The following is a 144179-nucleotide window of genomic DNA, read 5'->3' as shown; positions in this document are numbered from 1 at the left end:
AATCGTTATGATGATGAAACGTGACGACGACCATCAGACGAGTGCGACAATATATGCTTTATGTGTGTTTTCCCAAGTCATCTCAATGTAGGCTATTTATTGACAATAAATAGGCTATCATATGAACAATGCAGCTTTTAATGTTTAGTATCTTCTGCTCACCACGGCTGCATTTATGTAATCAAAAATAGTTCAAACAGTAATATTTTGAAATATTATTACAAATTAAAACAGCTTTTTTCCTATGTGAATATATAGTAATTTATTCCTGTGATCAAAGCTGAGTTTATCATCATTACTCCAGTCTTCAGTGTCACATGATCCTTCACTATTCATTTTCATATGATGATTTTATAATCAAGAAACATTTATGATTATTATCTGTGTTGAAAACAGTTGTGCTGCTTAAAAATGTTGTGGAAACCATGATAGCCACGTAATACATGTTATTTTTCAGAATTCTTTAATGAATAGAAAGTTCAATGGATAGCATTTATTTGCATTCATTAAATAAATTATCTTTTGTAATTTTAAAAATATCACTTGTGATCAATTTAATGCATGTCTGATCAACAAAAGTATTAATTTCTCTCTTTTTTTAATTTTACCACAAATGTTTAGATGGTTTCCACAAAAATTAAGCAGCACCATGAGCAGCACAACTGATAATAATCATAAATGTGTGTTGATCATCAGATCCTCATATGAGAATGATTAGAGAATGATTACAATCATAAAATTGGCACAAAAAATAGGAGAATAATATTATAGATATTAATTATTGGTTATTGTTCAGCAGTGTATTTGATATCTTGCCCAATTAAAAGCAAGAGATGCGATAAATTATATTGGTCCAAAAAAAATTGTATTACGACATTTCTGTCCCCCTCACTTCTGAAAAGATGGCTACGCCCCTGTAGCTAGATGTTGATCACTCAAAGAGCTACAGCTAACTAACAGCTTAACATTTTCTATAAACTTATTTTCTACCTTATTTTCTACCTCATTTTCTACCTAACAGGGTGAAAATTGTAATAGAATAAATTGTATTTAGTGTATAATGCAAATTCTATATACATGATATCATATATATATATACACTTTAATGATGGCAAACCATGCAGGACGGTGACAGAAAACTCATCCACTGTTATGAAGTTCTCAGTTTTTAATAATAAAGACATTCTATTCATTAAATGACATCTCTGGTGAGAAATGAACCTAGGGGTAATTAACAGATGGTTACCGAGTAGATTGTTTTGTGGGATGCGTTTTCATGAAAATCCAATGTATAGAGTTTTATCTCTAAGAACAGATTAGCTTATAACGCTTCTCTATGAGGAATAGGGTAGTAAAATTAAATCACTAGTAAATAACACTAACAAGGCTAAAAAGAGCCTCACACTAACACAGTAGCATAATGAGGGTACCTACATGCAAACCGAAGGTATCACTCCCTCCAGGAAATAAACGACACTGTAGTTCTGGGCCCGTATTTATCAAGCTTCTCAAAGTGCTATTTTATTCTTAAGTGCTGAGAATTCATGAAATTTACTCCTACTTTCAAACTTAAGTATAAAAGCAAATTATCAAATTTCTTAAAGCTAAGAATCACTCTTACTCTCCCAGTTATTTAAGACAGCTCGAGAGGTCTCTCAAGTGGTTAGGAGTTGCCAGTAGGGGCTTGTGGTGGCGCTGAGGAGACAGAGACGTGCGCAAATCTTTCAAAAGAGGGAGAATGTGTTCAAAATCTTCGATGACGAGCAGTTAATCAAACGGTATCGTTTGGACAGAGCAGACATCATCTTTTTCAGCGCTGGTTAATGTTGGGTTTTATAAATAAATAAAAAACGCTGTTTGAGTAATTCAGCAAGCAGTAGCGATCGCTTCTTCCTCCTGCCATTTCTCCTGGGCAGTTTTCTTTTGGAATCCATGGTGGCTGATAATATATAAAAAATCTAGGCTATAGGCACTGCAGTTAACAGCACACCAGTTTTAATTTTTTAATTAAGACATGGATGACAACAAATGCTTATTTTCATTTAAAATGTGTATATTATAATGTATTCTCTTGAAAACTCTTTATTGTCAAATGTGTATTGGATGTAAACTCCTCTTTGGAAATCCACCATTCAATGTGAATTTATCTGAGAATATTCTTAAATAAGGACATCTATTCAGTGATTGGTTCATGCCTATGACATCATCCAAAATCCCATTTGTGGCACAGCAAAGTGTCCTAAATCGACTCTAAGACTGACACTTAAGATCTAGACCTACACTTTACTTAAAGTATGAGTGGGACGCTTGATAACTAACTTTTAAGCGCAGCTTTGAGCCAAGAATTTTTTTACTCTTAAGTCAATTCTTAGCAGTGTTCTTGTGAGTAATTCTAAGATGTTTGATAAATACGGGCCCTGAGCCCGTATTTATCAAGCTTCTCAAAGTACTATTTTAGTCTTAATTGCTGCGTATTCATGAAATTTACTCCTACTTTCAAACTTAAGTATAAAAGCATGTTATCAAATTTCTTAAAAGCTAAGATTCACTCTTACTCTCCCAGTTATTTAAGACAGCTCGAGAGGTCTCTCAAGTGGTTAGGAGTTGCAAGTAGGGGCAGTGATGGCACTGAGGAGACACTTAGCAAAAACGTTTACGTTGTGGCAACGTTTGTGGCACGTTGCATTTCTACTATAGCAATGTCGCCGTCTATGTGATCGCAATATTGTAACAATGTAGAATTGTAAGACGCGACAGGGCTGTAGCAACGTTGTTGCACGACATTCAGCAACTGCAAGACGACGTTCTGACAACTTATTTTATGCTAGATATAGATATTCCTCATTTAGCATGTTTTGTGGGAAAAAATTATGTCAGACATTATTTTTTATTTTATTTAGGTGTTTATCCTATTATTTATGGGTCTAACAGTAAATTAATTATAATCAAAACCTGCAACACTTTTGAAGAGTAAAAATGACATACAAGGTTAACTAATTCAACTTTATTAAAACAGCATGTGGTAATCGAAAACATAAATACACGTATATTTTGTAAAGAAAAAAAAGAAAAAGAATACAACAAATATTCAGTTAGATCTGCAGAGATGTGCGCAACTCTTTCAAGAGAGGGAGAATGTGTTCGAAATGTCAAATGGTATCGTTTGAACAGAGCAGCCATCATCTTTTTCAGAGCTGGTTAATGTTGGGCTTTATAATAAAAATAAAAAAAACGACTAATGTTCAACTAATTCAGAAGGTAGTGGCAATTGCTTCCTCCTGCCAGTTCGGTTTTCTTCTGGAATCCATGATGGCTGATTATATATTTAAAAAAATCTAGGCCATATATAGGCTGGTCAGTAAACAGCACACCAGTTTAAAAATTGTAATAATGTATTCTCTTGAAAACTCTTTATTGTCAAATGTGTGTTGAATGTATACTCCTCTTAGGAATTTCACAATTCAATATGAATTTATCTGAGAATATTCTTAAATAAGGCCATCTATTCAGTGATTAGCCTATGCCTATGACATCATCCAAAATCCCGTTTGTGGCACAGCAAAGTGTCGTGAATTAACTCTAAGACTGTTACTTAAGATTTACTCCTACACTTTACTTAAAGTATGATTGGGATGCTTGATAACTAACTTTTAAGCGCAGCTTTGAGCCAAGATTTGTTTTACTCTTAAGGCAATTCTTAGCAGTGTTCTTGTGAGTAATTCTAAGATGCTTGATAAATATCCTGACCCTGGTTACTGAGGGATTTGTTGCATGTCATCTTTTTCTCCGTCATCACATTCACCGTCAATGAAATCCACCATCAAACTACAGTATGAAAATGTAAAAGATAAAAACGTTGACATACACTATAAAGCGGTTAATACAAATACCCTTGGGAAATACAAAGGTAATACACAAACCTCGCTGGCTGCATATAACCAAGAGGGAATGAGTTCCCTTGTAAATACCCGGTTCAAAACACAAAAATGAAAAACATCTCCTTTACTTCTTTGCTCTAAACATGAGCGAGTATTGTAAACACAAGCTACTCTTGTAATCCACACGTGGAGAATAATGCTACCTTCACCAAAATGTAAACATTTCCTGTTGCACCTTTAAAAAATGTCTGTGTGCAACGCAAATGTACTTTAGTTCCTTGTTGACATCAACACTCAATATTCATGAATAGATTAAATGAATATAAAAAAAAAATGTAAAAGCAAAAATAATATGTATGGCAGTTATAGAAGGATTGAGAACTTTGTAATTGTACAAACAGTTTAATAAGAAGATACTTTATAAACACATTACATTACGCCTTCACGGAGGCGCCATCTTGAAAAACTAAGTGTGCTAAGTGATTAACTGTGACTTGGAATCTCATATGGTCCATTGTTTCCGGAAGAAAGGTGACAGAGAAAATAAATAATTAAAAATAAAAATGTCCTTGTAGTTAGATTTCACAAACTTAATTCATATATACAAGCTCACTTAGCACAGCGTTCACGGATCGACTCATCGAGAATATTTTCCAAGATCTTTGCGTAATTTGACTTTCCAAGTCAATGCGTAATGTACTGTGTTTATAAAGTATCTTCTTATTAAAGTTTGTACACTTACAAAGTTCTCAATGCTTTGGTTTGGATGTAGTGACCCTCATTATGCTACCGTGTTAGTGTAAGCCTATTTTGAGCCTTGTTAGTGGTATTAACTAGTGATTTAATTTTACTACCCTGTGCCCCATAGACAAGCGTTATAATCTGTTTTTAGAGATAAAACTCTTTACATTTGATTTTCATGAAAGCGCATCCCACAGAACGATCTATTCGGTAACCATCTGTTAATTACCCCTAGGTTAATTTCTCACCGGAGTTGTCCTTTAATAATTGTTTTGTTATTGTTTCAAGAATTTAAAAAATAAAATATTATATGGTATAATGGACATATACTGTCCAAAAAAGTTTGTTAGAGGTTTAACATTTACATTATTAACATTTTGTGATAACTCTGTATGTCCCTAACTGGGTGGAATACTTTCACGCCCAGTGTCTGAACAATGACTCTACCCATAATTATTATTTTTTAGTACCTGAGCTCCCTTGTGACGTCACTTGGTTAGTTGGAATTTTTTTGAAGCATCGAAAATATATTTTGGTCCCAAAATAACAAAACAAAAACTATGACTTGATTCAGATGTACAATTTTATTACTGATGTACATATGGACTACTTTGATGATGTTTTTATTACCTTTCTGGAAAGGGACAGTATACCGTACATACATTTTCAGTGGAGGAACAGAAAGCTCTCAGACTAAATATAAAATATCTTAAACTGTGTTCCAAAGATGAACGGGGTCTTACGGGTGTGAAACGACATTAGGGTGAATCAATAATGACATAATTTAGATTTTTGGGTGAACTAACCAGCAAGACTACCTAAATTCTTTGGAATTAATTAATTCATAGTTAGCAGCTCTCACTTTGGCTATGTAAACTTTGTTTTGTTTAAACATTATAAAATAAAACTTAAAGCTGCAGTAGGAAGTTTATAGAAAAAGTTGACTTAGCCTGAAAATTTGAACAAGCACAACTCACAGGTCACTCCCCCTTGCTCTCTGCTGCGCTACAGCCCTCCCTCCACAGCTCCTCCCCCATCACAACGGAGCCTGCCGTTAACGCGCAAACTAATAAACCAGCAGGCCCATTGATGACGGTGGATAAAGTTATGAACTATTCACTGGTATGGACTAAACATCAACAATATGATTTACATTGACTATGGCCAGCCCATATTTTGACTACAAACTTGATCCTCAAAACATTTTTGAATTTTGCAATACATGTAATGTAACTATATGACGTTGCACTATTTCTAAGTTATAAATAGCTAGAAAGACAATAACGGTAACTAACGTCACAGTATGTAAGTAATTATTCTATCGATATGTAATGCTAAATAAGGTTTGCTAGTACATTATTTCAGACACATGACAAGCCAGTGAATTAGTAGGTTTCAATGGTTGCTTTTGCACAGTGTGTGACATTTTATCTGTATGTTATACAGCTAGAGTTTTAACACTGAGTCAATGGGCTCCGACGAGGAATTGACACCCACAGCGACATACACGCTCCCGGTGTGCAAAGGCATAGAAAACGCCACGCACATGCAACAGAAACACCAGGCTTTCAGTGTGTCTCCGGCCTTAAAGACTTTCAAACATCAAAATATCATTTATTAATATGTATTGTGTCAATATTATCATATAAACATATAAACTCAATAGTCATATAAACATCTTTTCCTATTCTATTTTGCCTGGAAATGCTTCAAACACGCTTGCGGGTCGTGTGAAAAATAGGCGTTGTTTCTATTTATAGCATGCACGCATTTTATCCTGAGACGTTTCTCCTGGATGCACCTGAGACGTGCGTCACGCAAGCAGTGTGCAAGCTGAAATAAAAACAGACACGCCATGCAGCCGAGTCACTCACGCCATGCTTGCAGTGTGTCCCTGGCCTATAAAGATACAGCTCTCGGTATCCACATATGATTTTGTCCTGGTTGTCACTAGAGCAAGCATGCCTGTATGCGATGTGCATGAGAGGGGGTTGTGATCAGTGGGCACACGAGCATGATTGACACTGCTAAGACACTCCTCCTGCTCTGATTGTTTGTTTCTTACTGGGAATGGTGTTTTTCTGCAAATGGCAATAGGATCACTGGGAGGAGCCAGAGGAGCTTGATTTTTATTCACAGATTATCTGTCTCATATTCTACTGTCAGGACATAATGGCAGGTTTAACAAATATGTAAAAAATACATTTTTACAAAATGTACCTACTGCAGCTTTAATTGAATATCGGTCCTCACAGTCTGATCAGTATCTATCATCCATCTTAAATTAGTGTTTTGGTGATCCAATTCGGTAGGTGACGCTATCACAAAAAAACTAGGTTCCTAGAACTGCGGTCTTAGAACGGGTCCTATAACGGCAGGGAATACCCTTCTCACTTCAACAGAAACTGGGGGAGGTTGCCACTTGGTTTTATCATACCACACATTTCATCAGATCGCTTTTAGAGCCATGTCCAACTTTTTAGATTAAAAGCTTTCAAATCATGCCAAAATAAAACATTGCTGCAAAAAGGTTTTTTATTTATGTTTTTTTTTATATTATTTTTTTAGGCAAAATTACTAAAGGCAAATTGATTGTGAGCAGCTGTTATTGTAAGTTCTTTGGGTAGCACTGCCTGCTTTAAGCAGTGCTGGAACTCGGGTCTTTCAGCATGGGCGTCTGACTCTCTAACAATGAGGCTAAGGGCTGCAACATTTTGTTTGAGCCACTAGACTAGAGCGTCTCTTGACATGAAGGGAGTTTACCTGCACAGCTCTCACTAGCTCACCTCAATTACACTATCATGACATATATTTCAGAACCAGCCACTATCAAGACAATCTGGCTGCGGGCGTAGGCCAGATATTATCACTGGTGAGACAAAAGTATCCTACAATGTTTCTGTTAAAGTACAGCTCTTGTCTCTGCTCAAAAGGAAATTAACAAGGAAATGAAACTTGTCTAGCAGGTGACAAACACATAGTCTCATTTTTGTAGTGACCTGCATAAAGACGTGTCAATTCCCGCCAGGCTAATTTTGTAGGTGGATCATTTGACTGTTACGAGCCCCTGCTCTTTGTTTTGTCTTTGTGCTCTTGTTTTCTCTTTCCTGTCTGAGGATAGCTGCCAATTCGATGGGGGCAGAGCCTGATTATTCCTTATGCCTGAGGCCTCTGCCTATTTAAGGCCTACCTCAGGAAACCTGTTGTTTGTGACTTTGAAGTTTGTGTTTCTGGCTTCTTTTGTACAGGATGGTGAGTTTTGTTTGTATAGTTATATCAGGTTAGAGGGAAAGCATAGGTAAGGAAGCTGCCCCGGAAGATTTGTTTGTGTATTTTCTTTTGTGTTTCTCGGGAGTTAGGAAAGCATTAACTCTGATTTGTAGTTCAGATAAGTTAGCTCACCAGTCCTTACTTTAAGTTTTGTATGTTTATATGCTTGTTTTGTTAATTTGTTGTAAATAAATAATATTTTTACTACCATGGCCTTTGGATTTGAGTTTATATACCTTTCTGAATGGCTCTTATGTTGGTCCCTATTTTGAGTCGTAACATTGACAAGGAAAATTATGGAATCCCATGTCCTCCACTAAATAAAAAAAGAAAAAAAAGAAATTGCGACTTTTTATCTCAGAATTCTGACTCTTTTTTTCTCACAATTGCGAGTTATAAAGTCAGAATTCTGAGATATAATGTCGCAGTTGCGTGATATAAAGTCAGAATTCTGAAATATAAAGTCGCAATTGCGAGTTATAATTTCAGAATTTGCAACTGCGACTTTTTAACTCAGAATTCTGACTTTATATCACGCAATTGCGACTTTATATCTCAGAATTCTGACTTTATATCACGCAATTGCGACTTTATATCTCAGAATTCTGACTTTATATCACACAATTGCGACTTTATATCTCAGAATTCTGATTTTATATCAAGCAATTGCGACTTTATACCTCAGAATTCTGACTTTATAACTCACAATTGTGAGAAAAAAAGTCAGAGATAATAAGTCGCAATTTCTTTTTTTCTTTAATGGCAGAAACGGGCTTCCATGGAAACTTAATCTCAGACCCTGAGACACAAGTTCAGAATTTCCTTATGGTAGTTTCCAGGTAGGAGTAATACACTAGTGTATTTATTCTTCTTAGCATTAAGCTTTTTTTTATAGGGGGTGGTTCTCTGTGTTTTTTTTTTCTTTTCTTTTTTTCTCGGCTTGAACTTTGTTCTCCTAACTGGTGAAGTATATGATGGAGTTTCGTAGTTGCCCCACCGTGTACTCGCTCTATGCGAGCGATGACCCGCATGGTAAGTGATAACATTATATATATATATATATATATATATATATATATATATATATATATATATATATATATATATATATATATATATATATATATATGTGTGTATATGTGTATGTATGTATGTATGTATGTATGGGCGGGCGGGCGAGCCTGCCCACGCGCATGAGGAGGGCTCAGGGCACTTCGAAATGCAAATATCGCTATATCTCCCTCTTGAAGAGGTATCTTAAAACCGTTTGATTCCGCGGCCTGGGGTTCGGATGTTTAGCTCTAGGACATCGAGTGTGAGCGGGCTATTTCCCTTCTCTCACTCCCTCTCCCGAGCGCGCGCGTAGCGAAGTTTTTCCACTTGTATGCGCGGTGGTTTTCAGGCAGTTCATGCCTAGGACTAGAATTTCTTCTAACACCTCTCCTCTCCAGTCTAGAGAGCGCCCTCCGTTCAAAGGAATTTCAGGAGTGACCAGAGTCATCCCCCACCTGCTATGGTTTGGGGAGCTTGTGGTCACCCCTTTCCACGACAAACATCTTTTCCTATTATATTTCTAAAGGTGATACAGCACTGCAATAGCGCCATTTAATAGAGTCATGTACAATAGAGTCATGTACCATTACGCATGGTGTTCATGTATTAGAGAGTTAGAAAATCCTCAAACTACAGGAGAACAAAGCAGACAACCCTATGGCAAAGAGAACAGGTTTTGCAGTTCCTGTCAGAAAATAGGCCATTCAGAGGTAACATGCTGGTCACTGTGCAGGGTACAACCCGCCCGCTTGAGAGAGAAGGTCCCTCCTGGTCGGAATCTCCATCGGAGAGCCTTCCAGGAGGGATATTAGGTCCGAGAACCACTCTCTGGTCGGCCAGTACGGAGCCACTAATATTACCCAGCGCACCCTTTCCAGAACTCCCGGAAGCAGAGCAATCGGGGGAAAAGCGTACAGGGGTAGCCTCGGCCACTCCTGTACCATGGCATCCAGCCCTAGCAGAGGACAGTGAGAATTCTCTGCCGAAGCAAACAGATCTACTTCTGCTTTCCCATATTTCTGCTACAGGAGCTCCACCACCTCGGAGTGGAGTCTCCATTCCCTGAGCCTCGGCCCCTGCATCGACAGGATTTCTGCTTCCTGATTTAATACCCCTGGGATGTAAACTGCCCTGATGGAGCGCAGTTTCCCTTGGGCCCACAGGAGGATCTGACGTGCCAACTTGTACAAGGGGCGAGACCTCAGACCCCCCTGATGGTTTATATAGGTGACCACCGAAGTGTTGTCCATACTGACCAACACATGGTGGCCCCTGAGGTCTGGCAGGAAATGTTTTAATGCAAGAAACACAGCCAGCATCTCTAGCCGATTTATGGTCGCCCCCCACCCCGTGAGAGTTGCATCTGTTGTTAGCGTGATGCGACGAACATGAGCCCCTAACACAGGTCTCTGGGACAGAAACCCAGGATCTTTCCACATGACCAGAGCACGAAGGCATCGCCACGTGACTTTGATCGTGCGGAGTGGATTCCCCCTCAGGGAGAAGCCCCTGGTTCTGAGCCACCACTGGAGCGGCCATTCAGCAGGCCAAAAGGTATTACGTTGGACGCAGCTGCCATGAGGCCTAACAGTTTCTGGAACTGCTTTACAGTGACAAGTCGGTCTAGCTTCGGTTCTTTTACCACCAATAGGATCGATGTTATGCGTGTCGGCGATAATTGCGCCCGCATAATTACCGAGTCCCATATTATGCCTAGAAAGGTGGTCCTCTGAGCCGAGAAAGCACACTTTTCTTTGCGTTTAACCTCAACCCCAACCTCGACATATGTGCGAGGACAACATCTTGATGCTGAACCGCCATCTGCACTGATTGAGCCAAAATCAACCAATCGTCGATGTAATTGAGTTGTGGATGCCCTGCAGGCGCAACTGCACCAGAGCTGCATCCACACACTTTGTGAAGGTGCGAGGTGACAGCGCTAGACCGAAGGGAAGTACTCGATATTGGTATGCCTCTCCCCCGAAGGCAAACCTCAGAAACTTCCTGTGATATGGAAGGATGGAAACATGGATGTAGCGACTGGGCTACATATAATAATAAATTAAATGAGCTCAATAGGGAATTATGGGGATTAATATTTAATTATTTATTATTAATCATAACTGGTTATGATCAAACTATTAATCTTCAAATCACCCAATAGGACATACCTAACCTAGGTATTTAAGCGATATAAATTTGGTTAACAACAATGGATTGCAATTAACGAATATATATAAAATCATTACAGAATAAACTTTAAAGAATGAATTCAAAACTCATCTGATCCGTTCTTTTAACGAACGGTCAGTACAATCTCTTATCAACTCTCAAAGCTGTATTCTTATTACCAAGTCTTCAGGAAGGTTACTCTTCTGGCCACAAAGAATAAACTTTCCGAGCTATTGGGATATTAGTTCAAGTATTCAAAGATACTTATGAGAGCTGTAGCTATAGATCTGAACATTAAAGTGACTTCTGTTTTGTGAGCAGTAACAATGACAATTAAACATGGATTCAATGGTTTTAATAATTGATACTACGAATACACATGACTAAATAAAGAATACATGTATATACAGAGTAACGACGAAAAAAGGAGAAAGGAAGGGTTCAGAATGTCATTTCACAAACATTGCTACAGAGAGCCAGCAAAGAACAATATCATCTTAAACAGCTAGTCTAGTCTTAAACGCATCTAAATTTCAATGGAATTTATACTTGCATGGGTTGCTTTGTGTTGAGTATAAAAGAATGTGTGTGAGTCCTCTCAGAGTGTTCTGTGAGCTGGAGTGCTCTCTCTCAGTTCTTCCAAGTGATTGTGTCTCCGATGAGTGGGAAGTTTGAAGGTAGTTTGAAAGCGAATGTTGTCAAAGTTGTGGAAGTTCCTTGACTGTTGAGATGGTGCTCAGTGCCTGTCCACCTTTGTCCGAGGACTGAGTAGCGGAGTGCGCCGACTTTAAAGAAAACAACCGACATGACTTCACCTCCTAGCCGAGGGCCGAAGCCACATGGCAAAAAGGTGAGCCGGCTTCAGAGGACAATAGGAAAGGTCTTAGAACGAGTAGAGAAGACCCAAAGGAATGTTTCCACTTGTCTTTTAAGACAATTAATCCACACCCCTTCTGGGTTATCTTACCCAATCCAGAGGGTGAATTCTGAGCGGGAAAGATTATCTTTGTCTCTGTTTACGACCTACTTTGCATGTTTTATCAGGTGTAAAGGGTGTCGAGTTTATGCAGTTTTACTCCCAAGTTTGCTAAACGTACTAATGATACATTTCATAATCCTATTCTGTGCATCGTTGATTAAGACAAAGAGAGAGGAATATTTAGATATCAAACACGTTATTGCTGGGAGATATTAAAGCAGAGATACATTCTTACACAGGAATACAAGCATTTAAAATGAACTTACATTGTTCATACATCATGACTATGTTGGTATGACATAGGGAGCATACATACACACAAGGATGCATCATATACAGTCTGGAATAGTTTTAATTAAAGCTTCATAAGGAAAGTGTGTGTGTGTGTGTGTGTGTGTGTGTGTGTGTGTGTGTGTGTGTGTGTGTGTGTGTGTGTGTGTGTGTGTGTGTGTGTGTGTGTGTGTATTGGGAAGAGTCTCAGGAATCTCTCTGTCTGAGAGAATGTGAGGGGGGGACAGGGTTCAAGTCATGTGACCAGATAACAATCTAATTGAAGTTGTCACAGTTTTCCAAGGATGCTGCCTGTCTCATTTCAGGTAGGTCACAAAGCTGTCTAAGGTGTCAACTTCCCTAGACTCGTCGGCATCGGTCCCTAATTTATATGTTGCTAAAAGCTATCCACCATAAACATCAGAATTGACTCATCTTTGATCCTGGTGAAAGAGACTCCAGACGCTACATGGAAGTATGTGTCTTAAGCCCTATTCGGAGGGGAATAGATTAACATGGGGGTAAAGTCATTTTACCTCAGGACGTCTGTAATATTAATGGCCAATTCGCACGGGATAAGACATCTCAGTAAAACTAGCAGGAGTGGGAGGAGTAACTCGCTTTACGCACCTCCTTGACGTCATGTGCGTCAGGTGTGACGTTAACGTTATAACGTGAGCAAACACACAACCTGAGCGCCAGTCTGAACTCCGTCTCCAATATATATGTGTGTTTTAATAAACAGTTAGGTCCAGTCTAACGATTCTGATTGGACTGTGTTGGTAATAGACACTTTCCTAGAGCTAAAATGTGTTGTGCCTCTAATAAGTGCTTTTGATCTTCTTTTTGCTTTAAATGATATGCGGAAAATACTGGACATGTTCCACAGATTTGTCCCACCACCTACAACGCAACCGAATGCTTCAAGCGCCTCCAAGGTCGCAAAATGCGCTTTTTTTTTTAACTTTTAAACAGGAAATGACGGAATTTTACCATACATTTTTACAGCAGGTCTATTCGAACGGGATTAGTATTACCCGAGGTCATTTTTCCGGACCTTTTTAGAGAAGGTAAAAGTCTCAGTAATCTTTACTGACATTGTCCGTAATGATTACCGAGATGGCACATTCGGACAGGACTAAAATCACCGAGAACCTCTGGTAATAATTACTTTACCCCCACGTTCCCCTGGTTAAACTAATCCAGTCCGAATAGGGCTTTTGAGATCTATGGTCACAAAGCAATCCTCGGATCTGATCTGTGACACGATCTGTCTGAGCGTAAGCATCTTGAACTTGAGCTTTGCTACAGAGCGATTTAATAGACGCAGATCTAATATCGGGCGCAACCCTCCATCCTTCTTTGGTACAATAAAGTAACGGCTGTAAAACCCCGAATCCCTGCTGGTTGGCAGCGCAGCCCCCTGAGGGCACTGAAGGAAGGGTACCGTGTACTGAGGTAAACACCATCTTCCTACGGAGGGGAACACCCTCAGCGTCCTGACCCGTCTGGCGTCAGGACTTCTTTGACGAGGCCTTCTTGGCGATAAGGACTGTCCTCAGTTTAGCCCTTCCCCTCGAAGGCCTCGTCTGCGAGCGCCACCCGCCTCCCAGTCTCTCTGCGGGGGAGCATGGGTCGCGACGCTCTGCTTCTGTTGCGCCCTGTGCGAGGAGCTCGTACTCAGCTTGGGCTGCTGCAGCACAGGGACCTGGACCTGGAGAGGGAGAAACTGCTTGAGCGCCGCCACCTGCTTTTTCGACTCCTGAAACCTCTCGGTGACAGTTTGAACTGCGTCACCAAAGAGGCCAGCAGGAGACACAGGCGCATCAAGCAAAAAACTTTTCTCCCTCTCCTTGATTTCGGTGGGGTTGAGCCAAAGGTGCCTCTCCGTAGCCACCAGGGCTGCCATAGACCGGCTCAGACATCTGGCCGTCTCCTTGGTGGCACGTAGAGCAAGATCGGCTGATTGCCTTAGCTTGTTGATCACTTCACCCCCCACCTTATCTCTACCATCCAGATCCCTCAGCAGGTCGGCCTGGTATGCCTGCATGATTGCCATAGTTTGCAGACACGCCACAGCCTGACCTGCAGACGCCGCTGAAGGCGAGAGATGGCCCGCAAGTGTCTCTTCTACCTTCGGCATCGCCCCATAACCATACTGCCTTAGCCCTAAGATGTTACTATAAGTTGATGTTTGAGGACTAAAGACTCTGTTTGATGCCGGCTTCCTCCATGATCTAGACACCTCAGTGTGCAAATCGGGGAAGAACGGCAAGCCCCGACTTTGAGGCTCTGCTGCACGAGACGGTAGGAATCGCTCATCTAATTTACTTTTCTTATGATGAGATTCAGATCTTTCTACCGGCCAGTCGATATTTAACCTGTCCACAGCTCTCGTGAGCACCTCAACAAGCTCCTCGCCAGCGGGTGACTGAAGTGGCAAATCTTCAGTCACGATGCTCTCAACGACCACCTCCTCAGAGCTTGATAGTTGGAGCACCGGTGCCCCGCCCGGGGAGGAAGAAACCGCAAGGCGGGCTTCCAAACCCCGAGACGAGACACTGGATCTTACAGGTGAGGGCTGAGATAAGGCTGGGCCCGTCTCAAACCCCTCTGTAAGATCCATCTGTGAACCCCACGACTGAAGCCGCCACTCTGCCTCAGCAACAGCGGGACCCGAGCCGCGGGGAACATGAGCCGAGGCACCCTCCTCGAAGAGGGCCCGGCGGGAGCGCAGCATTCTTAATGGAAGCCGCTCACAATGCTCACAAGCAGCCCCCTCGAGAGCTGCCTGGGCATGCTGTGCTCCCAACAGTATTGTGTGTAACGCGTTACTACTGAAAATTTGGTAACGAAGCATAGTTCATTTTTCAATTCGGCGTAACATTACTTTCCCCATGGTAAGATTTGACGATATGAAAATGATGATATGTCAAGTCCAACGCCAAATAAGCTGCTTAAACTGCATTTTCACCACCAGGAGGTAACTAAACAAGAGTTGGACAAACTTGTCGCTTCGTTCATCGTCGATGAAATGTTACCCATCAATACTGTCGAATCTCCCACTTTCAGAAAGATACTTAGCAAAATAGCTACAACAGGAGACAGGCGCCCATGGTCAGATCGTAAAACTTTCACGGGCTATCTGGACGAATGTTATCTAAAAATGGAGATTGAATTAAAGAAAATGTTCTAGAGTTTGCAGAATGTTTCAACCACTGCGGATATATGGAGTAGCCATAACTGAAGCTTTCTGGGAATCACTGTGCACTGGATCAATCCACGCAACTTGAATCGCGAGAAAGCTGCCATTTCATGCAAAAGAATAAAGGGCAGGCATACATATGATGTTATAGGCTTTGAAATGGAACAGATTCACTCAGTGTTTGGCCTTTCACATAGGATCACTGCCACCGTTACAGACAACGGGTCAAATTTCGTTAAAGCTTTTAAGATTCTCTTTTTAAGCTCTTAACCGTTTTTGCACCGGTTCACAACCTGCTCATTTTTCTGAAGTCCTTGTAAAATCCTAACCAGCGCGTGATGTGATGGGCTTTGTTCTTGCAACCATTCAACTTTGATATTAGACATTTTAGGGGAACGGATAATTGCCAATGCCCTGTCCTGTGTTCCTTTTACCTAGTTGGGATCTTTTCTCTCCGTTGACCCCTGCTGGCTGTCTGCTTGTTCTCTTAAATTGCTCCCCAGGTACCAGGGCTGCTGAGTTGGAGGTTGGACAGTATGTCAGAGTCTACGGGGTGACTTGTAGGAGCCAGGACTGGTATTGTCTGTTTATTATTTTGGTAATCTTTGGATCGTTAAAATATGTTGGGCCAATTTTTGGGCTGAGGGTGGGACCCTCATTTTAAGGAGGGGGGTGTCACGGCCCCTCCCCTGCCTTGCAGGGGCAGTGCCTCCTGCAGGCAGAGGAGGGTCGTTAGTGATTGGAGCCACTTGGGCTTAGAGTATTTAAACTGCCTTACTAACCTCTGTCTCTCTCTCTCTGCTCCTCCAGGTATATTCGTGTCTTGTTTGTTCCTTTGTAGTTTTATTTAGTTTCCACTCAGACTCATGTTCACACACACACACAGATTCATGCATCCATGCACTTTACATACACTCTACATTATGACATGTTCACACCTCATCCTGTTTCCCTTGTTTATAGTTAGTAGTTTTGATTTACAATAAAATAATCTTGTTTGGCCTATACCTGTTGTTAGTGTCCCCTTATTCTTTGCCACAGGCTAAGAACGGCCTGTGACACTACCCACATCTTAACAATATAAAACACATACCAGGCAAATAAATGTACAGTCACAAGTATTTATTGCAAAATCTGACCAAAACAGTATAAAAGTATTAGCTCATGTTGCATTCCAAGTCTTCTGAAGTCATACGATATCTTCATGTGAAGAACAGAGTTGATCTTGATGTTTTAATCGCTGAAATGATGATCCCGCTGCCCCATGAACAAACTCATTCATATCTCATTCAAATAATTCAAAAGAATCTTAAACATGACGCAATCGGTCACAAGACACAGGAGAGCCAATGACATTTTACAATCAATGCTGACGTAATGACGCAATTGGTCACAAGACATATGAGAGCCAATGCAATTTCACAATGAAATCTGAAGTACGGGCGGCAATATTTGAAATTTGATGTGTTTGTTCATGATCTTCGGCGGATGGAGCTGCTGATTGCTTTTGGGGATTTTCTTCATGCAAATCAATCGTTTGGCCTCGGAAAACTTGGATTATTTAACTTTTTTGAAAAACTCGTGGATGCAGTTGTATGTTATATCCTGTGTTTTATATCATGTTCACACAAATGGGTAGGTTTAGGGATGGGGTTGGGTTACATGTTAAAATGTGTCTAAATAGCGTAAATAAAATAAATGTAAATGAAACCATGTTAAAATGTGTCTAATAGCGTAAATAAAATAAATGTAAATGAAATTATGCTTGCTGATTAATAAATTTCACCATGACGATAATATTCCCATTCCCAGTGCGTCTGGGTATGACGCCAAAGGTTTCTCATTGAAATGAATGGAGCACCCAGCGCGTCGAAAATTGACGATAAAGGTACGCCCAGTTCGTTGAAAAGTGACAACAAGGGGTCCTGGTCAAGCGTCCATATGTGACGAGTTGGGTGTGAGAATGTGTTGCAAGCCTATGCCTAATATCCTCTTTTCTATCTGCCAATCATACTGTGAAGTAGGGCCAGCATATTCAGTTAACATAGCCTTTTTAATTCTGAGGCTAGTCATGCTATAAGTTGTGCTTGATTTTATTTTGGCTAAAATGTCTTTGCCTCTAAACTATATTGTGCCATTGTATTTTATTTACACAAGCCATCGACATCAAGCCATTTTTAAGTTATTATTTTTTCTGTTGGATTTAGATGAGGCATGCATGTTTTATTTTGAGACATATGACCAATTTTGAGGTTACCATGTTGTTCCTAAGGAGCTTATTGATAGTTTTTTTTTTAATAAAGATCACAAAATAAATACCTGTTATGTCCTCCATAGTATAACTTTATGTAGGCCTACACATTAAGAAACAGATATTGGGTTCAGCCCAAAGTCAAGCAACATAAAAGTAACGTAACGAGTAACATAAAAAGTTACTTTTCAAAGGGGGTAACTAAGTAAAGTAATGGATTACTTTTTTCAAAAAAGTAACAAAAAACGAGCAAACACTACTTTTTAAAAGTAACTTCCCCAACACTGGCTCCCAAACAGGCAATACACATATAATGTGTATCCCCACCTGTGACGTAACCAGGGCAGGGATGAACACATCTAGTGAATTGCTGTTCACTCGCCATATTCTTCCTTTTTTCTCTTTATGTTATATATATCACTATATATTTAACAAAGGTGGAAAATTCTTGCTTAGTTTTCTCACTAAGGACAGACAAAAACACCAAATAGACAGACAGATTCACACAAATCTTTACTGAAGGCACAGAAGCTAGTTTCTGTTTGTGTTCGCGGGTTCTTTATAGTTTCTGATCTGCGACGTCACCCGCCTATGACGTTCCGTTTTCTGATTGGACTGATTCGACACGCGCTTCATGACGCAATCACGCAGAGGCGTTCTCACAGCGTTTTGACGCAGCTCGAGTTCCCTGATAGGGATAGGAACTCTGCTATTTTCCATATAGCTGAAGTAAAACCATGTACAGGAGCATATAATTGCCATTTTGGCTACAGTGTAATTTATAATTGCATTAACCCTTGTGTGGTGTTCATATTTTTGTTACTCAGCCAGTGTTTGTGGGTCTGGTGGACCCCTTCATTTTTGGGGTTTTAATTCAACAAAAGTCACTCTTGTAGCTACTCTCTCACACTTACACACAATCTCTCTCACACACGCACACACACGCACACGCACACATCCCCATCCCCACCCGACACGCACACACATACACACACTTGGATATGTGGTGTATGGTTACTCTCCATAGGCATACTGGTTTTTCTAATGTGTAAACTGTATAGTATATCCCCCTACATTAACCCTACCCCTAAACCTACCCATCACAGAAAACTTTTGGCATTTTTTGAATTTCAAAAAACACCATTTAGTATGTTTTAGTGTGAGGACACAGATATTGTCATAAATCATGTTTACGTTGTAATATCCATGTCATTGTACACATTTGTGTCCTCATAAACCATATACATGAACACACACAGACTAACAGCAGGCCCTGATAGGAGGAGTACACAGGACCTTCAATTCCCACACTTTTATTAGCCCCGGTCCCAGTGGACCCGAACATCCTGTGTGTAATATAAATGTGTAGGGGGGTGTACAGTGTGTGGTCATTGAAAATGTGTTCTGATATATATTCCTCACAGAAAATGAGTTCTGATATATATTCCTCACAGAAAATGAGCCAAGGCCAATGAGTCTCAACTGGAAAAAATAATTACTCATATCATTTTTCTTTCGATAAAAAAGGAAAACGGGTCCAACAGACCCGAACACCATACAAGGGTTAACCATGAAAATCCTTCCTCACAGCAGGATTAAGTAGCTCTGACTTTTGCACTTTATCATGTGCTTTAACACAAACATTGGTGGGAGGAGATTTTGAGCCAACCACCCCATACGGAAATGTAATATATGTACATATATGTCCCTATATCCGAGTAGTGATGTCATATGTTTCATATAAGGCAATACATTATTAGCACATATATCCATTCTCATGATATATGAAGATATAGGTTTATACCATGTATGAAATACCCATAGAAGAATTATTATATATACATATATTAAAATTATTTATATGTTGACTTTTTATATGGTACTGTATGTTAACGCCATATATGCAAACAATACATGTTGAATTTATATATATATATATATAAGTTTATTTAAACATAATGTATGCAAACATTCAGTATGCTTGTTTAGGATTTTATAAGGATTTATATAGTGGTGTTTGAATCCTGGCATTTCATTCTAATTTAGTTTTGGTTCAGGCTTCGGACATTAAAAGCTCCATGTGTGTTTTTCTCCCCGTTGTGAGTGTACAGTTTGAGCATTCACTTGGTCTCGTGAGCATCTAGTTTTGCTTGGACAGTATATACTCTTTTGTCCATGTGTTTAGGGTTGTTTGTTTAGCATGCGGCTTCTGCTCATCATTAGCCATGGCGTGTACACTCATGACATTTTTCATCCTGTCCTCTAGAGGGCAACAAAGGGAGGAAGGGGTTTTAAGGTTACGAGTAGCATAGAGAGGAGAGGCATTGCAATGGAGCATGGGTGAAAATGCCTGGAATCACATTGCGTTTGAGAGTTAAGTGAATTGTACATTCTAATGCTTTACAATCTTATTCAAATGCACATTTTGATGTACCCATAAAAATGTTAATTCATAGTGTTTGGAAGTTTGCAGAGAAGCTAGCAGAGGACTCTGTTATGGGGCTTGAGTGCACTGATACCTACTTCTGACCTGTGTTGGATTGTGCCAGTGCCTTATCTGTGATTTAGGATTGTATATCTTCATTGCCTGCTTGGACTGGGCCTTCTACAACACTCATATAAGAGACTTGCATTGCAGACTGTATATCCTTTTCCTTCTACGGCATTTTGAATTGTTTGGTACTGTTTTTTGTTTGTGTATCACTAGTATTTTGAGTTTGGAATTGATGTACTGTTGTTTTTTTTTTACTTATAGTGTTAAGCTTCGATATTCACAATGCTGTCTTGGATATCTGTCCATGTGCTAATTGTTACTATGTTATCTAATTCAGTGGTTAAATAGATACAATTTATTTCCACTCCCACATTTAGAATCTTACAGTTAGTTTGAACACAAACTATTGGCAAAAGTGAATTCCCGTTTTTTTTAGGCTTTCTTGTTGTATAAAAAACTAAGGAGAGCCAGTTACAAGCATGACAGGGTTTGTTTGTTTATTTTTGAAGTATAATAAAAAGCCCATTAACCTCTGCACCCTTGAGTCCTTCATCTCTTGCCTCACCTGACAATAAGTAACATTATAAATATTTTTTTATTTTAAATGTCATTTATTTTATACATAGTATATATTTTAAGACCCTACGACATTTGACATTGATAGTGATTTGTCACATATATAATTTAAACATATGTTGACTAAAGATATATGTCAATATATGGAATTTCTGATGCTGTGCATGTATGTGCATTTATGTTTTTACTCTATATGAGCATATTAGGATATTTCATATATGAGACCTATATGTCAAAATATGTATTATACATTCATAAACATATATAATATATGGGATACATTTATATGTCAATATATGGAATTGTTCCAATTTCTAATATGTTTCATATATGTTTTTACTTTATATATCACATATATCGCATATATTGATATTTCATATATACACATGTATTGCATTTCCGTATGGGACACCTCACTTACATTCTCATGCTGGCTTCCTGTTCAACAGGACCAAATTTGCATCACAATTGTACACCCTCCTCACCATGTTTGGGCATGATTTAAACATAGCCACAGCTAAATGCAGCGACATAGATTTGATCTTCACACACTAAGTCAAATCTATATCTATCTCACAAAAATTCTTTACAGCTAGACTGTATTATAACTATGATTTTTTCCAGTTATTGTTTGTTTTTGTTTTCCTTTAGATGTACTAATTCAGTTAGTTATTATTTGTCTCACCAAGTTAAATATCAAAATTTGCGTTAGCATTTCTCATTCTTACCTAAGTGCAAACATGTATTTGATCATTGTATTGTAACAATTAATTTGATTTGAAACATTTCTGAAACGTATTTGATTATTTGTATTTTGTCCATTTGACTTGCAACAATGTTTTTGATTTTGAACTTATTTGATTATTTGAATTTTGTCCATTTGACTTGGAACAATGTTTTAGGACATCCATTCAATTGATTCTCTGTATTTGGTTACATTGAATACATTGTTGATAATCTTCATAAAAAAGGGTTTAAAACCAGCAATGATTGTTGTTCTGTTATAATGCAATTTATTTTTAATGTTTCCTGAAACAATGTAAGAGCTTGTGAGATCTTCTTTTATTTTCAACCTTGACCACTATATTTAGTATCAATTTAAGGGTTTATTGCCAAAGACCATTTTAATCTGACCATATCAAACTTCTGACCAATGACAAATGCCATGTATGCTTTTGCTCTTTGTTGTGCTATATGTTCTTTTAATCACAGGATACCTGCTGGACAAATTCACATGTTTGCTCTAACCTTCAGTGACTCTTCTCTCAAGGTGTGAAGTCTTTAATGGATGTTTTGCATATCAAGGAATGATGCAACACCATTTGATGGAGCCTTCCCATGCAGGGCTTGCAATGAGAACAAAGACTGAACTCAAACTGCTTTTGCAACATTTCTGGATGACAAGTCTGAAAAAGACATCTACACACAACTGGAAGAATGTCTCTGTGGACTGTGTCACGGATGAACGTGGCCAACTCTCTTGCCGGGAAGAGTGCAATGGGCAGACCGGTCACACAGCTGCAAGGTATTTTTGGTCTCTGGAGCAGAGGGTAATTTTATGGACCGTGCACTTACCACCCAACTCCAGATCCCTAGCTCCCCCTCAACACTCCCATTGCAGTACACGTCCTGAATGGACAGACACTTAATTCCCACTATCACCCACACTACCGAACCTGTCACACTCACCATCACAGGCAATCACACAGAGACAATCACATGCTACATCACTGACACACCCCTCATGCCCGTCGTCCTCGGTCATCCCTGCTTGGTCAAGCACAACCCCAGGGTTGACTGGGGACGCAGTTCGGTATCTGCTTGGAGTAATCAGTGCTATGCCTCTTGTCTTGTGTCTGCTTGTATGTCTGTGTCTAGTTCTGTGTTATAGGAGGAGGCGGTGAATTTGTCTAACGTGCCTAAGGAGTACCTCGACCTGAAGGAAGTGTTCAGTAAGTCCAGGGCTGCTTCTCTTCCTCCTCATCATCCCTATGACTGTGCAATAGATCTCATGCCAGGTACGTCTCCGCCTAAGGGCAAGCTTTACTCACTTTCTATTCCAGAAAGGGAGGCCATGGAGAAATATATTTCTGATTCGCTAGCCTCCAAGTTCATCCGCCCCTCTTCTTCTCCGGCGGGGGTGGGGTTCTTTTTTGTGGGTAAGAAGGATGGGTCCCTGCGACCTTGCATTGATTACCGAGGGCTGAACAACATCACGGTAAAGAATACCTATCCTTTGCCGTTGATGTCTTCAGCCTTTAAGAGGTTGCAGGGAGCATCCATATTCACAAAACTGGATTTACGTAATGCCTATCATTTGGTCCGCATAAGAGAGGGGGATGAATGGAAGACTGCTTTTAATACCCCCAGGGGGCACTTCTAATACTTGGTCATGCCTTTCGGGCTGTCCAACTCCCCATCAGTCTTCCAAGCACTAGTCAACGATGTACTGGGAGACATGGTTAATCAGTTCATTTATGTCTACCTGGATGACATTTCGATATTTTCTTTGTCTCTCCAGGAATATGTCCAGCATGTTGGACTAGTGCTCCAAAGGTTGCTAGCGAATGGGCTTTTTGTCAAGGCGGAGAAATGCGCTTTCCATGCACAGTCTGTTCCGTTCCTTGGACACATCGTCTCGTCAGAGGGAATGCGCATGGATCCCGACAAGGTTAAGGCTGTGATGGATATGCCTACCCCAGATTCCCGCAAGGCCCTGCAGAGGTTTCTGGGGTTCGCCAATTTTTATTGGCGTTTTATTCGTAATTGCCAACTAGCCATGCTCTGACAGCGTTGACCTCCCCCAAAGTGACGTTCAGGTGGTCTGGTGCAGCCGAAACTGCATTTACCAACCTCAAAAGCCGCTTTGTTTCGGCTCCCATTCTCATCGCCCCTGATCCATCACGTCAGTTTGTGGTGGAGGTGGACACTTCAGAGGTGGGGGTAGGAGCGGTTCTTTCCAAGCGCTCTCCCTCAGATGACAAGATGCATCCGTGCGCGTTTTTGTCTCACGGTTTGTTGCCAGCCGAATGTAATTACAACATTGGTAACAGGGAACTGTTGGCAGTTAAGCTTGCATTGGAGGAATGGCCTCATTGGTTAGAGGGAGCGTGGGTTCCTTTTATCGTTTGGACTGACCATAAGAATCTGGAATATATCAGATCTGCCAAAAGACTCAATTCTAGGCAGGCTCGGTGGGCTCTTTTTTTCCGGACATTTTGATTTTACTCTATCGTACCGCCCTGGGTTCTAAAAACATCAAACCTGATGCTTTATCTCGCGTATTTGACCGCTCCGAACGCCCGTCTACTCCTGAGTGCATTTTTCCAGAGAGACTCATCGTCTCGTCACTCACATGGGAGGTCGAATCGAAGGTCAAATCGGCCTTAGAAGGGGTAACGTCACCGCCCCGGTGGCCCACCGAATCGTTTATTTGTGCCAGAGGGAGTTCGGTCCGATGTAATTCGATGGGGTCATAGCTCAAATGTAGCTTGCCATCCGGGAGTTAATAGAACCCAATTTTTTGTACAGCAACGGTTCTGGTGGCCTGGTATGGCTTGTGACATCCAGGAATTTGTTTTGGCTTGTTCAGTTTGTGCCATGACTAAGACTTTAAACCTCTCTCCAGATGGGTTACTCCAACTGCTGTCTTTTCCGTCGAGACCCTGGTCCCATATCACTCTAGATTTTGTTACCGCCCTCCCGCCCTCCCAGGGCAAGATGGTTGTTTTGACTGTCGTGGACCGGTTCTCGAAAATGGTTCATGTTATTCCCTTGCCTAAATTACCTTCCCACAAGGAGACAACGGTGGCTGTTGTAGACCACGTCTTTCACTTACATGGCCTTCCGACAGACGTGGTTTCCGACAGAGGCCCCAATTTGTATCCAAATTTTGGCGTGAATTCTGTTAATTACTGGGGGCGACAGTTGACTTCTTAGTCTGTCTTCGGGTTTCAATCCCCAGAGCAATGATCAAACTGAACGAGCCAACCAGGATGTTGAGCGAGTGTTACGATGTATTGCTGCCAAGAACCCTTCCTCTAGGAGCCAACTGATTTCTTTGGTTGAGTACGCTAATAACTCAAGCCGATCACCACCGGTCTAAGCCTCCCGTTTACGTCGTGGGTCAAAAAGTGTGGCTTTCTACCAAGAACATTCCGTTGCGTTCCGTAAGTAATAAGATCGCTCCCAAATTCATTGGCCCATTTCCTGTCACTAAGATCATTAGCCCGGTGACAGTCCACCTCAAACTACCTCCAGCGTATGGGAGGATTCATCCCGCCTTTCATGTCTCCAAATTAAAACCTGTTTTTCAGTCCCGCATTAATCCACCAGCTCCAGATCTGTCAGCATCTGAAAGAGTGGTGCTATCACAGATAAACTGACTCATCTAAGATCTCTATCATTTTTTATGATCACAAGGTAATGATGACGATAGGCCTGGATATGTGATGTTAGTAGACGTGCTTTACCTTCCTAATACCAACATTCCACTTTCTTTGCACGTCATGGCATGACATGCCTGTTTTGCCTTGTCTGACTGCATTCTCTACCTTTAAAGAAGAAATAATGGTACTTCTTACTTGTAAGCCCAACCAAATCATCCCAATGGAGGCTAACGATCGGCAGGTGAAGGTCGCTGCACGTTCGGCCTTTTCACCCCTACTCTTTTTCCGAAAGACATCCTGGGATTTTTAACGACCACAGAGAGTCAGAACCTCGGTTTAACGTCTCATCCGAAGGACGGTGCTTTTTGTCAGTATAGTGTCCCCATCACTATACTGGGGCGTTAGGACCCACACAGACCACAAGGTGAACGCCCCCTTCTGGCCTCACTAACACCTCTACCAGCAGCTACCTGGTTTTCCCAATTGGTCTCCTATCCAGGTACTGACCAGGCTCAGCCCTGCTTAGCTTCAGTGTGAAACCAGTCTTGGGCTACAGGGTGATATGGCTGCTGGCTAGGGAACTGAGGTTACGAAAGTAACCGAGTACGTTTCCTACCTAGAGGTTCCTCGTGTTGCGTATGGGAACACAATGTAAAACGCTGTGTGTGCTGACTGACCCAAAATCCCTAACCGAATGAGGGAAAGTCAAAAAATCTCGAGAGACCAACACAGGCGGGCTTTGAAAGGGGGATGAAAGAACTGGAAGAGTCGGTTCATCTGAACACCTGACCAGCCATAGTCAGATCTATGGTAGAGTGTAATGGTGCTTAAGAACGATTGTGTATAAGCGGAATGCAATATAAGCAATCATGTTGCCAGGGCTAAAGAAGGGCCCTTAGACAGAGAAAAGCACTTCTTGTAAAGCTGGGACCTCCAAATTGTAGAATCTGATAAAAGTGGACGGAGTGGCCCAGCCTGCTGCCGCACAGATATCTTCCATGGAAGTGCCACATGACAAAGCCCAGGACGAGCCTATGCCTCTAGTGGAGTGGGCTTTAATGCCTGTAGGACAGGTTAGGTTCTTAGACCTATATGCTAGTGAGATCGCATCCACTATCCAGTGTGAGAGTCCTTGTTTCATGACAGCACAATCTTAGTGCGGCCATCGAAGCAATGAAGAGCTGATCCGACTGCCTGAAATGGGAGAGGGGTGCTCTAGATACAATCTCAATGCTCTGACTGGGCAGAATAGGTTCGCGTCTTATTCTCTCTGAGACGCGGGTAAAGGAAGCAGTGTAATGACCTGCATACTGAAACTGGTTGATAGCACTTTGGGTATAAAATCATGTCTCGGTTTGAGCACAACCTAGAAGTTGTTGGACCCGAACTCAAGTCAGGAAGGACTCACGGAGAGTGCGTGTAAGCCACCCACTCGCTTAACCGAGGCAAAAGCCAGCAGAACAGGGGTTTTGAGTGATAAGTGCTTCAAGCTCGTGGTCTGAAGTTGTTAGGAGGGGGAACACTTCACTTCTTCTAAAACCACGGTGAGGTCCCAAATAGGGACTGAGGAAGGGCGAGGTGTGTTTAATCTCCTGGCCCCTTAAGAAAACGTACAATAAAATCACTTTTCCCTAGTGAATGTCCCGCGATCTGATCGTGGTTAGCTGCTATGGCGGCGACATAAACTTTGAGTGTGGAGGGGGAACGACCCGCGTCCATTAGCTCTTGGAGAAAAACGAGCAGTTCCGCTAGTTCGCATGAGTGTGCATCGATGTTTCGCACAGCACACTGATTAGAAACCCACTGACCACTTCAAAGCAGAACCGACCAATAGCGGGGGCTCTAGCTTACGAAATAGTGTTCAAAAATTGTCAGAGAGGTTTCCGGATACCCGTTGACGGGCCATACGTGGAGGGCCCACAGCTTGGGACTGGGATGCCAGATCTTCCCTTTCGCCGGCGTGAGGAGGTATTTCCTCTGGACCCTGATTCAGAATACCTGGCACGTGAGCCGCCCTTAGGGAGCTCAGATTGTGATCTGCCCATAAAAGGAGATGCTTAGCCATGCGGTGAAGAAAGTCTGATCTCGGACGCCCTGGCGATTTTATGTACGTTACCAAGACGTGGTGGTTCTTTATGACGTAGGCCACTCGTTCATGAGTCTATTTAACGCCGGATGGCGCAGCTGGAACGCAGGTGGCTGAAGGCGGAGACCCGGTGGGAATCCGGCGTCCTCAGGTCTGCAGGGATGTTCCGCTGGTTGCTTTTTGACGGCGGTTTGCTTGATTCTGGAGGACAGCGATGGTGTCGCTGATAGGAGATAAAATCTGACACCTATGGCGAATCAGGGTCTTATATATCCTCCTGTATGCAAATTTAAGCCCCTTTTTCGGCAGTCTCTCTGGAGCGGACCAAAAACAGTATAGAAGTATCGACTTATGATGCATTCCAAGTCTTCTGAAGTCATATGATATCTTCATGTGAAGAATATCATGATAATGTGGCATTTCTGTGTTTAGAATCCAGTATTCCTGTAATTCTATTGTCTTTTATGAGTTTAATAAAGAATTATATCTCGTCTTCTCTCCAAACAAACCGTCATCTGTAAAGAATGATCGACTTTTACGCGCGCCAGGTTGACGCATATAGAGAAGAGCGAAATGTTTGAAATTGCATGGTAACTCAAATGTTTTTTGTTTTTTTTACTACTTTCGTTATTTTGGCTAGACATTTTGTTTGTTGGTAATAACTAAAAAAAAATGTGTCTATATACTTGACTTTTATTAATCACTGAGATAGCCTTGATATGAATGAAGTTGGTTCAATATAAAAATACATTTAAAAAAGTAGCTTAGATGTAGTAAACTACTTTTTTCAAGTTGCTGTAGCTTAGCTTGCTACATTTCCCAGGGGGTTAGCTTCAGTGTAGTGAAGCTTAATTTAATGTAGAGTAACTGGTAGCTTAGCTCACTACATTTTCCAAGTAGCTTGCCCAACACTGCTTAAAGGAAGAAGGAAAAAATGAGCAAACGTCGGCTCTTTTACCGACGGTGGGTTAAAGAAAACAGCCTAACTACGAAACTAAATAGGCTACATTCAGGCCTAAACATTAGCTTGTTATATTATTATTTTAATTGATATGTTGATTATGAAAAGTGAGCAGCATGAGTAAGATATAAGATTCACATATGTTTGAGATGGGAAGTCACATGATTTTGACCATTTCGAGTTTTATTTTCTAGAAAGTCTTTCTTAAAAAAATGATTTAGTTCTGTAAAAATTGTATTTTTATTTTTATTGATATTTCATCAATTAATTGCCTGTATATTAAATAAGAAACAAACCAAGATCGTCTGGAATGACGTGCATAGCTGGCCTGTTTCCTCTGCCTTTGAGTAAGGCTGAAGCTATTAGCTCTTTCTGTTTTTATTATTTCTTGAATATATATATATATATATATATATATATATATATATATATATATATATATATATATATATATATATATATATATATATATATATATATATATACCGGGGTCCGTCATTACTAGGTTAAAGTTACGCCACTGTCCTTATTAAGAGAAAATATATGTCCTTTTAACTACATTTTATCTGGTTAAGTTGTTATTACGACACAATTGAGTGGAAAATATAATAGGCTATATAGGCCCTGTTTTGCAGCAATGCGTCACGCACCTGTAAATACGAAAAAAACGTTTCCATTGTAGTTTTGTGAAAATATCCTTTTTCGAATTGCCTGAAAAACCACCTCATGAGAGCATAAAAACTTTTTTGCAATATATGGGAGTTTTTGCGAAATAGCCGTGTTTCCATTGGGCACATTTTTTATTCGCAATTTCAATTTGCGCATTTTGAAGGTTAATGGAAACGCGGCTACTTTCACTGTCAATTTCGAAATTGCTAGCAATAGCATGCTAGCTTTGAAAGCATTAGATTATAGTGCTCTCCAATGCCTCCCCTCCCCCAAAACATATGAACACACAGCCAGAGAAGATTCGGCAAAGCGTCATAATAGATGGCAAAATACATATCATTTTTAGTTTTAGAAATTAAAATGTAAAGGAATTGCTGTAAATTTTACAGTAACTTAATGAAAGCTGTATGCCAGTAATTTACTGTAAAATATTCTTCTTAGTGATTTTACTGTATTTTCACAGAATACTTTTCAGGTTACTGTACTTGCATTTACAGTATTACCTCTTGATTATTTATTTACAGTATTAATACCCTTATAAGATTCTTTTTAATCGTTGAACATTTTCTTTTTAGAAGTACAAATTACAAATCTTACACACTTATATTACACACGTGTGTGTGTGTGTGTGTGTGTGTCTCCACAAAAAAAGAAATCCGAAATCCTTGTCCTTGGGAAATTTTTTGGTCCCCTTGAGGAAAAAATCTTATAAATCATACAGAGTGGTTTTTTGAAAATGTAAAAATGTAGAATGTTTCGTGTGATGGGTAGGTTTAGGGCTGGGCAGTGTATGGGGATAAAATATACAGTTTATACAGTATAAAAACCATTACATAAAACATGGCAACACAATGCGTGTGTGTGTGTGTGTGCGTGAGTGAGTGCGTGTGTGGTTCAGGACAAGAATACCCTACATTAAGAGATATGTGAAAAATGTAATTTACTCTTGATAATGAAGCCACAATAATAGAGCAAATTAAACATGTCTAGCAGGTTACACACATATGGAGTCACATTATTGTGGTGACCTGCATAAAGACACACTAATTCCAGCCAGGGTGATTTTGTAGGTGGATTATTTGACAGAGAAACACAAGGTCAGACTCCCTTTATGGCCATTTCCAGATAGGAGTAGCAAATCAGTGTAGGAATATGTATATTCCAGCAGTGAGTCGACACAACAAACAAACAATCATTCCAGAGACCCCCTCTCCGAAACCTGAACTGATCGTAAAACTAATCAAGGATGCCCCAACTGACCCAGAGACAACCGCTCTCCCCCTTTACCTGTGTTATCTCAAAACCAGCACAAGGACAAGATGAGTCACATGAAATGTTTCCTCTTTGTTCTACAAGCATAACAGCAGGTAGAACCTCACGAAGAAGGGACTCATTTATTACCGACAGGTATAAATTTAAATCGTTATCGGGACACAGAGTCGCTAAGAGCTTTTCGAAGAGTCAAAGTTAACCCTGACACTATACAGGACACCTCGTTCCATCGTCCGCATTCCAAAGGCTCTTTGAACATCACACAAAGACCTCACACCAATGCAGACATGAGGAGTAAACTTAAACCATAGATTCAATAACATGAATGAATCCACCCAACGGCGACTTAAACATATACTAAGGTATTATGTATATTTTCATGTAACTTGTAGAGTTTCTCTGTACACGAGACATGTATTACATCATTCATCCCTCTGACCACAACAACTGACCACCAGCTGAGCAACGCCATGCTAAGAGGAACCCATGCTCATAATAGCATTCAAACGCAAGTACATGACTCTTCATTCTGGCTGAATTGGTAAAAAAATTGTATCCAAGCGAACAAACTAAGGTTGACCTGCTAGTATATTGATTCTCAGGTTGTGGTTAAGAAATCATTGGGACTTCACTCCTTTCCATTAACAAACATCTGTTGCTATCCCCGCCCCCCTCTTGTGGCTGTGTGGGGAAAAATGCGTATGTGTGAGGTAGTGGGTCAGGATGGGTATGAAGAGTGTAAACAAAGTTTAGCGGGAGAATCAGTTCTGAGTTGTAAGGTGCAAATTAAGTGGTGATGCAGAAAATGCTCCAGTGAATGCTAGCAAGCAGAGTGCAGTTATGCCCGTGAATGTGTACGTTGTGTCACTGCAGGGTGTTCTCACAAAAATGCGTATAAATAGTACGAGTGTGCAATGTCGTGGAATGTATACGAAAACTAAAACTCATTTTCGCGTGCATATAATACGCATTTTATGGATTTATATTTTTGGTTGAACTATCCCTTTAGTTTAAGATTTATTTTCATCATTATTATGCAGACCTAGCTTCCAGGTTGTATTGCTGTTAACATTATTTAAATGTAACTTTTTATTGCAGGTGCAGTTGGTTGAAACAACGTCAGTCCCAGCACCACACTTCCAACACTGATTAGTGTCCCAATTCATCAGTGTGAGTGCCCGTGCTCACCACCAGAGGGCACTCCAATCCGGACTGTCATTCTATCATAAACTACATTACCCATTATCCTTTGCCCAGACTCATTAGCACTCACTGTTTACACCTGTGTCTTATTATTCTGTTTTCCTCACCCTGGTTATTTCTGTCATTCACTGTGAAGTCTTGTTTTGTGTACACTGCATTTCTGAGCATTTTCCTAGGTTTCATGTCTCTTAGTATGTTGGATTTCTTGCCTGTTTCCCGGATTACCCGTTTGCCGGTCTCTCCTGTCTTGTTTGCCTTTTTGGACTGTTTGCTTGTGTATGACCTTTTGCTTTTGACTATGATTGTGGATTACCCTCTTAATAAATACTGCATTTGGATCTCCTACATTCTGTCTCAGAGCGGTTCTTTACAATTAGAGACTTTTTTTCTCTTGTGAAGTTGTTGTTTGTTATCTTTAGCAAGTTACTGTGATTTCCCCCCCCCCCCTCCCTCCCACTTCAACTCTCATTGCTAGTTTAGCATAATACACACTTGAAATGTGGTGTCACACTTTGAATGTTATTTATATTAATATAAAGGTTTCTGATTTCTGAAGGGCCACATACAATTGTATTGTTTGGCTCACATTTGGTGGAGTTATGGCACTGCATTGGCTGTGCTGTGGTAAAGAAGAAGTGGGCCAGATCTGGGACGGCAAACACAATTTAATCTAGGCCACATCTAAGCTGTTTATCTGGGCCAGATCTGGGCCAAAGGAAATTTGCTGACGGTCTTTGGCTATGTGTTTATAAGTTACTGCCTCAAACTGATCGATTGTGTTACCTTAGCTCACAAACAGTGAACATAACATTTATATTATTGCCGTTGTAATGAGTAATATCCCGATTCAAGATTGATAATGTACTCCAATTTCAACATATCGCTGGACGAATAGTTGATAAAGTGTTAAATATTAATTTTGAATCATTTAATATTTATCACGGTTCCTTTCACTGTAATTCAATACCCATTTGAGTTATTATTATGCATTTTCTTATATTTATATAAATGTAAACAAGCGAGTTGATTAAAGAGATATTAAAATCTGTTTATTATCAGCAGTTCAAATATGTGTTATGGTAGGCTACAGAGTCTACGGAGACAAGATGGTGAGTTAATCAGGTTTATTCAGCTTGAAGGAATGCAGTAGCGATGGAGAATGGTCTTGGTTTGTATTGCAGGTTGCACTTGGAGTTCACTGTAGTGGGTACAGGAATGAGCCGCTGGAGAATACAGAACACACAAAGCAGGACACAGGAGATCGTTGGAGACTTGGGAGTTGCCGTAGGAGACAGGAAAGTATCATCAAGGGAGTCATCTTAAGGTAAGCAGAGGAGGTTAGTATCTATCTCAAATGTGACCGCCGTGCGTGCTTGCGTGTCTCTTTTGTGCTCCTGGTGATTGACGTGGTGATTGATTGCAGGTGTGGGTGATTAGAACACAGGTGAGAGCGTGTGCTGTGATTCTGTGACATGAGAGTCTGGCGTGTCTGTGACATCACGATACTGTTTTGCTTTGTTAATTGAATTTCCTAAACAAGGGCTGATAAAGTAAGTTTATTTATAAAGTATGTCTGAGTTTATATAATTATGTGATTTATTTCTGAATTATCACACAATTTAAATGTATCTTTTAAAACTCAGCCCACTCCTCTGTTTTCTTCACACAACAAAACAAGGAAACAGAGAGAATCAAACTCGTCTAGCAGGTGATTTACACGCAGTCACATATTATCAAAACCAAGATATGTTAATACAAGGAAGATTTTGTAGGAGGATCATTTGACAAGGAAACTAAATCTCAGACTCTGAGAAGCGAGTTTGGCATCTTTTCATGAATGTTTCCAGAGGTAGGAGTGACAAACCAACGTGTTTATTCTTGTGAATGAGTAACTGCTTTTCATTTTCTTTCTGAAGTAAATTCAAAGAAATAAATGCTTACCTTGGCTTTAAAACATACTGTTCAATGTTTACTTTTGAAATTTGTCATTTATGTACTGTAAGTCAGTGAAAATTTTTGTATCATGACAATTTCTGCTTACATTTGACAATTTCATGATTCCTTTTAGCTCAGGATATTACAAAAGACCTTAAACATCTTTAATTAAAATAGTCTCATCCTCGTGCAATGATTATCTATGACATTATTTTCTATTTTGCAGATCTAAGATGTTCGGATGAGTAATATATAATTGCCTTTTGTGAGAAACATACGTCAGTGAGAAACATGGCCGGTCAAGGTACAGTCAATTAAATCATTTTTGGCTCACTGTAACTACGTTTGAAACAAAACTGCTGTAATGCAAGTCATTGTACTCCATTATCTCATATCACATGAGCCTTTAGACTTTATATCTAATATAATCACAAATATTTTCTGGCTTTATGATATCTCACTGAAATGGACTGCATTTGGTGCTCCTGCCCTGAAAAAAATGCTTACTGTCAGGGGCCATATTCACAAAACATCTTAAGGCTAAAAACATACGGAGCTCCTAACTCGTCGATTTAGGAGAAACTTCAAAAAATAATGGGCGTGTCAGTCCTAATTTTAGGAGTCATAAATGTTTGCTCTAAGAATATTTCACAAACCATTTGAGCACTAAAACTTGCTCCTAAACCTGTGAAATGCTAGGAGTAGTTAAGAGCCACTAGTAAGTCACCAAATTATTAAACAATCCAAATGGCTGTTGCTGCAATCCGCCCAAAGACAACATTGAGGCAATAGTGAAAATGTATGCATCTTTAATAAATAATTAATAATGTCAGATTTTCAGTGGTAGTTGTTTTTATGAGTTCACACTTACAAATGATTGAATAAAGTAAAACAATATAAGCATATTTGGTGTGCTGTCCGAAGTGACAGAGGGCTCGGAGCTCAGAATTTAAACCCAGAGTTCTGCCCCGTATCGCAGACTGAGAGCGAGGAACAGTGTGTTAGGTGAGTTGGCTCTAGGCTGTGTATATATCTTCTCACGCTGATTAGATACAGTTTGAACGTGCTTCTCACTAACTTTTTTTTGTTTGGTAACACTTTACAATACGGGTGCACTAATATACATTAATTCATGCTTAATGAATGCACAGATAATCATGAGTTAATATATTACTAATGGTGAACTAACAAATTTATTAATGAGTACTGCATCAGCAACTAATGAATATTCAACATTAAGTAATCATTAAATTGTTATTAATGTTTCATAATGTATTAATTCCTTAAGAACATATTATATTAACTAATAATTTAAATTAACGTGTTAAATTACCACAATGTGTAAAAGCCATGCAATTCAACTTCCAGTTGTCTGCTTTAATTAATCATTAGCTAATGATTTATTAAGGTATCATTATGTTATGACTTTACTTGTTGGGGCACATGAATGTTAACTAATTGATTAAGTAATATGTAATTGTGTTATGGGTTTTGAATTAATTTTGAGTTAATAGTCACGTGCCCCAACAAGTAAAGTCATAACAATGATACCTTAATAAATCATTAGCTAATGATTAATTAAAGCAGAGAACTGGAATGCAATTGAAATGCATGGCTTTGACCCCTTGTGGTAATTAACACTTTAATTTACATTTAGTTAATATAATGTTATTAAGGAATTAATACATTGAGACATTTACCTAATAACAATTTAATGATTACTTAATTATGAAGGTAAAATAATGCCATATAGAATTGCAAGCGTATGGTAAGATTTGTGAAAGTGTACATAAGATTGCAAGCGTAAATTAAATTTGCATGCGCAAGATAAGTTTTGCAAAGGTGAAAATTGCCTTTCAAGTGTAAGAAAAAAATATTTGCAGCATTTTACTGTTATTCGTAAGTGTAATTCATGTATTGTGAAACTGCATCTTCATGTTAACGCAAAATAAATGTATTCTTCTGACTTCCATTTTTCTGCGCTTAACCTTTTGACACGTTTATGCCAAAATACGGCCAAAAGCATTGCACGCCTGTAAACATCGATTTGCAAGTGAAAACAACAGAGTCAGGAACTGCGAAATAGATTGATCGTGTAAAACCAACCTTTGTGTAAAAAAATAAACTGTTGCAAATGTCTAAATGACTTGTGTGCGTAGGGCAAAAAAATACTCCCGAAATAAACCGATTTATACAGTTCCGTCTTTCTTTTAGCTGCCCTTAAGGTACGTTCACACCAAACGCGAATAGAGCGTCTGGAGCAAATGATTTCCATGTTAAGTCAATGGGAAAGGCGCGTTGACGCGCGTCTGGAGGTCCTGCGGCACGATAGACGCGTTTGTGCGGCGCGTTGGACGCGATTCCGCCTCATTCGCACGTCCATTTCGCACAAATAACGCGAATTTGAAGCGAATTGAGCGTCTTGCGCGATACGTGTGAGTGTTGCTTTTTGTGCATTCACGCGTTTGAAGCGAATTCGCGTCTACGCCAGAGTTGAAAAATTTGAACTTTGGCGTCAATTCGCGCCACGTTAACCAATGAGGAGCCTGCTTGCTGCTGCCACGTGATGAGAAACCCTGCATATAATTAAAAAATACTGATATTCTGTCACTAAATATAGTTTTAATGCTTTTCAGTTGATAATGTAGTTGTTTAAAGCTAAAATATGTGGTTTACCTAGGATGTTTTACTCATAGACAGAGCCTATTTAAAAAGAACACTCTTGTGTTTTTGGAGTTGTGAGATCCAGGCGATCTCCGGGCGCTCGGCGCTCATTAACCCCACCGAGAGCAGCCTTTCCTCGGCCAGTCCTTCTGGCGTTTGCCGCTGGTTCGGATGTCTCTGTTAACATGACATATGCTGCGTCTTGTGTTAATCTAATGGGTGATCTTTGGTCCAATTAATCTATTGTTGCCTACCAAAACATTTTGACTGAGGACAAAGTGAAGTTTCATTACTTTATATTTTATTTAAATATACATGCAGTGAAGATAATACTGCCGTGCAAAGGCAAAAGGCCGTAACTTCGTTTTTGGTCGAAAATGAGTTATTTACATTTTTGGGACTTTCAAGACCTCCTTTATCATGTGGATAAATATCGTTAGTCAATTATGTTGTTTTTTCGAGAAAATTATGGATTGTCTGAACAGTAACTTCCAAGAGCCCAGGAGAAACCAAGGCAGAACACCGTAACAGCAGTTACCGCTCTTTGCCTTGGTTTTAGAACACTCAAACTGAGTTACGGTACTCTGCCTTTGTTTAGTCATGCGTCTAAATTAAGTTACGGTACCGACATGCAGTTATGGTGTCCCGCCTTTGTATTAATGTCTATTAAAGTTTGCCGCGTTTGAGTTACGGTGTAGCCTGTGTAGCTGTCATACATGTTTTCATAATGCAGAATATTCTCTCAGCGCGCTGTCAGGCAGTCTGGGGCTGCCCACTGCACGAGTGTGTGTAGGCTACTCGAATGCAGTGACAGCCTGCGATCACCCATACAATCAGTAGGCTAGTAACAGTTCGCAATTATATCCATATATCCTACCTTTTCTTGTAAACCCGATAAAATCCATGCCAATGAACGTCATCGGAGATGTTTAATCCACAAGCATTCTGAGAATTATTCCTGTCGTTCACATCAATCTAAAAGTTGTCCTTTTAGGCTTGGCGATTTTCATTCAAAGATGTAAAAGTATAAGCTATGTAGCCTATTGTATCTTTTTTTACTAGATAAAAACATTAAAAACATATTGCAATAAATAATTACTCTGTTTAGCCTATGAATGGGCAATCCGATCCAGTCAGCGCTGTCATTAGCCAAAATATAATAGCGTGATAGCCAAACTTAACACTTGATTAACCAGCGGCACTGTTTGCTATTTGTCTTATTTATCACATGCATTTTTACAAGATTTTTTATTTGTTCTATTTTTTATATCTTTGCATTATATATGCAAATGTTTACTCATTAGAAATAATCTTATCTTGTTCATATAATTCAGTGTCACCTATCAACCTGTAAGTTTTGCTGCACACCAATGAAGATTCTCTTTACTAGAGGTATTGTGTCCTTAATAATAATAAGATGGCTATAATTAATTGTAAATCATCCAAAATAAATGCCATGATCATTAGATTTTATAAAGGTGTTACTATATTGATTTTGCAAATGGTGATCAGCAACCAAATATTGATAATATGGAAGTTACTGCCTTTTGCCTTGGCATGACTCCACATTTTTTGCAGACAATACAAAGGCAGAGTGCCGTAACTTCAAAATAGGGGTCAAAAGTCAAGTTTGAGTAAAAAAAAGTGTATGTAGATAATTGTCATTACTAAAACATCTAAATGCCAGATTTCCAGTGTCCTACCTATAACTAATTTGGCTGGACAACAAAAAATCTTTAAAGTCATTTTTCTCAGTTCCACACTCCAGTGAGTTAAGGTCTTTTGCCTTTGTAGGGCAGTATACAGGTAGTGCATTGGCTGAACCACGTGTGGCTGTTAATGCTTAATATATTTCACCTGGGGCACCTTTAACGCGCATATTTCGCTTCAAATGCTCGATTTCTACTCACGTCCAATTAGCTGCAGATGTGCAAATAGATTCAAAATGTTCACGCGTCAAACTAGACGCGGTAGACGCGATTTTGACGCTCAATTCGCATTTGGTGTGAATGTAGCGTTACAGTTTTGGCACAATTCTGTCACTGACTGAGTTTATCAAGCGTGAGGAGGAAGTCTGGTCCACTTTCTTCTGGAGCCAATCAAATGAGCTGCTCGATTTACTCTTCTCTGATTGGTTCTAGAAAATCTTCATTTTACTTTTAATGCACAAATCAATATATATAAATAAACAAACAAACAAACAAATAAATAAATAACGATTGCTAAATAAGCTGTGCATTTTAGGCTTATGTTTTCATCCTGAATTGAGCTGGTGTAGTCATTGGTTTGGAATTGTATTGATCACTGAGCTGATGTTAAACTTCACAATCAAAACATTTCATTCCCATTCTTTAATACCCATGTAACAATACCATTCTGATTAAGACTTTTTCAGACCACATTTCATGGTATCAATTATATATTATAACATATCGTTCTGGTCGCTGTCAATATTGATTCTGATTAGTATGACTGTTCAAGCTATTATATAGTTAGTATGAATAAGGAAATGCTTCAAATCAATACTTCAAATCAATATAAAACTCAACTTTGACAAAGAGTAGCCTTTTATAGTGATATATATAGCCTTTTATAGTGATAGATATATATATATATATATATATATATATATATATATATATATATATATATATATATATATATATATATATATATATATATATATATATATATATAGCCAAATCAAATGCAAACTAACTAATTATGTCTGAATCAAAATCCAGCAAAAAAGGAATACGCAGCCATCTAGAGGTTAAATGATAGTATTACAGATGATAAATGGTGCATCATTTAGAGTTGCCCTTAAAATACATGTTATAGGAAAACATATTTTTGTTATTATGAAATAATTTTAGAAAAATGCTACTACTACTAATAATAATTTTGGAATCGCCTCTGATCAGTAGTCAGGTGATATTATGCATGCAGTACAAATAATAGGTCTACTTTTAGCAGCATCAAGATTACAAACTTATATCTTGCAGGATGATGATGATATATGCACTGAATTCACATACATTTTTTTCTCAACACACCAGCTCAGAATTCAGGATGGAAACATAATTCTTAAACCTAATGGTGCACAGATTATTAAACAATTGTGCTTTATTTATTTATTTATAGGCCTATGTATTTGTGCATTAAAAGTAAAATGAAGATAAAGATGTGTCCTTTGACAAAATAAACGTGTCAAAAGGGTAAGCGCAGAAAAATAGAAGTCAGAAGAATACAGATCATATTTATTTTGCGTTAACATGAAGATGCATAAAATGCTGCAAATTTTTTTCTTACACTTGAAGGGCAATTTTCACCTTTGCAAAACTTATCTTGCACATGCAAATTTAATTTACGCTTGCAATCTTATGTACACTTTCACAAATCTTACCCTACGCTTGCAATTCTATATGGCATTATTTTACCTTCATAATCTATTAATCATGTAGAATCTTCATTAGTTGCTTAGGCAGTAATCATTAAAGGTGCCCTAGAATGATTTGAAATATGTTAAATTGTTCTCTGATATCTACATAGAGGGTATGTGGCTTATTTAAGGGCAAAATTTGTCAAGATACAGTTTTACAGGTCCATTTATAACCCTATAAATTGTCCCTAGGATGTAATGCTCTGTTTTTTGCCTTATTTGGAAGGGTCATGAATATTAATGTTGAGCTCTGCTCTGATTGGCTTATTTCAGGAGCTCACAGCAGTTCAGTAAAGCACAGACCGACTGAATGACACTTTAAGCAGAACATCTCAAATGGAGATTGCTAAAATGCAGCCTACTTGTTTATTGGTGTTTTCAGATCATCCGCACCACACATGCGAGAGAGAGCTTGCGTGCATATGGTTGCCAGATTGGACATGTTTAGGTAAAACACCGGATAGCATACATATTCTTTTCACAGAAAAATCTCTGTTTGGGGGATTAAATTGCTGAAATCCGGCAATCGCACGAACGATCTTTCCCAAACCAAAACCAGTGATGACTCGTCTTTTTCGTCAATGATATTGCATGTTTAAATAACGTTAGTCACAATGTAGGCTACGCAGGCTACGCGTGACTGTGATGTACTCGGAAATACCAGCATGCAAAAACATCATACTTAAGTTCTCAAAAATATAAATATATATTTTTACTAAATGAATAGCTTTGTCAAATGACTGTCGTTTTAACTTATATGGTGGAAAAGGTGACGTTTGCTAGAAGGATCGGGTGAACGATCTATAAGCAACGTATCTACGGTTGTATTTTGTAATACAAAATAATATTAACATTTGTCATTAGATCCACTATTTAGTTTTGTATGGTACTTAGTGTTTCCTATTGTTACTGTACTAGCATCTTGCGTTATCTAGACAATGCTGTCTCCCTAAGAAACTTTCAATTTAATCAGAAATTGTTTAAACAGTCAATAAGTGGATAAAATCAATGCTTACTGCTTGCAGAAATATAGTTGCCACTTTCTTCAGTTTAAGTGTCACATGTCCAGTCTTCGTCTCCTGTGTTTTCCTCATGTTCTTCCTGGTTTCAGTTTTGTCACAAGTTCTTTTGTTCTAGTTTTCCCGCCACAGTCTGTCCCAGTGTGTATTAAGTATTGTCAGCTGTGTCTCGTCATCTGTGTCACCTGTTCCCCCTCGTTAGTCTGTCATCAGTGTTGGTATTTAAGTTCCTAGTTTTCACTCTCTCTTTGTCCGGTCTTGATGTTGTCACCAGTAATGTTATCACCATTGATGTTCTCTGAGTTTTGGTAAAGTGGTAGATGTTTCTTAGAAATCCAGTTTGTTAATAAAGATTGTTTGTGTTTTGGAAGTCTTGAATCCTCCTTCGTCTTGGCATCTCACACCACGTAACATTAAGACGCTGAGCGAAGCTTGCTTGATATGGGCTAAACAAACAAACAATCTTGAATTAAATTGTTGTGGTATCCGATTATAATAAACATCAACCATGACTGTTGACATTTTTTATCTGTGAGAAGGGTAGAAAAGTCCTCATGTCTCCTGCACAGCCTGGAACATGACATGTGTCCATTCGGCTCCGTCAGTTCCGCCTGACAATGCACATGTTTGGACAGATGCAAATGTTGAGGGCTTGATATAAATGATCCCCAACGCTTGCGTCACGGTTGGGTTTATGTTGAGAAGCACTTAGTTTTTTCCTGGTGTTTTTGATTCACGAGATTTACATAAGAAGTAGGAGGCAATGGTGTTTGAGACTCACAGTATGTTATGTCCATGTACTGAACTCTTCTTATTTCACTATGGCAAGGTTCATTACATTTTTCATTCTAGGGCACCTTTAATAAATGGGTTAGTTCACCATTATGCATAACTAATATGCATTCATATTAGTGCACCTGTATTGTAAAGTGTTACTTTTTTAATAAAACATAATTTTCGCTTGAATTCTGCAATCTCTCAAGATGCAGACATATTAGAGTCTGACAATTAGCTGGACATATACTGGTTTTATTAGTGCCTACTTTTTAAAATCTCTATTTGAATATGGCAACATTCTTATTTTAAAATTTTTATTTCAATATAGCAACATTAAACATCGTTCAACAAAATATTTCTATAATTAAATCTTGACCTCTAACCCTATGCAACGATGACTAACTCGGCTGGTTGTTGGAATCCATGTGCGGTGCTTTATTAGACACAGCAATACAAACACAGTACTGTGCTGAGCAAGAAGCGTGGTCAACAAACAGACACAGGGTCGATAACAGTACAGGCAGTCCAGATAGCAAACAAGTCCAAATCCTTAATCCGAAAGTCATGGTCAAAAACAGGCAGAGAAACGTGGAATCAATACACAGGTTAAAGAAAATTGCTGAAATGATAGATGTTACACTATCAGCCAATCACTGTGGTCATAGTTATGCATGATGACATCATTCATAGCAACGAGGTCTCTTACACTTAACTTAAGATTGATCTCTATTCCTTAGTAAAATTTGGTCTCAGCAGCTTTGTGATAGAATAGATTTTAAGAGAAAACCCATGAACTAAGAACTATTACTGCCATTTAGGAGAACTCTCAGTACAAGATAAAATATTTTGTGAATACAGCCCCAGATATTTGCATTGAAGACCGAAATCATGCAGTTTTGAATTCTGATATCTGTTTATATGCTAGGCCTATATATTTATGTGTATATGTTTTATTTTTTAATTTCTCAAATATAGGACAAATATTCAAGTACTTCGCAGGAATCATAATGGCGGTCCTGCTGACCCATGAATGTGTTGTGGAAACTCTTCCTGATTTCCCAGAAACAAATGAAGACATAGAGGTAGGGGAAGGTTCATTTATACCGCAGGAATATAAACACAAATCATGTCTGAAAAACAACAGATTCAGTAAAGGTTTTATAAACATTAAAAAAAAACTTTTAAAATGTTATAAAATGTATAGCATAAAACACAAATGTATTGTATGGAAGCATAGTCCAGTGTTATTTTAAGCAGGCTACAGTTGAAATCCCTGGATGTGTCCTTGATCTGCCCCTTTTATCGAGGTTGCATTGAGAGGAGACATCCCAGAATGCATCTCGCACTGACCAGCAAAGCGTCAATAGCGGATGAGAAACCCAGCGCAATTTAAAAATCCTACTGTTCATGTGTCAAAAAATTTAGTTTTAAGACTTTTTCAGGCGAGAATGTACTTGTTTAATGATTAAATATGTGTTTTTTTTTATAAAGAGAGTGCAAATGTGACAATTTTATCTGCCGTTTTGCGAGATCGATCCACGGGTGCTCAGCGCTCGTTAACCCACCGAGAGCAGCCTGCTCTCGGCTAAACCATCTGCCGCTGACTCTGGTGTGGTTAAACATCAGAAATCAGAAAAGAGGCAGGGTTGTGTTTTATATTTCATTTTGTTATAAATATACATGCATAATCAAGGTATGAGTTGCCTGAACCACATTTGTGTGGCTATAATAGGTTTAAGATTTTTTTTATGGAGAAAAGAGGCAGAGCGTATACATTTTAATGTAGCCTAAAATATTAAAGTTTTTTTTTTTTTTTTATGAAAAAAAGGAAGAGTGGCGGTTTATAACATTTCGTTTTATTGTAGCCTAGAATATACGTTTCTCAATACCAAGTATGCGAACTTCTGACTTGCGTCCGTGTTATTCAGATTTGCCAAGTTCGACTGGAGAACGAACTCCCGAGGACGGCAGCCAGCAGGACACAAGTCAAGTCAGGCTGATCTGCTAACAGCAGTGTTCTTCTAGTGTCACTGAAAGTGTAGGCCTATTGGCTATATGTATATTTTAGGCTACAATAAAACAAAATTTATGATAAAACACCACTCTGCCACTTTTCATTTTTATTAAAAAATATGATATTATAGCCACACAAATGTAGTGCAGGCAAGGCATTATATTCACAGCATGTATCTAACAAAACGAAATATAAAAAAAACCTAAGCTTTTCATTTACATAAAAAATAAATAAAATAATAATAATAATAATAATAATAATAATAAGGTTCAGACAAGTGTGCATATAATTTTCACTCTAATAAAATGAAATATGACATAAAACAGCGCAGTCTCTTTTTGTTAAATCTCAGTTTATGTGTGATCAATGATATAAGAGTATAAATAAAAGGTATATGGTATAAGAAGCTATACAAGAAATAAAGTGAACAATCCAGTCAAACAAAGTTAGTGCTACAACGGTAATAGCCGAAAATAAAAAAAAACTTTCATCTGCCATCAGCCAAAACGATCTGTCAGGGAACAAATTATAGATTAATGAAACCAAAAATTGCCCGTTAGATCTACACAAGACAAATTATATTTGATGTTTAACCACCGGAGACATCAGAGCCAGCGGCAAACATCAGAAGGTCCAGCCGAGAAATGTCTGCTCTCGGCATGTTAATGAGCGTTGAGCACCCGCTGGACCGACTGGATCTCACAACTCCGAAAACGCCAGATCAGAGGCGCTCTCTTTATAAATAAACCACAGATTTGAGCTTTAAACAACTACATTCTCGCCTGAAATTTTCTTAACTACATTTTGTGACACATTAACTGTAGTATTTTTTAATTGTGCTGGTTTCTCATGCGCTGTTGCGCTTGCTGGTTGGTGTGAGATGCATTCTGGGATACCGGTCTGTCTGAAGTCCACAAGTCACCTCTCGATGCATCCTTGATAAAAGGGGAGGATCAAGGACACATCTGGGGATTTCAACTGAACTTGGCTAGATGAGAACTTTGAATTGGAACAGTACTTGACCAGCGACTGATGACGATTCACAATTGAGATTGATGACAATTCCTCCCGTCCTTTTGGAGTTCGTTCTCCCGAGTCAAACTTGGCAAGTTTGAACTACCAAGGACACAAGTCACAAGTTTGCGTACTTGGTATTGAGAAACGGCTCTTGTCACATTTTCTTTTGTTTCAATTTCCCTCCACTTGTCTGTCTCCATGGTCACCGTCATTATGAGTTCATCTGTGTCAGCTAGTGTTGCAGTCAAGTCCACCTAAACCGAGACCAAGACAAGACCAAGACTTTGAAGGCCAGGCCAAGACAGGCCGAGACCGAGTCAAGACCGAGACCAATGCATGTCCCCACAATTATGATAAAATGTGGAATATGCATATGATTGGCACTTCTCTCGTATATGTGTGGGTGTGTAAGTGTACCACGAGAGAAGTTTTGATCAAATAATCAAAAGGCATTGCAGCTTTGTGGGAATTAATCTTTTTCTTCTATAAGCAAATAACACTTAACTTTTCGTCAATGGGAGGCACTGAAGACGACGTGTCCATGTTGTTTACAGTCTATAGCCCTATTCGGACTGGATTAGTTTAACATGGGGACATGGGGGTAAAGTCATTTTACCTCAGGACGTCTGTAATATTAATGGCCAATTCGCACGGGATAAGACATCTCAGTAAAACTAGCAGAAGTGGGAGGAGTAACTCGCTTTACGCACCTCCTTGACGTCATGTGCGTATGACGTTACCGTTATAGCCTGAGCAAACACAACCTGAGCGCCAGTCTGAACTCCGTCTCCAATATATATGTGTTTTAATAAACAGTTAGGTCCAGTCTAACGATTCTGATTGGATTATGTTGGTAATAGACACTTTCCTAGAGCTAAAATGTGTTGTGCCTCTAATAAGTGCTTTTGATCTTCTTTTTGCTTTAAATGATATGCGGAAAATACTGGACATTTTCCACAGATTTGTCCCACCACCTACAACGCAACCGAATGCTTCAAGCGCCTCCATGGTCGCAAAAAGTGCTCTTTTTTAACTTTTAAACAGGAAATGACGGAATTTTACCATACATTTTTACAGCAGGTGTATTCGAACGGGATTAGTATTACCTGAGGTAATTTTTCCGGACCTTTTTACAGAAGGTAAAAGTCTCGGTAATCTTTACTGACATTGTCCGTAATGATTACCGAGATGGCACATTCGGACGGGACTAAAATCACCGAGAACCTCTGGTAATAATTACTTTACCCCTACGTCCCCATGTTAAACTAATCCAGTCCGAATAGGGCTTATGGTGGACACAAACACCAAACTGACACTGACAGTTTTTTGTGTTTTGTTTTGTGAAAAGTGCTCAGTCCCATTTTACACACACACACACACACCATTTTTTTTTTTTAAATGCAACGAAACAATCATTTTTTTATTATTTTATGTTTATATCTCATATTATGTATGATCTCTTATCTTGATGTTTCTTTTGTTCCAACAGGTTGAATTGTTTTGGTATATAATCATATCAATATTAGAAATAGCATTAACAGTTAACGAATAGCCACATTTTCTGCCATATACAATTTAATAAAACGATCAGCTAGCTAACAAACTTTGTTCTGTTTTCACCTCACTCCAGTCTAAACTAAATGATTTTAGACTATTTATTTTACTACACATTCAACATACATAAGCTGAACTACTGTGGTTAGTTAAAACTAATAAATCTTACTCTCCACTCTTGCTAAATTGGGTAAGCACACTTGTGTTCTCATTTCTGACGTGTTCTAAGTAAATGATTAAACTGATTCGTTCAGTTCATTGTTGAACAGATCAGTTCTTATTACCGTCGTTAAAATGATTCAGTTAAAATGAGTCATTTGGTCGTGGATCGGACATTACCAGACCCGTTGTGTGTGAATCACGGCTGTCAGAACATCGCGGAAGGTTTGTCACACAGAAAACACTTCATAACTGGATAGAAATTGTTTCCTGTTTATTTAATGTATGATTTATGTCAGCTGTTTAGCTGGTCAAACGTTTTTTGAGCGCAATTCACACCGAGCGGTACTTCAAAACAGTTGTCCGACCGCGCAACGTTCAACATGGATTCGGTTTTCTGAACTTTGATTTAGCTTAATATGTGAAGTATCAGAGAGAGCGTATGTGCTTATTTTGAAGACAGAGAGAGTGCGCGCAGGGTGGAGTTCTCTGTTCTTTATATGCCTTCAGCTGTGGTCTTGACTGGTCTTGAGACAAAATCCCGAGTCATCTTCGCCCGAGACGAGACCGAGTAAAAATGCGAACGATACCGAGACGAGACCAAGACCTTTAAAAAGTGACCGATCTCGAGTACTACAACACTAGTGTCAGCTGTGTGTATTAATCTCATTTGTGTTCCCTATTTAAGTTCTCCTGTTTCCTTCAGTCTCTGTCCGGTCTTGTCTTTGTATAGAGTGTATTGTTAGCTTGCCTGTATTGACTCCCCTGAGATACTGTGGTCACTAAACTTTGTTTGAAAAATTCTATCATCATAGTCTTCATCCTCATGCCTACACACACCTGTGGACAGAAGACCGGACCTAGAAAGGATAAGCAACGTATTTTTTTGTAGTGTTTTTTTTGGGGGGGGGCCTAGATTTTTTTATTTTGTCATCACGGACAATCCATTTTTCTGTTTTTTATTTTTTTTATTTGCCTAGATCAAAGAAAGCACTATCTCTCTCAAGGAACATTTGGGAGATTTTGTCTTTAGCCAACCTGTCGAGCTTGCCTCTGCAGCTTCCTGTATGCTGGCCTCAATACCAAAATTCCCTTGATTGGCCCTTACCAATCATGGCCTCCTAATAATCCCCATCCACCGAATTGTCTCTGTCACCCTCTCTCCTCTCCACCTATCGCTGGTGTGTGGTGAACGCACTGGCACCATTGTACTGTGTCTGCATTTGCATCATCCAAGGGGATGCTGCACACTGGTGGTGGTTGAGGTGAAACCCCTGTCATGAGTGTACAGTGCTTTGGGTGTACAGTAGTATATATGAAAGCGCTATATAAATGCCTCATTCATTCATACTCTCACCCAGCCTCCCTCTCCAACCTCCTCCTATCATCTGTTCCTTATCTCGTCTCCGCTGCTGCCTGTCAGCCCCTCTGCTCACCTTGGTCCTCTGTCGCTCCATCTCCACTGTGGCCTTTAGGATCCCTTGCTAGAGCCTGTGGCATCACCATGTCCCCCAGGATCCTCAGTGTCACCCTGGCTCGTCAGCAGTCCGACATCAGTTGGTGCCATGGAGTCATCAGTCCTTCCACCACCAGGGCTCCTCCCTTCTTCGGCTCAACTATAGTCTGGTGTCTACCTGGGTCCCAGGGTCTGCTTCGCCCTGGTTTCTCCGGTCTCCTCCTTGGTTCCTTCCATTGGCTCCACCCTGGTCCCTCCTGTGTCTTCTGTCTATCCTTCACCTACTCCTCGTCCTCCACCTGAGCACCTCCCTCTGCAGTTGGTCCATTTACAGCACAAGGCTACGCCTTCCGGAGAAGGGTGTAATGTCACATGTCTCTCAGTTTTGTGATGTCATTCTGTTTCCTGACATTTGTTCACATCATTAGGAGTTCATCTGTGTTAGCTGTGTGTATTAATCTAATTTTTGTTCCCTATTTAAGTTCTCATTCTCTGTCTGGTGTTGTGTAGAGTATGTGCCTGTATGGAATCACCTGAGATTCCTTGATCATTAAGCTTTGTGTGAGATTTGTATCAGCCTGTCTTCGTATTCCTGCCTAGTCATTCAATTTTACACTTTAGTCACGTTTATTTTTAAGTTAGTTTTAGTGCTTCAACTTAAACTTTTTCAATTAATTTATATTATGTTAGCTTTTTTTCTCTTTACAGTATCAATGTATTTAATAATTTTAGTCAATAATTTCAGGGTAATAACCCTACCATGGTCACAAAATTAACTTACATGATAAACGTCTATAATTAAATGCTCTTGTGTTTTATTTTTCCAGTTTAGCTACATAGATGGGCAACTGCATCATAGATTACCAAGAAGCACAGGTCTGATTCATGGATTTGTCCTCTACTCACACTGTTATAATAGTTTATTTATACAAAAATCAAGACACCTTAACTTGAATGCTTTTTTTCCCCCTGGGATTTTGTCTCAGTTATTTTGTCTTCCTCATGACTAAATGATTATTAAAATAATTGTCTTCTGTATAGAGCTATTGGAGTTCATTTTGGTTGTGGAAGTGAATGCATCCCAAGCTGTGGTGATTGAACAGATCAGAGTGGCATTGACCTCGATCACGTTTCCTCTTCAATTGGACAACAACACTGAAATTACTGCTGCAAATGTCACAACAGGTTAGCCTGTTAAATAGGTGATCAAAAAATTGTCTTTAATGTTGTGTAAACATTCTGTTGTTAACTAGTTATGTTATATTTACATTAGTGTGCCAGTCAAATGTGACCAAATATCAGTGCGTGTGTGAAGGCGGTTATGCATGGACATACAACAACTGCAAGACATATGAGGCCTGTGATGACATCAGTTTGGGCTCATGTGGATGTATCAGTGGCATTCCGAGTGATGGAGAGTTGTGCGTGCTGAAGAGCGGTAAGAATCATGACCAAACAAGCCAACTGTTATTGCACACACGCAAAAAGCTTACATTATAGTTACATTAAAATACAGTAAAAAGTTAGCCTGACAAGCCAGACCCACATCAAGATGTTTGGTCTGGAAAGTCACCATTGACAGGATTCAATCCGAGGGGCGGGATAAATGGTTGTCTTTCAAACTCCCTCTGCACACGATAGGATAGCGCTACAACCAACCAGAGCAACAAAGGTGAAACAGAGCTCGTTGATAGATTAAACATTTGCCGTATCTGATCAGCAAAACTCTGAAGACATCTTCCCATTTTAAGAATGACTTCAGTGCCGTTCTTTGTTCGTTTCTCAGAGAACAGCTCAACTCCAATCATTCCAGAGTCACGGTCAAGGCTGATTCGAAAGACCGCCGTTCGGCAGTTTCTGTGTTTACTAGAAGCACGCAAACGCAACTCGGCCATCGTCATTATGGCCCCGCCCACCGACTCTATACACGATGTGAGTGGCCCGGCAAGAGTTAAGCGATTACAGCTCAGAACTGTATTGAGAGTTGCTAGACGACACTCGCGGGCAGATTAGATTTGCTGCCGCTAGTAAAAAGTTAGAATTCGCATGTTCTTTTGTAAAAAAAAAAAAAAAAAAGTTAACAAAACAATATATGCATATTTACATTTTAATATATTTTAAGTAAAAATTACAAGTCACCTTATAATTTATGGTAAAAATCAATTTAAAGGTTTAGTTCACCCAAAAATGAAAATTCTGCGATTAATTACCCTCATGTCGTTACAGTCCCAGTAAGACGGAAAAAAAGCTCACAGATTTTATTTAAAATATCTTAATTTATGTTCTGAAGATGAACGAAGGCCTAATGGGTTTGGAGTAACGTGAGGGTGAGTAATTAATAACAGAATTTCCATTTTAGGGTGAATCAACCCCTTTTGAACATTCCCAAAACTCCCCTGTGTGATGCATCATTTCAATATATATTTGTAAAATAGTTATGATTATTAATTATGTAAATATGGGTATTATGTTTTTTATATACAGAATATATTTACTGTAGGTTGATACATTAACATTAGATCAGTTAACAAAATGTACAAATATGTACGGTAAAATATATGGACACCAACTGTTTTGTACTGTAAATTTTAAATAAAATAAAAATGTGTCTATTAACATCTGCAGGAACTACTTTTGAATTTTTACTTAAAGGGTTAATTCACCCAAAAATGAAATTTATATCATTAATAACTCACCCCAATGTCGTTCCACACCCGTAAGATCTCCGTTCATCTTCGGAACACAGTTTAAGATATTTTACATTTAGTCCGAGAGCGAATGCAAGTGTTTGCACACTATACTCCAGAAAGACTCTACTATATGTCCAGAAAGGGAATAAAAACATAATCAAAAGTAGTCCATCTGTGACATCAGTTAGCAGAGATGGGACCAAGTCACACATGTGCAAGTCTCAAGTAAGTCTCAAGTCTTAACCTTTAAGTCTCAAGTAAGTCCCAAGTATTTTTTACCTAGGCAAGTCAAGTCAAGTCAAGTCAAGTCAAATCAAGTCAAATCAAGTCAAGTCAAGTCAAGTCAAGTCAAGTCAAGTCAAGTCACCTTATTTTTGTAATTTTACCTGCAGAATCTGATCTTAAAGGTCCATGTGTTTTCGAAGCTTTGATTATGTTTACAGTGTGCAATATAACATGAGCTCATGTTTCGCGTGTAAAAAAACAGTATTTTTCACACAATTTACTTATCTGTACACCGCTGTTTTCTCTGTCCTAAAAATGGCCTGATGACTTCCTTGTTCTATGAAGTCCCTCCTTCAGAAACACGTAATGAGTTCTGATTAGGCCAGCACTTCCCGTGTTGTGATTGGACAGCAGCTTAGCGCACTTTGCCCGGAAAGGTCCCGCCTCTTACCATAACGGGGAGATGCAAGCACTGAATGCGCGCTCTTCTCCACGTGGGAGAGCAACGAGACCACGCCCCCTATTTCACATGTTCTTGTGGGCGGAGGGTTAGTCAACAAACTGTTCTAGTGACGTCATTACATCCCTGCACTTCCTGCTGTAGTCCAAACCGGCAGTTCGCTGTAGGCTTTGAAAAGGAAATTTCTGTTAAATAATATATCTCGCTTGACATTGAACTTTGAGGTTTATAATTTTACAGGTGTTATTTATGCTCTAACAGCAACATTAATAATTAATTATTATAATTAATAATTAAGCAAAATTAGTAATTTAAAATAATTTTGATTGCATTGTAAATACTCATGTTCAGTTTGAAACGTTTTAAATTTTCAACATTGAGTACATAAAGCAAATAACAGCTTAACATCCAACATACTACTCTCTGAAAACCTTCTTCTCTCTTCCTCTAAAACACAGTTTACATACAACATTAAACTTTGTTACATTTGTCCTTTCTCTTTCTCTCTTTCTTTCTCTCTCTCTCTCTCTCTCTCTCTCTCTCTCTCTCTCTCTCTCACACACACACTTAACATTGTAACGTTAGAATCGGGTATTTTTGATGTGTGTGTGTTCAGGTGGCAAAGTCTCCCGCTCAGATCAGGGGAAGTATTTTATAAAAATAAATCGAGGGTTAATGGCTAGTGGTTACTTTAGCTATACATTAGCTGACTACCAACTAACCTTTTTGGGCAGACTGGCTCTTCAAATGACGGATGATATAGAGGTTGTCGTCTGGCTGTCCGTCCGTGATTTTAATGTTGCATGTCTTGCAACATTTGTGTGTGTGTAACGTTAGACTTTTGCCATCTTGCGAATAATTGTTGAAGTCGAAAGCGAGGATGACCCCCGCACGGTTTCTCTCCGGCTGACACGTTGATGTATCTGATAAGTGGGCGTGGTGTGCGTAAGGTACAAGAGGGCTTGACTGATGATGGTGTCGTGATCCAGTCATGACAGCGCTGTTCTCAGTCTGCACTCCAGCTGGGCCAACTTTATGTTTATTAAATAATTTATATATTTTATATTCAAACTGACAACATGATGTGATTAACACTCAAGTCATTCAATTCATCGTGTCTCAAGTCAAGTCAAGTCCCGAGTCTTTAACTTCCAAGTCCGAGTCAAGTCTCAGGTATTTTCTATTTTGTCAAATCAAGTCACAAGTCATAAAAATAGCGACTCGAGTCGACTCGAGTCCAAGTCACCAAGTCTTAAGTCCCCATGTCTGTCAGTTAGCTCATTAGAATCTCTTGAAGCATTGAAAATAAATTTTGGTCCAAAAAAAAAAAAAAAAAAAAAAAAAAAAATCACAGAAACTACGACTTTATTCAGCATTGTCTTCTCTTCCCTGTTTGTTTTCAATCCTCAAATAAAGATTCAAATGGTTATGTATCAGTGAATCGATTTATGATTCAGATCGCCACTGTCATGTGATTTCAGCAGTTTGGCACGCGATCTGAATCATGAATTGAGTCACTGATTCATAACATGATCAGTATGATTTTACTCTGTGACAATTGACACCGTCTGTGGTTTAGAACATTTAATAATAATGATTTACATTTATATAGCCCTTTCTGGGAACTCAAAGCATTTTACATAAAAAGAAGGGAATCTCCTCAAACACCACCAATGTACAGCATCCACCTTGATGATCCGACGGCCAGCCATATTGCACCACAATGCCTACCACAGAACAGCTTTATACAATAGCTTCTCCCTTTTTTTCCTTCCAGACATCAATGAATGTAAAGATGCAGTGTCAGTTTGTGGTCAATACTCAGATTGTGTTAACCTCATTGGGAGTCACATGTGTTCATGCTGGAGTGGATTTAATACCTCCAATAAAGACAGTCCTGTGAGCCGCATAATTTACAATTAAAGGGATAGTTCGCTTTGAAATTAAATTTGATATGTTTTAGCTTACCTCATGGGCATCCGAGATGTAGGAGTATTTGTTTCCCCAGTAGTTTCAATTTTGATAATTTTAGGTCAAACCGTTCTTGTCTGTGCCTCACATAATGCAGGTCTATGGTCACCACCTCAAAGAGCATACACAGAGAAATCCAAATTAAACAATCCCCCATCGTAAGTACACACTGATGGCCTAAGACAAGAAACGAGCGGTTTGTGTGAGAAAACGAACAGTATTTATATCGTTTTTACCTCTTGTACACCACTACATCCGACTGATCCGAGGGCGTGCATGCGTGTTTCCTGTTGTGACATTCGCGCGTTCTGGCTTTAGTCTGCGCAGCCGCGGAAAACACCGGAAGTGGATCTCTCGCGTGTGTACGTCTCTCATACTAAAAGTTCCTGTAACAAATTCCACTGGATGGCAAGGTTGAGAACCCAAATGCAGTTTATTGAAACGTAAAAACCTAACATAAATCAAAATCATAAACATAAAACAAAGACTTGGCAAAAACAAACAAAAGCCTTGACTAAACTTGACTTGACAAACAAACACTCAACAGGTTACATTGACAATAACAGAGCAAAATACATGGCAAACATGAGGGCTTAAATACACAAGGGCTAATGACAAGACGAGGGACACCTGTGAACAATGATCAACTCATAAACCAATAGAGGGAATGCATCAACGGCACTTTCCTGCCAGAACACGCCCCCTCAGCCGGGGCTGAGTGGCAGAAGAGCTGCTGCGCGACCACAGCTATTAGAGGAAAACGTGAGTATAGCAAACAATTATCAGTTTAAACTAAAGGTTGGGCTCGATATAGTGGTCTTTACAACTTACCACAGATTCAGTGATCCATGGTTAATGACATACAGCCAGGAATCGTCTTTTCCTGACATTTTTATGAGCCTGATTTCGACATGATTATTTATAACTGATCAGTCATCACATAGACACCTAACCCCAGCTGCTCCCGACGAGCTGGATGGTGCCTTACATGGCTGACATCGCCGTCGGTGTATGAATGGGTGAATGTGAGGCAAAAATGTAAAGCGCTTTGGACGGCCATAGGGTCTGTTAAAAGCGCTATATAAATGCAGTCCATTCCATTTACATTTTTCGAGTGAATCCCTCTTGTATATGTGGATGGGTCAGTGTATTGAAGCATGTATGTGGCCGCTTGTCACGAATGGAAAACAAAAGTTTTATTCAAATTCTGAATATATTATAGACCTATTAATAAAAAAATAAATAAGTATTATGTAATAATAATGACTATGAGTTTAATGTCTCGGGGAATAATTAACTCAAAAGGGATTCAATATTCAATATTCATGAATTTATGAATATAATTTGCTAGTCGTTCATTACGTATTTAAATTTTCCGATAAGGAAAAATGTTTAATTAAATACAAGTTTTACGGAATTGCTTGAAATTATCTTACTAAGTTTGTCCTGCAAATTAGTTATAGACTTTCAAATCAATTCTCAATAAGGGATTACTGCTTTACGAGCGCATAAGAAACATTAACTTTACTGATCAGGACAAATTAATATTTCATATGTTCATACAGTTTACGTTACTAAAATAGTAGCATACGGCAGCTTTAGGTAACGTTAGGATCGTAAGTTTCATTGACTTTGTGTATGTGGAAGAGTAACAGATTCAATTCAAAAATGTATTTTGGAAGTTTAATAAACACAGACTAAAAATATCACTACCATTCACACAGAAAGTACATACTAAATATGCATAAAGAGAGTAGAAATATAGATAGTAAACGAAAAGAATATGGTACATAAACGAAAAGAATGAATAGACGAGAGAGAGAGAAAGAGAGAGAGAGAGAGAGAGAGAGAGAGAGAGAGAGAGAGAGAGAGAGAGTTTACTTCAGCCCTCACGGAGTTAACTCGTCCCAAAGGGGAATAACACGACCTTTTTAACAGCAGCTTGAATTGTAGAAATAAGAATACTTGCTTTGGTTTTGGCTTCTCGCGTGTGTGCGTGTATTCGGAGTTCAAATGTCCTGCGTGTCCGGTGGTTCTTTCCGAGGTCGGTTTGGTGTGCCGGGTCTCTTGGTAGTGTGCTGAATTCTCCTCTGCCCTCGGGGGCTGGAAAGCGGATGGCAGATTGCCTACGTCCGTGGCGACGTAAAGCAAAAGGCGAAAGGGTGAGGGTCACATTGGCATTTGTAGATCAGGTAGAGCGACGCCCATTTCCTGGATGGTCCAATCGATCAGAGCGTTTTCGGCACGAAACAAAGTTCTTTGTTCAGCTTAGTCCCTCCTTTTGGTTCTTATCCGGGGAAGATATGCTCATGCATTTTTCTTTACAACGCTGGTAATTTTGTAATAATGCCTGTTCTGTAAATTCTTTTACAAGATTCGGATTCGGATAAGTCTGAGATCTGGGAATACACAAATACAGGCTTTCCACTGTCTGTTGGCCTACACAGCTTGAGTAGGATTCATATAATCCTCCTAATTATTTCAGACACATAAAAACACTTCAAGCAGAAAAGCATACATTTAATACGTTTTTGGGGTGGCCTTTAATCATACATTCCTCTGATACTGTGTGTGTGTGGGGTGTCAGATATCGTGCAGGGCCATTTGGGGGGCATTAAAAGTCACTACGGAGCCTGCTTGTTGTCTCCCAAGGGAGATCAAAGAGTGGTCTTCAGACATCGTGGTGCCATTTTTCGGTCATTAATCATATTCACATGATCTGATAAGCACTCGAGCGGTGAGTGGATCCCCACCCCCCCTCCGATTCCCTCTATAGCTGTGTCCCATAGACCGTAAAAAAATATGGACGACCCGACATCATCTGTTTCCGCTTGCCATAGTTGAAGCTTTCAGGTGGCCTGTATGGCGCTGACATCTTTGGACAGTCTGCGCAGTAGCGATTTTGAGTTTAGTGGAGTTGTGCAGTTGAGAGCAGGAAGAACAGCTGAGATATCAAAAGCCCGCCCACACTCTCACAGATGTAGAAAAAATATTTATGTTGGTGTGAAATTAACAGTTATGGAAATGTAGAAATTAAAGCTCCAATCTGCTCCCAAAAATCCCGAAAAAAGTCTGTTAGTGCCTCAGTGACAACTTCACTCAGAGAAGACGTCAATCTCAGCTGTCAATCATGATGTCACACCCCCATTTTTATAGCATCAGATAACTAACTAAAACTAAAATTATTTTAAAAACGAACATTTGAAATGGAATCATTGTGATGATAACTGCCTTCAATGACATAAACTACCTTTGGGGAAAAAAATATTTGAGGTGTCATTTTATTGTTTAGTTTGCCTCGTGTCCATTAGAAAACACAGAGGGGCAGCTATACTTGGACCGGTCACCGGGGGGTGATCGAGGCGCGAAAGCTTCAGTTTCTGAGAGGGGTACTACAGGCCTGCTGTGTCCCAAAATGAAGTGTCCCATGCACTTCGAAGGCCAGGCATGAAGGGTGAACCAAGAGACAGGGTTGCCAGGTCTGAATAGCAAAACCCCTCCAATTGCTAATCAAAAATAGCGGAAACACGCTACTTTTTTGGCCCAAAATGGGCCAACATATATCCCAAAAGGCGGGGCGCGGGCGGTAGAAATATTGCTTAAAGGGTTACTTCAGTGATTAACATATGGCTTTGTATCAGTAGAAACCCTGGAGTATATTCAAATGATCGTGCTCCCCCCTCTTATATCCCCCTGAGACGAGAGATTTATGCATTTTATTTCTGGAAAAATTCCTCTCGTGACGCAAATTGACGATATTTGCGTCACGAGAGGAATGTTTGCCCAGAGCCTAAAGACTAGAGCCAGCAGAGGGAGCCATTTCCGCATGTTTTCAACTCGTGCATGGGGAATGGAGATCACACTTACAGCACAGCTCAGCTACAGGCATTAATTTAAACGGATGCTAAGCAATGTAAGTGTTTTAACTTCTCAAATTAATTTCTATGAAAGTTAAGCTTCCAAAGGCATGAACTGAAAACGCGTTGTGAATGTATGCCGCAAATGTGGTCGCGATTACCTCAGCTCTCCTCACGAGAGCTCATCAACTCATTTATGACGTTAAATGTAATCTGAGTCTGCTGTGAAACTCACGGGGCAACTCGATCGTTATATTGAACAGACACGTTCAGTATTTAATTGTAGGAACTCAGTCTCTGTAATCCAGTAGCGGTGGCTTTGTGAATGGCCTCACAGGGCAGCGAAGCATTCTGAGAATTGTAGTCTTTCATCCCCATGAGACAAAAATACATTTTCTGTCTTTTCTCAGTCTAGAAAGCACCAAATTAAAAAATAATTTCACATTTCTACTACATTAATGACCCAGTTTAAATACAGATTCATCTTCCCAGCGCTGAAGTACCCCTTTAAGTAAAGACAACTTAACCTGTGGACTATATAGGCTACAAACACCCGAAAGCAACAGTAGCCTAAATGCAGCCCCATTCCAGGCTTGGCAACAATGAACCAAGCGTCGTTAATGGCCTAGCAGGTTTGTGACAACTGACAGCATAAGTTCGTGAGGAGATTTTAAAAAGAGAAATGTAGCAGAATTTATTTATTTATTTATTTTCGCTTTTTATTGGATTTTGACATGCTTCAAAGCCTAAAATCTGTAGCCGGTTAAATATTGTCATATTGCAACTATTAGTTCCCATTCAGTCGGTCACTCTCGACGCCACGTCGGAGTACCGACGAATAGGAATCTCGCTAGCGAGAGCCAATCTACTTCGAGTGTAACTAAACGAGCCAATGCACATTGGCATGCAATGATTGCACCAGCTGCCCATGCCACGCAGAGCGGGTATAAATGAGGCACAGGTGCTTGCATTAAATTAGCCTTTTGCTTCGGAGCCGAGTGGTGAATGGATCGTCCTGAAATCACTCTCTACAAGCGTGTGTTAACATTATAACGAGTCAAGCTCTTCGGGTGAATCTCTCCTCGTTTGGTGTTGGAGTGACGGCATTGCAGCGGGGTCGAATTTCTCTCTTTCACTTTCGATTGTTTTCACGGCTGGTAAGAGATCGCCTTCTATGAGAAAGAGAGCGCGCATGACAGGCTGCACGAATTCCCTGTCTGTGTCGCCGCGACTATCCCCTGTGTGCTTCAGCACCCCAGAGAGCATTTTCCCTAAAAGAGCTACACAGGTAGAGCTTGCGTCTTTTTTAAGATGACAATTTACCTGTGTGTTTCTGGTTGCGGTTGTTCCCTGTCCTCACTGACGGCCACGAGCACTGTTTCACATGTCTGGGCTGCATGCTGAGACTGCGTTCGTGGGTGGTTCATGTTTTCAAATGGGAACATGACCACGTCGGCACGCCGGTCGCGACTCTTCTTTCTCCGGGAAGCTTGAGTCCCCTTTGTTGTTGGCCAGCCGCGGCTCGTGTGTAAAAGCACAGCCGCGGGTCTGCTCGACACTCTGGGAGACCGTGGAGATCAGCGAGAGCTGCCGCCGGGGGAAAACCGGGCGGACCTCTCGCTTCTCTGCGTGTCGTGTGCCGTCGAGCGGCTAAGCTGCAGCGCGCGTTGTCACGGCAACCCAGCGCTCGCTCGCCGCTCTATGTGCGCTGTCCCCGGGCCGATTTCCCGTTGTAGCGCCCTCCCTGGCAGGAGAGGTCTACTTTGGTGTAATGGCTGGGGTGACCTGAGGTGGGTGGGGCTTCTTCGGGGATCCAACCCCCTGGGGCCCCTCCCCCTCCAGCGCACTGCAAGCTGTGCAGCTTTTGGATGGAGTTGCTGGTCCTTCTTAGGGGGGAACCTAGCATTTCATTCAGGGCTCCAGCTGAGGATCAGATGTCAATCGCTACATCGGAGAGAGGGCTGTTGTGCTCTGGGAATGAAGATGATGCTGAGCCCACTGTAATGGTGTGTGCTTTGCTGAATCAGATTCAGAGTCAATAGCCATGCTTTCCTGGGATCTATCCCAGATGTGCATGTAAAACTTGGCAGTATGGAACTCCAGAGGGGCCAGCACTGCATAAGTTTTTCCTCCCTCACTACCCTCCTTGGTGGGGTGGCTGTACGCAGACCACCTCCGCCCTGCACTCTTAATGCACGAGGGTAGTTCTGAGTCGGGGTTGAGCTGCGCACGTTGACTAACCGTGATCAGGTCATGGCGCAGGCCCTCGGCCAGACGATGTCCACCTCTGTGGTCCAGAAACGCCCCCTGGCTTGCCTTGCTGAGATGCGAGTGGTCGTCAAAGTACGCTTCACGATGCTTCCATCTCACAAGGTGGCCATTTCGGCGACACTGTTGAGAACTGAGCCCAGCAGTTCTTTGCAGTCGGTAGCGGGCTGAGGAAATCAAGCTTCAGAGCGCCTTATGGGTCGCCCCTCAGTCTGCTTGTCGCCAAAGACGTCGCCCCTGCAAAAAAAAAAAAAAAAAAGGGACCCTCGACACAGTCTGCTCTACTGTGTTCACGGCAGGAGGACGACGCTACCCGTCTCTACTGCTGTTTAAGCGGTCGGTGAAACATCACCTCTGAGACGGGTGACCTGGAGATGGGCGGGGCTGCTTTTCCCCGGAAGAGGGCCGGGGAATGTTTTGAGTCTAAATTCTGTTCTGCCGCTGGTCACAACCAGTGGTACCCAAACTCTTAAAAAAAAAAAAAAAAAAGCAGTTCCTCTATCTCCGGGTCCTCAGGGGGCTTGGAGAGTTGTGGCTGGTCAAACGCCGGACCACACTCATCCTCCTCCTGTTTCGCCAGCAGGCAGCAGCGGATGACGCAGGGATGCACCACAGCCTCCTCGCGGACCCTCTGCCCTCCGTGGAATCAGGTATGTGTTGCACAGCACATTCACACCTCACTGCGGGCCACCTCCACGAGACAGCCGCCCCAGGCCGGTGCCTGTATTCCACCTCGCTGCCCCATGGTGGGTACGCCGGTGGTCCTGATGTTCCCGCTTGTTCGGTCTCTGCGAGCCTGGTTAGAGCTCCCCAGTCCGTCTCGCTGGCTCATTCAGGCCATCAGGCTCGGCTATGCGATTCAGTTCGCCCGGCGTTCCCCCTCCCAGGTTCACGGACGTCCGCTTCACTTCGGTGAAAGCTGCAGACGTCCGTGTCCTGCGTGCGGAAATCGCAGTCCTACTGGCGAAGGATGCGATAGAGCCGGTCCCTCCAGCCGATATGAGGACAGGCTTCTACAGCCCGTACTTCATTGTACCCAAGAAAACCGGTGGGTTACGGCCAATCTTGGACCTGCGAGTACTGAATCGGAGCCTTCACAAGCTACCGTTCAAGATGCTCACGCAGAAACGCATTTTCGAGTGCATCCGTCCCCAAGATTGGTTTGCAGCGATCGACCTGAAGGACGCGTACTTTCATGTCTCGTTTCTCCCCCGACACAGGCCGTTCCTGCGCTTTGCGTTCGAGGGGCGAGCATATCAGTACAAAGTCCTACCCTTCAGGCTGGCCCTGTCCCCCCGTGTCTTTACGAAGGTCACGGAGGGGGCCCTTGTGCCCATGAGAGAACAGGGCGTTCGCATCCTAAACTATCTCGACGACTGGCTCATCCTTGCACAGTCCCGGGAGCAGTTGTGCGAACACAGGGACTTGGTGCTCAGACACCTCAGCCAGTTGGGTCTTCAGGTCAACTGGGAAAAGAGTAACTCGCCCCCGTGCAGAGGATCTCTTTTCTCGGTATGGAGTTGGATTCGGTCAAGCGGACTGCGCGTCTCACGAAGGAGCGCGTCCAGTCGATGCTGAACTGCCTGAACACGTTTCAGGGCAGGATGGCGGTTCCACTGAAACATTTTCAGAGGCTTCTGGGGCATATGGCGGCTGCGGCGGCAGTTACACCGCTCGGCCTGCTTCATATGAGACCGCTTCAGCATTGGCTTCACGGCCGAGTCCCGAGATGGGCGTGGACACGCGGCACGTATCGGGTGAGCATCACTCCGTCCTGCCGCAAAACCTTCAGCCCGTGGTCAGATCCCGGGTTCCTTCGGGCCGGAGTGCCGTTGGAACAGGTATCCAGGCATGCTGTGGTCTTCACGGATGCCTCGTCCATGGGCTGGGGTGCCACGTACAACGGGCATGCAGTGTCAGGGGTTTGGACGGGCCCGCACCTGCAGTGGCATATCAATTGCCTCGAGTTGCTAGCAGTACATCGTGCACTGAGCCGCCTCAAGGGCCGGTTACGGGGCAAAGATGTACTGGTCCATACGGACAACACGGCGACCGTTGCGTACATCAACCGTCAAGGTGGTCTACGCTCACGTCGCATGTCGCAACTCGCCCGCCATCTCCTCCTCTGGAGTCAGAAGTGTCTGAGGTCGCTTCGGGCCATTCATGTCCCTGGGGTGCGCAACCGGGCGGCCGACGAGCTGTCACGAGCTGCGCTTCCGGGAGAATGGCGGCTCCACCCCCAGGTGGTCCGGCTGATCTGGGTTCAGTTCGGGGTGGCACAGGTCGACCTGTTTGCCTCCCCTGAAACGTCCCACTGCCAGTGGTTTTATTCGCTGACCGAGGGCACACTCGGCACGGATGCACTTGCGCACAGCTGGCCCCAGGGTCTACGCAAATATGCGTTTCCCCCAGTGAGCCTACTTGCACAGACACTGTGCAAGGTCAGGGAGGACAAGGAGCAGGTCCTGTTGGTGGCCCCGTATTGGCCCCACCGGACTTGGTTCCCAGAACTCATGCTCCTCGCGACAGCCCCTCCTTGGCCGATTCCTCTGAGGAAGGATCTTCTAACTCAGAGACGGGGCACCCTCTGGCACCCGCGTCCAGACCTCTGGAAACTTCATGTCTGGTCCCTGGACGGGACGCGGAGGTTCTAGGTGACTTACCTCAAGAGGTAGTTAACACCATCACTTCAGCTAGAGCACCGTCTACGAGACGGGCCTATGCCTTGAAGTGGAACCTGTTCGTCGATTGGTGTTCTCTCCGCCGGGAGGACCCCCGAAGATGTTCGATCGCGTCAGTGCTTTCCTTCCTGCAGCAGGGGTTGGAGCGGAGGCTGTCGCCCTCCACCATCAGTTTGCGTTGCTGCTATTTCTGCCATGTAGAGGTAAGTCGGTGGGGAAGCACGACCTGGTCGTCAGGTTCCTTAGGGGGCGAGACGGTTAAATCCTCCTCGACCTCCCTCCATACCCTCTTGGGATCTTGCTCTGGTGCTCCGAGCACTTCAGAATGCCCCATGTGAGCCCTTGCAGTCAGCAGAGCTTAAGATTCTGTCCATGAAGACTTTACTGTTGGCTGCATTGGCCTCCATCTAGAGGGTAGGGGACCTGCAGGCATTTTCGGTCGACGATTCGTGCCTGGAGTTCGGGCCGGGTGACGCCCACGTGGTACTGAGAACCCGGCCTGGCTATGTGCCCAAGGTTCCCACCACTCCCTTCAGGGACTAGGTGGTGAACCTGCAAGCGCTGCCCCTGGAGGAGGCAGACCCAGCCCTAGCTTTGCTCTGTCCCATCCACTTAGGTACATGGACAGAACTCAAGCTTCAGGACCTCAGTTCAGCTCTTGGTCTGTCACGGAGGCCAGCAGAAGGGAAAGGCTGTCTCCAAGCAGAGGATGGCCCACTGGTTAGTGGATGCCATCACCTTGGCTTACCAAGCACAAGGTGTGCCCTGTCCACTCAGGGTACGAGCACACTCTACTAGATGTGGTGCATCCCCCTGGGCGCTGACACGTGGCGCCTCACTGCCAGACATCTGTAGAGCTGCGGGCTGGGCGACACCCAACACGTTCGTTAGGTTCTATAGCTTACGTGTGGAGCCGGTTTCCTCCTGTGTTCTCACCTCAAACAGGTAGAAGCACTGAGAGGCCCGGCTCCTGTCGGCTTGCTGCGCCTTGGCGCTTACTTTCTCCGGAAGCAAACTCTGTGAGTCCTCCACCGCCCTCGGTGCCGGGCGTGGCGGAGCGTCCGGCATCAGGCCTCCTACCGCTGAATCCTTGAGAACCGGTATTGGCTTGGGCCATGTGAGTGACCCTGCTGGGATCCCACATATTTTTCCATGGTTGCTCCTCTCGGAAGCCCGTGTCTTTCCCTTGGGAGAGCCCTCCTTTTAGGGATGGGGCCCCCTCACGGCGGCGGGCTACGGCTCAGCTCTGTGTCCACATAACTCTCCTTGGTATGATGTGGTTCCGCAGCGGCCCCCCATTAGGGCATGCTTCCCAGTGTTATCCAATAGTCACTGAGCGGGTCATGCAGAACAGCAGTGATGGACTTCTCTGTGTGAGCCCCGTCTCGTCAGGTAAGAGAGCTCAGGAGGCTCACACGGGGCACTGGAAGGGGGCACAGGCCATGGCGCTTTGGTAGGGATTCCTATTCGTCGGTACTCCGACGTGGCGTCGAGAGTGACCGACTGAATGGGAACGTCTCGGTTACGTATGTAACCCTCGTTCCCTGAAGGAGGGAACGGAGACGCCACGTCCCGTCGCCATGTCCTCTGTACCCTGCTGGGGTGCCATATCTCCTACTCGGCTCCTCAGCAAAAGACTAATTTAATGCAAGCACCTGTGCCTCATTTATACCCGCTCTGCGTGGCATGGGCAGCTGGTGCAATCATTGCATGCCAATGTGCATTGGCTCGTTTAGTTACACTCGAAGTAGATTGGCTCTCGCTAGCGAGATTCCTATTCGTCGGTACTCCGACGTGGCGTCTCCGTTCCCTCCTTCAGGGAACGAGGGTTACATACGTAACCGAGACGTTAACAGTTTATTTCTTATGTTAAATGTAACCGTTACAATATAGCCTATTTTAAACATTTATATATTACATCAAGGTCTTTATTTAAATAAGCCTACTTATTTTTATTCAACTCATCTCAGAAGCATTGTAGCCTACTTTTTATGACATGATGCCTGCCGTCGACCGATTCAGCCCCGCAAACCTGCGGACAGTGGAAAATGCCCTGATCATCCCAGAAGATGATGTCCCACGCAGGCCTTACCAGGGTCTCTATTGCGCATTATTCCCCATCCCAGTCCAGCTCCACCAACTTCTACCGCTCAGCGCAATGAAAGTTTAGAAAAGTGTTTTCTTCTGGTTTAGCTGTTAATTTCAGGGTGCGTTCACACTTGTCATGTTTGGTTCGATTAAAACGAACCCTGGTGCGGTTGCTCGGTTAGTACGGTTCATTTGAACATATGTGAACGCTGCCATCCGAACCCTGGTGCGCACCAAACAAGCGGACCGAGACCGCTAAAAAGATGGGTCTCGGTCCGCTTCCAAACGAACTCTGGTGCGGTTCGATTGATATATGAACGCAACACGGACCAAAGACATGTAAACGGACCAAAAACCGGACGTAATGTCACAAGATGCGATGCATAATGCAGCTGATTTGACGACGCGGAAAGATCGGTGTATCCAAAATGAGTAACTTTAACATTAGAGGGCAAACGTGGAGCAATGAGGAAGTGCCTAATCAATATTTGGTCAGGCGAGCATGTTTCGAAAATGCTAGAAAAATGCACAAAAAGCATACCTGGCTCTTCTCATCAAAGTTCCTGTGTTGCCCATTATTAGCAGGTGCAGACGACAGAACGGCCGTCTCTGTTCTGCCCAACGGAGGAAATCCTGCTGCTGTTTTGAATGTTTTGAACATTTTATGAGCTCTTCATGAGTTCTCAGCGGGTAAAAATAATGCCACATGTACACGCATAAAATGATCGCGTTTAATCCAGCACACAGCGTTGTTTTGAACATTTCATGAGCTCTTCATGAGTTCTCTGGTAAGAAATAATGCCAAATGTGTTACACGCATAAAATGATCGCGTTTAATCCAGCACACAGTGTTGTTTTGAATGTTTTGAACATTTCATGAGCTCTTCATGAGTTCTCTGGTAAAAAATAATAACATGTACACGCATAAAATGCCCGCGCGTGTAATCCGCACACAGCATTGTTTTGAATGTTCGGTAAACGAGCTCCTACGTCAGAGTCCTGCACGGGTCCATTTTTGGAGACCCGCCCCCGCCCGTACCCGCAAGGTTTAGCACCAGATCCGACCCGTGACCCGTGAAAATTTCAAAATTAAATCCGTACCCGCCCAGACCCGTTAATATTTGGCCCGTTACCCGACCCGTGCCCGCGATAAATCACACACGCTAAAACATTCAAATTAAAATGCTTTATTTTTTTATCCTACACCTCTCTCAACATCAACAGCGTCATGAATGGGCTAATGAAACAGGCAAAAGTGCCTTTAAAGACTCATTGTCAACAATTTCATATAGCTACTCCACTCACCAGCTTTACTTTTACTTCATCCATTGCTACTCCTGCAACGCTCGCTCCTTCTGCGCTACGAGAGGCATCAACTAAAGTTTCAATGTCGCAGTGGTGGTGATGTGATGGGTCAAATGGTATATCATTGTTGCGTGTATGTGTAATGGTAATTTGGACATAGAAATTGTAATAGCCTACAAAATGTTGGATGGGGGAAGAAGGAGCTGGGAACCAGCGAACATTTAAAAGACTTAACCAAACAAAACGAAAGTAACGTGAGTAGCCCTTCATGGACATCTCCCATGCGCACACGCATAATAAAACGTAAACACAACTCAACGTCAAATCCAGGTCTGGTGATCTCTCGTCCTTATATGCTTCCGAGCTCCCTCAGAGGACTCGAGACCGGTGTCTCGCAGGTGACGCTCATTCACAATCACGCCCTGGTCTCTCTCTCTCTCTCGCTCTCGCGTTCACTTTGCCACAGAAATATTGCACATATTTTTCATCCGCCCATCCGCGCTACTACCCGCCCGCACAGAGTTAATTATCCGCCCGCATCCCCGCCCGTGAATTTTATAAATGTCATAATCCACCCGTTTTTGCCACTTTTATGCGGGTACCCGCGGATACCCGCGGGTACCCGACCCGTTGCAGGACTCTGTCCTACGTCACATAAGCCGACCAATCAGGTTGTGAGCGTCTCCCTGTGCCTTTGGTTCGGTAAATTTAGGTTCGCTGTTAAAAATGCCCGTGTGAACGCTAAGCGGACCAGGACTATATGTTTGTTTTTGTTTTTTGGTCCGGACCAAACGAACCAAACGAACCGAACTACAAGTGTGAACGCACCCTAAATTTCTATTGATTCAGATGTTAAACAAGTTATATTATTGGTCTATAAATAGTAAAAAGTAGGCTACAGACCAATTTATTTTCATTTAAACATTTTAATTTACATGACAACAAAATAAGCCTATATGTATAAACATGTGTTTAATGTACAGAATTACCTACAATACTGCAGCCTACAGACCAACCACTTCTCTTTTATTTAGCTTTTTCAAGTTAACGAAAATGAACAATAAACAGCAATTTCTTTAATTTACAAATAACTTGCAAAAAAAATAATAATAGGCTAATAATAATAATAATATAGTCTAGTCTTGATAAATTGTTCTGTGCGGCCACAACTTTACAGTCAGCCTTTGGAGGAGACTTTTGGTAATGGACTGTCGTCAGTGAGCAACATTCATTCATTCAATCATATAATTTTTTTTATTTTGCAGTAGCCTACAGGTAAGTCAGCAGTTTTCGTTTATTTGCATTTTGTCTTATAATTTTGAGTGACAGATGTCGCATTTGATTAAGCCTATTTTTGTCTGTCAATTTTTTTTAGCTATGGCGTTAAGTAGCCTAGCCTATAAGAAAAATATATGATTGCACGGACATCATATCCTATCCCCACTGTCTGTAAGGGAAATTTAAAAGAGATATTCTGGAAACGAAATCTAAATTTAACTGGATCAGTCGGGTACGTCGGGAATAAAATAATTTATAGCAGGTGACGAGGTGAGCACGGAGTGAATTTTAAGCGTGAGCGGGATGCGGACCAGTCGAATCCTGTAGTCACCAGTCAGTGTGCTATAAATTCTGGGATAGGGAAGGCCTTCGTTGCCCTGCTGTGATGCAATCGCACTACAAATGCCTTCACTTTGGGACAGCCTTTGTAGTGCCGGTATGACGTAATTAAGGCCTTCGAAGTTTGCGCACTTCACTTTGGGACACAGATAATGACAACATGACAGGAACACGAGGCAGGAACTCATGAGGGCATGGAATCACATGACAATAGACCACATGACGAAACCAGGAAGTGCATGACAAAACATGACAGTGAACAATGATAAACTAAAAAACATGAAACATGAACCTACACCAAAACAACCTGTGACAGATCCCCCCCTCTATGGGCGTCCCCTGACGCCCATACATAAACAAAACAAAGATTAGGTGTGTTTGACATCGGCTGCGGCTGGATGCATGCGATCTGCGAGAGTAGCTGAGTGCAGGCGGGGAGGAGCTGCAAACGGAAAGGTGAAGTCGGACACTTTCTGCTTCCCGCAGTGACGCTTGTGCTGTGTTTGCAAACTTTATCACAGCTGAAGTTAAATAAATGCAATATTTCTCAAATAAACAGAGGTTTCAAATGACATTTTCATTCAATACTTTATGTACTGCTTAATAAAGCATCTATTTGGACAAGATTAAAGTTTTACATATAAACTGTAAACGCCACCTGTTTGGCCCAACGTAGGAATCCAGCAGCTGGTCGAAGGACTTCTGCGTGTATGTCTTTTTCAGGCGCTTCTATAAAGAACACTGCAATTTATTAAAATGTGAAGATCCAATTTTAAATCTGACTCCATGTTGAGTTTTAATCTGACTCTAATTGTATGTAATTTCATTGAGTTTGTTACGTTTATAAATTTACGGCTGATCGTATGATTAGTTGTGATTTAATTTAGATATTTGATTTCTCTGAGTATCTCTACTTCTCACTTTCTTCGTTCATTAAGGGACCCGATATCGCTCAGAGACATATGTTTTGCGATTTACATTTTCTCACGGACGCAGATGGGTCAGTTCTGATATTAGTCAGAGGATTACAGAGTGAATATTTTACCTTTAAGTGGTTGCGCCTGCTTACTCATCTTAAAGCGTAATGGGAATAATAATCACAGGAACTGCAACTTGCTAATACAGTGATAGTCAGAAATCAGATTATCCCTAATGCTGCGCTCCATGCTCCAGTCATTGAGTCCTACGGTTTGATCTATCCTGGCACGACATCTGTGGTAATACAGTATCTGTGAGATTTGCATGTTTGTGTAGCCCTGAGACAGAGGGCGAGAGGGTCATATCGCGGCAGGGGTGAGGAAATAGGATTGGACCAGGTAAAGTCTTGTTATCTCTTGTATTCAGAGAGTGAAGTTTTATTGTCTTATTGCAGCTTTGATTCCTTGAGTGTGTTCTCAGGTGAAATCCATTCTTACAAAACCTACACTATCAATGAATTGTCGTCAATGGTTTTTATCAATTTTTGTTTGATAGACATGACAATATAACATCGCGACTACATGAAAAGAGATTGTACTGTTATAAATAAATTATTTGTGAGCATTAGCATAACATAAGGATTTAGAATAAACACGAAACTCACGTGATCGCTGTCATGTGGTGAATCCGGCCTATCGTGGATCAGCTGTGCCGTCATCAGAGCTCTTGCATCCTCCTGCAGTCCCCCTTGAGAATCTGCACCGGCTGCATCAGCCGGCTGGTCTCGAATTGCTCTCGTGGTACTTTGTTGACATACATCACAGTCATGTGCCGTCTGCGCTGTCTCAAGTCGGACAAAATTTCTAACCGGCATGCAGTGCTTCAAGTCTGCAGCCGATCGGTCTGCGCATCTCTGGGTGAAGTTGAACAAGCTGTGGGCAGGTGACCCCGCCCACGTTGTCATGCATCATTGGCCTTTCAGGCGTGAATAAAGGTGTCTTCAGCAGATGGCGCTAGAGCGTGATATCCCATAGTCATGTGTTGTTCCGAGTGAACCGACTGAATGGGAACTAAAAAAAAATGAAACATGGACCTACACCAAAACACCCTGTGACAATTACCCACATTTCATCAATAATGATTTGTCATTTTAGTGCAATTGTTACCATACAGGAGGTATGTATATTTTATATTTTATGTCTTTATATGTGTATGTATTAAAACAAATGACAATTATTTTCCCACTCTAGATACAGATGAATGTCGTTTCAGTCCTTCTACATGTGGTCCAAATTCAAATTGCACAAATGAAATGGGAAGTTACAATTGCTCATGTTTGGATGGATTCACTGCAACAAACTCAAATCTCACCATCAGCATCAATAACACATGTAGAGGTACAGTTCATATGTTTATTCTAACCTTGCATAATTATTAGCTAGAGTTTATCCTTGTGATTTTTTATTTTTTTTTACTTTGGATAACATTTTTGTAAATAAATCAATCTGTTGTAAAGATGTCAAAGAATGAGTGATCTGAACTGTTATTTTCCTCTGAACTTCCTTTTACTAAAGATGTGGATGAATGTGTCGAGAGATCAGAGGTCTGTGGTCCAAACTCAATCTGCAACAACACTGTTGGGAGTTACAATTGCTCGTGCAAGATTGGATATAATGTAACAGACCCAAACCTCCCTATAAACAGCAATAACACATGCAAAGGTATGATTTATAGAAAAAGCTCATAGTATACATGTGATAAAGAACAGTATTTGGAAATGGAATTATTACAGGAATTATTTTTCTGTTAGTTGTGTTCGTGTTATTACGACGTTGTTACGACGAACAGGAAGAGGAAGAAAAGAGTCTCACTACCAGAGAGATAAAATTGAACAAATATTTATTTCTTACACAGGGTTTAGCTTCAGGGGTAGACAAGGCCAAAAATAACAAACAGAAGAAACCTTTTGTTTTACCTCTACAATTCCTAAATTTTGAAAATAAAGAAAAAATACAGTTTAAACTTACTTACCTCCCTAAAATATGTACAAAATAAAATGACGTCAAACCCCCTACGTCCCTTGATTTGGCAAAGATATATAGAAAAGTATTTGCAGATAATATATACAGAAGTGTAGCAAACAAAGCAAAATCAAAATCCAAAGTCGATAGTCAATCAGGCGTAGGTCAAGTAAACAGGAAATAACAACGATCAAAATACTATAGTCACATTCACAAATACAAGCTAATAATCACTCACAATCAATCTCTCTGGCACGACTAGTGATGGGACATCTGAAGCGAGGCTCCGGAGCTTGTGTCGAGCAAAAAGGGGCGTTCCAGATGAAGCCCCGATTCGAGGCTTGTATCGTTTCCGTGAAAATCACGTGACGATGACAAACGAGGCCTCGTTTTCTGTTGAATACATCATTGCTTCATTCTGAGTATCGCTTCCGGATAAAAGTGGCCCAAAACGTCGCGCCTCTTGTGGGGTTTGCAGTAGGCATTTGCATTGGTGTTGAGGTGTTGGTTGTATGTAGTAGTGATATCATTATATATCATAGCTGTATTATATATTATATTACATTATACTTAGTTTAGTAGATTATTAGAGTAAATTATACATAGTTCAGTAGATTATTAGAGTAAATTAGCCTAGTTGTAATACCTATACTACGTAATTATAATGTATATATACAGTCCCTGACAAAAGTCTTGTCGGTTATCTATTTTCTAGAAATACCTGATATTAACCTGACTTTTAATTAATTAATTGGTGTTAGAAATAGCTCATATGAAAAGCTAAAACCCTCCCAAATGATGTTTAATGCACTGAAATAAATAATGTTCACAGAAAAAATATTTATCATTTAATCAAGACAGAAAGGTCAAATTTTGGCAAGACAAAAGTTTTGTCGCCTATACAGAAATGGAACAAATTTACTGCAAATACAAAAATATGTCAGCAAATTAAGTTGTGGTGCTGTGAGATTTAATAAAATTTAATATCTTGTATGACTTCCATGAGCTTGAAGGACTGCATCCATGCGGTTTGGCAAGGATTCATACAATTTATTGATGAAGTCATCAGGAATAGCTAAGAAAGCAGTCTTGCATGCCTCCCAGAGTTCATCAATATTCTTTGGTTTCGTCTTCCATGCTTCCTCTTTCATCCTACCCCACATATGCTCAATGATGTTCATGTCTGGTGACTGGGCTGGCCAATCCTGGAGCATCTTGATCTTCTTCGCCTTGAGGAACTTTGATGTGGAGATGGAAGTATGCGATGGAGTACCGTCCTGCTGCAGAATTTGGCCTCTTTTATGGTTGGGAATATAAGAGGTAGCTAAGATTTCTTGGTATTTTAGACTATTGATGTTGTCTTCCACCCTGCAGATCTCTCGCACACCCCCATACTGGATGTAACCCCAGACCATGATTTTTCCGCCACCAAACTTCACTGTTTTCTGGGTGAATCTCGGATCCATTCTGGCTCCAGTAGGTCTCCTGCAATATTTGCGGCGACTGTGGTGTAATTCAACAGAAGATTCATCTGAAAAATCCACCTTCTGCCACTTTTTCAGCGTCCATCCTTTTAGCAGGCTGTGGGCCTTGGCAAATGCCACACGGTTTTTCAATTGTCTTTTGTTTCGTGCTGGCTTCTGGGCACTGATTCGACCATGGAGGCCATTTCGAGACAGAATCCGACAAACTGTTCTGGTTGACACAGGGACTTCAGGAGACCAGGTCTCGTGGAGCTCTGCTGCTGTGGAAAATGGGCTGGCCTTGGATTTTCGAACCAACAAACGGTCCTCTCGAGCAGTTGTCTTGCGGGGTCTGCCTGACCTGGGCTTGTCAAAAACGTCTCCAGTCTCTTCAAAAAAAAAAAATATCCTCTGTACTTGACGCTGAGACACATTGAAGGTGTCTGCCACATCAGCAGTGGATCTGGTCTTCAGCCTCATGATAATCAAAACTTTAGTCTCAGGGTGAATCTTAAGCATGTTTGCAGAGGTCTAGTTGCAGTTAATGTGAATTGTACTGGGGTTCTTTTTATACACACTTGAGACCTAATTGATCCAATATTAGTCACAGGGGAAGCTCATATGACAAGGTGACAACACTTATGTCTTTGCAAAAACTGACTCAATGGGCTTTATCAAGCTGTGAATATTAGAATACTTTTTGAAAGTTTAGTTTTTCACTGAAACATTATCATAAAAGCTGTTGGGATTAAAATGAGCCCTTTCTTGTAAAAATATCTTGATTAGAAATATATTTCAGCGGCACTTTAGGTCAATTTGTACACAAGCGACAAGACTTTTGTCAGGGACTGTATATATATATATGTTTGTATGTATGTGTGTGAGAGTACCAGAAGGAATTATGGCTTGTACGGCCCCTCATATTTTAGTAGTAGGCCTAGTGTTATTATTATATATATTATTGCTATTATTATTATTAATAATATTATTATAAGACTAGACTGTATTAGGGAAAGCTTTTCCCATCCCTGTTGCAGTTTGCTGTTCCACAATTCCAGTCCCATAAGCACTGCACTCACAATAATTTATTTACAATCATTCTGGGCATTCACTCATCACTAACTCAAAGAACTACTGAATAGTTGAACACAAAGTTGTGTGTTTGTGTGAGTTGTGTGTGCATAGGTTAATACAGGCAGAGTAAAATACTTTATTAATACACAGGCAATAGAAAAAGGGTGTGCCCACACTATGAAAATTTGATTGCTCAGAATGAATAGAAATCTGTGCGATGCATTGCTTTGCACAGCAGGTGTCACTAGGGAGCACACTGTTTCATGAGGCTTCAGGTAAATTAACCTTTTGGTGAAGCAATGGGCTGAAAAGCCTCATTGGTTCAGGAAGCCTCATTTGGCCATCACTAGGCACGACACTCTAACAAACGATACGTAGCGATGCAAAACAATCAAAGACACAATGGCACAAAGATGGCCCCCTCAGTGTGTTAGGGGCGGTCCTTTTATCTGGATCAGGTGAGAGGGAGAACCAATTGCAGCCTCCAACAGGTTAACACAAGTCACCGCCCACCTGTAATACAAACATGCATGTGCACATACACAGAGAGAGAAAATTCACAAGACAAACACAGGACAACAGGATGGGATGAATGAATAAATGACTCTGCTCATAACACCCCCATCCATAAAATAAAACATACTGTTTTACTGATTAACACGGGACAATGAATCAGCAATTACATTGTCGATACCCTTTTTATGACAAATCTCCAGATTGTAGCTTTGACAGATTAGTGACCGTCGCATCAGACGATGATTAGCATTAGACATACGTTGAAGAAATACAAGAGGGTTATGGTCGGTATAGACAGTAACAGGTTGTGAGCTCGAACCGACGTAGACCTCAAAATGTTGGAGAGCCAGAATCAAGGCAAGTGCTTCCTTTTCTATGGTACTGTGATTTTTTTTCTTAAAAAGAAGCTAATTGGGTGATTCAAACCAGCACTATCAGTCTGAAGCAGGACTGCACCTGCACCTATACCACTAGCAGCCACTTCTAATATGAACGACTTTTCAAAGCAGGGTGCGGCAAGCACAGGGGCACTACAAAGCAAGGACTTTAATGCTTCAAAAACGAATTGACATTCCGAGGACCACTTAAATGAGACTGCCTTGCGTAGCAATCCAGTGAGTGGACTGGCAACATCAGAAAAGTTTTTGCAAAAACAGCGGTAGTAACCAGCCATCCCAAGGAATCGACAAAGCTCCTTCCTAGTCTTGGGAACCGGAAAATCAAGGATGGCCTGTATTTTTGAGTTAAGTGGACAATCCTGACCATTACCAACCTCCTTTCCTAGGTAAATAATAGTAGCACAGCCAAATTCGCATTTTGACAAGTTTAGGGTGAGATTGGCGTCTCTTAGGTGTTTGAAGACATCCTTCAAGGTTTTGAGGTGGTCTTCCCATGTATCTGCATAGCACACAACATCATCAAGATAAGCTTCACAATTAGACACATCAGACAATACTATGGACATTAGTCACTGAAAAGTAGCCAAAAGCTATTTCGAAGGCCAAAAGCCATAACTCGATACTGTAAAAACACATCAGGGCTAGCAAATGCAGAGACCTCAGATGCTTGCTCAGTGAGGGGCACCTGCCAATATCCTTTGAGCAGATCAAGTTTAGTCTCAAATTTACCATTACCTACTCGATCAACGCAATTTTCCATGCAAGGAAGCGGAAAGGAGTCAGCTTTTGTTAAAGCATTAACTTTTCTGTAGTCCGTACAAAACCTTGAGGTACCATCGGACTTGGGGACAAGTAGACATGGTGAACCCCATGGGCTAGCACTAGGAACTGCTAGATTGTGCTCTAGTAAGTACTGAGTTTCTTGCTTCATTAGCTCTCTTTCAACTGGGTTAACACGATAAGCATTCTGTCTAACTGGAGTGTGCAAACCAACATCTATAATCGTGTTTTATTACATGAGTGGTCGAAGGAAAATCATTAAACAAGTTCAGATACCTACTAATAAGATTGGTAACATCAGCCTGGGCAGATACTGATAAGTGGGACAGCTTTTCTGACAAGTTCGACAAAGTTTCGGAATTTGGTAACCGAGCAGACAAGAATGACCCAGATAGCAGACAAACAGTGAATCAGCGTTGAATCAATGTTAATGCATCAACTAAAATATCATTGAATCAATGTTGAGATGTCAATGTTGAGAATGTTGATTTTTCATCAGGTTTGCACCCTGAAATAATGTTATTTCAATGATGAAAAATAGATCAAGATGGGCTTAAAATCAATAGTTTTCCAACTAAAATTAATTATAAAATTAATTAAACCACTTATTTAAGTGAATCAATGTTGAATCAATGTTAATGCATCAATCAAAATATCATTGAATCAATATTGAAATATAACATTGATTTTTCATCAGGTTTGCACCATTAAAAAAATAATGTTATTTCAACAATGAAAAATAGATCAATCTTGCTTTATGTACAGCAGGATTCTATGCCAGTTCATTTGTCTCTTTATTTTATTAATTGTAATAAGAGACCATGTGTGGCTGCAATCGATATGATTTTGCATCAAAAAGTCACTCAAAGTAAACAACATCCTTCAGTTTACATGCAAATGTATTTATTTATGCCCCCACAGTTACAACAGGAAATCTCACATTGACTTGAAACAATTACATCTGAATTTATGACACAAATGAGAAGAGCCTGGAAAAACATGACAACGTGCATCTGCAAAATGGAAGTAAATACAAATGTAAACTTGCCAATAAATACAGAAATTACACAGTAATACTGAAAGAAAGAAGGTAGAAGAAAGAATAAAATACTCCAAACTCAGGGGGTTCCACCATGAGCAATGCCCTGAAGCCTTTCAGGTTGTAATGGAGCCAGTTTTGCACCGTCCCAGCAAATATAAATTCTGATCCCTCTTTTTATCAGCATTCACGGCATCTAAAACAACAAGAAGTTAGTAAATATTTGGAAATGTGATTAATTATACATTACAAATATAGCCTACAACAAAATGAAGTGAAACTTGAAATTTTATCAAAATCTTGATAGTCCTTTAATTCAGGACTATTTAATGCATTTTAAGGGTGCGTTCACACTTGTCATGTTTGGTTCGATTAAAATGAACCCTGGTGCGGTTGCTCGGTTAGTGCGGTTCATTTGAACATATGTCAACGCTGCCATCCGAACCCTGCTGCGCACCAAACAAGCAGACCGAGACCGCTAAAAAGATGGGTCTCGGTCCGCTTCCAAACGAACTCTGGTGCGGTTCGATTGATATATGAACGCAACACGGACCAAAGACATGTAAACGGACCAAAAACCGGACGTATAATGTCACAAGATGCAACTCATAATGCAGCTGATTTGACGACGCGGAAAGATCGGTGTATCCAAAATGAGTAACTTTAATGTTAGAGGGCAAACGTGGAGCAACGAGGAAGTGCCTAATCAATATTTGGTCAGACGAGCATGTTTCGAAAATGCTAGAAAAACGCACAAAAAGCATACCTAGCTCTTCTCATCAAAGTTCCTGTGTTGCCCATTATTAGCAGGTGCAGACGACAGAACGGCCGTCTCTGTTCTGCACAACGGAGGAAATACTGCTGCTGTTTTGAATGTTTTGAACATTTTATGAGCTCTTCATGAGTTCTCAGCGGGTACAAATAATGCCACATGTACACGCATAAAATGATCGCGTTTAATCCAGCACACAGCGTTGTTTTGAATGTTGTGAACATTTCATGAGCTCTTCAGGAGTTCTCTGGTAAAAAATAATGCCATATGTACATGCATAAAATGCCCGCGCGTGTAATCCGCACACAGCATTGTTTTGAATGTTCGGTAAACGAGCTCCTACGTCACATAAGCCGACCAATCAGGTTGTTACCGTCTCCCTGAGCCTTTGGTTCGGTAACTTTAGGTTCGCTGTTAAAAATGCCCGTGTGAACGCTAAGCGGACCAGGACTATTATGTTTGTTTTTGTTTTTTGGTCCGGACCAAACGAACCAAACTAACCGAACTACAAGTGTGAACGCACCCTTAGTATAGACTTTAAAGGACCTGCAGACGCACAATGAATGAAAAAGTAAAGTGACTATATCCGGTGTTTTATCTAATAATATTATTGTATTTAATAGTAAATAAATAAAGTGTGAAAATGAAACAAGTAAATGAATGACCAAATAGCTAAATTAAGAAAAAAAAGAGGAGCTGTATAGGCTACATGGTGGTTTGGAAGAGATTTTTTTTCCATTTACAACACGAACTGGAGGCACAACTGATATAGCTGTCTACAGAACTTAAAGACCTCACTCTTTTCTTTTCCTTTTTCTTGCTGCATTAAAGATTAATTTGTAATGATGTCATTGTGATCTGCTCTTGTGATGATATGGCACAACTGAAGCAGAGTTATAAGCTGATTGTATTTCCCCTCACCGCGCTAACAGGTCAATCAGTTCTAGTTCTGCTTCAGCTTTGTGATACTCTCACGAGTGGCGAACACAATTACTGACAAGCAAGAAATTCATCTAACCTTCCGATCGCCTCTCGTTTATACATTGTACGAATATAGGATGATTCGAAATGATTAATCTGTGCGTGCAACGAGTAAGATACGTTTGTGGATTCGCGCCGCACATGCATTCATTAACTTTGTGAGTCGATTCTATATGGTCTCAAAATCCAAATGAATCAAATAGGATCGACTCACAAGTCAATGAATGCATGCGCAGCACCGTTTCCACAAATGCACATTTTACTCGTTGCATGCACAGATGAATCATCTTAATACTAAAATCATCTCATAAAATAGATGAACACCTCACAACAAACGACGCACGACAAAAAAAAAAAAAAAAAAAAAAGTTGCACGAGTCAGAATTCGGACGCAATTCACAGTGTATATGCCGATCTTAAGAAATAAAAAATGAATACAAATATGATATGGTTTGGTGAAAAACAAACTGAAACTCAATGTATTAAGATTATTCTGGCCGTTGGTTGTGTAACGTTAACTTAAGAGGGTGTTCATGTGACTATTATTAACATTGCAGTTCACTCTGACTCGCTCAGGAGAAGCACATAAAGATTGTAAAACATAAAGATGAATAAAAATACTAAATTAAAATGATGAATTGAGATGAATTTTATAAATATATTTGTGTAGGCCACTTACCTCTAAAAAAAACACGGTCGTTGTCCTGTGTCTCTTTTTCGCGCTTGAAGTCTGTTCAGCTGCGCTTGCTTTGATCTGATTGGTGGATGTCTTGAAATGTGCATTACCGCCACCTGCTGGATTGGATTATGGCGCATTCGATAGGTAGGGACACATATTCTAAATTCTTTATTAACTCTGTATTCTTTAGATAAATAATGAAATGCATGTACATTCTACATGATTTAAATAATAATAATAGCCTACAGTTTTATTTATTTAAAACTGATAGACTAAATTTATGGTAGAAGTTCTTTGTTTTTTATTAATTATTTTTCTTAATTTTTTATTTTAATAACATGAAACACAGAATGACAACATTAGATGCCAGTAAGCAGGAAAATAATATATCTTTTAAAAAGATTCATGTTTTTTACAGCTTTCTTATTGGAAGAGTCAGAAATCAAACAGGCATACAATTTTAACTCTTCCAGAAAAATTTAAAGAAAGGCTTACAATTATAAAATTTACATTTATGTATTCTTTGTTAATCCACATACTCGTTGGTGTACTCATCGTATCCTTTGAGGATAATAAATGTGCTCACCTTCACACAAATGTACCCAATTGATTTGGACTTGCCTTAACATATTGAATAATTTGACAAATAGATTGACCGTAAGCCTCACCAGTGGAGAATTAAGATAACCAAACATCAGCATTGATTCATCCGAACTCATCCGAAAAAACAGCAGCCTCAGAAAGAGAAGAAAATCCACTGTTAACAGTAACATCTCAATTTATGTTTTGAATACATACATATTGGTGATGTTAGTCAAAAATCTAAGAATTCCCCACACTCCCTCAATAATTTGTCATTGTAGTGCAAGTGTTACCATACAGGAGGTGTGAAAGTGTTTTTGGACATTTTCTTTAAACAATTTGACAAAATGTAGATGCATTTTTAAAATCTTAGTTTTCTGTTTTTTTGTGTTTAAAAAATGTTGATAATGTCCTTTGTTGGTTCTTATTCTTCTAGTATACACTCACCTAAAGGATTATTAGGAACACCTGTTCAATTTCTCATTAATGCAATTATCTAATAAACCAATCACATGGCAGTTGCGTCAATGCATTTAGGGGTGTGGTCCTGGTCAAGACAATCTCCTGAACTCCAAACTGAATGTCAGAATGGGAAAAAAGGTGATTTAAGCAATTTTGAGCATGGCATGGTTGTTGGTGCCAGACCGGCCGGTCTGAGTATTTCACAATCTGCCCAGTTACTGGGATTTTCATGCACAGTCATTTCTAGGATTTACAAAGAATGGTGTGAAAAGGGAAAAACATCCAGTATGCAGCAGTCCTGTGGGGAAAAATGCCTTGTTGATACTAGAGTTCAGGGGAGAATGGGCTGACTGATTCAAACTGCTAAAAGAGCAACTTTGACTGAAATAACCACTCATTACAACCGAGGTATGCAGCAAAGCATTTGTGAAGCCACAACATACAACCTCGAGGCGGAAAGGATACAACAGCAGAAGACCCCACCGGGTACCACTCATCTCTGCTACAAATAGGAAAAGAGGCTACAATTGGCACAAGCTCAGCAAAATTGGACAGTTGAAGACTATAAAAATGTGGCCTGGTCTGATAAGTCTCGATTTCTGTTGAGACTTTCAGATGGTAGAGTCAGAATTTGGCATAACAGAATGAGAACATGGATCCATCATGCCTTGTTACCACTGTGCAGGCTGGTGGTGGTGGTGTAATGGTGAGGGGGATGTTTTCTTGGCACACTTTAGGCCCCTTAGTGCCATTTGGGCATTGTTTAAATGCCACGGCCTACCTGAGCATTGTTTCTGACCATGTCCAACCCTTTATGAGCACCATGTAGCCATCCTCTGATGGCTACTTCCAGCAGGATAATGCACCATGTCAAAAACCTTTAATCATTTCAAATTGGTTTCTTGAACACGAGAATGAGTTTACTGTACTAAAATGGTCCCCACAGTCACCAGATCTCAAACCAATAGTGCATCTTTGGGATGTAGTGGAACAGGAGCTTCGTGCCCTGGATGTGTATTCCACAAATCTCCATCAACTGCAAGATGCTATCCTATCAATATGGGCCAACATTTCTAAAGAATGCTGTCAATACCTTGTTGAATCAATGCCACGTAGAATAAAGGCAGTTCTGAAGGCGGAAGGGGGTCAAACACGGTATTAGTAGGGTGTTCCTAATAATCCTTTAGGTGAGTGTAGATGTTGATGTTGTTAGACACAAGATGTCTATCAAGTTCTCAAGTGTTGATATTTGTATGTACATTACATTTGCTTCCCCCGTAGATATAGATGAATGTCGGTTTGGTCCATCTGTATGTGGTCCACATTCCAACTGCACAAATGAAGTACCAAGTTACAATTGCTCATGTTTGGATGGATTCACTGCAACAAACTCAAATCTTACCATCAGCATCAATAACACATGTAGAGGTACAGTTCATATCTGTTTACTCTAACCTTACATAATTATCTATAGTTTTTGTCCGTATCATTTTTACTTTGAATTTTGTAAATTAAGCATTCTATTGTAAAAATGCCAAGAAATAAGATTAAACTGACCCAAACTGTTAATTTTCCCTTAACTTCCCTTTACTAAAGATGTGGATGAATGTGTTGAGAGATCAGACGTCTGTGGTCCAAACTCAATCTGCATCAACACTGTTGGGAGTTACAATTGCTCGTGCAAGAGTGGATATAATGTAACAGACCCAAACCTCCCTATAAACAGCAATAACACATGCAATGGTATGATTTATAGAAAAAAAAAACCTCTTATTCCAAATTCATTACAAAGATTCTGTGTACTGTGAGTGGAAAAATAATGTTTGTTAGTTTGTTACTGTTGCACATGCTAACGCAGCTGTTCAAAATCTTTATGTTCTGGTCATTTGTGTTTAAAGATGATAATATTATACTTTCTCCATCCATATTCTTCTTATATGCCTATAGTTATGTTAGTGTATTACTTGGTGAGATGCCACTTGTTTTTCATATTTTATGCCTTTATATGTGTATGTATTAAAACAAATGACAATTATTTTTCCACTCTAGATACAGATGAATGTCGTTTCAGTCCTTCTACATGTGGTCCAAATTCCAACTGCACAAATGAAATCGGAAGTTACAATTGCTCATGTTTGGATGGATTCTCTGCAACAAACTCAAAACTCACTATCAGCCTCAATAACACATGTAGAGGTACAGTTAATATTCAGATTTGTTTACTCTAACCTTTAATTATTAGCTAGAGTTTATCCTTGTGATTTTTTACTTTGGATAACATTTTTGTAAATAAATCAATCTGTTGTAAAGATGCCAAAGAATGAGTGATCCAAACTGTTATTTTCCTCTGAACTTCCTTTTACTAAAGATGTGGATGAATGTGTCGAGAGATCAGAGGTCTGTGGTCCAAACTCAATCTGCTACAACACTTTTGGGAGTTACAATTGCTCGTGCAAGATTGGATATAATGTAACAGACCCAAACCTCCCTGTAAACAGCAATAACACATGCAAAGGTATGATTTATGGAAAAAGCTCATAGTATACATGTGATAAAGAACAGTATTTGGAAATGGATACTGTAATTATTTTTCTGTTAGTTGTGTTCGTTTTTTTTTCTTTTTCAAATCCACTGTTAACAGTAACATCTGAAATTATGCTTTGAATACATACAAATTGGTGATGTTAGTCAAAAATCTAAGAATTCCCCACACTCCCTCAATAATTTGTCATTTTAGTGCAAGTGTTACCATACAGGAGGTATGAAAGTGTTTTTGGACATTTTCTTTAAACAATTTGACAAAATGTAGATGCATTTTTAAAATCTTAGTTTTCTGGGGGGGGGGTTGTGTTTAAAAAATGTTGATAATGTCCTTTGTTGGTTCTTATTCTTCTAGTATACACTCACATAAAGGATTATTAGGAACACCTGTTCAATTTCTCATTAATGCAATTATCTAATAAACCAATCACATGGCAGTTGCTTCAATGCATTTAGGGGTGTGGTCCTGGTCAAGACAATCTCCTGAACTCCAAACTGAATGTCAGAATGGGAAAGAAGGGTGATTTAAGCAATTTTGAGCATGGCCTGGTTGTTGGTGCCAGACCGGCTGGTCTGAGTATTTCACAATCTGCTCAGTTACTGGGATTTTCATGCACAACTATTTCTAGGATTTACAAAGAATGGTGTGAAAAGGGAAAAACATCCAGTATGCAGCAGTCCTGTGGGCAAAAATGCCTTGTTGATGCTAGAGGTCAGAGGAGAATGGGCTGACTGATTCAAACTGCAAGAAGAGCAACTTTGACTGAAATAACCACTCATTACAACCGAGGTATGCAGCAAAGCATATGTGAAACCACAACACACAACCTCGAGGCGGAAGGGATACAACAGCAGAAGACCCCACTAGGTACCACTCATCTCTGCTACAAATAGGTAAAGAGGCTACAATTGGCACGAGCTCAGCAAAATTGGACAGTTGAAGACTATAAAAATGTGGCCTGGTCTGATAAGTCTCGATTTCTGTTGAGACATTCAGATGGTAGAGTCAGAATTTGGCATAACAGAATGAGAACATGGATCCATCATGCCTTGTTACCACTGTGCAGGCTGTTGGTGGTGGTGTAATGGTGTGGCGGATGTTTTCTTGGCACACTTTAGGCCCCTTAGTGCCATTTGGGCATTGTTTAAATGCCACAGCCTACCTGAGCATTGTTTCTGACCATGTCCAACCCTTTATGAGCACCATGTAGCCATCCTCTGATGGCTACTTCCAGCAGGATAATGCACCATGTCAAAAACCTTTAATCATTTCAAATTGGTTTCTTGAACACGAGAATGAGTTTACTGTACTAAAATGGCCCCCACAGTCACCAGATCTCAAGCCAATAGTGCATCTTTGGGATGTGGTGGAACAGGAGCTTCGTGCCCTGGATGTGTATTCCACAAATCTCCATCAACTGCAAGATGCTATCCTATCAATATGGGCCAACATTTCTAAAGAATGCTGTCAATACCTTGTTGAATCAATGCCACGTAGAATAAAGGCAGTTCTGAAGGCGGAAGGGAGTCAAACACGGTATTAGTAGGGTGTTCCTAATAATCCTTTAGGTGAGTGTAGATGTTGATGTTGTTAGACACAAGATGTCTATCAAGTTCTCCAGTGTTGATATTTGTATGTACATTACATTTGGTTCCCCCGTAGATATAGATGAATGTCGGTTTGGTCCATCTGTATGTGGTCCACATTCCAACTGCACAAATGAAGTACCAAGTTACAATTGCTCATGTTTGGATGGATTCACTGCAACAAACTCAAATCTTACCATCAGCATCAATAACACATGTAGAGGTACAGTTCATATCTGTTTACTCTAACCTTACATAATTATCTATAGTTTTTGTCCGTATCATTTTTACTTTGAATTTTGTAAATTAAGCATTCTATTGTAAAAATGCCAAGAAATAAGATTAAACTGACCCAAACTGTTAATTTTCCCTTAACTTCCCTTTACTAAAGATGTGGATGAATGTGTTGAGAGATCAAACGTCTGTGGTCCAAACTCAATCTGCATCAACACTGTTGGGAGTTACAATTGCTCGTGCAAGAGTGGATATAATGTAACAGACCCAAACCTCCCTATAAACAGCAATAACACATGCAATGGTATGATTTATAGAAAAAAAAAACCTCTTATTCCAAATTCATTACAAAGATTCTGAGTACTGTGAGTGGAAAAATAATGTTTGTTAGTTTGTTACTGTTGCACATGCTAACGCAGCTGTTCAAAATCTTTATTTTCTGGTCATTTGTGTTTAAAGATGATAATATTATACTTTCTCCATCCATATTCTTCTTATATGCCTATAGTTATGTTAGTGTATTACTTGGTGAGATGCCACTTGTTTTTCATATTTTATGCCTTTATATGTGTATGTATTAAAACAAATGACAATTATTTTTCCACTCTAGATACAGATGAATGTCGTTTCAGTCCTTCTACATGTGGTCCAAATTCCAACTGCACAAATGAAATAGGAAGTTACAATTGCTCATGTTTGGATGGATTCTCTGCAACAAACTCAAATCTCACAATCAGCCTCAATAACACATGTAGAGGTACAGTTAATATTCAGATTTGTTTACTCTAACCTTTAATTATTAGCTAGAGTTTATCCTTGTGATTTTTTTACTTTGGATAACATTTTTGTAAATAAATCAATCTGTTGTAAAGATGCCAAAGAATGAGTGATCCAAACTGTTGTTTTCCTCTGAACTTCCTTTTACTAAAGATGTGGATGAATGTGTCGAGAGATCAGAGGTCTGTGGTCCAAACTCAATCTGCAACAACACTTTTGGGAGTTACAATTGCTCGTGCAAGATTGGATATAATGTAACAGACCCAAACCTCCCTATAAACAGCAATAACACATGCAAAGGTATGATTTATGGAAAAAGCTCATAGTATACATGTGATAAAGAACAGTATTTGGAAATGGATACAGTAATTATTTTTCTGTTAGTTGTGTTCGTTTTTTTTTCTTTTTCAAATCCACTGTTAACAGTAACATCTGAAATTATGCTTTGAATACATACAAATTGGTGATGTTAGTCAAAAATCTAAGAATTCCCCACACTCCCTCAATAATTTGTCATTTTAGTGCAAGTGTTACCATACAGGAGGTATGAAAGTGTTTTTGGACATTTTCTTTAAACAATTTGACAAAATGTAGATGCATTTTTAAAATCTTAGTTTTCTGGGGGGGGTTTTTGTGTTTAAAAAATGTTGATAATGTCCTTTGTTGGTTCTTATTCTTCTAGTATACACTCACATAAAGGATTATTAGGAACACCTGTTCAATTTCTCATTAATGCAATTATCTAATAAACCAATCACATGGCAGTTGCTTCAATGCATTTAGGGGTGTGGTCCTGGTCAAGACAATCTCCTGAACTCCAAACTGAATGTCAGAATGGGAAAAAAGGTGATTTAAGCAATTTTGAGCATGGCATGGTTGTTGGTGCCAGACCGGCCGGTCTGAGTATTTCACAATCTGCTCAGTTACTGGGATTTTCATGCACAACCATTTCTAGGATTTACAAAGAATGGTTTGAAAAGGGAAAAACATCCAGTATGCAGCAGTCCTGTGGGCAAAAATGCCTTGTTGATGCTAGAGGTCAGAGGAGAATGGGCTGACTGATTCAAACTGCAAGAAGAGCAACTTTGACTGAAATAACCACTCATTACCACCGAGGTATGCAGCAAAGCATTTGTGAAGCCACAAGACAGAACATCGAGGCGGAAGGGATACAACAGCAGAAGACCCCACTAGGTACCACTCATCTCTGCTACAAATAGGTAAAGAGGCTACAATTGGCGCGAGCTCAGCAAAATTGGACAGTTGAAGACTATAAAAATGTGGCCTGGTCTGATAAGTCTCGATTTCTGTTGAGACATTCAGATGGTAGAGTCAGAATTTGGCATAACAGAATGAGAACATGGATCCATCATGCCTTGTTACCACTGTGCAGGCTGGTGGTGGTGGTGTAATGGTGTGGGGGATGTTTTCTTGGCACACTTTAGGCCCCTTAGTGCCATTTGGGCATTGTTTAAATGCCACGGCCTACCTGAGCATTGTTTCTGACCATGTCCAACCCTTTATGAGCACCATGTAGCCATCCTCTGATGGCTACTTCCAGCAGGATAATGCACCATGTCAAAAACCTTTAATCATTTCAAATTGGTTTCTTGAACACGAGAATGAGTTTACTGTACTAAAATGGCCCCCACAGTTACCAGATCTCAAGCCAATAGTGCATCTTTGGGATGTGGTGGAACAGGAGCTTTGTGCCCTGGATGTGTATTCCACAAATCTCCATCAACTGCAAGATGCTATCCTATCAATATGGGCCAACATTTCCAAAGAATGCTGTCAATACCTTGTTGAATCAATGCCACGTAGAATAAAGGCAGTTCTGAAGGCGGAAGGGGGTCAAACACGGTATTAGTAGGGTGTTCCTAATAATCCTTTAGGTGAGTGTAGATGTTGATGTTGTTAGACACAAGATGTCTATCAAGTTCTCCAGTGTTGATATTTGTATGTACATTACATTTGCTTCCCCCGTAGATATAGATGAATGTCGGTTTGGTCCATCTGTATGTGGTCCACATTCCAACTGCACAAATGAAGTACCAAGTTACAATTGCTCATGTTTGGATGGATTCACTGCAACAAACTCAAATCTTACCATCAGCATCAATAACACATGTAGAGGTACAGTTCATATCTGTTTACTCTAACCTTACATAATTATCTATAGTTTTTGTCCGTATCATTTTTACTTTGAATTTTGTAAATTAAGCATTCTATTGTAAAAATGCCAAGAAATAAGATTAAACTGACCCAAACTGTTAATTTTCCCTTAACTTCCCTTTACTAAAGATGTGGATGAATGTGTTGAGAGATCAAACGTCTGTGGTCCAAACTCAATCTGCATCAACACTGTTGGGAGTTACAATTGCTCGTGCAAGAGTGGATATAATGTAACAGACCCAGACCTCCCTATAAACAGCAATAACACATGCAATGGTATGATTTATAGAAAAAAAAAACCTCTTATTCCAAATTCATTACAAAGATTCTGAGTACTGTGAGTGGAAAAATAATGTTTGTTAGTTTGTTACTGTTGCACATGCTAACGCATCTGTTCAAAATCTTTATTTTCTGGTCATTTGTGTTTAAAGATGATAATATTATACTTTCTCCATCCATATTCTTCTTATATGCCTGTAGTTATGTTAGTGTATTACTTGGTGAGATGCCACTTGTTTTTCATATTTTATGCATTTATATCTGTATGTATTAAAACAAATGACAGTTATTTTTCCACTCTAGATACAGATGAATGTCATTTCAGTCCTTCTACATGTGGTCCAAATTCCAACTGCACAAATGAAATAGGAAGTTACAATTGCTCATGTTTGGATGGATTCTCTGCAACAAACTCAAAACTCACTATCAGCCTCAATAACACATGTAGAGGTACAGTTAATATTCAGATTTGTTTACTCTAACCTTTAATTATTAGCTAGAGTTTATCCTTGTGATTTTTTACTTTGGATAACATTTTTGTAAATAAATCAATCTGTTGTAAAAATGCCAAAGAATGAGTGATCCAAACTGTTATTTTCCTCTGAACTTCCTTTTACTAAAGATGTGGATGAATGTGTCGAGAGATCAGAGGTCTGTGGTCCAAACTCAATCTGCAACAACACTGTTGGGAGTTACAATTGCTCGTGCAAGATTGGATATAATGTAACAGACCCAAACCTCCCTGTAAACAGCAATAACACATGCAAAGGTATGATTTATGGAAAAAGCTTGTAGTATACATGTGATAAAGAACAGTATTTGGAAATGGATACAGTAATTATTTTTCTGTTAGTTGTGTTCGTTTTTTTTTCTTTTTTTTTTTTCTTCTTCTTCAAATCCACTGTTAACAGTAACATCTGAAATTATGCTTTGAATACATACAAATTGGTGATGTTAGTCAAAAATCTAAGAATTCCCCACACTCCCTCAATAATTTGTCATTTTAGTGCAAGTGTTACCATACAGGAGGTATGAAAGTGTTTTTGGACATTTTCTTTAAACAATTTGACAAAATGTAGATGCATTTTTAAAATTTTAGTTTTCTGTTTTTTTTTTGTGTGTTTAAAAAATGTTGATAATGTCCTTTGTTGGTTCTTATTCTTCTAGTATACACTCACATAAAGGATTATTAGGAACACCTGTTCAATTTCTCATTAATGCAATTATCTAATAAACCAATCACATGGCAGTTGCTTCAATGCATTTAGGGGTGTGGTCCTGGTCAAGACAATCTCCTGAACTCCAAACTGAATGTCAGAATGGGAAAAAAGGTGATTTAAGCAATTTTGAGCATGGCATGGTTGTTGGTGCCAGACCGGCCGGTCTGAGTATTTCACAATCTGCTCAGTTACTGGGATTTTCATGCACAACCATTTCTAGGATTTACAAAGAATGGTTTGAAAAGGGAAAAACATCCAGTATGCAGCAGTCCTGTGGGCAAAAATGCCTTGTTGATGCTAGAGGTCAGAGGAGAATGGGCTGACTGATTCAAACTGCAAGAAGAGCAACTTTGACTGAAATAACCACTCATTACAACCGAGGTATGCAGCAAAGCATTTGTGAAGCCACAAGACAGAACATCGAGGCGGAAGGGATACAACAGCAGAAGACCCCACTAGGTACCACTCATCTCTGCTACAAATAGGTAAAGAGGCTACAATTGGCACGAGCTCAGCAAAATTGGACAGTTGAAGACTATAAAAATGTGGCCTGGTCTGATAAGTCTCGATTTCTGTTGAGACATTCAGATGGTAGAGTCAGAATTTGGCATAACAGAATGAGAACATGGATCCATCATGCCTTGTTACCACTGTGCAGGCTGGTGGTGGTGGTGTAATGGTGTGGGGGATGTTTTCTTGGCACACTTTAGGCCCCTTAGTGCCATTTGGGCATTGTTTAAATGCCACGGCCTACCTGAGCATTGTTTCTGACCATGTCCAACCCTTTATGAGCACCATGTAGCCATCCTCTGATGGCTACTTCCAGCAGGATAATGCACCATGTCAAAAACCTTTAATCATTTCAAATTGGTTTCTTGAACACGAGAATGAGTTTACTGTACTAAAATGGCCCCCACAGTTACCAGATCTCAAGCCAATAGTGCATCTTTGGGATGTGGTGGAACAGGAGCTTCGTGCCCTGGATGTGTATTCCACAAATCTCCATCAACTGCAAGATGCTATCCTATCAATATGGGCCAACATTTCCAAAGAATGCTGTCAATACCTTGTTGAATCAATGCCACGTAGAATAAAGGCAGTTCTGAAGGCGGAAGGGGGTCAAACACGGTATGAGTAGGGTGTTCCTAATAATCCTTTAGGTGAGTGTAGATGTTGATGTTGTTAGACACAAGATGTCTATCAAGTTCTCCAGTGTTGATATTTGTATGTACATTACATTTGCTTCCCCCGTAGATATAGATGAATGTCGGTTTGGTCCATCTGTATGTGGTCCACATTCCAACTGCACAAATGAAGTACCAAGTTACAATTGCTCATGTTTGGATGGATTCACTGCAACAAACTCAAATCTTACCATCAGCATCAATAACACATGTAGAGGTACAGTTCATATCTGTTTACTCTAACCTTACATAATTATCTATAGTTTTTGTCCGTATCATTTTTACTTTGAATTTTGTAAATTAAGCATTCTATTGTAAAAATGGCAAGAAATAAGATTAAACTGACCCAAACTGTTAATTTTCCCTTAACTTCCCTTTACTAAAGATGTGGATGAATGTGTTGAGAGATCAAACGTCTGTGGTCCAAACTCAATCTGCATCAACACTGTTGGGAGTTACAATTGCTCGTGCAAGAGTGGATATAATGTAACAGACCCAAACCTCCCTATAAACAGCAATAACACATGCAATGGTATGATTTATAGAAAAAAAAAACCTCTTATTCCAAATTCATTACAAAGATTCTAAGTACTGTGAGTGGAAAAATAATGTTTGTTAGTTTGTTACTGTTCCACATGCTAACGCAGCTGTTCAAAATCTTTATTTTCTGGTCATTTGTGTTTAAAGATGATAATATTATACTTTCTCCATCCATATTCTTCTTATATGCCTATAGTTATGTTAGTGTATTACTTGGTGAGAGGCCACTTGTTTTTCATATTTTATGCCTTTATATGTGTATGTATTAAAACAAATGACAATTATTTTTCCACTCTAGATACAGATGAATGTCGTTTCAGTCCTTCTACATGTGGTCCAAATTCCAACTGCACAAATGAAATAGGAAGTTACAATTGCTCATGTTTGGATGGATTCACTGCAACAAACTCAAATCTCACAATCAGCCTCAATAACACATGTAGAGGTACAGTTAATATTCAGATTTGTTTACTCTAACCTTTAATTATTAGCTAGAGTTTATCCTTGTGATTTTTTACTTTGGATAACATTTTTGTAAATAAATCAATCTGTTGTAAAGATGCCAAAGAATGAGTGATCCAAACTGTTATTTTCCTCTGAACTTCCTTTTACTAAAGATGTGGATGAATGTGTCGAGAGATCAGAGGTCTGTGGTCCAAACTCAATCTGCAACAACACTGTTGGGAGTTACAATTGCTCGTGCAAGATTGGATATAATGTAACAGACCCAAACCTCCCTGTAAACAGCAATAACACATGCAAAGGTATGATTTATGGAAAAAGCTCGTAGTATACATGTGATAAAGAACAGTATTTGGAAATGGATACAGTAATTATTTTTCTGTTAGTTGTGTTCGTTTTTTTTTTTTTTTAATTTTTTTTTTTCTTCAAATCCACTGTTAACAGTAACATCTGAAATTATGCTTTGAATACATACAAATTGGTGATGTTAGTCAAAAATCTAAGAATTCCCCACACTCCCTCAATAATTTGTCATTTTAGTGCAAGTGTTACCATACAGGAGGTATGAAAGTGTTTTTGGACATTTTCTTTAAACAATTTGACAAAATGTAGATGCATTTTTAAAATCTTTATTTTTCTGGGGGGGTTTTTGTGTTTAAAAAATGTTGATAATGTCCTTTGTTGGTTCTTATTCTTCTAGTATACACTCACATAAAGGATTATTAGGAACACCTGTTCAATTTCTCATTAATGCAATTATCTAATAAACCAATCACATGGCAGTTGCTTCAATGCATTTAGGGGTGTGGTCCTGGTCAAGACAATCTCCTGAACTCCAAACTGAATGTCAGAATGGGAAAAAAGGTGATTTAAGCAATTTTGAGCATGGCATGGTTGTTGGTGCCAGACCGGCCGGTCTGAGCATTTCACAATCTGCTCAGTTACTGGGATTTTCATGCACAACCATTTCTAGGATTTACAAAGAATGGTTTGAAAAGGGAAAAACATCCAGTATGCAGCAGTCCTGTGGGCAAAAATGCCTTGTTGATGCTAGAGGTCAGAGGAGAATGGGCTGACTGATTCAAACTGCAAGAAGAGCAACTTTGACTGAAATAACCACTCATTACAACCGAGGTATGCAGCAAAGCATTTGTGAAGCCACAAGACAGAACATCGAGGCGGAAGGGATACAACAGCAGAAGACCCCACTAGGTACCACTCATCTCTGCTACAAATAGGTAAAGAGGCTACAATTGGCACGAGCTCAGCAAAATTGGACAGTTGAAGACTATAAAAATGTGGCCTGGTCTGATAAGTCTCGATTTCTGTTGAGACATTCAGATGGTAGAGTCAGAATTTGGCATAACAGAATGAGAACATGGATCCATCATGCCTTGTTACCACTGTGCAGGCTGGTGGTGGTGGTGTAATGGTGTGGGGGATGTTTTCTTGGCACACTTTAGGCCCCTTAGTGCCATTTGGGCATTGTTTAAATGCCACGGCCTACCTGAGCATTGTTTCTGACCATGTCCAACCCTTTATGAGCACCATGTAGCCATCCTCTGATGGCTACTTCCAGCAGGATAATGCACCATGTCAAAAACCTTTAATCATTTCAAATTGGTTTCTTGAACACGAGAATGAGTTTACTGTACTAAAATGGCCCACACAGTTACCAGATCTCAAGCCAATAGTGCATCTTTGGGATGTGGTGGAACAGGAGCTTCGTGCCCTGGATGTGTATTCCACAAATCTCCATCAACTGCAAGATGCTATCCTATCAATATGGGCCAACATTTCCAAAGAATGCTGTCAATACCTTGTTGAATCAATGCCACGTAGAATAAAGGCAGTTCTGAAGGCGGAAGGGGGTCAAACACGGTATTAGTAGGGTGTTCCTAATAATCCTTTAGGTGAGTGTAGATGTTGATGTTGTTAGACACAAGATGTCTATCAAGTTCTCCAGTGTTGATATTTGTATGTACATTACATTTGCTTCCCCCGTAGATATAGATGAATGTCGGTTTGGTCCATCTGTATGTGGTCCACATTCCAACTGCACAAATGAAGTACCAAGTTACAATTGCTCATGTTTGGATGGATTCACTGCAACAAACTCAAATCTTACCATCAGCATCAATAACACATGTAGAGGTACAGTTCATATCTGTTTACTCTAACCTTACATAATTATCTATAGTTTTTGTCCGTATCATTTTTACTTTGAATTTTGTAAATTAAGCATTCTATTGTAAAAATGGCAAGAAATAAGATTAAACTGACCCAAACTGTTAATTTTCCCTTAACTTCCCTTTACTAAAGATGTGGATGAATGTGTTGAGAGATCAAACGTCTGTGGTCCAAACTCAATCTGCATCAACACTGTTGGGAGTTACAATTGCTCGTGCAAGAGTGGATATAATGTAACAGACCCAGACCTCCCTATAAACAGCAATAACACATGCAATGGTATGATTTATAGAAAAAAAAAACCTCTTATTCCAAATTCATTACAAAGATTCTAAGTACTGTGAGTGGAAAAATAATGTTTGTTAGTTTGTTACTGTTGCACATGCTAACGCAGCTGTTCAAAATCTTTATTTTCTGGTCATTTGTGTTTAAAGATGATAATATTATACTTTCTCCATCCATATTCTTCTTATATGCCTATAGTTATGTTAGTGTATTACTTGGTGAGAGGCCACTTGTTTTTCATATTTTATGCCTTTATATGTGTATGTATTAAAACAAATGACAATTATTTTTCCACTCTAGATACAGATGAATGTCGTTTCAGTCCTTCTACATGTGGTCCAAATTCCAACTGCACAAATGAAATAGGAAGTTACAATTGCTCATGTTTGGATGGATTCACTGCAACAAACTCAAATCTCACAATCAGCCTCAATAACACATGTAGAGGTACAGTTAATATTCAGATTTGTTTACTCTAACCTTTAATTATTAGCTAGAGTTTATCCTTGTGATTTTTTACTTTGGATAACATTTTTGTAAATAAATCAATCTGTTGTAAAGATTCCAAAGAATGAGTGATCCAAACTGTTATTTTCCTCTGAACTTCCTTTTACTAAAGATGTGGATGAATGTGTCGAGAGATCAGAGGTCTGTGGTCCAAACTCAATCTGCAACAACACTGTTGGGAGTTACAATTGCTCGTGCAAGATTGGATATAATGTAACAGACCCAAACCTCCCTGTAAACAGCAATAACACATGCAAAGGTATGATTTATGGAAAAAGCTCGTAGTATACATGTGATAAAGAACAGTATTTGGAAATGGATACAGTAATTAATTTTCTGTTAGTTGTGTTCGTTTTTTTTTTTTTTTTTTTTTTTTTTCTTCAAATCCACTGTTAACAGTAACATCTGAAATTATGCTTTGAATACATACAAATTGGTGATGTTAGTCAAAAATCTAAGAATTCCCCACACTCCCTCAATAATTTGTCATTGTAGTGCAAGTGTTACCATACAGGAGGTATGAAAGTGTTTTTGGACATTTTCTTTAAACAATTTGACAAAATGTAGATGCATTTTTAAAATCTTAGTTTTCTGGGGGGGTTTTTGTGTTTAAAAAATGTTGATAATGTCCTTTGTTGGTTCTTATTCTTCTAGTATACACTCACATAAAGGATTATTAGGAACACCTGTTCAATTTCTCATTAATGCAATTATCTAATAAACCAATCACATGGCAGTTGCTTCAATGCATTTAGGGGTGTGGTCCTGGTCAAGACAATCTCCTGAACTCCAAACTGAATGTCAGAATGGGAAAGAAAGGTGATTTAAGCAATTTTGAGCATGGCATGGTTGTTGGTGCCAGACCGGCCGGTCTGAGTATTTCACAATCTGCTCAGTTACTGGGATTTTCATGCACAACTATTTCTAGGATTTACAAAGAATGGTGTGAAAAGGGAAAAACATCCAGTATGCAGCAGTCCTGTGGGCTAAAATGCCTTGTTGATGCTAGAGGTCAGAGGAGAATGGGCTGACTGATTCAAACTGCAAGAAGAGCAACTTTGACTGAAATAACCACTCATTACAACCGAGGTATGCAGCAAAGCATATGTGAAACCACAACACACAACCTCGAGGCGGAAGGGATACAACAGCAGAAGACCCCACTAGGTACCACTCATCTCTGCTACAAATAGGTAAAGAGGCTACAATTGGCACGAGCTCAGCAAAATTGGACAGTTGAAGACTATAAAAATGTGGCCTGGTCTGATAAGTCTCGATTTCTGTTGAGACATTCAGATGGTAGAGTCAGAATTTGGCATAACAGAATGAGAACATGGATCCATCATGCCTTGTTACCACTGTGCAGGCTGGTGGTGGTGGTTTAATGGTGTGGGGGATGTTTTCTTGGCACACTTTAGGCCCCTTAGTGCCATTTGGGCATTGTTTAAATGCCACGGCCTACCTGAGCATTGTTTCTGACCATGTCCAACCCTTTATGAGCACCATGTAGCCATCCTCTGATGGCTACTTCCAGCAGGATAATGCACCATGTCAAAAACCTTTAATCATTTCAAATTGATTTCTTGAACACGAGAATGAGTTTACTGTACTAAAATGGCCCCCACAGTCACCAGATCTCAAGCCAATAGTGCATCTTTGGGATGTGGTGGAACAGGAGCTTCGTGCCCTGGATGTGTATTCCACAAATCTCCATCAACTGCAAGATGCTATCCTATCAATATGGGCCAACATTTCCAAAGAATGCTGTCAATACCTTGTTGAATCAATGCCACGTAGAATAAAGGCAGTTCTGAAGGCGGAAGGGGGTCAAACACGGTATTAGTAGGGTGTTCCTAATAATCCTTTAGGTGAGTGTAGATGTTGATGTTGTTAGACACAAGATGTCTATCCAGTTCTCCTGTGTTGATATTTGTATGTACATTACATTTGCTTCCCCCGTAGATATAGATGAATGTCGGTTTGGTCCATCTGTATGTGGTCCACATTCCAACTGCACAAATGAAGTACCAAGTTACAATTGCTCATGTTTGGATGGATTCACTGCAACAAACTCAAATCTTACCATCAGCATCAATAACACATGTAGAGGTACAGTTCATATCTGTTTACTCTAACCTTACATAATTATCTATAGTTTTTGTCCGTATCATTTTTACTTTGAATTTTGTAAATTAAGCATTCTATTGTAAAAATGCCAAGAAATAAGATTAAACTGACCCAAACTGTTAATTTTCCCTTAACTTCCCTTTACTAAAGATGTGGATGAATGTGTTGAGAGATCAAACGTCTGTGGTCCAAACTCAATCTGCAACAACACTGTTGGGAGTTACAATTGCTCGTGCAAGAGTGGATATAATGTAACAGACCCAAACCTCCCTATAAACAGCAATAACACATGCAATGGTATGATTTATAGAAAAAAAACTCTTATTCCAAATTCATTACAAAGATTCTGTGTACTGTGAGTGGAAAAATAATGTTTGTTAGTTTGTTACTGTTGCACATGCTAACGCAGCTGTTCAAAATCTTTATTTTCTGGTCATTTGTGTTTAAAGATGATAATATTATACTTTCTCCATCCATATTCTTCTTATATGCCTATAGTTATGTTAGTGTATTACTTGGTGAGATGCCACTTGTTTTTCATATTTTATGCCTTTATATGTGTATGTATTAAAACAAATGACAATTATTTTTCCACTCTAGATACAGATGAATGTCGTTTCAGTCCTTCTATATGTGGTCCAAATTCCAACTGCACAAATGAAATCGGAAGTTACAGTTGCTCATGTTTGGATGGATTCACTGCAACAAACTCAAATCTCACAATCAGCCTCAATAACACATGTAGAGGTACAGTTAATATTCAGATTTGTTTACTCTAACCTTTAATTATTAGCTAGAGTTTATCCTTGTGATTTTTTACTTTGGATAACATTTTTGTAAATAAATCAATCTGTTGTAAAGATGCCAAAGAATGAGTGATCCAAACTGTTATTTTCCTCTGAACTTCCTTTTACTAAAGATGTGGATGAATGTGTCGAGAGATCAGAGGTCTGTGGTCCAAACTCAATCTGCAACAACACTTTTGGGAGTTACAATTGCTCGTGCAAGATTGGATATAATGTAACAGACCCAAACCTCCCTATAAACAGCAATAACACATGCAAAGGTATGATTTATGGAAAAAGCTCATAGTATACATGTGATAAAGAACAGTATTTGGAAATGGATACAGTAATTATTTTTCTGTTAGTTGTGTTCGTTTTTTTTTTTTTTTTTTTTTTTTCAAATCTACTGTTAACTGTAACATCTGAAATTATGCTTTGAATACATACAAATTGGTGATGTTAGTCAAAAATCTAAGAATTCCCCACACTCCCTTAATAATTTGTCATTTTAGTGCAAGTGTTACCATACAGGAGGTATGAAAGTGTTTTTGGACATTTTCTTTAAACAATTTGACAAAATGTAGATGCATTTTTAAAATCTTAGTTTTCTGGGGGGGTTTTTGTGTTTAAAAAATGTTGATAATGTCCTTTGTCGGTTCTTATTCTTCTAGTATACACTCACATAAAGGATTATTAGGAACACCTGTTCAATTTCTCATTAATGCAATTATCTAATAAACCAATCACATGGCAGTTGCTTCAATGCATTTAGGGGTGTGGTCCTGGTCAAGACAATCTCCTGAACTCCAAACTGAATGTCAGAATGGGAAAGAAAGGTGATTTAAGCAATTTTGAGCATGGCATGGTTGTTGGTGCCAGACCGGCCGGTCTGAGTATTTCACAATCTGCTCAGTTACTGGGATTTTCATGCACAACCATTTCTAGGATTTACAAAGAATGGTTTGAAAAGGGAAAAACATCCAGTATGCAGCAGTCCTGTGGGCAAAAATGCCTTGTTGATGCTAGAGGTCAGAGGAGATTGGGCTGACTGATTCAAACTGCAAGAAGAGCAACTTTGACTGAAATAACCACTCATTACAACCGAGGTATGCAGTAAAGCATTTGTGAAGCCACAACACACAACCTCGAGGCGGAAGGGATACAACAGCAGAAGACCCCACTAGGTACCACTCATCTCTGCTACAAATAGGTAAAGAGGCTACAATTGGCACGAGCTCAGCAAAATTGGACAGTTGAAGACTATAAAAATGTGGCCTGGTCTGATAAGTCTCGATTTCTGTTGAGACATTCAGATGGTAGAGTCAGAATTTGGCATAACAGAATGAGAACATGGATCCATCATGCCTTGTTACCAATGTGCAGGCTGGTGGTGGTGGTGTAATGGTGTGGGGGATGTTTTCTTGGCACACTTTAGGCTCCTTAGTGCAATTTGGGCATTGTTTAAATGCCACGGCCTACCTGAGCATTGTTTCTGACCATGTCCAACCCTTTATGAGCACCATGTAGCCATCCTCTGATGGCTACTTCCAGCAGGATAATGCACCATGTCAAAAACCTTTAATCATTTCAAATTGGTTTCTTGAACACGAGAATGAGTTTACTGTACTAAAATGGCCCCCACAGTCACCAGATCTCAAGCCAATAGTGCATCTTTGGGATGTGGTGGAACAGGAGCTTCGTGCCCTGGATGTGTATTCCACAAATCTCCATCAACTGCAAGATGCTATCCTATCAATACGGGCCAACATTTCTAAAGAATGCTGTCAATACCTTGTTGAATCAATGCCACGTAGAATAAAGGCAGTTCCCTTTCGTTCAGTCACTCCGACGTAACTTCAGTGACTGACGAATGGGGGTTTCGCTTAGAAGCCTGTCATCTCCGAGACTAGAAAGCGCCCAATGGCAGTGCCAATGCCATGGGCATGCGAGATTTGCATGCGTAACTCCGCCTACCCACGTGGGTATATAAGGAAGTAGCTGGCATCATCGCATTATGTTTTAATGCTTCGGAGCCAAGGGTTACATACCTTTCACTCCTACAAGCCTTCTGAGTTAAGTCAGTTCTTCGAGACGATCAGGATCTTCCAGTCGGTGTTGGTGTTCGGCGCGTTCCAGCGGTCACATACTTCCTGCCTGCTGGTCAGACGATTGGTTTCCAGTTGGTGTGTGGTCCCCTGGGCGCTTCGGCATCGACTGCGAGGTTAATCCTCTCACAAAAAAGCTCACACGTGGCACGTCCTTTTCAGGATGTCTCGCCCGTGTGCTTCTGGGTGTGGCCGGTCTCTACACTCTTCTGATGGGCACTCGCACTGTCTGGCATGCTTGGGCTTCCAGCATGCTCAGGTGGCGCTTGTGGATGAGTCATGTTCTCACTGCGGGAACATGGCCATCTCCGTGTTGCGGTCGAGACTCAATGATCTCCGTGCGGCCGCCGGAGTGAGAGTCCCCTCCGTCACCCCCCGATCTGACGTGTCCGCGGCCTCGGTCTCATCCGGTCCGCGGGGCGTTTCTTCGGCTGGTGGCCAGGGTGATCTGAGGGTGATGGTGTGGAATACAGCTCCGACGCTCACGCCTCGGCCCACACCCCCCTCTGTTGCACCGGTACCCGCGAGCGTTGTGATGGAGCCCGCGGCCTCGGTCTCGGCCGGTCCGCGGGTTTCGTTCGGTGCTCCAGAGGAGGACGAGATGTCGGTGACCGCATCGCAAGGTGGGCTAGAGTCCTCCGAGGATGAGGATTCGGCTGTGCTGCCGCCTCCGGGCGCGCCAGCATTGTCCGAGTCGGACCCGGAGTTGACAGCCATGCTTGCCCGGGCTGCCGCGGCGCTCGGTCTGGAGTTGAACCCTCCACCCCGGCCGGAGCGTTCGCGGTTAGATGATTGGTTTTTGGGTGCGCCACGACAGGACAGCCGTCCTGCCGTGCCCCCAATTCCTTTCTTCCCGGAAGTGCATGAGGAGGTTGCGCACTCGTGGAGGGCCCCCGTGTCTTCTCGCGAGCGTTTGGCAACCTCTTCCGCCTTCTCCGCCCTCGATGGGGCGGCGGCTAGAGGGTACACTGGGGTCCCCCCGGTGGAGCGTTCTGTGGCGATGCAACTGTGTCCCCAGAGCGCCTCCTCCTGGCGTGGCGACCCTAAGCACCCCTCCAAGGCCTGTAGATTCACATCTTCAATGGTGTCGAAGACCTACAGAGCTGCGGGGCAGGCCGCCGCTTCTCTGCATGCCATGGCAACCCTCCAGGCCTACCAGGCCAAGTTGCTGTGCGACATGCACGAGGGTGGAGCCGACCCAGGGCTCAGAGATGAGCTGCGTGCCGCGACCGACCTCGCTCTCCGGGCGACGAAGGTTACCGCACGCTCCCTGGGCCGGGTGATGTCCACATGCGTGGTCCAGGAGAGACATCTATGGCTCAACCTGGCCGATATGCGGGACGCCGAGCGGACTCGTTTCCTCGACGCCCCCATATCCCAGGCTGGGCTATTCGGCGGTGCGGTCGAGAGCTTCGCCCAACAGTTCTCGGCCGCCCAGAAGCAGACTGAGGCTATTAAGCATATACTGCCCCGGCGGCCCGCTGCTGCACCCCAAGCGCCGCCGGCACAGTCGCCTCAGCTGCCTCGCCGCCGAGGGCGGCCTCCTGCGGTCCCCCCCGCTCCCGCGCGGCCACAGCAGCAGCCTTCACCCGGGCCGCGCCGCGGAGCGCGCCGCAAGAAGCCGCCCCAGTCCGCGCCAGCCCCGCGGCCCGCTAAACGCCAGGCCAAGCGGCGCTCCTGACGCGGACAGCTCAGAGATGGGCAGTTCTTTCCAGGAGACGGCAGCAGGGCCGCTCCTTCCCCCGGTGGAGGGCCGGGGGAGAATCTTTCGTTCCGCTGCCGCCCCCCGGGGTGGCAGCACCCTAATGTGGTTAAAGAAAGAACTGACATACCCATCTCTGAGCACACAGAGACCGGTGACGGCAGTGTGCGCCGCCCCCGTGCCACGCCGCTCTCGTCCCTCTCTGTCGCCAGCCCCCTCTCAGAGCAGACCCCAGTGGAACGCGAGTCCTTCCCTGGTCTCCTCTGTCAGGGCGCAGCTGTTACCGCCGCCCCGACACCGGGCCGCTACGCCACCCGAGTCCGGGCCGGTAACGCTGCCTCGCTGCCCCACCGAGGGTACGCCGGTGCTCCGCATGACCCCGTTGGTACACTCCCTGGGAGCGTAACTACAGCTGCCGGGACTGTCCCGCTGGGTCGCACGGACCATCCGGCTCGGCTACGCGATTCAGTTCGCGCGAGCTCCTCCCCGCTTCCGGGGTGTCCGGTACACCGTGGTGGGGTCCAATGCCCCAGTCATGCGTGCGGAGATCGCAACCCTACTGGCGAAGGGTGCGGTCGAGCTCGTCCCTCCAGCCGAGATGAAGTCCGGCTTCTACAGCCCTTACTTCATTGTACCGAAGAAATCCGGTGGGTTACGACCGATCCTGGACCTTCGCGTCCTGAACCGATCCCTTTACAGGCTTCCGTTCAGGATGTTGACTGCGAAACGCCTTTTCGAATGCGTTCGTCCATGCGATTGGTTTGCAGCGATCGACCTGAAGGACGCGTACTTCCATGTGTCCATCCTTCCGCGACACAGACCGTTCCTACGGTTTGCGTTCGAAGGGCGGGCATATCAGTATGCTGTACTACCATTCGGGCTAGCTCTGTCCCCTCGCGTCTTCACGAAGATTGTCGAGGCAGCCCTTGCGCCACTCCGGCAACAAGGGGTTCGCATCCTGAACTATCTCGACGACTGGCTCATACTGGGCCACTCTCGGGACCGGGTGTGCGAACACAGAGACCTGGTTCTCCACCACTTAGCTCGTTTGGGCCTTCGGGTCAACTGGGAGAAGAGCAAACTCTGCCCCGTGCAGAGGATCTCTTTTCTCGGTATGGAGATCGACTCGGTCGCCATGTGCGCGCAGCTTACCGGCTTGCGCGCGCAGTCGCTGCTGACTTGCCTCAGGCAGATAGAGAGCAAGCGTGCGGTTCCACTGAAACTGTTTCAGAGGCTCCTGGGGCATATGGCATCTGCAGCCGCGGTAACGCCGCTCGGATTGCTTCATATGAGACCGCTTCAGCACTGGCTTCGCGATCGAGTCCCGAGATGGGCATGGCGGTCTGGCACGCTCCGGGTCCCAGTGACTCAGGCCTGCAGACAGACACTCACCCAGTGGTCGAACCTCAGTTTTCTACGGGCAGGAGTGCCCTTAGAACGAGTTTCCCGGCATGTTGTTGTGTCAACAGATGCGTCCACCACGGGTTGGGGTGCCATGTGCAATGGACATTGCAGCCGCCGGCTCTTGGTCAGAGAGCCAGAGCCACCTGCATATCAATTGCCTCGAGTTGCTGGCAGTACGGTTCGCCCTGCACCGCTTCCGAGCGTTGCTGAAGGGTCAACACGTACTAGTCAGATCGGACAACACGGCCGTAGTAGCGTACATCAACCACCAGGGCGGTCTACGCTCCCGCCGCATGTCTCAACTCGCCCGCCATCTCGTTTTATGGAGTCAGAAGCGCCTGAGGTCCCTTCGTGCTGTCCATATCCCGGGGATCCTGAACCGTGCAGCCGACGAGCTCTCACGGGTTCAGCCAATCCCTGGGGAGTGGAGACTCCATCCCCAGTCGGTCCAGCTGATTTGGGATCAGTTCGGGGACGCACAGGTAGATCTGTTTGCCTCCCACGACTCGTCCCACTGCAGCCTGTACTATTCCCTGACCGAGGGCACGCTCGGCACGGATGCACTGGCGCACAGCTGGCCGCGGGGCCTACGCAAGTATGCGTTTCCCCCAGTGAGCCTTCTTGCACGTGTTCTGTGCAAGGTCAGGGAGGACAAGGAGCAGGTCATTTTGGTCGCCCCGTACTGGCACGGCCGGACCTGGTTCCCAGAACTAGTGCTCCTTGCGACAGCCCCTCCCTGGCCAATCCCTCTGAGACAAGACCTACTCTCTCAGAGACGGGGCACCCTGTGGCACCCGCGTCCCGATCTTTGGAGCCTCCACGTGTGGCTCCTGGACGGGACGCGGCAGGTTTGAGTACCCTACCACCTCCGGTGGTGGCTACTATCACTTCCGCTCGGGCCGAGTCCACGAGACAGGCCTATGCGTTGAAGTGGAACCTCTTCGTCAATTGGTGCTCTTCTCGCCAAGAAGACCCCTGGAAATGCCCGATCGGGTCGGTGCTCTCTTTCCTCCAGGAAGGGTTGGATCGAAGGCTGTCTCCATCCACCCTGAAGGTTTATGTAGCCGCTATCGCCGCCTACCATGACCTCCTGGACGGGAAAACGGTAAGTAAGCACGACCTGGTCATCAGGTTCCTGAGGGGTGCGAGGAGACTACATCCTCCTCGTGCTCCTCTCGTACCCTCTTGGGACCTCTCAGTAGTTCTAAGTGCTCTGCAGAGGGCCCCATTTGAGCCTTTGCGGTCAGTAGATGTTAAGTTCTTGTCTATGAAGACAGCGCTCCTGACCGCACTGGCCTCCATCAAGAGGGTAGGGGACCTGCAGGCATTTTCGGTTGACGAAGCGTGCCTGGAATTCAGGCCGGCCGACTCTCACGTGATCCTGAGACCCCGGCCTGGATATGTGCCCAAGGTTCCCACCACTCCGTTCAGAGACCAGGTGGTGAACCTGCAAGCGCTGCCTTTGGAGGAGGCAGACCCAGCCTTGGCACTGCTCTGTCCAGTACGCGCCCTTCGCGCTTACGTAGACAGGACGCAGTGTTTCAGGACCTCAGACCAGCTCTTTGTCTGTTATGGTGGGAAGCTGAAAGGGAAGGCTCTCTCAAAGCAAAGGTTGTCTCACTGGATAGTGGACACCATTGTTTTGGCTTACCAGCAGCAGGGACGCCCATGTCCCCTTGGGGTCAGGGCCCATTCCACCCGGAGTGTGGCCTCCTCTTGGGCTTTAGCACATGGCGCTCCGCTGACAGACATCTGCAGAGCTGCAGGCTGGGCGACACCAAACACATTCGCCAGGTTTTATAACCTCCGAGTGGAGCCTGTATCCGACTATGTACTCGCCTCTACAAGTGGCCGGTAATGGATTGGCTCAGGTGTCTTCGCTTGCTCGCCATTCCACTCCACGGACTGGATACGTGCGATATTCTTCTCAGGTGAGTTCCCCGAGAGCCCTGAGCTCCTCCAGCACTGACGACGCCGACGCCAGTAAGTCTGCCCTTAGCCCAGACACTCGTGTCCGGCCAGGTGCCCCATGTGCATGGTTCCCCTCTGGCGACCCCCACATGTGTATTTCCACCGTAAGCCTCCCTGAGCGGGTGTATTCCCTTGGCAACCTTGCCACCTCCTGGGGTTAAAAATCCACCTTCGGCTGGTACCCCAGTGATCTTCCGTATGCAGCCCCCCGGGGTCATACGTGTATCCCTAAGTCCTCCCTACGGGTAGGCATCTTGGCGCATATCTCCTCCTGGAATATGCCTCCCAGTGTACCTTGGTATTCCTGCGTTAAGTAGAGGCCTTTGACCGTCCTAACTTGCATCAGGGTTCTCACGCTTGCGCAGGGCACTGGAAGACAGCCGAGTGGCGTTATTGCATTGGGACCCCCATTCGTCACTGACGTTACGTCGGAGTGACTGAACGAAAGGGAACGTCTCGGTTACGTATGTAACCCTCGTTCCCTGAGGAGGGAACGGAGACGTAACGTCCCGTTGCCACATCCGCTGTACCGCTGGAACGGAGTTCAACTTGGCTCCTCAGCAGGTAAAACATAATGCGATGATGCCAGCTACTTCCTTATATACCCACGTGGGTAGGCGGAGTTACGCATGCAAATCTCGCATGCCCATGGCATTGGCACTGCCATTGGGCGCTTTCTAGTCTCGGAGATGACAGGCTTCTAAGCGAAACCCCCATTCGTCAGTCACTGACGTTACGTCTCCGTTCCCTCCTCAGGGAACGAGGGTTACATACGTAACCGAGACGTTCTGAAGGCGGAAGGGGGTCAAACACGGTATTAGTAGGGTGTTCCTAATAATCCTTTAGGTGAGTGTAGATGTTGATGTTGTTAGACACAAGATGTCTATCAAGTTCTCCAGTGTTGATATTTGTATGTACATTACATTTGCTTCCCCCGTAGATATAGATGAATGTCGGTTTGGTCCATCTGTATGTGGTCCACATTCCAACTGCACAAATGAAATACCAAGTTACAATTGCTCATGTTTGGATGGATTCACTGCAACAAACTCAAATCTTACCATCAGCATCAATAACACATGTAGAGGTACAGTTCATATCTGTTTATTCTAACCTTACATAATTATCTACAGTTTTTGTCCTTATCATTTTTACTTTGAATTTTGTAAATTAAGCATTCTATTGTAAAAATGGCAAGAAATAAGATTAAACTGACCCAAACTGTTAATTTTCCCTAAACTTCCCTTTACTAAAGATGTGGATGAATGTGTTGAGAGATCAAACGTCTGTGGTCCAAACTCAATCTGCAACAACACTGTTGGGAGTTACAATTGCTCGTGCAAGAGTGGATATAATGTAACAGACCCAAACCTCCCTATAAACAGCAATAACACATGCAATGGTATGATTTATAAAGAAAAAAAAACTCTTATTCCAAATTAATTACAAAGATTCTGAGTACTGTGAGTGGAAAAATAATGTTTGTTAGTTTGTTACTGTTGCACATGCTAACGCAGCTGTTCAAAATCTTTATTTTCTGGTCTTTTGTGTTTAAAGATGATAATATTATACTTTCTCCATCCATATTCTTCTTATATGCCTATAGTTATGTTAGTGTATTACTTGGTGAGATGCCACTTGTTTTTCATATTTTATGCCTTTATATGTGTATGTATTAAAACAAATGACAATTATTTTTCCACTCTAGATACAGATGAATGTCGTTTCAGTCCTTCTATATGTGGTCCAAATTCCAACTGCACAAATGAAATAGGAAGTTACAATTGCTCATGTTTGGATGGATTCACTGCAACAAACTCAAATCTCACAATCAGCCTCAATAACACATGTAGAGGTACAGTTAATATTCAGATTTGTTTACTCTAACCTTTAATTATTAGCTAGAGTTTATCCTTGTGATTTTTTACTTTGGATAACATTTTTGTAAATAAATCAATCTGTTGTAAAGATGCCAAAGAATGAGTGATCCAAACTGTTATTTTCCTCTGAACTTCCTTTTACTAAAGATGTGGATGAATGTGTCGAGAGATCAGAGGTCTGTGGTCCAAACTCAATCTGCAACAACACTTTTGGGAGTTACAATTGCTCGTGCAAGATTGGATATAATGTAACAGACCCAAACCTCCCTATAAACAGCAATAACACATGCAAAGGTATGATTTATGGAAAAAGCTCGTAGTATACATGTGATAAAGAACAGTATTTGGAAATGGATACAGTAATTATTTTTCTGTTAGTTGTGTTCGTTTTTTTTTTTTTTTTTTCAAATCCACTGTTAAAAGTAACATCTGAAATTATGCTTTGAATACATACAAATTGGTGATGTTAGTCAAAAATCTAAGAATTCCCCACACTCCCTCAATAATTTGTCATTGTAGTGCAAGTGTTACCATACAGGAGGTATGAAAGTGTTTTTGGACATTTTCTTTAAACAATTTGACAAAATGTAGATGCATTTTTAAAATCTTAGTTTTCTGGGGGGGGGGGGGGGGGGGGGGTTGTGTTTAAAAAATGTTGATAATGTCCTTTGTTGGTTCTTATTCTTCTAGTATACACTCACATAAAGGATTATTAGGAACACCTGTTCAATTTCTCATTAATGCAATTATCTAATAAACCAATCACATGGCAGTTGCTTCAATGCATTTAGGGGTGTGGTCCTGGTCAAGACAATCTCCTGAACTCCAAACTGAATGTCAGAATGGGAAAGAAAGGTGATTTAAGCAATTTTGAGCATGGCATGGTTGTTGGTGCCAGACCGGCTGGTCTGAGTATTTCACAATCTGCTCAGTTACTGGGATTTTCATGCACAACTATTTCTAGGATTTACAAAGAATGGTTTGAAAAGGGAAAAACATCCAGTATGCAGCAGTCCTGTGGGCTAAAATGCCTTGTTGATGCTAGAGGTCAGAGGAGAATGGGCTGACTGATTCAAACTGCAAGAAGAGCAACTTTGACTGAAATAACCACTCATTACAACCGAGGTATGCAGCAAAGCATATGTGAAACCACAACACACAACCTCGAGGCGGAAGGGATACAACAGCAGAAGACCCCACTAGGTACCACTCATCTCTGCTACAAATAGGTAAAGAGGCTACAATTGGCACGAGCTCAGCAAAATTGGACAGTTGAAGACTATAAAAATGTGGCCTGGTCTGATAAGTCTCGATTTCTGTTGAGACATTCAGATGGTAGAGTCAGAATTTGGCATAACAGAATGAGAACATGGATCCATCATGCCTTGTTACCACTGTGCAGGCTGGTGGTGGTGGTGTAATGGTGTGGGGGATGTTTTCTTGGCACACTTTAGGCCCCTTAGTGCCATTTGGGCATTGTTTAAATGCCACGGCCTACCTGAGCATTGTTTCTGACCATGTCCAACCCTTTATGAGCACCATGTAGCCATCCTCTGATGGCTACTTCCAGCAGGATAATGCACCATGTCAAAAACCTTTAATCATTTCAAATTGGTTTCTTGAACACGAGAATGAGTTTACTGTACTAAAATGGCCCCCACAGTCACCAGATCTCAAGCCAATAGTGCATCTTTGGGATGTGGTGGAACAGGAGCTTCGTGCCCTGGATGTGTATTCCACAAATCTCCATCAACTGCAAGATGCTATCCTATCAATACGGGCCAACATTTCTAAAGAATGCTGTCAATACCTTGTTGAATCAATGCCACGTAGAATAAAGGCAGTTCTGAAGGCGGAAGGGGGTCAAACACGGTATTAGTAGGGTGTTCCTAATAATCCTTTAGGTGAGTGTAGATGTTGATGTTGTTAGACACAAGATGTCTATCAAGTTCTCCAGTGTTGATATTTGTATGTACATTACATTTGCTTCCCCCGTAGATATAGATGAATGTCGGTTTGGTCCATCTGTATGTGGTCCACATTCCAACTGCACAAATGAAATACCAAGTTACAATTGCTCATGTTTGGATGGATTCACTGCAACAAACTCAAATCTTACCATCAGCATCAATAACACATGTAGAGGTACAGTTCATATCTGTTTATTCTAACCTTACATAATTATCTACAGTTTTTGTCCTTATCATTTTTACTTTGAATTTTGTAAATTAAGCATTCTATTGTAAAAATGGCAAGAAATAAGATTAAACTGACCCAAACTGTTAATTTTCCCTAAACTTCCCTTTACTAAAGATGTGGATGAATGTGTTGAGAGATCAAACGTCTGTGGTCCAAACTCAATCTGCAACAACACTGTTGGGAGTTACAATTGCTCGTGCAAGAGTGGATATAATGTAACAGACCCAAACCTCCCTATAAACAGCAATAACACATGCAATGGTATGATTTATAAAGAAAAAAAAAACTCTTATTCCAAATTCATTACAAAGATTCTGAGTACTGTGAGTGGAAAAATAATGTTTGTTAGTTTGTTACTGTTGCACATGCTAACGCAGCTGTTCAAAATCTTTATTTTCTGGTCTTTTGTGTTTAAAGATGATAATATTATACTTTCTCCATCCATATTCTTCTTATATGCCTATAGTTATGTTAGTGTATTACTTGGTGAGATGCCACTTGTTTTTCATATTTTATGCCTTTATATGTGTATGTATTAAAACAAATGACAATTATTTTTCCACTCTAGATACAGATGAATGTCGTTTCAGTCCTTCTATATGTGGTCCAAATTCCAACTGCACAAATGAAATAGGAAGTTACAATTGCTCATGTTTGGATGGATTCACTGCAACAAACTCAAATCTCACAATCAGCCTCAATAACACATGTAGAGGTACAGTTAATATTCAGATTTGTTTACTCTAACCTTTAATTATTAGCTAGAGTTTATCCTTGTGATTTTTTACTTTGGATAACATTTTTGTAAATAAATCAATCTGTTGTAAAGATGCCAAAGAATGAGTGATCCAAACTGTTATTTTCCTCTGAACTTCCTTTTACTAAAGATGTGGATGAATGTGTCGAGAGATCAGAGGTCTGTGGTCCAAACTCAATCTGCAACAACACTTTTGGGAGTTACAATTGCTCGTGCAAGATTGGATATAATGTAACAGACCCAAACCTCCCTATAAACAGCAATAACACATGCAAAGGTATGATTTATGGAAAAAGCTCGTAGTATACATGTGATAAAGAACAGTATTTGGAAATGGATACAGTAATTATTTTTCTGTTAGTTGTGTTCGTGTTTTTTTTTTTTTTTTTTTTTTTTTTTTTTTTTTTCAAATCCACTGTTAAAAGTAACATCTGAAATTATGCTTTGAATACATACAAATTGGTGATGTTAGTCAAAAATCTAAGAATTCCCCACACTCCCTCAATAATTTGTCATTGTAGTGCAAGTGTTACCATACAGGAGGTATGAAAGTGTTTTTGGACATTTTCTTTAAACAATTTGACAAAATGTAGATGCATTTTTAAAATCTTAGTTTTCTGGGGGGGGGGTTGTGTTTAAAAAATGTTGATAATGTCCTTTGTTGGTTCTTATTCTTCTAGTATACACTCACATAAAGGATTATTAGGAACACCTGTTCAATTTCTCATTAATGCAATTATCTAATAAACCAATCACATGGCAGTTGCTTCAATGCATTTAGGGGTGTGGTCCTGGTCAAGACAATCTCCTGAACTCCAAACTGAATGTCAGAATGGGAAAGAAAGGTGATTTAAGCAATTTTGAGCATGGCATGGTTGTTGGTGCCAGACCGGCCGGTCTGAGTATTTCACAATCTGCTCAGTTACTGGGATTTTCATGCACAACCATTTCTAGGATTTACAAAGAATGGTTTGAAAAGGGAAAAACATCCAGTATGCAGCAGTCCTGTGGGCAAAAATGCCTTGTTGATGCTAGAGGTCAGAGGAGATTGGGCTGACTGATTCAAACTGCAAGAAGAGCAACTTTGACTGAAATAACCACTCATTACAACCGAGGTATGCAGTAAAGCATTTGTGAAGCCACAACACACAACCTCGAGGCGGAAGGGATACAACAGCAGAAGACCCCACTAGGTACCACTCATCTCTGCTACAAATAGGTAAAGAGGCTACAATTGGCACGAGCTCAGCAAAATTGGACAGTTGAAGACTATAAAAATGTGGCCTGGTCTGATAAGTCTCGATTTCTGTTGAGACATTCAGATGGTAGAGTCAGAATTTGGCATAACAGAATGAGAACATGGATCCATCATGCCTTGTTACCAATGTGCAGGCTGGTGGTGGTGGTGTAATGGTGTGGGGGATGTTTTCTTGGCACACTTTAGGCTCCTTAGTGCAATTTGGGCATTGTTTAAATGCCACGGCCTACCTGAGCATTGTTTCTGACCATGTCCAACCCTTTATGAGCACCATGTAGCCATCCTCTGATGGCTACTTCCAGCAGGATAATGCACCATGTCAAAAACCTTTAATCATTTCAAATTGGTTTCTTGAACACGAGAATGAGTTTACTGTACTAAAATGGCCCCCACAGTCACCAGATCTCAAGCCAATAGTGCATCTTTGGGATGTGGTGGAACAGGAGCTTCGTGCCCTGGATGTGTATTCCACAAATCTCCATCAACTGCAAGATGCTATCCTATCAATACGGGCCAACATTTCTAAAGAATGCTGTCAATACCTTGTTGAATCAATGCCACGTAGAATAAAGGCAGTTCCCTTTCGTTCAGTCACTCCGACGTAACTTCAGTGACTGACGAATGGGGGTTTCGCTTAGAAGCCTGTCATCTCCGAGACTAGAAAGCGCCCAATGGCAGTGCCAATGCCATGGGCATGCGAGATTTGCATGCGTAACTCCGCCTACCCACGTGGGTATATAAGGAAGTAGCTGGCATCATCGCATTATGTTTTAATGCTTCGGAGCCAAGGGTTACATACCTTTCACTCCTACAAGCCTTCTGAGTTAAGTCAGTTCTTCGAGACGATCAGGATCTTCCAGTCGGTGTTGGTGTTCGGCGCGTTCCAGCGGTCACATACTTCCTGCCTGCTGGTCAGACGATTGGTTTCCAGTTGGTGTGTGGTCCCCTGGGCGCTTCGGCATCGACTGCGAGGTTAATCCTCTCACAAAAAAGCTCACACGTGGCACGTCCTTTTCAGGATGTCTCGCCCGTGTGCTTCTGGGTGTGGCCGGTCTCTACACTCTTCTGATGGGCACTCGCACTGTCTGGCATGCTTGGGCTTCCAGCATGCTCAGGCGGCGCTTGTGGATGAGTCATGTTCTCACTGCGGGAACATGGCCATCTCCGTGTTGCGGTCGAGACTCAATGATCTCCGTGCGGCCGCCGGAGTGAGAGTCCCCTCCGTCACCCCCCGATCTGACGTGTCCGCGGCCTCGGTCTCATCCGGTCCGCGGGGCGTTTCTTCGGCTGGTGGCCAGGGTGATCTGAGGGTGATGGTGTGGAATACAGCTCCGACGCTCACGCCTCGGCCCACACCCCCCTCTGTTGCACCGGTACCCGCGAGCGTTGTGATGGAGCCCGCGGCCTCGGTCTCGGCCGGTCCGCGGGTTTCGTTCGGTGCTCCAGAGGAGGACGAGATGTCGGTGACCGCATCGCAAGGTGGGCTAGAGTCCTCCGAGGATGAGGATTCGGCTGTGCTGCCGCCTCCGGGCGCGCCAGCATTGTCCGAGTCGGACCCGGAGTTGACAGCCATGCTTGCCCGGGCTGCCGCGGCGCTCGGTCTGGAGTTGAACCCTCCACCCCGGCCGGAGCGTTCGCGGTTAGATGATTGGTTTTTGGGTGCGCCACGACAGGACAGCCGTCCTGCCGTGCCCCCAATTCCTTTCTTCCCGGAAGTGCATGAGGAGGTTGCGCACTCGTGGAGGGCCCCCGTGTCTTCTCGCGAGCGTTTGGCAACCTCTTCCGCCTTCTCCGCCCTCGATGGGGCGGCGGCTAGAGGGTACACTGGGGTCCCCCCGGTGGAGCGTTCTGTGGCGATGCAACTGTGTCCCCAGAGCGCCTCCTCCTGGCGTGGCGACCCTAAGCACCCCTCCAAGGCCTGTAGATTCACATCTTCAATGGTGTCGAAGACCTACAGAGCTGCGGGGCAGGCCGCCGCTTCTCTGCATGCCATGGCAACCCTCCAGGCCTACCAGGCCAAGTTGCTGTGCGACATGCACGAGGGTGGAGCCGACCCAGGGCTCAGAGATGAGCTGCGTGCCGCGACCGACCTCGCTCTCCGGGCGACGAAGGTTACCGCACGCTCCCTGGGCCGGGTGATGTCCACATGCGTGGTCCAGGAGAGACATCTATGGCTCAACCTGGCCGATATGCGGGACGCCGAGCGGACTCGTTTCCTCGACGCCCCCATATCCCAGGCTGGGCTATTCGGCGGTGCGGTCGAGAGCTTCGCCCAACAGTTCTCTGCCGCCCAGAAGCAGACTGAGGCTATTAAGCATATACTGCCCCGGCGGCCCGCTGCTGCACCCCAAGCGCCGCCGGCACAGTCGCCTCAGCTGCCTCGCCGCCGAGGGCGGCCTCCTGCGGTCCCCCCCGCTCCCGCGCGGCCACAGCAGCAGCCTTCACCCGGGCCGCGCCGCGGAGCGCGCCGCAAGAAGCCGCCCCAGTCCGCGCCAGCCCCGCGGGCCGCTAAACGCCAGGCCAAGCGGCGCTCCTGACGCGGACAGCTCAGAGATGGGCAGTTCTTTCCAGGAGACGGCAGCAGGGCCGCTCCTTCCCCCGGTGGAGGGCCGGGGGAGAATCTTTCGTTCCGCTGCCGCCCCCCGGGGTGGCAGCACCCTAATGTGGTTAAAGAAAGAACTGACATACCCATCTCTGAGCACACAGAGACCGGTGACGGCAGTGTGCGCCGCCCCCGTGCCACGCCGCTCTCGTCCCTCTCTGTCGCCAGCCCCCTCTCAGAGCAGACCCCAGTGGAACGCGAGTCCTTCCCTGGTCTCCTCTGTCAGGGCGCAGCTGTTACCGCCGCCCCGACACCGGGCCGCTACGCCACCCGAGTCCGGGCCGGTAACGCTGCCTCGCTGCCCCACCGAGGGTACGCCGGTGCTCCGCATGACCCCGTTGGTACACTCCCTGGGAGCGTAACTACAGCTGCCGGGACTGTCCCGCTGGGTCGCACGGACCATCCGGCTCGGCTACGCGATTCAGTTCGCGCGAGCTCCTCCCCGCTTCCGGGGTGTCCGGTACACCGTGGTGGGGTCCAATGCCCCAGTCATGCGTGCGGAGATCGCAACCCTACTGGCGAAGGGTGCGGTCGAGCTCGTCCCTCCAGCCGAGATGAAGTCCGGCTTCTACAGCCCTTACTTCATTGTACCGAAGAAATCCGGTGGGTTACGACCGATCCTGGACCTTCGCGTCCTGAACCGATCCCTTTACAGGCTTCCGTTCAGGATGTTGACTGCGAAACGCCTTTTCGAATGCGTTCGTCCATGCGATTGGTTTGCAGCGATCGACCTGAAGGACGCGTACTTCCATGTGTCCATCCTTCCGCGACACAGACCGTTCCTACGGTTTGCGTTCGAAGGGCGGGCATATCAGTATGCTGTACTACCATTCGGGCTAGCTCTGTCCCCTCGCATCTTCACGAAGATTGTCGAGGCAGCCCTTGCGCCACTCCGGCAACAAGGGGTTCGCATCCTGAACTATCTCGACGACTGGCTCATACTGGGCCACTCTCGGGACCGGGTGTGCGAACACAGAGACCTGGTTCTCCACCACTTAGCTCGTTTGGGCCTTCGGGTCAACTGGGAGAAGAGCAAACTCTGCCCCGTGCAGAGGATCTCTTTTCTCGGTATGGAGATCGACTCGGTCGCCATGTGCGCGCAGCTTACCGGCTTGCGCGCGCAGTCGCTGCTGACTTGCCTCAGGCAGATAGAGAGCAAGCGTGCGGTTCCACTGAAACTGTTTCAGAGGCTCCTGGGGCATATGGCATCTGCAGCCGCGGTAACGCCGCTCGGATTGCTTCATATGAGACCGCTTCAGCACTGGCTTCGCGATCGAGTCCCGAGATGGGCATGGCGGTCTGGCACGCTCCGGGTCCCAGTGACTCAGGCCTGCAGACAGACACTCACCCAGTGGTCGAACCTCAGTTTTCTACGGGCAGGAGTGCCCTTAGAACGAGTTTCCCGGCATGTTGTTGTGTCAACAGATGCGTCCACCACGGGTTGGGGTGCCATGTGCAATGGACATGCAGCCGCCGGCTCTTGGTCAGAGAGCCAGAGCCACCTGCATATCAATTGCCTCGAGTTGCTGGCAGTACGGTTCGCCCTGCACCGCTTCCGAGCGTTGCTGAAGGGTCAACACGTACTAGTCAGATCGGACAACACGGCCGTAGTAGCGTACATCAACCACCAGGGCGGTCTACGCTCCCGCCGCATGTCTCAACTCGCCCGCCATCTCGTTTTATGGAGTCAGAAGCGCCTGAGGTCCCTTCGTGCTGTCCATATCCCGGGGATCCTGAACCGTGCAGCCGACGAGCTCTCACGGGTTCAGCCAATCCCTGGGGAGTGGAGACTCCATCCCCAGTCAGTCCAGCTGATTTGGGATCAGTTCGGGGACGCACAGGTAGATCTGTTTGCCTCCCACGACTCGTCCCACTGCAGCCTGTACTATTCCCTGACCGAGGGCACGCTCGGCACGGATGCACTGGCGCACAGCTGGCCGCGGGGCCTACGCAAGTATGCGTTTCCCCCAGTGAGCCTTCTTGCACGTGTTCTGTGCAAGGTCAGGGAGGACAAGGAGCAGGTCATTTTGGTCGCCCCGTACTGGCACGGCCGGACCTGGTTCCCAGAACTAGTGCTCCTTGCAACAGCCCCTCCCTGGCCAATCCCTCTGAGACAAGACCTACTCTCTCAGAGACGGGGCACCCTGTGGCACCCGCGTCCCGATCTTTGGAGCCTCCACGTGTGGCTCCTGGACGGGACGCGGCAGGTTTGAGTACCCTACCACCTCCGGTGGTGGCTACTATCACTTCCGCTCGGGCCGAGTCCACGAGACAGGCCTATGCGTTGAAGTGGAACCTCTTCGTCAATTGGTGCTCTTCTCGCCAAGAAGACCCCTGGAAATGCCCGATCGGGTCGGTGCTCTCTTTCCTCCAGGAAGGGTTGGATCGAAGGCTGTCTCCATCCACCCTGAAGGTTTATGTAGCCGCTATCGCCGCCTACCATGACCTCCTGGACGGGAAAACGGTAAGTAAGCACGACCTGGTCATCAGGTTCCTGAGGGGTGCGAGGAGACTACATCCTCCTCGTGCTCCTCTCGTACCCTCTTGGGACCTCTCAGTAGTTCTAAGTGCTCTGCAGAGGGCCCCATTTGAGCCTTTGCGGTCAGTAGATGTTAAGTTCTTGTCTATGAAGACAGCGCTCCTGACCGCACTGGCCTCCATCAAGAGGGTAGGGGACCTGCAGGCATTTTCGGTTGACGAAGCGTGCCTGGAATTCAGGCCGGCCGACTCTCACGTGATCCTGAGACCCCGGCCTGGATATGTGCCCAAGGTTCCCACCACTCCGTTCAGAGACCAGGTGGTGAACCTGCAAGCGCTGCCTTTGGAGGAGGCAGACCCAGCCTTGGCACTGCTCTGTCCAGTACGCGCCCTTCGCGCTTACGTAGACAGGACGCAGTGTTTCAGGACCTCAGACCAGCTCTTTGTCTGTTATGGTGGGAAGCTGAAAGGGAAGGCTCTCTCAAAGCAAAGGTTGTCTCACTGGATAGTGGACACCATTGTTTTGGCTTACCAGCAGCAGGGACGCCCATGTCCCCTTGGGGTCAGGGCCCATTCCACCCGGAGTGTGGCCTCCTCTTGGGCTTTAGCACATGGCGCTCCGCTGACAGACATCTGCAGAGCTGCAGGCTGGGCGACACCAAACACATTCGCCAGGTTTTATAACCTCCGAGTGGAGCCTGTATCCGACTATGTACTCGCCTCTACAAGTGGCCGGTAATGGATTGGCTCAGGTGTCTTCGCTTGCTCGCCATTCCACTCCACGGACTGGATACGTGCGATATTCTTCTCAGGTGAGTTCCCCGAGAGCCCTGAGCTCCTCCAGCACTGACGACGCCGACGCCAGTAAGTCTGCCCTTAGCCCAGACACTCGTGTCCGGCCAGGTGCCCCATGTGCATGGTTCCCCTCTGGCGACCCCCACATGTGTATTTCCACCGTAAGCCTCCCTGAGCGGGTGTATTCCCTTGGCAACCTTGCCACCTCCTGGGGTTAAAAATCCACCTTCGGCTGGTACCCCAGTGATCTTCCGTATGCAGCCCCCCGGGGTCATACGTGTATCCCTAAGTCCTCCCTACGGGTAGGCATCTTGGCGCATATCTCCTCCTGGAATATGCCTCCCAGTGTACCTTGGTATTCCTGCGTTAAGTAGAGGCCTTTGACCGTCCTAACTTGCATCAGGGTTCTCACGCTTGCGCAGGGCACTGGAAGACAGCCGAGTGGCGTTATTGCATTGGGACCCCCATTCGTCAGTCACTGACGTTACGTCGGAGTGACTGAACGAAAGGGAACGTCTCGGTTACGTATGTAACCCTCGTTCCCTGAGGAGGGAACGGAGACGTAACGTCCCGTTGCCACATCCGCTGTACCGCTGGAACGGAGTTCAACTTGGCTCCTCAGCAGGTAAAACATAATGCGATGATGCCAGCTACTTCCTTATATACCCACGTGGGTAGGCGGAGTTACGCATGCAAATCTCGCATGCCCATGGCATTGGCACTGCCATTGGGCGCTTTCTAGTCTCGGAGATGACAGGCTTCTAAGCGAAACCCCCATTCGTCAGTCACTGACGTTACGTCTCCGTTCCCTCCTCAGGGAACGAGGGTTACATACGTAACCGAGACGTTCTGAAGGCGGAAGGGGGTCAAACACGGTATTAGTAGGGTGTTCCTAATAATCCTTTAGGTGAGTGTAGATGTTGATGTTGTTAGACACAAGATGTCTATCAAGTTCTCCAGTGTTGATATTTGTATGTACATTACATTTGCTTCCCCCGTAGATATAGATGAATGTCGGTTTGGTCCATCTGTATGTGGTCCACATTCCAACTGCACAAATGAAATACCAAGTTACAATTGCTCATGTTTGGATGGATTCACTGCAACAAACTCAAATCTTACCATCAGCATCAATAACACATGTAGAGGTACAGTTCATATCTGTTTATTCTAACCTTACATAATTATCTACAGTTTTTGTCCTTATCATTTTTACTTTGAATTTTGTAAATTAAGCATTCTATTGTAAAAATGGCAAGAAATAAGATTAAACTGACCCAAACTGTTAATTTTCCCTAAACTTCCCTTTACTAAAGATGTGGATGAATGTGTTGAGAGATTAAACGTCTGTGGTCCAAACTCAATCTGCAACAACACTGTTGGGAGTTACAATTGCTCGTGCAAGAGTGGATATAATGTAACAGACCCAAACCTCCCTATAAACAGCAATAACACATGCAATGGTATGATTTATAAAGAAAAAAAAACTCTTATTCCAAATTAATTACAAAGATTCTGAGTACTGTGAGTGGAAAAATAATGTTTGTTAGTTTGTTACTGTTGCACATGCTAACGCAGCTGTTCAAAATCTTTATTTTCTGGTCTTTTGTGTTTAAAGATGATAATATTATACTTTCTCCATCCATATTCTTCTTATATGCCTATAGTTATGTTAGTGTATTACTTGGTGAGATGCCACTTGTTTTTCATATTTTATGCCTTTATATGTGTATGTATTAAAACAAATGACAATTATTTTTCCACTCTAGATACAGATGAATGTCGTTTCAGTCCTTCTATATGTGGTCCAAATTCCAACTGCACAAATGAAATAGGAAGTTACAATTGCTCATGTTTGGATGGATTCACTGCAACAAACTCAAATCTCACAATCAGCCTCAATAACACATGTAGAGGTACAGTTAATATTCAGATTTGTTTACTCTAACCTTTAATTATTAGCTAGAGTTTATCCTTGTGATTTTTTACTTTGGATAACATTTTTGTAAATAAATCAATCTGTTGTAAAGATGCCAAAGAATGAGTGATCCAAACTGTTATTTTCCTCTGAACTTCCTTTTACTAAAGATGTGGATGAATGTGTCGAGAGATCAGAGGTCTGTGGTCCAAACTCAATCTGCAACAACACTTTTGGGAGTTACAATTGCTCGTGCAAGATTGGATATAATGTAACAGACCCAAACCTCCCTATAAACAGCAATAACACATGCAAAGGTATGATTTATGGAAAAAGCTCGTAGTATACATGTGATAAAGAACAGTATTTGGAAATGGATACAGTAATTATTTTTCTGTTAGTTGTGTTCGTTTTTTTTTTTTTTTTTTCAAATCCACTGTTAAAAGTAACATCTGAAATTATGCTTTGAATACATACAAGTTGGTGATGTTAGTCAAAAATCTAAGAATTCCCCACACTCCCTCAATAATTTGTCATTGTAGTGCAAGTGTTACCATACAGGAGGTATGAAAGTGTTTTTGGACATTTTCTTTAAACAATTTGACAAAATGTAGATGCATTTTTAAAATCTTAGTTTTCTGGGGGGGGGGGGGGGGGGGGTTGTGTTTAAAAAATGTTGATAATGTCCTTTGTTGGTTCTTATTCTTCTAGTATACACTCACATAAAGGATTATTAGGAACACCTGTTCAATTTCTCATTAATGCAATTATCTAATAAACCAATCACATGGCAGTTGCTTCAATGCATTTAGGGGTGTGGTCCTGGTCAAGACAATCTCCTGAACTCCAAACTGAATGTCAGAATGGGAAAGAAAGGTGATTTAAGCAATTTTGAGCATGGCATGGTTGTTGGTGCCAGACCGGCTGGTCTGAGTATTTCACAATCTGCTCAGTTACTGGGATTTTCATGCACAACTATTTCTAGGATTTACAAAGAATGGTTTGAAAAGGGAAAAACATCCAGTATGCAGCAGTCCTGTGGGCTAAAATGCCTTGTTGATGCTAGAGGTCAGAGGAGAATGGGCTGACTGATTCAAACTGCAAGAAGAGCAACTTTGACTGAAATAACCACTCATTACAACCGAGGTATGCAGCAAAGCATATGTGAAACCACAACACACAACCTCGAGGCGGAAGGGATACAACAGCAGAAGACCCCACTAGGTACCACTCATCTCTGCTACAAATAGGTAAAGAGGCTACAATTGGCACGAGCTCAGCAAAATTGGACAGTTGAAGACTATAAAAATGTGGCCTGGTCTGATAAGTCTCGATTTCTGTTGAGACATTCAGATGGTAGAGTCAGAATTTGGCATAACAGAATGAGAACATGGATCCATCATGCCTTGTTACCACTGTGCAGGCTGGTGGTGGTGGTGTAATGGTGTGGGGGATGTTTTCTTGGCACACTTTAGGCCCCTTAGTGCCATTTGGGCATTGTTTAAATGCCACGGCCTACCTGAGCATTGTTTCTGACCATGTCCAACCCTTTATGAGCACCATGTAGCCATCCTCTGATGGCTACTTCCAGCAGGATAATGCACCATGTCAAAAACCTTTAATCATTTCAAATTGGTTTCTTGAACACGAGAATGAGTTTACTGTACTAAAATGGCCCCCACAGTCACCAGATCTCAAGCCAATAGTGCATCTTTGGGATGTGGTGGAACAGGAGCTTCGTGCCCTGGATGTGTATTCCACAAATCTCCATCAACTGCAAGATGCTATCCTATCAATACGGGCCAACATTTCTAAAGAATGCTGTCAATACCTTGTTGAATCAATGCCACGTAGAATAAAGGCAGTTCTGAAGGCGGAAGGGGGTCAAACACGGTATTAGTAGGGTGTTCCTAATAATCCTTTAGGTGAGTGTAGATGTTGATGTTGTTAGACACAAGATGTCTATCAAGTTCTCCAGTGTTGATATTTGTATGTACATTACATTTGCTTCCCCCGTAGATATAGATGAATGTCGGTTTGGTCCATCTGTATGTGGTCCACATTCCAACTGCACAAATGAAATACCAAGTTACAATTGCTCATGTTTGGATGGATTCACTGCAACAAACTCAAATCTTACCATCAGCATCAATAACACATGTAGAGGTACAGTTCATATCTGTTTATTCTAACCTTACATAATTATCTACAGTTTTTGTCCTTATCATTTTTACTTTGAATTTTGTAAATTAAGCATTCTATTGTAAAAATGGCAAGAAATAAGATTAAACTGACCCAAACTGTTAATTTTCCCTAAACTTCCCTTTACTAAAGATGTGGATGAATGTGTTGAGAGATCAAACGTCTGTGGTCCAAACTCAATCTGCAACAACACTGTTGGGAGTTACAATTGCTCGTGCAAGAGTGGATATAATGTAACAGACCCAAACCTCCCTATAAACAGCAATAACACATGCAATGGTATGATTTATAAAGAAAAAAAAAACTCTTATTCCAAATTCATTACAAAGATTCTGAGTACTGTGAGTGGAAAAATAATGTTTGTTAGTTTGTTACTGTTGCACATGCTAACGCAGCTGTTCAAAATCTTTATTTTCTGGTCTTTTGTGTTTAAAGATGATAATATTATACTTTCTCCATCCATATTCTTCTTATTTGCCTATAGTTATGTTAGTGTATTACTTGGTGAGATGCCACTTGTTTTTCATATTTTATGCCTTTATATGTGTATGTATTAAAACAAATGACAATTATTTTTCCACTCTAGATACAGATGAATGTCGTTTCAGTCCTTCTATATGTGGTCCAAATTCCAACTGCACAAATGAAATAGGAAGTTACAATTGCTCATGTTTGGATGGATTCACTGCAACAAACTCAAATCTCACAATCAGCCTCAATAACACATGTAGAGGTACAGTTAATATTCAGATTTGTTTACTCTAACCTTTAATTATTAGCTAGAGTTTATCCTTGTGATTTTTTACTTTGGATAACATTTTTGTAAATAAATCAATCTGTTGTAAAGATGCCAAAGAATGAGTGATCCAAACTGTTATTTTCCTCTGAACTTCCTTTTACTAAAGATGTGGATGAATGTGTCGAGAGATCAGAGGTCTGTGGTCCAAACTCAATCTGCAACAACACTTTTGGGAGTTACAATTGCTCGTGCAAGATTGGATATAATGTAACAGACCCAAACCTCCCTATAAACAGCAATAACACATGCAAAGGTATGATTTATGGAAAAAGCTCGTAGTATACATGTGATAAAGAACAGTATTTGGAAATGGATACAGTAATTATTTTTCTGTTAGTTGTGTTCGTGTTTTTTTTTTTTTTTTTTTTTTTTTTTTTTTTCAAATCCACTGTTAAAAGTAACATCTGAAATTATGCTTTGAATACATACAAATTGGTGATGTTAGTCAAAAATCTAAGAATTCCCCACACTCCCTCAATAATTTGTCATTGTAGTGCAAGTGTTACCATACAGGAGGTATGAAAGTGTTTTTGGACATTTTCTTTAAACAATTTGACAAAATGTAGATGCATTTTTAAAATCTTAGTTTTCTGGGGGGGGGGTTGTGTTTAAAAAATGTTGATAATGTCCTTTGTTGGTTCTTATTCTTCTAGTATACACTCACATAAAGGATTATTAGGAACACCTGTTCAATTTCTCATTAATGCAATTATCTAATAAACCAATCACATGGCAGTTGCTTCAATGCATTTAGGGGTGTGGTCCTGGTCAAGACAATCTCCTGAACTCCAAACTGAATGTCAGAATGGGAAAGAAAGGTGATTTAAGCAATTTTGAGCATGGCATGGTTGTTGGTGCCAGACCGGCCGGTCTGAGTATTTCACAATCTGCTCAGTTACTGGGATTTTCATGCACAAATATTTCTAGGATTTACAAAGAATGGTGTGAAAAGGGAAAAACATCCAGTATGCAGCAGTCCTGTGGGCTAAAATGCCTTGTTGATGCTAGAGGTCAGAGGAGAATGGGCTGACTGATTCAAACTGCAAGAAGAGCAACTTTGACTGAAATAACCACTCATTACAACCGAGGTATGCAGCAAAGCATATGTGAAACCACAACACACAACCTCGAGGCGGAAGGGATACAACAGCAGAAGACCCCACTAGGTACCACTCATCTCTGCTACAAATAGGTAAAGAGGCTACAATTGGCACGAGCTCAGCAAAATTGGACAGTTGAAGACTATAAAAATGTGGCCTGGTCTGATAAGTCTCGATTTCTGTTGAGACATTCAGATGGTAGAGTCAGAATTTGGCATAACAGAATGAGAACATGGATCCATCATGCCTTGTTACCACTGTGCAGGCTGGTGGTGGTGGTGTAATGGTGTGGGGGATGTTTTCTTGGCACACTTTAGGCCCCTTAGTGCCATTTGGGCATTGTTTAAATGCCACGGCCTACCTGAGCATTGTTTCTGACCATGTCCAACCCTTTATGAGCACCATGTAGCCATCCTCTGATGGCTACTTCCAGCAGGATAATGCACCATGTCAAAAACCTTTAATCATTTCAAATTGGTTTCTTGAACACGAGAATGAGTTTACTGTACTAAAATGGCCCCCACAGTCACCAGATCTCAAGCCAATAGTGCATCTTTGGGATGTGGTGGAACAGGAGCTTCGTGCCCTGGATGTGTATTCCACAAATCTCCATCAACTGCAAGATGCTATCCTATCAATACGGGCCAACATTTCTAAAGAATGCTGTCAATACCTTGTTGAATCAATGCCACGTAGAATAAAGGCAGTTCTGAAGGCGGAAGGGGGTCAAACACGGTATTAGTAGGGTGTTCCTAATAATCCTTTAGGTGAGTGTAGATGTTGATGTTGTTAGACACAAGATGTCTATCAAGTTCTCCAGTGTTGATATTTGTATGTACATTACATTTGCTTCCCCCGTAGATATAGATGAATGTCGGTTTGGTCCATCTGTATGTGGTCCACATTCCAACTGCACAAATGAAATACCAAGTTACAATTGCTCATGTTTGGATGGATTCACTGCAACAAACTCAAATCTTACCATCAGCATCAATAACACATGTAGAGGTACAGTTCATATCTGTTTATTCTAACCTTACATAATTATCTACAGTTTTTGTCCTTATCATTTTTACTTTGAATTTTGTAAATTAAGCATTCTATTGTAAAAATGGCAAGAAATAAGATTAAACTGACCCAAACTGTTAATTTTCCCTAAACTTCCCTTTACTAAAGATGTGGATGAATGTGTTGAGAGATCAAACGTCTGTGGTCCAAACTCAATCTGCAACAACACTGTTGGGAGTTACAATTGCTCGTGCAAGAGTGGATATAATGTAACAGACCCAAACCTCCCTATAAACAGCAATAACACATGCAATGGTATGATTTATAAAGAAAAAAAAAACTCTTATTCCAAATTCATTACAAAGATTCTGAGTACTGTGAGTGGAAAAATAATGTTTGTTAGTTTGTTACTGTTGCACATGCTAACGCAGCTGTTCAAAATCTTTATTTTCTGGTCTTTTGTGTTTAAAGATGATAATATTATACTTTCTCCATCCATATTCTTCTTATTTGCCTATAGTTATGTTAGTGTATTACTTGGTGAGATGCCACTTGTTTTTCATATTTTATGCCTTTATATGTGTATGTATTAAAACAAATGACAATTATTTTTCCACTCTAGATACAGATGAATGTCGTTTCAGTCCTTCTATATGTGGTCCAAATTCCAACTGCACAAATGAAATAGGAAGTTACAATTGCTCATGTTTGGATGGATTCACTGCAACAAACTCAAATCTCACAATCAGCCTCAATAACACATGTAGAGGTACAGTTAATATTCAGATTTGTTTACTCTAACCTTTAATTATTAGCTAGAGTTTATCCTTGTGATTTTTTACTTTGGATAACATTTTTGTAAATAAATCAATCTGTTGTAAAGATGCCAAAGAATGAGTGATCCAAACTGTTATTTTCCTCTGAACTTCCTTTTACTAAAGATGTGGATGAATGTGTCGAGAGATCAGAGGTCTGTGGTCCAAACTCAATCTGCAACAACACTTTTGGGAGTTACAATTGCTCGTGCAAGATTGGATATAATGTAACAGACCCAAACCTCCCTATAAACAGCAATAACACATGCAAAGGTATGATTTATGGAAAAAGCTCGTAGTATACATGTGATAAAGAACAGTATTTGGAAATGGATACAGTAATTATTTTTCTGTTAGTTGTGTTCGTGTTTTTTTTTTTTTTTTTTTTTTTTTTTTTTTTCAAATCCACTGTTAAAAGTAACATCTGAAATTATGCTTTGAATACATACAAATTGGTGATGTTAGTCAAAAATCTAAGAATTCCCCACACTCCCTCAATAATTTGTCATTGTAGTGCAAGTGTTACCATACAGGAGGTATGAAAGTGTTTTTGGACATTTTCTTTAAACAATTTGACAAAATGTAGATGCATTTTTAAAATCTTAGTTTTCTGGGGGGGGGGTTGTGTTTAAAAAATGTTGATAATGTCCTTTGTTGGTTCTTATTCTTCTAGTATACACTCACATAAAGGATTATTAGGAACACCTGTTCAATTTCTCATTAATGCAATTATCTAATAAACCAATCACATGGCAGTTGCTTCAATGCATTTAGGGGTGTGGTCCTGGTCAAGACAATCTCCTGAACTCCAAACTGAATGTCAGAATGGGAAAGAAAGGTGATTTAAGCAATTTTGAGCATGGCATGGTTGTTGGTGCCAGACCGGCCGGTCTGAGTATTTCACAATCTGCTCAGTTACTGGGATTTTCATGCACAAATATTTCTAGGATTTACAAAGAATGGTGTGAAAAGGGAAAAACATCCAGTATGCAGCAGTCCTGTGGGCTAAAATGCCTTGTTGATGCTAGAGGTCAGAGGAGAATGGGCTGACTGATTCAAACTGCAAGAAGAGCAACTTTGACTGAAATAACCACTCATTACAACCGAGGTATGCAGCAAAGCATATGTGAAACCACAACACACAACCTCGAGGCGGAAGGGATACAACAGCAGAAGACCCCACTAGGTACCACTCATCTCTGCTACAAATAGGTAAAGAGGCTACAATTGGCACGAGCTCAGCAAAATTGGACAGTTGAAGACTATAAAAATGTGGCCTGGTCTGATAAGTCTCGATTTCTGTTGAGACATTCAGATGGTAGAGTCAGAATTTGGCATAACAGAATGAGAACATGGATCCATCATGCCTTGTTACCACTGTGCAGGCTGGTGGTGGTGGTGTAATGGTGTGGGGGATGTTTTCTTGGCACACTTTAGGCCCCTTAGTGCCATTTGGGCATTGTTTAAATGCCACGGCCTACCTGAGCATTGTTTCTGACCATGTCCAACCCTTTATGAGCACCATGTAGCCATCCTCTGATGGCTACTTCCAGCAGGATAATGCACCATGTCAAAAACCTTTAATCATTTCAAATTGGTTTCTTGAACACGAGAATGAGTTTACTGTACTAAAATGGCCCCCACAGTCACCAGATCTCAAGCCAATAGTGCATCTTTGGGATGTGGTGGAACAGGAGCTTCGTGCCCTGGATGTGTATTCCACAAATCTCCATCAACTGCAAGATGCTATCCTATCAATACGGGCCAACATTTCTAAAGAATGCTGTCAATACCTTGTTGAATCAATGCCACGTAGAATAAAGGCAGTTCTGAAGGCGGAAGGGGGTCAAACACGGTATTAGTAGGGTGTTCCTAATAATCCTTTAGGTGAGTGTAGATGTTGATGTTGTTAGACACAAGATGTCTATCAAGTTCTCCAGTGTTGATATTTGTATGTACATTACATTTGCTTCCCCCGTAGATATAGATGAATGTCGGTTTGGTCCATCTGTATGTGGTCCACATTCCAACTGCACAAATGAAATACCAAGTTACAATTGCTCATGTTTGGATGGATTCACTGCAACAAACTCAAATCTTACCATCAGCATCAATAACACATGTAGAGGTACAGTTCATATCTGTTTATTCTAACCTTACATAATTATCTACAGTTTTTGTCCTTATCATTTTTACTTTGAATTTTGTAAATTAAGCATTCTATTGTAAAAATGGCAAGAAATAAGATTAAACTGACCCAAACTGTTAATTTTCCCTAAACTTCCCTTTACTAAAGATGTGGATGAATGTGTTGAGAGATCAAACGTCTGTGGTCCAAACTCAATCTGCAACAACACTGTTGGGAGTTACAATTGCTCGTGCAAGAGTGGATATAATGTAACAGACCCAAACCTCCCTATAAACAGCAATAACACATGCAATGGTATGATTTATAAAGAAAAAAAAAACTCTTATTCCAAATTCATTACAAAGATTCTGAGTACTGTGAGTGGAAAAATAATGTTTGTTAGTTTGTTACTGTTGCACATGCTAACGCAGCTGTTCAAAATCTTTATTTTCTGGTCTTTTGTGTTTAAAGATGATAATATTATACTTTCTCCATCCATATTCTTCTTATATGCCTATAGTTATGTTAGTGTATTACTTGGTGAGATGCCACTTGTTTTTCATATTTTATGCCTTTATATGTGTATGTATTAAAACAAATGACAATTATTTTTCCACTCTAGATACAGATGAATGTCGTTTCAGTCCTTCTATATGTGGTCCAAATTCCAACTGCACAAATGAAATAGGAAGTTACAATTGCTCATGTTTGGATGGATTCACTGCAACAAACTCAAATCTCACAATCAGCCTCAATAACACATGTAGAGGTACAGTTAATATTCAGATTTGTTTACTCTAACCTTTAATTATTAGCTAGAGTTTATCCTTGTGATTTTTTACTTTGGATAACATTTTTGTAAATAAATCAATCTGTTGTAAAGATGCCAAAGAATGAGTGATCCAAACTGTTATTTTCCTCTGAACTTCCTTTTACTAAAGATGTGGATGAATGTGTCGAGAGATCAGAGGTCTGTGGTCCAAACTCAATCTGCAACAACACTTTTGGGAGTTACAATTGCTCGTGCAAGATTGGATATAATGTAACAGACCCAAACCTCCCTATAAACAGCAATAACACATGCAAAGGTATGATTTATGGAAAAAGCTCGTAGTATACATGTGATAAAGAACAGTATTTGGAAATGGATACAGTAATTATTTTTCTGTTAGTTGTGTTCGTGTTTTTTTTTTTTTTTTTTTTTTTTTTTTTTTTCAAATCCACTGTTAAAAGTAACATCTGAAATTATGCTTTGAATACATACAAATTGGTGATGTTAGTCAAAAATCTAAGAATTCCCCACACTCCCTCAATAATTTGTCATTGTAGTGCAAGTGTTACCATACAGGAGGTATGAAAGTGTTTTTGGACATTTTCTTTAAACAATTTGACAAAATGTAGATGCATTTTTAAAATCTTAGTTTTCTGGGGGGGGGGTTGTGTTTAAAAAATGTTGATAATGTCCTTTGTTGGTTCTTATTCTTCTAGTATACACTCACATAAAGGATTATTAGGAACACCTGTTCAATTTCTCATTAATGCAATTATCTAATAAACCAATCACATGGCAGTTGCTTCAATGCATTTAGGGGTGTGGTCCTGGTCAAGACAATCTCCTGAACTCCAAACTGAATGTCAGAATGGGAAAGAAAGGTGATTTAAGCAATTTTGAGCATGGCATGGTTGTTGGTGCCAGACCGGCCGGTCTGAGTATTTCACAATCTGCTCAGTTACTGGGATTTTCATGCACAAATATTTCTAGGATTTACAAAGAATGGTGTGAAAAGGGAAAAACATCCAGTATGCAGCAGTCCTGTGGGCTAAAATGCCTTGTTGATGCTAGAGGTCAGAGGAGAATGGGCTGACTGATTCAAACTGCAAGAAGAGCAACTTTGACTGAAATAACCACTCATTACAACCGAGGTATGCAGCAAAGCATATGTGAAACCACAACACACAACCTCGAGGCGGAAGGGATACAACAGCAGAAGACCCCACTAGGTACCACTCATCTCTGCTACAAATAGGTAAAGAGGCTACAATTGGCACGAGCTCAGCAAAATTGGACAGTTGAAGACTATAAAAATGTGGCCTGGTCTGATAAGTCTCGATTTCTGTTGAGACATTCAGATGGTAGAGTCAGAATTTGGCATAACAGAATGAGAACATGGATCCATCATGCCTTGTTACCACTGTGCAGGCTGGTGGTGGTGGTGTAATGGTGTGGGGGATGTTTTCTTGGCACACTTTAGGCCCCTTAGTGCCATTTGGGCATTGTTTAAATGCCACGGCCTACCTGAGCATTGTTTCTGACCATGTCCAACCCTTTATGAGCACCATGTAGCCATCCTCTGATGGCTACTTCCAGCAGGATAATGCACCATGTCAAAAACCTTTAATCATTTCAAATTGGTTTCTTGAACACGAGAATGAGTTTACTGTACTAAAATGGCCCCCACAGTCACCAGATCTCAAGCCAATAGTGCATCTTTGGGATGTGGTGGAACAGGAGCTTCATGCCCTGGATGTGTATTCCACAAATCTCCATCAACTGCAAGATGCTATCCTATCAATACGGGCCAACATTTCTAAAGAATGCTGTCAATACCTTGTTGAATCAATGCCACGTAGAATAAAGGCAGTTCTGAAGGCGGAAGGGGGTCAAACACGGTATTAGTAGGGTGTTCCTAATAATCCTTTAGGTGAGTGTAGATGTTGATGTTGTTAGACACAAGATGTCTATCAAGTTCTCCAGTGTTGATATTTGTATGTACATTACATTTGCTTCCCCCGTAGATATAGATGAATGTCGGTTTGGTCCATCTGTATGTGGTCCACATTCCAACTGCACAAATGAAATACCAAGTTACAATTGCTCATGTTTGGATGGATTCACTGCAACAAACTCAAATCTTACCATCAGCATCAATAACACATGTAGAGGTACAGTTCATATCTGTTTATTCTAACCTTACATAATTATCTACAGTTTTTGTCCTTATCATTTTTACTTTGAATTTTGTAAATTAAGCATTCTATTGTAAAAATGGCAAGAAATAAGATTAAACTGACCCAAACTGTTAATTTTCCCTAAACTTCCCTTTACTAAAGATGTGGATGAATGTGTTGAGAGATCAAACGTCTGTGGTCCAAACTCAATCTGCAACAACACTGTTGGGAGTTACAATTGCTCGTGCAAGAGTGGATATAATGTAACAGACCCAAACCTCCCTATAAACAGCAATAACACATGCAATGGTATGATTTATAAAGAAAAAAAAAACTCTTATTCCAAATTCATTACAAAGATTCTGAGTACTGTGAGTGGAAAAATAATGTTTGTTAGTTTGTTACTGTTGCACATGCTAACGCAGCTGTTCAAAATCTTTATTTTCTGGTCTTTTGTGTTTAAAGATGATAATATTATACTTTCTCCATCCATATTCTTCTTATATGCCTATAGTTATGTTAGTGTATTACTTGGTGAGATGCCACTTGTTTTTCATATTTTATGCCTTTATATGTGTATGTATTAAAACAAATGACAATTATTTTTCCACTCTAGATACAGATGAATGTCGTTTCAGTCCTTCTATATGTGGTCCAAATTCCAACTGCACAAATGAAATAGGAAGTTACAATTGCTCATGTTTGGATGGATTCACTGCAACAAACTCAAATCTCACAATCAGCCTCAATAACACATGTAGAGGTACAGTTAATATTCAGATTTGTTTACTCTAACCTTTAATTATTAGCTAGAGTTTATCCTTGTGATTTTTTACTTTGGATAACATTTTTGTAAATAAATCAATCTGTTGTAAAGATGCCAAAGAATGAGTGATCCAAACTGTTATTTTCCTCTGAACTTCCTTTTACTAAAGATGTGGATGAATGTGTCGAGAGATCAGAGGTCTGTGGTCCAAACTCAATCTGCAACAACACTTTTGGGAGTTACAATTGCTCGTGCAAGATTGGATATAATGTAACAGACCCAAACCTCCCTATAAACAGCAATAACACATGCAAAGGTATGATTTATGGAAAAAGCTCGTAGTATACATGTGATAAAGAACAGTATTTGGAAATGGATACAGTAATTATTTTTCTGTTAGTTGTGTTGGTTTTTTTTTTTTTTTTTTTTTTTTTTTTTTTTTTTCAAATCCACTGTTAAAAGTAACATCTGAAATTATGCTTTGAATACATACAAATTGGTGATGTTAGTCAAAAATCTAAGAATTCCCCACACTCCCTCAATAATTTGTCATTGTAGTGCAAGTGTTACCATACAGGAGGTATGAAAGTGTTTTTGGACATTTTCTTTAAACAATTTGACAAAATGTAGATGCATTTTTAAAATCTTAGTTTTCTGGGGGGGGGGGTTGTGTTTAAAAAATGTTGATAATGTCCTTTGTTGGTTCTTATTCTTCTAGTATACACTCACATAAAGGATTATTAGGAACACCTGTTCAATTTCTCATTAATGCAATTATCTAATAAACCAATCACATGGCAGTTGCTTCAATGCATTTAGGGGTGTGGTCCTGGTCAAGACAATCTCCTGAACTCCAAACTGAATGTCAGAATGGGAAAGAAAGGTGATTTAAGCAATTTTGAGCATGGCATGGTTGTTGGTGCCAGACCGGCCGGTCTGAGTATTTCACAATCTGCTCAGTTACTGGGATTTTCATGCACAAATATTTCTAGGATTTACAAAGAATGGTGTGAAAAGGGAAAAACATCCAGTATGCAGCAGTCCTGTGGGCTAAAATGCCTTGTTGATGCTAGAGGTCAGAGGAGAATGGGCTGACTGATTCAAACTGCAAGAAGAGCAACTTTGACTGAAATAACCACTCATTACAACCGAGGTATGCAGCAAAGCATATGTGAAACCACAACACACAACCTCGAGGCGGAAGGGATACAACAGCAGAAGACCCCACTAGGTACCACTCATCTCTGCTACAAATAGGTAAAGAGGCTACAATTGGCACGAGCTCAGCAAAATTGGACAGTTGAAGACTATAAAAATGTGGCCTGGTCTGATAAGTCTCGATTTCTGTTGAGACATTCAGATGGTAGAGTCAGAATTTGGCATAACAGAATGAGAACATGGATCCATCATGCCTTGTTACCACTGTGCAGGCTGGTGGTGGTGGTGTAATGGTGTGGGGGATGTTTTCTTGGCACACTTTAGGCCCCTTAGTGCCATTTGGGCATTGTTTAAATGCCACGGCCTACCTGAGCATTGTTTCTGACCATGTCCAACCCTTTATGAGCACCATGTAGCCATCCTCTGATGGCTACTTCCAGCAGGATAATGCACCATGTCAAAAACCTTTAATCATTTCAAATTGGTTTCTTGAACACGAGAATGAGTTTACTGTACTAAAATGGCCCCCACAGTCACCAGATCTCAAGCCAATAGTGCATCTTTGGGATGTGGTGGAACAGGAGCTTCGTGCCCTGGATGTGTATTCCACAAATCTCCATCAACTGCAAGATGCTATCCTATCAATACGGGCCAACATTTCTAAAGAATGCTGTCAATACCTTGTTGAATCAATGCCACGTAGAATAAAGGCAGTTCTGAAGGCGGAAGGGGGTCAAACACGGTATTAGTAGGGTGTTCCTAATAATCCTTTAGGTGAGTGTAGATGTTGATGTTGTTAGACACAAGATGTCTATCAAGTTCTCCAGTGTTGATATTTGTATGTACATTACATTTGCTTCCCCCGTAGATATAGATGAATGTCGGTTTGGTCCATCTGTATGTGGTCCACATTCCAACTGCACAAATGAAATACCAAGTTACAATTGCTCATGTTTGGATGGATTCACTGCAACAAACTCAAATCTTACCATCAGCATCAATAACACATGTAGAGGTACAGTTCATATCTGTTTATTCTAACCTTACATAATTATCTACAGTTTTTGTCCTTATCATTTTTACTTTGAATTTTGTAAATTAAGCATTCTATTGTAAAAATGGCAAGAAATAAGATTAAACTGACCCAAACTGTTAATTTTCCCTAAACTTCCCTTTACTAAAGATGTGGATGAATGTGTTGAGAGATCAAACGTCTGTGGTCCAAACTCAATCTGCAACAACACTGTTGGGAGTTACAATTGCTCGTGCAAGAGTGGATATAATGTAACAGACCCAAACCTCCCTATAAACAGCAATAACACATGCAATGGTATGATTTATAAAGAAAAAAAAAACTCTTATTCCAAATTCATTACAAAGATTCTGAGTACTGTGAGTGGAAAAATAATGTTTGTTAGTTTGTTACTGTTGCACATGCTAACGCAGCTGTTCAAAATCTTTATTTTCTGGTCTTTTGTGTTTAAAGATGATAATATTATACTTTCTCCATCCATATTCTTCTTATATGCCTATAGTTATGTTAGTGTATTACTTGGTGAGATGCCACTTGTTTTTCATATTTTATGCCTTTATATGTGTATGTATTAAAACAAATGACAATTATTTTTCCACTCTAGATACAGATGAATGTCGTTTCAGTCCTTCTATATGTGGTCCAAATTCCAACTGCACAAATGAAATAGGAAGTTACAATTGCTCATGTTTGGATGGATTCACTGCAACAAACTCAAATCTCACAATCAGCCTCAATAACACATGTAGAGGTACAGTTAATATTCAGATTTGTTTACTCTAACCTTTAATTATTAGCTAGAGTTTATCCTTGTGATTTTTTACTTTGGATAACATTTTTGTAAATAAATCAATCTGTTGTAAAGATGCCAAAGAATGAGTGATCCAAACTGTTATTTTCCTCTGAACTTCCTTTTACTAAAGATGTGGATGAATGTGTCGAGAGATCAGAGGTCTGTGGTCCAAACTCAATCTGCAACAACACTTTTGGGAGTTACAATTGCTCGTGCAAGATTGGATATAATGTAACAGACCCAAACCTCCCTATAAACAGCAATAACACATGCAAAGGTATGATTTATGGAAAAAGCTCGTAGTATACATGTGATAAAGAACAGTATTTGGAAATGGATACAGTAATTATTTTTCTGTTAGTTGTGTTGGTTTTTTTTTTTTTTTTTTTTTTTTTTTTTTTTTCAAATCCACTGTTAAAAGTAACATCTGAAATTATGCTTTGAATACATACAAATTGGTGATGTTAGTCAAAAATCTAAGAATTCCCCACACTCCCTCAATAATTTGTCATTGTAGTGCAAGTGTTACCATACAGGAGGTATGAAAGTGTTTTTGGACATTTTCTTTAAACAATTTGACAAAATGTAGATGCATTTTTAAAATCTTAGTTTTCTGGGGGGGGGGTTGTGTTTAAAAAATGTTGATAATGTCCTTTGTTGGTTCTTATTCTTCTAGTATACACTCACATAAAGGATTATTAGGAACACCTGTTCAATTTCTCATTAATGCAATTATCTAATAAACCAATCACATGGCAGTTGCTTCAATGCATTTAGGGGTGTGGTCCTGGTCAAGACAATCTCCTGAACTCCAAACTGAATGTCAGAATGGGAAAGAAAGGTGATTTAAGCAATTTTGAGCATGGCATGGTTGTTGGTGCCAGACCGGCCGGTCTGAGTATTTCACAATCTGCTCAGTTACTGGGATTTTCATGCACAACTATTTCTAGGATTTACAAAGAATGGTGTGAAAAGGGAAAAACATCCAGTATGCAGCAGTCCTGTGGGCTAAAATGCCTTGTTGATGCTAGAGGTCAGAGGAGAATGGGCTGACTGATTCAAACTGCAAGAAGAGCAACTTTGACTGAAATAACCACTCATTACAACCGAGGTATGCAGCAAAGCATATGTGAAACCACAACACACAACCTCGAGGCGGAAGGGATACAACAGCAGAAGACCCCACTAGGTACCACTCATCTCTGCTACAAATAGGTAAAGAGGCTACAATTGGCACGAGCTCAGCAAAATTGGACAGTTGAAGACTATAAAAATGTGGCCTGGTCTGATAAGTCTCGATTTCTGTTGAGACATTCAGATGGTAGAGTCAGAATTTGGCATAACAGAATGAGAACATGGATCCATCATGCCTTGTTACCACTGTGCAGGCTGGTGGTGGTGGTGTAATGGTGTGGGGGATGTTTTCTTGGCACACTTTAGGCCCCTTAGTGCCATTTGGGCATTGTTTAAATGCCACGGCCTACCTGAGCATTGTTTCTGACCATGTCCAACCCTTTATGAGCACCATGTAGCCATCCTCTGATGGCTACTTCCAGCAGGATAATGCACCATGTCAAAAACCTTTAATCATTTCAAATTGGTTTCTTGAACACGAGAATGAGTTTACTGTACTAAAATGGCCCCCACAGTCACCAGATCTCAAGCCAATAGTGCATCTTTGGGATGTGGTGGAACAGGAGCTTCGTGCCCTGGATGTGTATTCCACAAATCTCCATCAACTGCAAGATGCTATCCTATCAATATGGGCCAACATTTCCAAAGAATGCTGTCAATACCTTGTTGAATCAATGCCACGTAGAATAAAGGCAGTTCTGAAGGCGGAAGGGGGTCAAACACGGTATTAGTAGGGTGTTCCTAATAATCCTTTAGGTGAGTGTAGATGTTGATGTTGTTAGACACAAGATGTCTATCCAGTTCTCCTGTGTTGATATTTGTATGTACATTACATTTGCTTCCCCCGTAGATATAGATGAATGTCGGTTTGGTCCATCTGTATGTGGTCCACAATCCAACTGCACAAATGAAATACCAAGTTACAATTGCTCATGTTTGGATGGATTCACTGCAACAAACTCAAATCTTACCATCAGCATCAATAACACATGTAGAGGTACAGTTCATATCTGTTTATTCTAACCTTACATAATTATCTACAGTTTTTGTCCTTATCATTTTTACTTTGAATTTTGTAAATTAAGCATTCTATTGTAAAAATGGCAAGAAATAAGATTAAACTGACCCAAACTGTTAATTTTCCCTAAACTTCCCTTTACTAAAGATGTGGATGAATGTGTTGAGAGATCAAACGTCTGTGGTCCAAACTCAATCTGCAACAACACTGTTGGGAGTTACAATTGCTCGTGCAAGAGTGGATATAATGTAACAGACCCAAACCTCCCTATAAACAGCAATAACACATGCAATGGTATGATTTATAGAAAAAAAAACTCTTATTCCAAATTCATTACAAAGATTCTGTGTACTGTGAGTGGAAAAATAATGTTTGTTAGTTTGTTACTGTTGCACATGCTAACGCAGCTGTTCAAAATCTTTATTTTCTGGTCTTTTGTGTTTAAAGATGATAATATTATACTTTCTCCATCCATATTCTTCTTATATGCCTATAGTTATGTTAGTGTATTACTTGGTGAGATGCCACTTGTTTTTCATATTTTATGCCTTTATATGTGTATGTATTAAAACAAATGACAATTATTTTTCCACTCTAGATACAGATGAATGTCGTTTCAGTCCTTCTATATGTGGTCCAAATTCCAACTGCACAAATGAAATCGGAAGTTACAATTGCTCATGTTTGGATGGATTCACTGCAACAAACTCAAATCTCACAATCAGCCTCAATAACACATGTAGAGGTACAGTTAATATTCAGATTTGTTTACTCTAACCTTTAATTATTAGCTAGAGTTTATCCTTGTGATTTTTTACTTTGGATAACATTTTTGTAAATAAATCAATCTGTTGTAAAGATGCCAAAGAATGAGTGATCCAAACTGTTATTTTCCTCTGAACTTCCTTTTACTAAAGATGTGGATGAATGTGTCGAGAGATCAGAGGTCTGTGGTCCAAACTCAATCTGCAACAACACTTTTGGGAGTTACAATTGCTCGTGCAAGATTGGATATAATGTAACAGACCCAAACCTCCCTATAAACAGCAATAACACATGCAAAGGTATGATTTATGGAAAAAGCTCGTAGTATACATGTGATAAAGAACAGTATTTGGAAATGGATACAGTAATTATTTTTCTGTTAGTTGTGTTCGTTTTTTTTTTTTTTTTTTTTCAAATCCACTGTTAAAAGTAACATCTGAAATTATGCTTTGAATACATACAAATTGGTGATGTTAGTCAAAAATCTAAGAATTCCCCACACTCCCTCAATAATTTGTCATTGTAGTGCAAGTGTTACCATACAGGAGGTATGAAAGTGTTTTTGGACATTTTCTTTAAACAATTTGACAAAATGTAGATGCATTTTTAAAATCTTAGTTTTCTGGGGGGGGGTTTGTGTTTAAAAAATGTTGATAATGTCCTTTGTTGGTTCTTATTCTTCTAGTATACACTCACATAAAGGATTATTAGGAACACCTGTTCAATTTCTCATTAATGCAATTATCTAATAAACCAATCACATGGCAGTTGCTTCAATGCATTTAGGGGTGTGGTCCTGGTCAAGACAATCTCCTGAACTCCAAACTGAATGTCAGAATGGGAAAGAAAGGTGATTTAAGCAATTTTGAGCATGGCATGGTTGTTGGTGCCAGACCGGCCGGTCTGAGTATTTCACAATCTGCTCAGTTACTGGGATTTTCATGCACAACTATTTCTAGGATTTACAAAGAATGGTGTGAAAAGGGAAAAACATCCAGTATGCAGCAGTCCTGTGGGCTAAAATGCCTTGTTGATGCTAGAGGTCAGAGGAGAATGGGCTGACTGATTCAAACTGCAAGAAGAGCAACTTTGACTGAAATAACCACTCATTACAACCGAGGTATGCAGCAAAGCATATGTGAAACCACAACACACAACCTCGAGGCGGAAGGGATACAACAGCAGAAGACCCCACTAGGTACCACTCATCTCTGCTACAAATAGGTAAAGAGGCTACAATTGGCACGAGCTCAGCAAAATTGGACAGTTGAAGACTATAAAAATGTGGCCTGGTCTGATAAGTCTCGATTTCTGTTGAGACATTCAGATGGTAGAGTCAGAATTTGGCATAACAGAATGAGAACATGGATCCATCATGCCTTGTTACCACTGTGCAGGCTGGTGGTGGTGGTGTAATGGTGTGGGGGATGTTTTCTTGGCACACTTTAGGCCCCTTTGTGCCATTTGGGCATTGTTTAAATGCCACGGCCTACCTGAGCATTGTTTCTGACCATGTCCAACCCTTTATGAGCACCATGTAGCCATCCTCTGATGGCTACTTCCAGCAGGATAATGCACCATGTCAAAAACCTTTAATCATTTCAAATTGGTTTCTTGAACACGAGAATGAGTTTACTGTACTAAAATGGCCCCCACAGTCACCAGATCTCAAGCCAATAGTGCATCTTTGGGATGTGGTGGAACAGGAGCTTCGTGCCCTGGATGTGTATTCCACAAATCTCCATCAACTGCAAGATGCTATCCTATCAATACGGGCCAACATTTCCAAAGAATGCTGTCAATACCTTGTTGAATCAATGCCACGTAGAATAAAGGCAGTTCTGAAGGCGGAAGGGGGTCAAACACGGTATTAGTAGGGTGTTCCTAATAATCCTTTAGGTGAGTGTAGATGTTGATGTTGTTAGACACAAGATGTCTATCCAGTTCTCCTGTGTTGATATTTGTATGTACATTACATTTGCTTCCCCCGTAGATATAGATGAATGTCGGTTTGGTCCATCTGTATGTGGTCCACATTCCAACTGCACAAATGAAATACCAAGTTACAATTGCTCATGTTTGGATGGATTCACTGCAACAAACTCAAATCTTACCATCAGCATCAATAACACATGTAGAGGTACAGTTCATATCTGTTTATTCTAACCTTACATAATTATCTACAGTTTTTGTCCTTATCATTTTTACTTTGAATTTTGTAAATTAAGCATTCTATTGTAAAAATGGCAAGAAATAAGATTAAACTGACCCAAACTGTTAATTTTCCCTAAACTTCCCTTTACTAAAGATGTGGATGAATGTGTTGAGAGATCAAACGTCTGTGGTCCAAACTCAATCTGCAACAACACTGTTGGGAGTTACAATTGCTCGTGCAAGAGTGGATATAATGTAACAGACCCAAACCTCCCTATAAACAGCAATAACACATGCAATGGTATGATTTATAGAAAAAAAAACTCTTATTCCAAATTCATTACAAAGATTCTGTGTACTGTGAGTGGAAAAATATTGTTTGTTAGTTTGTTACTGTTGCACATGCTAACGCAGCTGTTCAAAATCTTTATTTTCTGGTCTTTTGTGTTTAAAGATGATAATATTATACTTTCTCCATCCATATTCTTCTTATATGCCTATAGTTATGTTAGTGTATTACTTGGTGAGATGCCACTTGTTTTTCATATTTTATGCCTTTATATGTGTATGTATTAAAACAAATGACAATTATTTTTCCACTCTAGATACAGATGAATGTCGTTTCAGTCCTTCTATATGTGGTCCAAATTCCAACTGCACAAATGAAATCGGAAGTTACAATTGCTCATGTTTGGATGGATTCACTGCAACAAACTCAAATCTCACAATCAGCCTCAATAACACATGTAGAGGTACAGTTAATATTCAGATTTGTTTACTCTAACCTTTAATTATTAGCTAGAGTTTATCCTTGTGATTTTTTACTTTGGATAACATTTTTGTAAATAAATCAATCTGTTGTAAAGATGCCAAAGAATGAGTGATCCAAACTGTTATTTTCCTCTGAACTTCCTTTTACTAAAGATGTGGATGAATGTGTCGAGAGATCAGAGGTCTGTGGTCCAAACTCAATCTGCAACAACACTTTTGGGAGTTACAATTGCTCGTGCAAGATTGGATATAATGTAACAGACCCAAACCTCCCTATAAACAGCAATAACACATGCAAAGGTATGATTTATGGAAAAAGCTCGTAGTATACATGTGATAAAGAACAGTATTTGGAAATGGATACAGTAATTATTTTTCTGTTAGTTGTGTTCGTTTTTTTTTTTTTTTTTTTCAAATCCACTGTTAAAAGTAACATCTGAAATTATGCTTTGAATACATACAAATTGGTGATGTTAGTCAAAAATCTAAGAATTCCCCACACTCCCTCAATAATTTGTCATTGTAGTGCAAGTGTTACCATACAGGAGGTATGAAAGTGTTTTTGGACATTTTCTTTAAACAATTTGACAAAATGTAGATGCATTTTTAAAATCTTAGTTTTCTGGGGGGGGGTTTGTGTTTAAAAAATGTTGATAATGTCCTTTGTTGGTTCTTATTCTTCTAGTATACACTCACATAAAGGATTATTAGGAACACCTGTTCAATTTCTCATTAATGCAATTATCTAATAAACCAATCACATGGCAGTTGCTTCAATGCATTTAGGGGTGTGGTCCTGGTCAAGACAATCTCCTGAACTCCAAACTGAATGTCAGAATGGGAAAGAAAGGTGATTTAAGCAATTTTGAGCATGGCATGGTTGTTGGTGCCAGACCGGCCGGTCTGAGTATTTCACAATCTGCTCAGTTACTGGGATTTTCATGCACAACTATTTCTAGGATTTACAAAGAATGGTGTGAAAAGGGAAAAACTTTTCACTCAACCGACCTGACTTGGTCGGTTGAGTGATGGCGCCGCTGTGTATGGCTTGCCGTCCTCTTCTGTTGAGTTTATCGTTGTTTATTTTATCCATATTATTTGCAATTCAAAATGTGTCGTCGCTGCTGGTTTATGATCGCCTGACACTGTTAAAGATCCGGGACTCCGTGAACAATTTGCCCGTTCACGGCGTCAATGAATCAAAGTCGCCGCCACCTCTCCTAGCATCTATCCCGGCCTATCTACGGTGGTCTATCTTTCCGTTACCACGGAATAAACGCTACAAGAGACGCGGAAAGAGAGGAGGAGTCCTCGTTTACTTCAAAGCTTACCTGGCTTCCTCCGGTGAACATGATCCTCGCCGTTCACGGAACAGATTACCATCGAATCACGGCATGTTTTACTACTGCCGCTCTCTGGATTACTCCCACCGCTGGCTCACGTCTGCTATCCCCGATGTCAGCGGCTCGCTTCCGCGTTGCCGGCCTGTCAGGCTTCAGAGACGGGGCTGTGTGCTGGAGCACCTCCGCCCGCTCAACCGCGCTGCGCTGCAGTCTGAGAGCTGCACAGCAGTACGTTTGGCTCTCCTAAACACCCGATCACTCACAAATAAGACTTTTATCCTGAACGACTTCATCTCCACAAACGATCTGGATTTTCTTCTGCTGACTGAGACCTGGCTGAAACCAGGTGACAACAGTGCTTTCACTGAGCTCCTCCCTCCTGGCTATTTCTTCCTCAGCACACCGCGAGCATCTGGCCGCGGTGGTGGTCTGGCCTCTGTTTTCAAGCACACATATAACTGTCGCATAATTCCATCAAATAACTTCAGTAGTTTTGAGCTGCAACTATTTCTTATTGAGTTAGGGTCTCCTGTTCTATGTGCAGTTGTCTATCGTCCACCACAATTTAATAAGGCTTTTATTCAAGAATTTTCTGAGCTCCTAGCTGAGCTCATGCCGAATTATGACGATCTATTGATTTGTGGTGATTTTAACATTCATGTCTGCTGCCCATCTAACCCAATGGCAAGGGAGTTTCTAAGCCTTCTTGACTCTTTTAATTTAATACAATCAGTTAATGGTCCCACACATCACTTAGGACACACTCTTGACCTCATTATCTCCCATGGTCTCCCTGTGTCCCTCAGTAGGATATGCCATACTTCCATCTCAGACCACTTTCCTATTTTATTTGATTTTGTAACCCCTCTCAGAACCAGGTCTATTACTCCTGCCTGTCGCCGCCGTGTCATTACTCCATCCACGGCTGGGCAATTTACAGCTGCTTTCATGAACACTAGCTTATATACCCAGGTTGATCAGGCCTCTCCGCTATGTCCGGATGACCTGATTTCCATTTTTTATTCTTCCTGTTCAGAGATTTTGGATTCTATTGCACCTTTTAGGCGTAAACCCGCCAGCACTGCACCGGAACCCTGGCTAAATGACACCACCCGCACCTTTAGGCGCTGCTGCAGACAGGCCGAACGCAGGTGGAGGAAAGATAGATTGCATGTGTCACTGGATATACTAAAAGACAGTTTGGCAAGCTACCAAAAGGCTGTTAAAGAGGCCAAACGCCAATATCTGTCGAACATTATTTCCACCAGCTGCAATCGTCCAAGGACTTTATTTAACACAATACAGTCTGTTATTAATCCACCTTGCAATGTCTTGAGCAAGGTGTCAGAATCCATCTGTGAAAACTTTTTGAATTATTTTGTCGAGAAAGTATCCTCTGTTAGGCAGAATATGAACAGTACTTTTTACACCAATGCTGTCCCTCCTGTTGTCTCACCTGCAGTGTTTGAACGATTTGAACCGGTGTCTTTATCACGCCTTTCTGAGGTGGTACAGGGGTTGTCACCCACCAACTGCCCCCTCGATATTGTTCCAACCAAGGTGCTCAAACAGGTCTTTGATACTGTTGGACCGTGCGTCCTCTCGCTCATTAACAGCTGCCTCAACTCAGGGACTGTCCCAACTGTCTTCAAGCACGCAGTGGTCAGACCACTTTTAAAAAAACCCAACCTGGATCCCGACATTTTGTCTAATTTTAGACCTGTCTCACATTTACCATTTTTATCAAAGGTCCTAGAAAAAGTTGTGCTATCACAGTTACAGCCTTTTTTAGAAAATAACTCAATTTTAGAAAAGTTTCAGTCTGGTTTTAGGTCACGACATAGCACTGAGTCTGCGCTGCTGAAAGTCCACAACGACATCCTTCTATCCCTTGATGCTAAAAGATCTGTGCTGTTGGTGATGCTGGATCTAACAGCAGCTTTCGACACTGTGGACCATTCAGTACTTATCGCCCGCCTTGCTCAACAGGTCGGCCTCACGGGTTCAGTCCTGCAGTGGTTTCGCTCCTACTTGAACAACAGGAGCTTTTCAGTTATGATCAATGAATTTTCGTCATCCACTGCTCCTCTGTCCTCTGGAGTGCCACAAGGATCCATTCTTGGCCCTGTTCTATTTTCACTGTACATGTTGCCTCTTGGTTCCATTATTGCCAAGCACAATCTGTCTTTCCACCTATATGCAGACGACCTCCAGGTCTATATGCCTGTGCTTCCAAATGATGGTTCAGCTCTAGACTCCTTGCATAGTTGCCTATCTGAGATTAAACTATGGCTTTCACGAAACTTTCTTCATCTGAATGAGAGTAAAACGGAATACATTATTTTTGGTTCCCCTATTTTACACCACGATTTATCATCAAGCACAACCCCTCAAGTTAGTGAGGCAATAAAGAATCTGGGGGTGATCTTTGACAGAGATCTGAATTTTAACAAACAAATTAACTCTGTAGTAAAAGCAAGCTTTTTCCAGCTGCGACTTTTAGCCAAAGTAAAGCCTTTTCTGTGCCGCAGTGATCTGGAAAAGGCAATTCATGCTTTTATCAGCTCACGCATTGATTACTGTAACGCACTCTACATTGGCATCACACAGTCTTCACTCCGTCGTCTCCAACTGGTACAGAATGCAGCTGCTCGTCTTCTAACCGGTACATCTAGACACAGCCATATTAGTCCAGTTCTCTGTTCTCTCCACTGGCTCCCGGTTAGGTACCGTGTTGATTTTAAAATTTTAATGTTTGCCTTTAAAGCTCTTAATGGCCTTGCGCCACCTTATTTATCAGAGATTTTAAGTGTCCACCGTCCAAACAGAGCCCTCCGGTCGGCTGACCAGATGAGGCTAGTTGTTCCGAGGTCCCGGTGCAAGCAGTGGGGCGATCGTTCATTTGCTTTTGCTGCTCCTAAACTTTGGAACACTCTACCAGTAGACCTGCGTGTTCTTACAGACCTGGCCCTATTCAAGTCCAGGTTAAAAACGCATTTATTTAAACTGGCTTTTAACACACAGTAGCACTGTGGCACTTTGAATTTTATTTTTGAATTTTATTTTTGTATTTTGTGTAACTGTTCCTTTGGTTATTGCTTCATGTATTAATATATTATTTATTGTAGATATTTTTCTGTTCTAAATGTAAAGCACCTTGGTCCTCCTTTTGGTTGTTGGAAGGTGCTATACAAATAAAGTTTGATTGATTGATTGATTGAAAAACATCCAGTATGCAGCAGTCCTGTGGGCTAAAATGCCTTGTTGATGCTAGAGGTCAGAGGAGAATGGGCTGACTGATTCAAACTGCAAGAAGAGCAACTTTGACTGAAATAACCACTCATTACAACCGAGGTATGCAGCAAAGCATATGTGAAACAACAACACACAACCTCGAGGCGGAAGGGATACAACAGCAGAAGACCCCACTAGGTACCACTCATCTCTGCTACAAATAGGTAAAGAGGCTACAATTGGCACGAGCTCAGCAAAATTGGACAGTTGAAGACTATAAAAATGTGGCCTGGTCTGATAAGTCTCGATTTCTGTTGAGACATTCAGATGGTAGAGTCAGAATTTGGCATAACAGAATGAGAACATGGATCCATCATGCCTTGTTACCACTGTGCAGGCTGGTGGTGGTGGTGTAATGGTGTGGGGGATGTTTTCTTGGCACACTTTAGGCCCCTTTGTGCCATTTGGGCATTGTTTAAATGCCACGGCCTACCTGAGCATTGTTTCTGACCATGTCCAACCCTTTATGAGCACCATGTAGCCATCCTCTGATGGCTACTTCCAGCAGGATAATGCACCATGTCAAAAACCTTTAATCATTTCAAATTGGTTTCTTGAACACGAGAATGAGTTTACTGTACTAAAATGGCCCCCACAGTCACCAGATCTCAAGCCAATAGTGCATCTTTGGGATGTGGTGGAACAGGAGCTTCGTGCCCTGGATGTGTATTCCACAAATCTCCATCAACTGCAAGATGCTATCCTATCAATACGGGCCAACATTTCCAAAGAATGCTGTCAATACCTTGTTGAATCAATGCCACGTAGAATAAAGGCAGTTCTGAAGGCGGAAGGGGGTCAAACACGGTATTAGTAGGGTGTTCCTAATAATCCTTTAGGTGAGTGTAGATGTTGATGTTGTTAGACACAAGATGTCTATCCAGTTCTCCTGTGTTGATATTTGTATGTACATTACATTTGCTTCCCCCGTAGATATAGATGAATGTCGGTTTGGTCCATCTGTATGTGGTCCACATTCCAACTGCACAAATGAAATACCAAGTTACAATTGCTCATGTTTGGATGGATTCACTGCAACAAACTCAAATCTTACCATCAGCATCAATAACACATGTAGAGGTACAGTTCATATCTGTTTATTCTAACCTTACATAATTATCTACAGTTTTTGTCCTTATCATTTTTACTTTGAATTTTGTAAATTAAGCATTCTATTGTAAAAATGGCAAGAAATAAGATTAAACTGACCCAAACTGTTAATTTTCCCTAAACTTCCCTTTACTAAAGATGTGGATGAATGTGTTGAGAGATCAAACGTCTGTGGTCCAAACTCAATCTGCAACAACACTGTTGGGAGTTACAATTGCTCGTGCAAGAGTGGATATAATGTAACAGACCCAAACCTCCCTATAAACAGCAATAACACATGCAATGGTATGATTTATAGAAAAAAAAACTCTTATTCCAAATTCATTACAAAGATTCTGTGTACTGTGAGTGGAAAAATAATGTTTGTTAGTTTGTTACTGTTGCACATGCTAACGCAGCTGTTCAAAATCTTTATTTTCTGGTCTTTTGTGTTTAAAGATGATAATATTATACTTTCTCCATCCATATTCTTCTTATATGCCTATAGTTATGTTAGTGTATTACTTGGTGAGATGCCACTTGTTTTTCATATTTTATGCCTTTATATGTGTATGTATTAAAACAAATGACAATTATTTTTCCACTCTAGATACAGATGAATGTCGTTTCAGTCCTTCTATATGTGGTCCAAATTCCAACTGCACAAATGAAATCGGAAGTTACAATTGCTCATGTTTGGATGGATTCACTGCAACAAACTCAAATCTCACAATCAGCCTCAATAACACATGTAGAGGTACAGTTAATATTCAGATTTGTTTACTCTAACCTTTAATTATTAGCTAGAGTTTATCCTTGTGATTTTTTACTTTGGATAACATTTTTGTAAATAAATCAATCTGTTGTAAAGATGCCAAAGAATGAGTGATCCAAACTGTTATTTTCCTCTGAACTTCCTTTTACTAAAGATGTGGATGAATGTGTCGAGAGATCAGAGGTCTGTGGTCCAAACTCAATCTGCAACAACACTTTTGGGAGTTACAATTGCTCGTGCAAGATTGGATATAATGTAACAGACCCAAACCTCCCTATAAACAGCAATAACACATGCAAAGGTATGATTTATGGAAAAAGCTCATAGTATACATGTGATAAAGAACAGTATTTGGAAATGGATACAGTAATTATTTTTCTGTTAGTTGTGTTCGTTTTTTTTTTTTTTTTTTTTTTTTTTCAAATCTACTGTTAACTGTAACATCTGAAATTATGCTTTGAATACATACAAATTGGTGATGTTAGTCAAAAATCTAAGAATTCCCCACACTCCCTCAATAATTTGTCATTTTAGTGCAAGTGTTACCATACAGGAGGTATGAAAGTGTTTTTGGACATTTTCTTTAAACAATTTGACAAAATGTAGATGCATTTTTAAAATCTTAGTTTTCTGGGGGGGGGTTTGTGTTTAAAAAATGTTGATAATGTCCTTTGTTGGTTCTTATTCTTCTAGTATACACTCACATAAAGGATTATTAGGAACACCTGTTCAATTTCTCATTAATGCAATTATCTAATAAACCAATCACAT

The 144179-nt window shown here is 41.3% G+C and overlaps 1 protein-coding gene across 1 annotated transcript; it reads left to right on the top strand.

Moving 5' to 3' along the window:
- Positions 1-33146: 33146 nt before the first annotated feature.
- LOC137041043 (adhesion G protein-coupled receptor E2-like) lies at positions 33147-138497 on the top strand. The gene is made up of 9 exons (XM_067416968.1): positions 33147-33176; positions 33241-33317; positions 33630-33707; positions 42281-42387; positions 48333-48381; positions 48547-48690; positions 48779-48943; positions 68836-68982; positions 138370-138497. The coding sequence occupies exons 3-9, from the start codon at positions 33695-33697 to the stop codon at positions 138495-138497; spliced, it is 753 nt and encodes a 250-aa protein (XP_067273069.1). The 5' UTR covers positions 33147-33176; positions 33241-33317; positions 33630-33694.
- Positions 138498-144179: the final 5682 nt, after the last annotated feature.

This window comes from Pseudorasbora parva, chromosome 15 (genome assembly GCF_024679245.1).
Source record: "Pseudorasbora parva isolate DD20220531a chromosome 15, ASM2467924v1, whole genome shotgun sequence".
Classification (NCBI taxonomy): domain Eukaryota; kingdom Metazoa; phylum Chordata; class Actinopteri; order Cypriniformes; family Gobionidae; genus Pseudorasbora; species Pseudorasbora parva.
This window is presented reverse-complemented; position numbering and strand designations above follow the sequence as displayed.

Excerpts from the sequence above, each read along its gene's own strand:
- LOC137041043 (XM_067416968.1), top strand. Across the intron at positions 42,388-48,332 it reads AAACAAATGAAGACATAGAG|TTTAGCTACATAGATGGGCA; the intron begins GTAGGGGAAGGT and ends TTATTTTTCCAG. Across the intron at positions 68,983-138,369 it reads CATCAATAACACATGTAGAG|CGGCTCGCTTCCGCGTTGCC; the intron begins GTACAGTTCATA and ends CCCCGATGTCAG.